Consider the following 140958-nt stretch of genomic DNA (forward strand, 5'->3'; position numbering starts at 1 on the left):
ACAATACTGTTCCAAGTCCGAATTAAAAGCAGATAAAGACATGAGCTAAAGCGTTATGAGTCAGTTAGACAAATTTCTTTCTGATTCAGACATCACTGCTCTTACCAGACATGGATTGGGTGGCCTGGTGAGGTCCCTGCCAGCTGCAGTCTTGGTTTCTGTGCAAGGAAAGGGTTGGATTCTCAGGAGGTAACCATACAGAGCTGGTCCTGCTGAGCTGTGCATGGGCGCAGGCCATGGAAAGACATAGGAATAGGCATAGGTATGGGCATGGGTAAGGGTGCAGATATGGCTTTGGGTATGGGGAGGGTTCTGACAATGGGAATGGGCATGAATATGGACATAGGGATGAAAATGGACATGGAAGGACACGGGTATGGATGTGGACAATGCAATGATTTGAACAACCACAATGGGCCCTTTGGGACTCACCACCAGAGCTGGCGTGGTGGGAGTTGCGCTGGGATTGGAGGCATCCCAGCAGCTTCCTTCCTGAGAGCTTTCCAAGCAACTGATTTCCAAAGAGTTCAGCCAACGCAGAGTAAAACCCTTCTTCTGCAGCCCTATGCTCACCGTCCCAAAAAACCTTGGGTTGAACCTCTCCCAAGGCAAGGGGCACCTGCCCTAGGGGACCCCTCTGCATTGAGGAGGCAGCACTGGACAGAACCTTCTTCTGCAACTCTTCATTTGTCCTTTACAAGGTTCTGTGATTTAAGAACGTGTGTTAAATCTTCTGCAACAATCAATTCAAATATACAAGTTTGGCTATTCAAATTACTTTTCCAAAAGTACTTTAAAATGCATTAAGTTATTAATTGCCTGCTGGCACTTTAATCAAACGGGAAAATTGACATAGCTAGAGGCATGTATTTTTGTGGAAAGGAAATTTATTTAAGAAGAAACAGCAGCTCTTACTGCTTAATTTAAACTGAGAAAACTGTGGAAAATCAACTGCTATGGAAAATTAATAAAACATTTCCAGCTGCAAACAGTGACTAATTGTACAAGATGAAGACTGCCTGGAATTAATAACTTGCAATCTTCTGTGTGAAGAACCCCCTACCAGTTCAATTTACTGGGAGATTAAATTACTTCTAAGTTTGCCATATTAAAACAGAACATGAATAAAATGTTAGTGAAAGCACATCTATTATTTACTGTCTGTGATATGGATATAATTATTTCCAAACAACCACAATGTGACGTGACTGGCAATATTTAAGTTATTTGCTGGTGAATGCAGTTATACCACCCTGGTTTCTGTAAAAGCAGCCCAAATGGGTTCCTACAGCTGGCATACTCCTGCCACAATGAGTTCTCTCCCATCCAACCCACCATGCCCAGCATCCCTATTGCACTGCTCTTTCAGCACCAACGCTGCTGTGCTTTCTGCACCACCCCACGTTCTATGAACTTTGCACCTTCTTTGCTTTGCCTGGTTTTTATATCCCCCCCCCCCTTTCCCCATTTTATAACAGGAGGCAGCTGGCTGCACTGAAAACCTCATGGAGCACAATTAGGTGAATGCTTTCCCTGCATGTAGGGGCTCTTCGCTGGACCCGCTGCAGAAGCTCACTTTCTTTTTCAACGTGTGCCAAGTTCCCGGGGTGCATAAGCCCCTTTCAAAGCAGTAAAAATAGGAAGGTGAAAAAGACAGAAAGCCAGGTGAGAGGGTATTTGCTGAAACCCAAACAAAACCCGATGAGATTTCAAAGCAAACCAAGGAGTAGTGGGAGACGAAGGAGTCACGGCTGCTGGGATGCTGTGCTGTGGTCGTGGTGTTGCATGCTGACATTAAGCAAAAAAAGAGCTTGTGTATGACATGGCTTGGCTTTGGTGGAGGAGATGGTACTGAAAGTTGCAATGCTGGGAATGAGGAGGGACTACCTGGGACACATCGGGGCTGATAAGCTTGACAGAGATCCTTTGCCATGAAGCCATAGAATTGTTTAGATTTGAAAAGTCCTTAAAGATCATCACGACCAGCCATCAACCCATCACCACCACGTCCACTAACTGTGTCCTTCAGTGCCACATCCACACGTCTCCTGAATGTGGCCTGAGGAAGCAATGAAATGAGGCGAGAGGGATGGAACTGGGTGAAACGCAGTGGGAATCACTCAGCAACTCATTCGAATAGGAATAAATGATTTACCATTAAAAGGGACTGTCTCCAAAGCTTTGCACAGACATTATAAACCATGAGTGCAATAAGCCAGAGCTACTGGGGCGGCTGTGTCAGAGGAAGGCAGAACTGGCTGCACTGTGCTGGTCTGCGTAATTATTAACACTGGACGTTGAAAGATAAGCAGCCCTTCTTCTCCATCCATGAGAAAATGAGTTGTAGTGCAGATCTGTAGGTTAATATACAGAATGTGCATGGATGGAGATGGAGCTTCCAGAAAATGTTTTCACATTTCAATAATTGAGTGTGTCACATTTAATTGCAATAGGCTTTCCACTGTGCAAACCCAGGGACCTCTCCTCTTGATATCAAGTTAGACCTGATTGCCTAATTGCAATTACCTGGGTAATTAGAAAGAAATAGAGTAGCCCTGTGCTGCCCGATAGTGACGATCCACTTCCTAAAAGAATTAGCCTAGCTTCAATGTGGAAAACTTGTACATCTACTGACAGACAGACAGACAACTTAACCTGCCTGTAATTACACAGATTATACCTGGAGTGCGTTCCTTCCAAGCAATAGTTATAGATGTCACTGGCACAGGTTGCCCAAGGAGGCTGTGGATGCCCCATCCCTGCAGGCATTCAAGGCCAGGCTGGATGTGGCTCTGGGCAGCCTGGGCTGCTGGTTGGTGACCTGCACACAGCAGGGGGTTGGAACTGGGTGAGCACTGTGCTCCTTTGCGACCCAAGCCATTCTGTGTTAAATCTAGTTCCACAGAGACTCACCTGTGGATCTGGAGGTACCAGAGAGCAAAGCAGCCAGCATGCTCCCACCACACAGGAAATTTTCGCCACTGTGCCCCAATGCCACCATGCCACCACTGGGCCTTTCTCAGCCAGGCAGGAAAATGAGCTTTGCTCTGGAACAGGTTCCAGAAGCAAGAAGAAAGCAGTAATTCCCCTGCAGGGTGCATTTCTCATAAACACAAGTGGTTGTGAATGCTTACCTGGAGATCGGCTCGCTTTAAAGTTCCCTTTTCTCCCCTGCAATCACATAAGTGGGGGATATGCCAGCCCTGAGCTGTATCTCCTTGGGATGGAGATGAGTAACGTCGGCCACGGTGTGACCAAGCCCTGGTGAGGAGTGGGAAGAAGACATCATCTCCATAGGGCTGCTATTTAGGACATCATCAGCTCCTTTGCCAGCCCTCACACCAAAATCCACCCCAGGCAAGGCAAGGTGGCCTGGCTTAGCTCTGAAGGGCCCATTGCAGCCCCATTCCCCCATCCACCTCTCACCAGGCCACCCTCACCCATCACATCGCTCGCTACTCCCACCCTCCCTTTTCTCCTCGCTTTGTTACACTGCATTTTTTTTTTTTCCCCTTTCTCCCCCCTCCCCTCTTTTCTTTTACCCTTAAAGAGCGAACAAAACAAAACAAGAGAAAGCGGTGCCAATCCGATCCTCTTAGCACAACGTGCCCACCCCGGGGAGGGATCTCGCCTTGAGCCCCACGCATTCGTGCTGTTCCTTCAGAGCAACTCGAGCAAATTGAAAGCCGCGGAGGGGTGCGCCCCGAGGCACTCCGCAAATCCACTTCCTTTGTCATAACAAGAACAAATCCCACCTTTGAAGTTTTTTCCCTTCTTGTTACAAGGGGGAATGTCTTTTGTTTAATCCATTTTAGCCTTTAATGCCTGACCTGGATCAATCCTGTTGGGTAGATTACACATTACTCACGCCGACTTTAAACCACCCTACAGGGATTTTTATTTCCCCCCCCCCCCCCTGCTCTCCCCAACGCATTGGTGTGAGAATCTCAGCAGTAATCAGCATTATGACTTTAGACCATCGCTCACTTTGAAGGAGGAGACCTTCCTTTAACAGGGGGGAAGGGGAGGAAACCCTCAAATATCAAACAGATTTAATCAGATTTCAGGCCCTCCTATCTCCTATTCAGAACGGATCTTTATTAGTTTATTAGATTTTGGTTGGGCTCTGTCTCCTCCTTGGCCATTTGGTGCTCTGTACCCCACCACTGATTGTTGGGACGTCCAGCTCCCAAACTACATCTGAACCTCCTGGTCTCCATTCCACTGCTCATGCAAATGCAAGAGGCTGAGAAATGCTGCCAGCAGAACCCAGGCACCCTCTTTGATGACCCAAATAGAGAATAAATGTATATACGACCCTTTAACCTCACCTCATTTAACCTTACATTAGAACTTGGGATCTCAGCTCTCAGGGTTACCTCAGCTTTGCAAAAAAACCCCCGCAGTCTCAACTCCTTTGCTCTCTAATAACCACTTACAGTGGCTACACTCCCACGTGAAAGCCTTCAGTCCACAGCACTCCTCTTCTACAGCACTCCAGCTCCCAATGGCTCCCAGCACCCTCTAGCAGGGTTGAAGAAGCTTTGGGGCAGGCCCTGCCTTGGGATACCAACAAGGTACAGCTGTGCCTCACAGCCCCAACCTCACAGTGAGAGGAGCTGATTGCTTCATTAGCGCAGCCAGACCTCATTAAGGCCAGCCCAGGGTCCTGACAGCCACCCCAAAACCCTTGGGACTTGCCTTACACAGAGATGTCCCAGATGGCCACAGATATCACCTCACTGTGCAGGATGTGGTGGCAAGGCTGGGATGAAGGATGCAGGATCCAGGATGTGGGATGAAGCTGCAGGAAGAAAGAGGACAGGGGATTTGGAGTGGTCCTGTGTGTTAGGAATTAGACTCAGCGATCCTCATGGGTCCCTTCCAACTTAGGATATTCTGTTATTCTGTGTGTGATTTCTCCCTCCCCGCTCATTGAAGAACACAATTTTGCTCACTTCTGACCTCAGCTCATCACGTTTAGAATTCCTGCACAAAAGCTCTGGTCTCTCCCCTACTCCGAGCTCCAAGGTGGACAGCAGTACCAGCTCAGTGTCTCACCTGACCACACACAGGAAGACAAATGGAAAAGATAAAACTGCCTGAACGTCCCAGACACGTCTTGTATTGCAGCTCTTGAGAAGACCAAAACATCTTCAGGCGGATGCAGCCCGCCTGTTGGGTTGGGGTCCCAGTTAAACATCCAGACCCTGTATCACTGAGCAGCTGGGGACGTGAAGCTATAGATGCCCCTGTTCATTCATGGCCTAGGTGACCTTCAAAGATACCTTCCAACTCAGATGATTCCGTGTGGGCATTTAGGAAGTGGGATGATGATGCGACAGGGTGCCACCAGCGCTGGGTGACTTGGGATCTGCCATTCTCACCCCAAGCACCAGTTCCACCAACAGATGGGAGCCATTTCTCACACCACTGACAAGGCTCTCCTTTGGGGATTTGCTAGCAGGAACCACAGGACACCCACCACGACCTTCCTGCATCACACTGGGGGGATTGCAAAGAGCAGGGATGTCCTATGGGAAGAGCTGGGTCATTCTCCATGAAACTGAGCCAACCGTCCCATAGGATGGTGCAGGTAAGGAAATATCCTCTTTGTTTAGCTTCTTATGAGTTTGATATGTTTTGAAATTAGCAGCCCTCCATTAGCTCTCCGAATGGCTCTGCATCATTAGGGTCAGTACGTCTGCACTCCTCAGAATGAGCTTTACCTGAATTAGCATCTCAAAGAGGCAGGGCTCCCTTCTCTGCTTTAATTCCAGCACCGCGGCACATCAGGATGAGTTCAGTGGCCAATCCAAGCCCCGCATCCCAAATACATTCAGGGGAACCTGCTGGCTTGTTTAAAATGTTCTTTTTCCTTCCCATTCTTTACTAAATGCCTATTATATTAATGTTTAAAATCCATTTAAGTTCATCATGGGTGGTTTTGTGAAAGGACACCGGCTCTGCCATTGTAATTAGATGATTTATTGCCCTCTCGTGGTGACACACGCTAACTAGAGAAGCTGTGATTTAAATTGGATGATCCTTCCAAGAGTGTTTGAGTGAGAAATAAAGGGAGAATTATTAATACCATTAGAAAGCAGCGGCGTATACATGCTAGGGATATACAGTGCCAGGAGAGGGATTAGCCCAAACTTGCTGGTTTGCAGCTGAGCACTGTGTCAGCCAGCATCCATCCCGACGTGGGACCAACATCAGTGATGGGCATCTCATAAAGATGGAGGTGGTGCATGAAATCTCTGGGTTTCAGCTGAGGAACTGTGGGGAATCCATTGACGTGGGGTCTGCTGCTCCCTGCGCCCTGGATCTGCCATCTCTTCTCACCTTCCATTTCCATTTCTGGCCACAGAAAGCAGTAGCTTAATTTTATTTACTTTTTTTTTAATTTTTTTTTTCTCCAAAAGTTTGTTTTTTATATTTTCCTTTCAGATTAAAATAGGTTGAATGTGATCTTGGGTTTACCAGCCTTCCTCCACTCTATGGAAAAGCACCCCAAGTTAACCCACGTACAGTAATTTCCTGTCAGCGTATGGGAATCCGTATTAACATTTTTCATTCAATTTAAAGCAAACAAACAAACAGACAAGCCTGAACCACAACAATTTTGTATCGAACCCAAGTATAGACCTAGCCTGGAGCTGTTATTCAAATGCCTGGGTTAATACAGTGTAAAACCATGAGCACATCCTCTTACGGTGGGGGTTTAAATCTTTAAGAGTGGCTTATATCAATCTAGTTTAAGTCAATTCCTCACCCAGTTAAGCTAAATTGAAATAAGCACTCAGACCCCAAATGCCGGCACGAAGCCGGTGTCAACTAATCTCCTTGCACATAGACTTCAGCCAGGCACTGCATCCCTGCAGGGGACAGGGTGGTAGGGACAGCTCAGTCCCACTTCAGGTGGCTGTGCCTTAGCAGAGGGCTTTCAGCCTCAGCATCCACTTTTCAGGGATTCGGGGGCAATTTCTGCTGTTGTGCTGAGCCCAAGGAGGGGCACAGCCGTCTTGCTCAAAGTTTATCCGTGTTGGAACAAAGCTTCCCGACCTCTGCATCAATGGGATCTGTGTGCGCAGCTCCCCCAGGCTGCACTCATAGAATCATAGGGTCATAGAATCATTCAGGTTGGCAAAGACCATGAAGAGCCTGAAACCCAACCCAACCTGATCCACCCCACCATCCCTGCTGCCCGCATCCCTCAATGCTGCGTCTCCATGGTTCTCAAACACCTCCAGGGATGGTGACCCCCCCGCTCCCTGGGCAGCTGTGCCACTGCATCATTCAAAGAGGAAATGTTTCCTACTACCCAACCTGACCTTCCCCTGGCACAACTTGAGGCCCATCACCTCCCACTAAAGTCACTGCTGTGAATTCACCAAAGTCCCTTGGGAGATGCTTGGGAGATTAAATGGACGCAGATCTGAAGATGTCACCAAAGAGTCCCACGCTCCCTCTTCCCTGACCTGCATTTTGCTTTTTGGGGCAGGACAAAAGCCATTTTTTAATCCATTCCAACTCATTGCATACAGCAGCACAACCAAAATGCAGAGATTATGGAACCCATAGGAAGTGACTCACAGGAAGAGGGTGCTTTGCCTGCAGATTTTGGGTGTGCTCAGCCAGTAGGACCAACCTATAACCAAACAGCATCCCGGGCTGCCCTGAAGCCTGACTTGAATGCTCTTGCTATTTGCATTGCCCAAAGGGCAATTTGGGAATGGCACTTGGGAAAGGGTTTTATCATTCATTCATTCATTTATCTATTTATCTAATCATTTATTTATATGTATATTATTATTATTTTCTCCTATGGTTTCCCAAAGGTCTCTCTCTGCTCTTCTCCAGCTCGTGGGCTCTGGGCGTTAGGTGGCAGCAGCGCTCAGGCAGTGAATGTATCCCCATCCTTCTCTTTTTTTAACGTGCTTTTAGCTCCCTATCATCCTTTACAGGACAGGAAAAGTTGGATGTTGGGATTTGAGGTCGGGGTGTTTTGGAAAGCAGTTTTGGGTAGCTGGTGTTATCACGTGGGTATCAACTCTGGTGCTTTGGTTGATGAACCTCTGGAGCATCCACGTTGTCCCATCCCAGGGGTGCTGTGTGCACACAGCCTGGGATCCCCTCACTGCTCCACCAAGAAAACTGCTGGAAAAATGGATAGTAGTAGGGAAAGCCACAGAATCATAGAGGTTGAAAGGTACGGCTGGGGATCATCAAGCCCAACTCCCTGCTAAAGGTTCAGGTTGGATATTAGGGAACATTTCTTCTCAGGAGAGGCTGTGATGCAGTGGCACAGCTGCCCAGGAGCAGTGGGGTCACCATCCCTGGAGGTGTTCCAGAGCCATGGAGATGTGGCACTGAGGGATGTGGGCAGTGGGCATTGCAGGATGGGTTGGGCTTGGGGCTCTTGGAAGTCTTCTCCAACCTCAGTGATTGTGTGTTTCTGTGATTCTAAAGCAGGTCCCTACATTAGGCTGCAAATCATAGCATTTAGTGGAAGGGATTTGGGCCAACGTACGGTTTGGGGTGTTGGGGTGCAAGGAGGGGACACCTCACCATCAGCACAACTTTCAGAAGGCCATTTGCAGGCTGAAAAGCCGTTCTCCAGGACCAAGATAAAATGAAATCAAATCAAATCAAATTTGACTCCTTTGCTATTGCTGCAGCTGCAGAGGAATTCATGGAAGCACAGGAAAGCTTGAACGGTACAGTATTTAGCGCTGGGGAAGTATGGTCAGGGTGCAGTTGGACTTGATGATCTTGATCTTCCCAACCTAAGCAATTCTATGATTCTATTTATTTGTTTTATAGGACACGTCCACTTGCTCACCTCACCTTGTCTTATCTACCAACTCCAATTAGTGCCCCAAAAAACAACAAACAAAACCAGAGATTAATAATCAAGAGAAATTGCATCAGGTCTGTGTGCCAAACGTGGGACAGAGAGCACTGTGCCCTTTGTCCTTCTGAGATAGGGCTGCCTGGAAACCACAGCACTGTTGGACCAAACAAGGCAGAGGAGGACGTGGGTTTGGGGTTTTTCCTGGTGTCATGTCTGCAAACACAGGGCACCCCTGCACCCACACCCAGCATGGCAATGGAAGGAGCCTTTGCTTCAGCAATTAAAAAAGAAAACAAAGGTGTTTTTGGCTGCACTCTTGGCTGGTTTTGCTCCATGGGGCTACTGTCTCTGATAAGAACAGCCTACATTCACCAAACATCCCAAATTCACCAAATACCCTAAATATCCCCTATACCCAAATACCTTGATCCTGGGCAGCCTGGTCTGGTATTAAATGTGGAGGTTGTGGCCCTGGGGGGGGGAGCTGGAGATTGATGATCCTTGAGGTCCTTTCCAATCCAAACCATTCTGTGATTCTGTGTGATTAAGTACCCCAAATCCCCCACTTACCCCAAAATAACCCCTACCAGAGCCACCCTGTGCCATGCAAAGGGAAAATCCAGCCAGCTGCCCGTAAGCAAAGCTGGGCTGACCGGTTCAATCCTATCCAAATTTACAATATTACTTATTTTCTAAATAAGATTGGCTGTCACCTTCGGCCACGACCTCGCTGATGACATCCAGCTCTCTGCTGCCAAGAACAAGCCGTGGGTTTGCCAGGAGCTATGGAGCAGCGTGCCATCGTGGCTCAGGGGGGTTTCGTGCCTTATCACACGTGCACTGCAGTGATTCACACCGTAACGGGAGGCAGCAGGAGGTCACATTCACAAATGTTGGCAAAAATCTTTAATTACTCTCCCAAAGGCTGCGTCGGAGCTACCGTAGGGCCAAAAAAGAGATTGGGAAGGATCGTTAAGGAAGTTGGCAAGCAGCTGCGCCCGCAGTGCCGCACCGCAGTAAAGTCCGTGACCTTAACGCAGTGAATGGGGAACCGACCGCAGTGTGAGGAATGCGGAGAGCTGTGAGCATCCTTTGCAACCTGCATCGTGAGGTTGCTGCCCTGAAACGTTGACTGCGCTCTGTGCAAGGAGCAGCGCTGCCAAGAGAGGGCAGCCCAAGCCGGCACATCCATCCGAGCTGCTCCCAAATCCGTGCGTGGAGCCGTTGGGGTGCTGTGTGCAAACAGGAACGAGAAGGGTAGGGAAAGGGAAAAGGATAAAAGGGCAGGGAAAGGAAGGGAAAAGGATAAAAGGGAAGGGAAGGGAAGGGAAGGGAAGGGAAGGGAAGGGAAGGGAAGGGAAGGGAAGGGAAGGGAAGGGAAGGGAAGGGAAGGGAAGGGAAGGGAAGGGAAGGGAAGGGAAGGGAAGGGAAGGGAAGGGAAGGGAAGGGAAGGGAAGGGAAGGGAAGGGAAGGGAAGGGAAGGGAAGGGAAGGGAAGGGAAGGGAAGGGAAGGGAAGGGAAGGGAAGGGAAGGGAAGGGAAGGGAAGGGAAGGGAAAGGGAAAGGGAAAGGGAAAGGGAAGGGAAAGGGAAAGGGAAAGGGAAAGGGAAAGGGAAAGGGAAAGGGAAAGGGAAAGGGAAAGGGAAAGGGAAAGGGAAAGGGAAGGGAAGAAAAAAAAGAAGAAATCTGAAAGGCATTCTGAGCCTAAATTCCCTGTCCAGAAAATGCTTTGGAAGAAAATACAAGGGGAAGCAAGGAGTCCCCAGCTTTGGAGTGAAGTAATAATTCTGCACACTGTGCAGAATGGCTGATTTTATGTGATTTTACAAGGTCAACCCAAATCCCTTCTGTAAGGGACCGTGGGGGATGACTTGCAATGAGATACCCCTGGGCTTTGTTTTCACAGTATTTTAGGAAGAGGAGAAAGTGTCCAACGTGGGCCATAGCTCAGCCCCATGGATGGGCCATAGCTCAGCCCCATGGAGTGCATCCTGGAGGACTCAGCCCCTCAGGAAGCATTGATTTCCCATGCAGATGTTTGGGTTTCTGTCTCCCCCGAGTCGACGAAAGGCTTTTTTCTCACAGAACGAGGCAGCTTTGCACGTTTACGGAGTCCTTAATAAACAGTGACAACAAAACCCATGGAGGCTGTGCAATGGGTTGTGTCAGTGCTCCAGTGTGCATGTGAGGCTTTGCCAAGCCCTAATGGCGGTGGGGGAGCAGGTGGGGTGGGTTGCACCAACCATGCGGTTCGGACACGTAAAATGGACATTATCCACAGCCCCAGCTTAAACATGGGTTTCCTTTGTCCCCTTTCAGCATGGATTTGTGCTGATCATAAAACCCCAGATGGTTGGGAAAACCCTCGTGGTCGGCAACAGCCCACAGCAGGAGGTTGGGACTGGATTATCTTTGAGGTCCCCCTCCATCCCAGGCTATTCTGTGGTTCCATGAATTAATGAAGATGATGGAATGAGGATAGGCCCCAAAGTGGCTGATTTTAAGTAAATTAATCAGGAGGAAAAAGAATTACCCAGCACGTTCCCTCAACGTGTTGCATCAGTTTAAAGCGATGTTAATGTTGATTTATTGATTTGGAAAGGTACTTACATTTATAAAAGCAGCAAGGGCTTGTCCGTAGTGCCAATAATGTCACATAGGCATGCTGGCTGGCACATGGGCTGCTCTGGTCCTGCCTGCCCATATCCAAGCAGCAAACCCATCATGGGATCAAAGGGAAAAAGCAGGAAGCTGTATTGCTTCTGCCATCACAGAATCGTAGAGTCGTTTGAGTTTGAAGGGATCTTTAAAGGTCGTTTAGTCCAATCCCCCTGCAATGAACAGGGGCATATAAATAAATGATATAAAATAGAATAAAACAAAACACAGCTGGAAGACAAAACAAGAAGCATTTTGCAGAGTGCTGGATGCTGGGGGACACTTGGAGACACCATGCTGTGCTTTGGGGAGCCCAGAAAGGACCCATGGAGGGGGCAGAAGTAGGGAGAAAATCCCTTTGCGTGGCAAAAACAAGTCAATAACCTCCTCCTGGCTCATTGTTAGGAGAGATATGGGATTACAGGCATTTTTCTGAATAGGAGGCAGAAATCAGTCATATCCCACAGATCTGGCACAGCCCAGGTCAAGCAGGCAATAGCAATGCCTGCTTGTAAGGAAATCCACAGCAGCACCCTGCAGACCGAGCTTACTTCTCAAAAGGGAAATCAAGCTCCTTGCACAAGCTCTGGGGTTTTCCTGTGTTGAACCAACATGGAAAGGGCAGAAAAGGCAATGGGCAGCCCCAGCCATTGGCTTCTGCACCAAAAAATGATGGAAAATAGCAACAATGAATTGTCCACAAATTGTGCAAGCTGCAGAGGTTGCTTTGGTTACCAAAGAATTAAAGCTTCTGGTTGATAAAGCGATGGGGATGGTTATGGTGTAAAAATGGGGAGTGTGGGGAGGGGGCTCCTCCTCTACCCCTTCAGGGGCTGCACCAGAGAAGTGAAACATCACGGATGGAAATGGAAGTGGATGAATCAGTGAGCTGATCGGGTCACAGATGAGAAATAGCACATCTGCTGCTGCTTTCAGTGCATTAACAAATAAGGCCACTGGATCAGACACCCTAATGCTTGGAATAATGAAGCTTCAAGAGCGATTAGAGCATAAATCACTTTTTTAAAATGCAGGCAGTCCTTCCTCGGCCATCAGGAGACATATTTGCTTTATTCTGCACGCTCCTGGCCACGCTGCTGCCCTGCTCTGTTCTACAAAGAAGCATAAACCCAGCCCTGTGAATATCTTCCACGTGCATCAGGTCAATATCTGGGTGGATATTAGGAAGCGTCTGTTCTCCAAAAGAGCAGTGCTGCAGTGGCACAGCTGCCCAGGAGTGGTGGGGTCACCATCCCCAGAGGTGCTCAAGAACCATGGAGATGTGGCACTGAGGGACGTGGGCAGTAGGGATGGGTTGGACTTTGGGATCTTGGAGGTCTTTGCCGACACAAATGGTTCTAAGATTCTATACATTGGGTTTGCAGCAGTTTGGGGTTTGGCTTGCAAACTTCCAACTATGAATGTGGGGTCAAACCAGAGGGGCTCAACACCCAGTGGTCCCACCAACATCTAGTCCCATAAGAAGGGATTTGGTAGGATTTTGGCACTTCCCAGCCCCTGCTCACAGGCTCTTGCAGTGTTCAGCCTTCTCCTCATTCCTATTTTCCCATCTCCCTACCGTTGAACACGGGAATGTCACAGCACCCCAAGTCTTAGAATCTCAGAATCATTTGAGTTGGAAGGGACCTTTAAAAGTCATCCTCTACTCCTTTATCCCCTCCACACCAAACACCAGCTCTGAGCTCACACCCTGCCGGTCATCATGGGTCACAAACCTGGAGATGTCAGCACCATTTGGGTCCCACAGATGCAGCCAGGGCTCTCCCACCCCTGCTGATCCCCAATTTCTCTCTGCCAACCCCACCTCCTTCATCCCCTTTGCATCCACTGCGCACAGACGAGCAGATCGATAAGCTCATCAAGCTGCTCCCCCAGGGCTTGTAAGAGAGATGGATCGTTATTGGTGTTTCTATTTTTAAATAGTGCTGGGATATTACAGCAATAGGGTCATCTGCGCTCCTGGCTCCACTGAATCGTGACTCAAACTGCAGATGTATGGGCCTTAAAGAATGGTGCAACCTGAATGTGGAAATCCGGCACCAAAATAGCAATAGGAAGAGCCAGTTTCTGGCATCCAGCTGCATATGCTTTGAGTCGAACAATGATGCTCCATCCCATATGGACAGAATTGTTCCACCCTGACTTCTTCCTCACGCAGAAGCACAGACGTGGCTGGGATAAGGATGCAGCCCTAATGCCTGTGGGCATTTTCCTGTCTGGAGTTCTGAGCCCCATTCCCATGCATGCATCCTTTGGGACAGGGGACATCCCCAGGGATTGCAGAGTGAACCACTGCAGAAAGAGCCCCTGATTTTTCCGTTATGTCCCCTAGTGGTGGTGGCCTCAACGAGAGGATGAGAGGAAATGGCCTCAAGTTGCATCAGGGGAATTTCAGGTTGGGTATGAGGAAAAAAATCTCCAGTAGAGCAGTGATGCAGTGGCACAGCTGCCCAGGGAGTGCTGGGGTCACCGTCCCTGGAGGTGCTCAGGTGCTCATCCACCATGGAGATGTGGCACTGAGGGCCATGGGCAGTGGGTATGGTGGGGGTGGGCTGGGGTTGGGCTCGGGGACCTTGAAGTTCTTTTCCAACCTGAGTGATTCTGTGATTCTGCCTGCAGCCCGTGAGCTGTGCACAAAGATGGGGTTGACTCGCAGGTCAGGAAGCTTTGTTCCAACACCAGATTTCATTTTGAGCAAAATATCTGTGCTCTTTTTACCACGGGAACGGAATCACAGAATTACAGAATAGCTTGGGTTGGAAAGGACCTTAAAATCATCTCATTCCAGCCCCCCAACAAGGATGAACTGAACGGCTAACGTGGGCTGACTGCTAAAACACAAGCACTCAGATCTTTGGAAATCACGTTTCATGAGAGCAAGGTGCTGCTTGGGATTCAGGGGCAGCCACATGGGATTACTGCACGACGGGATTATCGACCCATTAGGATTTCCTGCACTGCTGCTATCCAATTACTCAGCTCCAAATGCCTCCGCCGCCAGCCCATGCCTGTGCAAAATCGCTTCCCGTTGTCCTACCGGGGAGATGGCAAATGCGATCCTTCAGGCTTTATTGCTGGGCACTGAGAGCAGCCTGGAATTATCAATTTGCAGTGAAGGTGGGGAGGGCATCGCTGCGAGGGATGGGGCAGCAGCTTTAGATCGAGCAGCGAATAGCAGCGCGTTTCCCAGCCTAGATTAAGAGCTCTGCTCTCGCCGCGAGGTGCTCGATTTATTGCGGTGACAGCTGCGTATGTTTGGATTAATATTAAAAGGCAAAGGACCATCCAGCTCCACTCATTCATTAGGAGGAGTGTCGCAAAGAAGCCTGCTCGGGTTGAGATTACCTGTTTGCAAGTGATATCCATCGCTGAACCAAAAACTAATTACGTGGTTCGCTGGTTTTCCTCTCCCTTCGACTCTGCCACAAGACCCCCAAAAAGCCACGGGAGCGCTGGGTGTTTGCAGCACAGAGCTGGAGCTCGTCAGGATTCACACCATGAGCACCGGGAATCAGGGCTGGGTGCAGGGCTTTGGGATGGGGAAAGGCCCAGGTGGACCTTGGACCTCCTCCCCATCTCTGGGGATGCTCTGGCTGTGTCTCCAATTGGCATCACGAGGCTCAGCGTCCCCTTGGGACCTCACCCTCGGTGGGTGGCTGCGTGGCTTTGGAGGAGCAAAGTGAAATCCATGTTTGTAAAGGCTGGGAGAAGGTCACTGCAGGCATCCATCCCAGCACAGCGTGGCTGCGCATCTGCCTTTTTTTTTTAAAGGCATGCTTTCATGTTGGGAAGTGTTTAAAAATGCAGATTTTGACCTAAAAAGGGCTGGAATGGCTCCTTGGGTGTGCTTTCAGAAAATGTTTGTCTTTTGAGTTCAGAAGAGACTTCTCGCCCAGTGTGGCTGGGCAGGGGGCTGCATCAGAGATGGGGATTTGTAAAGGGAAGTCACAGCACAGCCTGCAAAAAGGGGGTGGGAAAAAGGGGGAGAGGGGAAGGGAAGGGAAAAGGAAAAGGGAAAGAAAGGAAAGGAGGAAGGGAAAAGGGAAGGACAAGAGAAGTGGAAGGATAGAGGGGAGAAGAAGGAAAAAAGGGAGAAAGAAAGAAAAAAAGAGGAAATGAAAAAGGGAAAAAAGGAGGAAACTAGGGGGAAAAGATCCCCACCACCCACATCCCACTGCTCAGCTTCTGCTCTGCAGAGCACGTGCAGAGCCAGCTCCACTGAAGAGCTGGCAATGTAGGTCAGAGCCGCGCTTTAAGCATCTTTCAATATTAAACAAAACTCAGGCACTGTGAGTAGCACATCTGCAGGGCTTCCTGCTCCCCTCCATTGGCTCAGCATGGAAGGCAGCAGCCCTGAGAGACACACAATCTCCCATGGTACTGGGTCTTACGTGTGGAGGAGCGTGAAGCAAAGGTAACCTGCTTGGCAAACGTTTTGAAGTACTCAGGAGGTCACGTTTGTGTGTTTGATGCTGGGAAACTCACATTCCCCTTCTACATGAACTATTTCATCTGACCAAGGGTAGCATATCCTCCCCAGCCCTGTTGCTATCCTATTAAATGTGGGTCAATCCTCCAGGCAGGATTAGTGCTCTGGGGACATAGGGCAGCTGGGGAGTGATGATGGCACCCAGATTTGAGCGGGATAAGACCCAGATGCAGATGGAACGAGACTCAGATGTGGATGGAACAAGACCTGGATGCATCTGGGACAAGAGCTCCCCATGGCTTTCCAAGGCTGCATGGCCAGGGGGCTGCATGGTATCTCCTCACTGCTCCCCACCCGACATCCCCAGCTGGAGCAGCTTGTCAGAAAGGGTTTCAGATCAGATAAATCCAGGCTCAATTTAGTGCCTGTTACACTCTGCAGGGAGAAGGATGCCCCTGCCCAGAAAAATGCACTCGCCGGTTTTCATCCTTTTGATTTATGGAGCTTCTGGTTTAAGAGATGTTCCTCTCCTCTCCAAACGAAGCCGGTGCTGACAGCTCCATCCATCACCCAGGCTGTCAGAGGCCCAGTGCTTTAAATAAGCTATTAAAGTGAGATCTAGCTGGTTAACAGTCATAACAGACCAGAAATCAGAGAGTTTGCTTACTTCAGTGCTCGGCCAAATGAATTTCCTTTTAATGACCGGGGACCTGAAGGCACAAGGGCTGCAGTCTGACAACGGGAGATATCCCTGGCCTCAGCCATATCCTGTAAACAACCATCCACAGTCAGGAATTCATCTTTGTTATTGATGGTAAAGTCTCATTAAAGGGCTAATTAATGGGCTCCAACACCCACGGTGCTTGACCTTGGGACCTTCCATGGTGGTGATGGTGGGAGCAGCAGGCGAGGACACAGCAGCCCTCACTGGGCAGGCATCCCTCTGTCTGGAATGCATTTTTTTACAAAATGAAATATTTTGGATGTTTTCCCTTTCCTTAGAGCTCTTAATGCTTTGGCTCCAGTGCCGGTTCCTGCTGTGCCACAGCTCAGCAAAGCTCATCGTGTCCAAAAAGTGACCCACATCAGCAGCAGTGTAGCACCTTCTCCATTTTGTTTTGGTTTGTTTTTCTCTTAGCTCACCCCAGAAAAATCCAGGCACTTTGCCTTTGTTAGCAAGCTCGACGCCCTTGTCATCTTTTCCCTTTCGATTCCCACCAGCCCGTGTCACCCATTCCCACCCCACCATCTATCTTGCCCACCTCCCCTCCTCCATCAATGTCCCAGCTCACATCACTTCACCTTCTTGCTGCACCCAATCCATTCCCAAGGTTGGAGCACCTGCAAATCACTGGGATTTCACTGTCAGCCTCAGCACTGAAGCAAGGAGACTCTGCTGGAGCAAGCGTCACCACCACAGAACATGAATGGGAACTGGGACCCCAACCACAGCCCTATGCTTTTGCCTCTGGTAATTGATGCCTCGAGGGAAACCTGCTCTAAAACCCCTGTTTTGATGGCTCTAAACCAGCCATCAAAACAAAGTGCTTTGCAGCTGCAAGCAGGTTTCTCTCATCATGTGTGCAGCAGGAAAGGCACTGGGGCCATTTGGGGCACCTGGGTGTCCTGATACACGAATTGGGGCTCACCTTCCAGCTAACAGCAGAAGGAAGAGTGGCAATAGTCTCATGTTGCACCACAAAAGGTTCAGGTTGGACGTTAGGAAACAGTTCTGCTCCAAACAAGCAGTCGGCACAGGCAGAGCTGCCCAGGAGTTGTGGGGTCAGCATCCCTGGAGGCGGTCAGGGAACGTGGAGATGTGGCACTGAGGGACGCGGGCAGTGAGCGCGGTGGGAGTGGGCTGCAGTTGAGCATCTTGGAGGTCTTTTCCAACCTGAACGATTCTGTGATTCTGTAATGATTCTAATTGCCATTCCCTCGGTGCTGATTACATCATTATCTGCCAAGTGCTTCGCCTGGCAGCCTTTGCAGGGAGTGAAGGAACTCGCGTCCTCACCTGGATTCAGTGAGACACAGGGCCTTCGCTCGCTTCTAAATTAGTTTGTAAACAGGGATTTTGTTGGCATTTGCTCTCAGACAGGCAATGCTTCTGGGCAAGGAGTCAAGCATAGATCTGCTGTCTTGCAGCATCGTCTCAGAGCCTTTAATCTGCGCTGACACACAAAAAAAGCAGTTTTCCTCATTCTGTTCCTGCTGTGCAAGACCAGTACCACACTGCATGCACACAGCCTGCAAGAAATGGGAAAAAAAGCCATTTTATGGGGTCTCAGACCAGTGCTATGGCATGGGTTTTGCATGGACTGGCAGTGGAGGGAGGCTTGGGGCTGATGTGGGGCAAAGGCACGGGATGAAGGCAGCGCTGTATGGTTCATCCCCACATTGAATTTTGCCCAAGACTCAGAAAAGAAATCCAGGATTTAGGATCATCGCGGCCTGCCAATGTTTCTTTCTGTAAGTATGAAACCTAATTCCTGGGCAGCAGGGAAATTACCCTTTTGCACCTCCCTGGGATCATCCAGCAGCAATTCCAGGGGATCCTCACCCTGCTGTTGGCTGAACCCAATGCACTGGCACAGGTTGCCCAAGGAGGCTGTGGATGCCCCATCCCTGCAGGCATTCAAGGCCAGGCTGGATGTGGCTCTGGGCAGCCTGGGCTGCTGGTTGGCGACCTGCACACAGCAGGGGGTTGGAGCTGGATGAGCACTGTGCTCCTTTGCAACCCAGGCCATTCTGGGATTCTATGAAATACCCAAAGTCGTGGTACAAACCAAAGGCCATTGGCTCCTTTTGGGAAGGATGGGGGAAAGGAGACAGACTGTGCCCAGAACCAGGGAAATCTCCCCAGATAACGGCAGATGGGCGGCCTGATGGGAAGATTTAGCTGTATATAATATCAGTATGCTAATAAGAATCCTGATTATCAATCTTTCTTTGGGAGAGCGCAGCGGATGGGTTCTGTAGGGGCTGCTCCTCACAGCCACCAACGCAATGAAATCTGAGCTCCCCCAGCTCCAGTGCAGCGTTATTGGGCTCTCAGAAATCCAATTTTACTGCGTCCAATATTGAGAGTTGATTAAACCTGATTTGAATCGACAAATGTCTTGGGAGGGTGAGTGGGAGCCAGCTGCGAAAGGAGGGGGAGAGTTTAATAAACAGGCTTTGGAGATAAAAATCTCCTTTTATTCCAATAAAACACCGGCATCAGAACGCTGATGGCTGTATGGAGGGTCAGAGAGAGGGAGAAGGAAGTCTCGAAGACGCAGAGAACTGGCTATCAAGAGCAGCAGAGATGAAAGATGAAAAGTAGGTGGGAAAGAAACTCTTTAAGTTGTTTACAGAGAGAGCAGTGAGGTGCTGGAACAGCTGCCCAGAGAGACTGTGATGCCCCGTCCATCCCTGGAGGTGTTCAAGGCCAGGTTGGATGGGGCCCTGGGCAGCCTGGGCTGCTGTGAAATGTGGAGTTTGGTGGCCCTGCATTGGTGGGGGATTGGAGCTTCGTGATCCTTGGGGTCCCTTCCAACACTGGCCATAGTGTGATTCTGCAGTTCCTTTGGTTCAAGAAAATGGACCATAGCAACTAAAGCACAGCCAATGCCACAGAACTGCCTGTGGGGACAAGGAGATGCCCTCACTCCTATCCCATCATAAAGAGTAGCATGCCTTCATTTGGGGCTGTGATACAGCTGTTGGGGTGCCAAAACTAAAACCCCAACAGAATATCAGGCATCTCTGTGATGCGATCCCCAAGGAGACAAAGTGACCCAACCACATTCTGCTGCACTTCCATGCCCACATGCCAGCCCCACAGCCTCCATCCTGCCCCATTCTGCCTTCTATTTGTGCTTCCCTTCTGATAAACCTGAACATCCCTCCCACCTGCAGCCTCGCTGTATGGTAGCAGTGCCATAAATCTCTGCATCCCTCTGCTGTAGGGCTGCTCAGTGCTGTCAGAGCCGCCTGTGAAACCTCCCCCCTATGATTTAGGGAGCGGGACGATGCGAAACGCCGCAGTGCCCAAACCCCGCGGCATCCAAGCACTTGGAGCCAGAAGGAAAACTGTGCCCTGTGGGCATGAAACCAAGACCCACAACACCTGGCATCGATAGGGGACCCCATGGGAGCTCCCAGCTCCAGCACACCCCAACAAAGCAGGCTTTTATCACCTTACAAAAACATATTGCCATCTCCTGTGCAGCCGCCGGGCTCCTTGTTATTCAGCCCACATCCGTGCCGATGGCAGCAAAAGATCACAGCAAGGGCTGCTCCAGACACTCGTTGGGACTTTTTTTTTCCCATAAGGAGTGTGTTGTCAAAACCTCCAGGCTTTTGTTCCTGCAAAAGGCTTAAGATGATTTTTACAGCAAGGGAGCGCCGTTAAACCGTTATCCTCAGCTGTCCTAAAGGGATAATGGTTGGGTATTGGGAAATATTTCTTCCCTGAAAGAGCAGTGATGCAGTGGGATGCAGCTGCCCGGGGAATGGTGGAGTCACCGTCCCTGGAGGTGCTTCAGAACCATGCAGATGTGGCACTGAGGGATGTGGGCAGTGGGCATGGTGGGGGTGGGCTGGGGTTGGGGATCATGGAGGTCTTTTCCAACCAGAGTGATTCTATAGTGATGCCATGGTTCTATGCAAAAGCTGCTTTCAAACAAACTTCCCGAACCACGCTCGCTTTTTCTGTCAGCTGTTTTATCCACAGGGCAGAAATCTCTAAACTGGACCCCCCCCAATTCTCCCACCAGATTGTGAAACTTAAAGCTTTGCTCAACCCCCGTGACAACATTCCATCTTAACATCACTTTGCAGCTTTCAGAGTTGAGTTTCAGAAAGCCCACACCAAAATCCCTGGAAGCAAAGGGGAAAATTAAAGGAATCTTGAAGGAATCCCAGCAAACATTGAGTGCAGAGCCCCAGGGCTCAGGTTTTGCACCTCACCAGAGCAGCACACCCCATCCCAGTGGGCCTTTATGGGAACGCTGCATATTTCCACGCACTGCAGAGCCAGCGCCCTCAGCCCGACCCCAAATCCCTGCACAACACAGAGAGTTTGCTGCCAGGGGGAAGAAAACAGGGATGCAGCCCATGTCTGCACCCCATAACTGCAGCACATGGTGCTCACGTGGCCCCACACACCGGGGACATCACTGCCTTCACTTCTGTTTACTCCATTATCCCATTTTCCACTCTCTAACTCCCTCAGCATTTTCAAGCCAAATCAATCCTCCCCCCCCCCCCCTTTTTTTTTATTATTATTTTTTTAATTACTCATAATTAAGTGATTCTTGGCAGGGAGGCCTATGGAAACAACATTATCCCACAGGCAGTCAGTCAGTTAGGAATTTCCTCTCGGCCCCCCTGGCCTGAAATGCATCTGGAAAAACAGATAATTGCTTTATTTACTACTGCAAAGTATTTCCTTGCTTGCATGGCCCCTCGCAGCACCCCAGGACCTCGCTCAGCTGCTCCGTGCTTTGGTTCTTCATCACAGAACCATGAAAAGGGTGGAGTTGGATGGGACCCTTAATGGCCATCTGCTCCCACTCCTCTGCAATGAGCAGGGATCAATGGACATGGGAAGGCTTTTTTGGTGTGGATGCAGCACCCTGCAAAGAGCCGTTCCCATCTGATCCGGGCAGAAAGTCACCTGAATTCAGCTGACAAAGAAAACAGAAATGCAAAAGCAACCGGTTTCCACGGGGTGGTTTTGGAGGAAATAAGCATTAAACAAACATGCTCTCCTTCTTAATGAGACAACAGGGTGAAAATCCATCCCCAAGCCTCTGCTGAGGGCAGTCTGAGCTGGCAGGAGGTGTCCCTGACCTCACAAGGGGCTGAAACCAGACTGGCTTTAAGGTCTCTTCCAACCCCAACCAGTCTGCTGTTCCATGAACAGGAAGTTTCACAGCTGCTAATGAGAGAAGATGATTGAAAAGCAGATCCAGACTTGACCAAAGAACAGGGCAGGTATCTTTAGGACCTGTCATCCCACTAGCCACCTTCACAGGTCCTCCACATTCAGCCACCATCTATCCATCATTCCCATTCCCACCACCAGCAGCATCCCCCACCACTCAGCCACAGCCTTGTGTTTCCATACAGCCTTCAACACAGCACAGAGGTTGGTTTTGGGGAAACCAGCATCTCACCATTAAGATGCAGAGCACGTGAGTCGGGTTTTTACCACAGGAAAGCAGGAGGCAGCTCAGCATGCACAGCCCTACAGCAATAGGCAGGCAAGAGGAAGAAGGCAGCAAAAACTGAGTGGGGACCAAAGGCAAACCCACGAGCCAACTTCTGGTTACAGTACCCACCAGCTTCTCTGCACATTGTTACGTGATTTTCTTACTTCCAATCCAAGATACTTGGTTGTGGTGGGTTTTCTTGGTTGTTATAAACCAGAAGGCCAAGCTTTGTTTCCAGAGATGTCCCTTAAAAGAAGCCAGACCCATGGAAGCACACCACAGCTCTTTGACCAGCATTAATGCAAAGGAACAGATTAATGCTTGCTGAGATCCAGGGCTGAGCCCTCATTTTGAGCAGGCTCTGTGTTAATTAAGTGCAGGTCTCACATATGAAATACACCAAGAGTCCTTCAGCTCTGCAGACAATGTCTGGTATCTCCTCCCAGCCCCCTGGCCCCAAGGAAGCTGCACCAGAAGTACAGGTTGGATAATAGGAAAAAAATCCTGCCCTGAAAGTGGGGTCAGGCAGTGGAATGGGTTGCCAGGGAGTGGTAGGGTCAGCATCGTTGGAAGTCATTCAAGAAGCATTCAGATGTTGCACTGAGGGACGCGGTTTAGTGAGGAAAGATTGGTGGTGGGTGGATGGTTGGACTGGATGATGCTGGAGGTCTTTTTCCAACCTTGGTGACGTGGTGACTCTATGAATCACTTGAAAAAAAAACCCAACAACTTGAGAATGGCCCAGGTTGGAAGGGACCTCAAGGATCACGAAGCTCCAAACCCCCAACACAGCCAGGGCCACCAACCTCCCCATTTCACAGCAGCCCAGGCTGCCCAGGGCCCCATCCAACCTGGCCTTGAACACCTCCAGTTTTCTATCAAAGCAGCAAATTCCGTCCAAACAAAAGCAAACAACAAAAGGAAACAAGAAAAAAATACGGATTCTCATGCAGTTGCAGTGGAGGTCAAGCATCTGTTTTCCCAGTGAGACAGGACAACGTGCATCAGAGAGCAGAGCAGCAGGTTCCCAGAGCTCACAGCCACGGAGCTCCTTTCTGCTGCTCAGTATTCCCTCATCCCAAGTCCGTATTCAGCCATGAGATCTCAGAGTTAAAATTTTAGAAGAATAAAGAAGAATCAGGCTCACACAACTCCGACACCTCTGTCAAACTTCTGTCTGCCTTGTTTTGACATGAAAGAGATTTCTTAAGTTCCTCCTAAAAATATGCATCCGTGCGGCGATACCTTGAAAGGGAAAGAAAGGGAAGACATCAGAGGTGCTCTGCAAACCTCTCACAAAGTGCACATCGATATCCCAAAGCTTTTCCTCTCCCGTTCACCTAAGAGCATCTTCCCAGGGAAGCACGTAAGGCTCCTATTTAGAAGGAAGCCTGCTAGCCAGCTGGCAGGTCACACGTAGAGAAAGCTGCTGAAATCCTGATTCTCCTTTATTATGCTCATGTCAATGTTCTTTCCTTCTTACTGAAAAAAAGAGAAGCAGACCATTCATTTCAGTTCATTTTAAAGAAACGAAGCTTGCAAATTCACAGCAACTGCGTACAGAAAGGGCACAAACACACAGACGTAAATGAAATGCAGAATTACCACCATGAAAATTAATCTCAGGAGTCACAAAGCATATTATTCCTGGAAATTGCTTTTATTTTGCAATTATGTTAACACCGCGAGAAGGCAGCTGGCATTGAAAACAAACAGCTCCATTTAAAAACCAGGGGTGTCAATCAACTGGAATTTCAGGGCACTCACACCTGAATCTGCTCTGTACCTCCAATGCTTAAGGATCCTCAGAGATGTGGGGTTTTGCTTGCTGAGGAACAGAGGGAAGGGGACAAGAGAGCAGGAGAAGTGGTGGCATTCTTAATGTTTTCTTTTTAAGTTCTTCATACCGTTTTGCAAACCCTTGTCAAGCCCTGACAACCAATCAGCAGGAGGGAAAAAAAACAACATTGGAGGAGTCGATGAGAATACTGAGATAACATTTTAATCTCTTCTTTTTTCTTGAAGGTTTCTGCCACCCCCTCCCTCCCTCCCCCCAAAAATGGCTTGTACTTCCACGGGTACAACAGCAAAGAAATCATTTCAGTTCATTTCACACAGTGTAGAAAAGAGCAGCTTTACAAACACACCCAGAAGTCTACGAGCTGCTAATGCTGCTGGAAGGTGAACGCTTCTCCATCACACTGCGTGGCTGAGGCTGTTCCTATGGCTGTATGGCAGCAACAGGGGCTCTTCACCACATGTTTGATCCCTTGACACCCATCCCTAAGCACTGAGATGGAAACAGAAGGGATTTCAACTCCAAGGTGCCCTGCTGCAGTCAGTGGGACCTGGTTTGCACGCTGCAACTTCTCAGCCCAGCAACTACCCCCACACCCCCCAAAAAGCTCATGATCTTCTAAGCTCATCCCTTTAATTCACCAATACTGAGTGTGCAGGTTGTGAAGAGTGCTCATGAAATACAAACATTGAGGAAAAAATCAAAGACATTTGTAATTTCGTTTTCCTTAAAAAGAAGCCTGAAGGCATCTATTTCTTTTCCCTGCCTTCCTTTCAAGCCACATTTACTGGTGTACCTGCAAACGAGGCAGGTAAGTAGAGAAAGAAAGGAACCAAGAACTCACAAGAGGCTGAAAACTGAGTAATGAGTAGGAAGGAAGGATCCTCAGTCAGAATACTCCAGAAGTTGGGCTGCCCACATCTACTCAGCCCCAACGCCCAACAGATTTCTGCCTCCCACCTCCTTGGGTCAACAGCTCCACATGTCCATAACGTGGGAGCCACTCATCCACATCCAACGCAGAAAGTCAGCAATAACTGTGGGTAAAACGAGACTGACCACTCTGCAATACGATCCTTGACAGAAATGGACAAGCACAGCTCCTTTCAAACTGGAGTCAGTTTTCCTAGCACATTAAAAATGCTTTCCAATGACCATCAGTGGTAACGATGGCCAGATCGCTACCAACGGATCTCTCAGCCCAGAGAAATGAACTAGATGCACAGAAACGTGAAGGCTTCCAGAAACAAAACAGCAGAAAAACGAGTGAGCAGCAAAGGGAGAGCTCCCACAGCCCCAACCAAGAGCTTATTTCACGAGGTACATGGAGTTCCAGTAAATCCTGGTCAGTGTGTTGCATTCTCAATGCGACTCCCAGCTGTTCAGGGCAGCCCCAGCCCAGCATCTCCACCTCCCTGCTCGGGCCCTGAAGCAGAATCCTTCAATTCCAGGCACTGCCATGTTCACAACCAGTATTTTCCTGGGATGACCACAGCCTTCCCAGTCTATTATGGGGCCTCCTAAAGAAAGAGAGTGCTTTTTGCAGCATGAACCGGGGCTGCAAGCAGAACGGTTATGGTCACAGCTCCTGGCACAGCAGTTCATGGAAGCAGTCCGACAGCAGCTTTCGTCTCCTTTCAGTCCCATTCCCATCCTCCCCAAGAAACACAATCCTCCTTTAATTGCTATGCCAGTACAGTACTGCTACTGTACCAGAGGCACAAAGTGACCACACTTGAAAAAAAAAAATCTTGATTAAAATGCAGTATCATGCTAACTCTTTTGTACAAGTTGGACCACGGTTCAAAAAAGAACAACACTCACTACTGAGCTGCCTATTGAGACTTCAGCACTCTACCAAGAAGCTGCCAGGAAAAAGAGAAGTGTTACAGCTCCAGCATGCATGGGTATGACAGACTTTTTCCTGCTTTAAAGATCAGACTAGAAAAAAATACTTTTAAGTTATGCAGTCAAAGCTGTTTCTGAAGCATTCAAATTGAGTTAACAGGTTAAAAAAAAAAAACTTTACAGAATATGCTGCCAGTGCTTGAAATGGTATGTAAGAAACTCAACGCTGAGATCATGAAATGAGCTTTCAAAACAAAGTATGAGTGTGGTTCTCAAGTTCAGTCTCTCCAAACAGGATCAGTCTTGCTTGTCTAGAATCTACTGCTTCCAGTTGAGTTAGCAGAATGAGAAGCCGTGTGGTTATTGAGATGAGAGAAAGAGAAATGGGATAAGCAACTGAGCAGCCCCTCGGTTAATCAGAGCAGTACACGTGGCAATGGTGTTTGAGGAAAACAATGCTACCAACTCCTCTGCCTTCCCAGAAAACCCAGCCTTGTAGGATGCACCCTAGATTTGAGTACTGTTCATGGCAAAGTACCTGGATTTATACGTGGGGGCTGCTGAAGCTTGCTTCCCAGACAGAAGTTTTCCCTCCTGCAGTATTTTCATCATACAGAACTGCTGACAGTGAAAGCAAAAGAATTCTGCTTAAAACACAGCCTTTTGAAAGGACGCTTCCCTCAGACACAAACCATTCACCTGTCTTTCACTGCACACCAAACACAGTGACCAGATGGAGTGCTGGCACTTCCAACACGCGCTCCTCTAGCTCTGTGCATGCACTTTGCACAGGGCACAGCTACATGTAAGCCCCGAAGCAACAATTCATCTGCAACAGAAAAGGAGGCAAGTGAAGCACAATAATGGAGGTGCCTTGGAACCTGTGCTTTACATCCATTTAGGCTCAAAAGGAGACACGCGTGTCCCGATGAGCTAAAGCTCAGGAAAAGGCAGCTGCCAGCCCAGGCTGGTGAAGATGTTGCACATGGAACCCAAGACTTCTGCCCCCCCCCCCAGCATAAACACACAGCTCACGGCCAGAATTCAACAGTCAGCATTTCCTGAAAGTGTGTTTTCATTGCATCTCTTGTGAGAAACAAAGTTAAGCACTCCCGAGTCCAATAGGAACGAGGTGGAGGTGAGACTGCCTCTCACAGATGAGGTATATGCTAAACAGAAATAATGCTGCACTATGCATGTGGAACCTGAGGAACTCGTACTGAATATAAACAGGGAAGAGGCACCTTCACATTTACAACAGAAACCAGGAGGAACTGAAGGCCAAAGGCGTTTCTTCCCCATCTGGTTGGATCGCCATTCTTGATGAAGATCAGCCACAAGGTTGTCTTGTGGGAGTAAGGACTCAGCACACGGAATCACAAGAGGATCTCATTGAGAAGGCACTAGGAAGAAGCATATTGTTTTCTGTTAACAAGATGCATCCTATTTCCAATCACTGAGCGGGACAAAACTGTACAGTTTGATTTTTCTTAGAGAAAATGCTACAGAACAAAACTGAAAAAACCAAAAACAAAAAAAAAAAACAGCAAAAAGCAGTAAAAAGTAAAGCTATTTTCAAATTATTAAAATGCTGAACATTTATACAGCAAAATTACACTAAAACCAGCAGCAGACAAAGCATGTCCCAGCACCACCAGCAAGGGACACGTTAAAAGTTTATAAGGTTAACTATAAAATAATTTTACAACCAAAATATGAACAGGCCAATTCAAGTATATATACAGAATATATTAAAATCATATAAATTATCTATTTATACAAAGGGCGCAAATATAGCAAAAAGCTACAGTTGATCAAACAGAACTGAGTTCGAGTCTGGAGATGCTGTAATTTTCTCCCATTTTGTTTTTCTTTATAGACTGGATAGATTGATACCTCAGATACCAAGAGCACAGAAAGCAAAAGGCAGAAACCAAATCAGAGTTCTCACTCTGCACGAAATGACACTAACAGTGGGCAGGCTACATCTCATATGAAATTCTGATTTAATTATCTCCACAGTAAATATTTATCAGCTCCCTTAAAGAGTCAGGAATTCCAAGTGATCCACTTCAGATGCACCACCCCGATACGTGGATCTGATTACATCTGAATGTTGTTTGATTTGCAAACATTTAAGAAAGGAAGATACAAACACATCTCAATCTGCATAAAGAGGTGACAGATGGCAGCTAGTTGAAAACTGAACAGAAATACTCAGCTGAACCAGAAAGGATGCTCTCCTCACAGCATTTTGGCTACTAAGTGAACTCAAATAAATTATTTTTAACCTTTGCTTTTTTTTATTACTTCAAAGCGTAACAGTGCATAGCCACGACCCATTGAAGCACTCAGATCCTTGAATCCCATCGGTGGGATTATACTTGTATGTTAATTAAGTGCTTCCCTGAATTCAGGTCTATGTACATAAGTTCTGTGTCAATTGCACCTGAATCTGCTGTTTTGCTGTAGCACTACATCCCTTTCTTGGATTTAGTTTTTCAAGGCTTGCTACATCTCAACCCAACGGTTCTGGGCATGCAAGGCGCAGGTAGGGCAAGCTAAGCTAAGCAGAAATACAGAGGTCAGAATACACGTATACAGAAGGCTGGCTTAAAACCAGATGTATGTAGAAAAGTAAAGAGGTTTCACCATATGCAAGTTAAACGGGGAAGGAATAACAGAACAAAACCCAGCCACACACTACACATAACGAGCAGTGGACATCTATTACACTGAAAAGAAATCAATGCAAACAGGATTTCCTCAGTTTCAAGTAATCCTTGATGCCTTGTTGGCCAGCTGTGTTATACCATAATAGATATTTTAATTACATTTATACTCTGCAATTTAGGCAGCTAATTTTTCTCTTACATATCCAATTATCTCTAGTGAACATTCACCTATGGCTGTCCACACATTCTGCTTTAGCTCCTTGAGAAACTATTCAAGTTAAATTATACTGCAAATTAAAGACAGTTACATTCTGTACGTTCCTTCTAGGTTTGAAAAATAGGTTTTAAAGGCTTGTCAAAGTTTAGAAGAAAAACCTTTCCATTAAAAAATCTTAGCTTAAAAAAATCATTAAGACATCTTTTTCTGATCCAGGGTACTAATAAAAAGATTACAAATATACTACAATTTGACCAAGAAGACTTTGTGAATATGCTGCTTTTGAGCATGCAACCCCACTGATATCTGTCGAGTTCCAGGTATCAATGTATCCCATTCCACCACAGCTCCTCACCGTTTCCTTTGTCAGTTCCCCATCCCCACCCCACCACCCTATTAATAACGTTATAAAAAAAGGTAAAATCTAGAGTTAGTGGCAAAATTTTCACAGTAAGTTGTTAAACAAAACGCTACCGCGGTCATCGCAAAAGTGACATCAGTCGATTGGACCCTGAAAAATAAGCTTGACGCAGTTGTGTTCCCCAGACAGTTGTGTCGCACAAAAAGGGCAGGCAGCATGAAATGCGTGAGTACCGTGAGGCAGCGGGATCTGAGACCAGTATTTTGCAGACTTCTCGGAGCACACGTGTCCACAAGGGGTGAAAGCATGAGTCGGAGGGCCGGCATCCACGTAAAAGCCTGCTTCGCAACCAAGCCAGAGAGGCACGTAGGGGCCAACGGTTCTGCACATCGGACATTCCCGCTCGTTAGCTTCTGTGTCACTGCGATGTCCCCAGTTGTGATAGCCGTGAACGTGACCGCAGCTGAGGTATGCCCAGGGCTGCTTCTCTTCCACCACATCTTTACGGTTGATACTGGGAAACGCCAAAGTGTTTAACCCCACGGGACACTGCGGCCTGGCGGCGTTGATCTCCTGCCGCAGAGCTTCGATGTGTTTCTGGGTCGGGGTGTGAAACAGTCCGTCTGCTGTTCTCCACAGAAGGGTGGCTCCACACAGGTCAATGAGGGAGCCATCCTGTAGGACGTTGGTCTCGTTTTCTACCTAGTGGTGGAATGCAGAGACCACAGAATCACCAAAGAATCATCACAGAACGGCTTGGGTTGGAAGGGTCCTCAAGGATGACGAAGCTCCAACCCCCCACCTCATGCAGGATCACCAACCTCCACATTTCATAGCAGCCCAGGCTGCCCAGGGCCCCATCCAACCTGGCCTTGAACACTTCTAAGGACGGACCGTGCATCCACAGCCTGATAACCAAGATAAGGGGTCAGGTCTGAGACACCACTTTCACACAACCAACTCTGTCTATAAATACACTCTCTCTCTCAAGAAACAATTACTTTCACCAGCACGCTAAATAATTATCTTGTTCTTTTGTTACGGTCCTCCATTTGTCTGAATTCATCTCTCACCTCTTCTGTATTTAAGATTACAGTAAGCATAGCTCTTTTTCATCCTGTTCTTGTAGATGAGATCTTAAATTTGCAACCATTACATGCTACGGGAATACCAGTTATTATGCAGTTTTCCTTCCTCTAATTCTTTGTGAAATTATCACATTACACTAACTTCTTCATAAGGTGTCCCTTCCCATGGTGGGGTTGGAACTGGATGGTCTTCAAGGTCCCCTCCAGTCCACACCATTCTGTGATTCTATAATTACTCTCACCTCTGAGCACGTTATGTTTTGTCTGGTACTGACTGCCTGGATGCCTTTTATGCCTTTGATAAGTCACTACAGATGGAAGGGGAAACCTGCCATTCCCTCAGGGCTGTCTCAGCCAGGCAGCAGCTAGCTCCCCTGTAACTCCTTGCCCATGAGGACTGGCAGAAGGTTGCTCACGCTAAGACCCTCTATGGACCAAAACCAGCTACTACCAGGACCGTCCTGATACCCAGATACCATTTTTTTGGCTTGTGGTAGGAGCAAAGCATTTTGCACAAGCATGAACCCCCACAGCATACCTTATTAATGGTGAAAGGCTCTTCTGCAGATACATGACGGATAAATGACAAATGCAGCACCAGTTGCACACACAGGTACATTCAAAGCTATCACCACAGAGTGAATTACAAGTCACATCTCTCAAGAGACAAGTTCTGCAACCAAAGTCACCCAGCCTCAGCTTCTGAGCAATGATCCCCCCATCCCCTAACTAATTAGCCCTCTCTTCAGTGAGGTGTTCCATGTAAATACAGCCCCAATAAGCACTGCCTAAGGGTTCCTCTTATCTGAATGAAAGCAGGTAATCGTGATACATTTTCAAGGGATTATGCTAAACACATTGTACTTCAGCGAAATATTCTAATTTATTTTAATTTCAAAAGTATATAGACCACTGCCCCCAGTTTAGTTGTGAAGAATATGTATTAAATGAAATCGAGAGAGACAGCATACCTACTGCCCAGGTTTGTACATTGAAAATGAGTAGTAAATGCCACTAAGACAAAATAAATCCCCTGGACATTAAGTAGGTCACATAAAGTCATCACTACAGCCTAAGAATTCCATGAATGACAAGCAATTTGGCATTCATACTTTAATCTAGTTTAAATTCATATTAACTGTGTATCCTCCTTGGATAAAGCACCTAAATGGTACAATACAGACTGCAGATAAAAAGCTACCATCATAAAGTACTAGCAGCATGAAAAAATAAATAAAATACAAAAAAACTCAGTGGCTCAAATAGAGAATCCTTGATCTCATGCACTTCAGATAATGCCTTCACAAACAGAAAAGAAAAAAGCCCTCGTATGCAATGTGTTCAATTCATTATACGCTGCATTTGGTTTTATGAACCAAATCAACGAATACTGATCACATCAATACCAGCGTGCCATGTAATTTTATTTCAATGAGAATTCAAATCATTTTACATGCAGGAAAGGGGATTTGTTTTAGTACTGCCTTTCCTTAGGAGCTCTATCAAGGTACCTTGCTAAAGACGTACAAAGGGCACAACTGCAACATCAAAACAATTTATGTACTCCAGGTTGTTTTCTGGAGTTTCAGAATTCTGTTCTGCATTCATTTCCCAAATCCACTGAAGGAGTCAGTTTTCAGCAAAGCAAAACTGGGTAATTCAGTTCAGCATGAGCACACGGATACCTCTAACACTATTAAACTAATGAGAACAAGGCAGCAGCACAAAAGCAGCTTTGGCATGAAGGAGAGAGCGATGAAAATCCTCTCCCCCTGTTCTCAATGTTTCAAGTCTAGCAGATGGATGATGAATTTAACACATAAACCCTGGTTACATATGGCACAGGTTGGCAGCTGAAGCCTTCCACTGCTGGTAAAGGTGAAGCTATCCTGCTCCATAGGAGAATACAGGAATATACTTAGCAGGGCTCCTTTTATCTTCCTTGTAGCAGGTAAATCAAACAGAAGCTGCACTGTTCAAACTCGTTTTGCATACAAGCAGACTCTTTTAAGGTTCCAAGTGCACGGGGAGCTGTCTTTTGCAATACAAACTTCCAGATCTTCCCATGTCTCAGAAGGACATTTAAGAGGTGAACATTCAAGAGCAAAGTTTGTTTAGCTTCTACACTCGGCACTGTTTCAGTTGGAAAGAAGTGACATTAGCAGAAAACTAAAGAGAATTCTGTGTCAGTAGAAACAGAGCAGCAAAGAGAACACACTGTAGCACACACATACTTCAATGATACTGGCACCCTCTACCCTTGCTCTGGTTTAATGACCAGCTGCTTTCCACTCACCAGCTTCCCTCTCTGCTGAGCAGATCTGGTTTCCCGGAGGGTGTACACATCCCCACAGACAGAGATCTCACGCCAAACTCCAGGTTTAGACTCCTCAGTGAACCCTCCTTTTGGATGCATCACCAACACCCCATTGGTTGTTAACCCATCCATGTGGCCATCAGGATTTTTCCATTTTGCTGCTTTTTCCTGCGGGTGACAACCAGCCCCAGAAAGAAAGTTTGTCTGTAAGTTTATAGATTGAAGTTTACAGATGAATTCCTTTATCTTCAGCACCCAAATCCACAACAGCAGTATTGCCAGTGAGCACCAAGAGCATAGCAGGCAAACCCAAAGAAAAATTCTATCAGCTACTGCAGTAGACCTTCATCAGTAAAGACAATTATCACCAAGAGTCCATGGTAATAAATTTGGCACATAAAACTACGGTTACTTCTTAATACCATGGCTGCTACACTGCAGTAATAAAAGTCTAATGACAGCATAAGTTGCCAACTTATAACAAGAGAATCTGAGGGCTTGAAAATAAAAGAGGCCAAAAACTGAGTTTGCTCACATTTAACATAATCAGTAGAAGTACTTACACCGAGAAATATGTTTTTAGAAGAGTCAAATCCAGCTGCAAAAATCCTTGCTGTGTATGGTGGGCTCCTGTCACAAACAATCCTGCACGCAAAGCGGGAGATGGTGCTCTGTGTAATCTGAGTTTCGTCGTTGTTTTGACTCCCAGAAATAGTATCTGTCACTACAAAGTCTATGGGGCTTTCTGTTGACCTCCCAACCTGCAAAAAGTAGTGAGATGATGGTATAGTTAGAAAGAATCATGGGAACATCACCCATCGAGGGCATAATTTTGTCAAGTTAACACTGATGACATCAATAACCTACTGTCTATTGAATTTCAGGATTGTAGAATGGCCTGGGTTGCAAAGGAGCTCAGTGCTCATCCAGCTCCAGCCCCCTGCTGTGTGCAGGTCACCAACCAGCAGCCCAGGCAGCCCAGAGCCACATCCAGCCTGGCCTTGAATGCCTGCAGGGATGGGGCATCCACAGCCTCCTTGGGCAACCTGTTGCAGTGTGATGGAGCACATCGGATGGCAAGATCCACTTAGGGGCTCACACATTTTCACATCGGTCCTAGGCACAAATGCACTGCTGACACAGCAAGACAGGTTATGTCTGTTTGTCCATCACAGCTCCCACAAGTTGTTTGATGGCATATCAACAGCACAAAGGGATTAGCACCTTGAGATTGCATGATGCAATTACAAGCTAGCTACCACTATATTCTGTCAATTAAGAAAAAAGCTTGAAAAAGAAAGCTAAGAAAAAGAAAGTTTTCTTCGTAATTTTTGTTCCAATTTAATTTGCCATGAAAATAAAGGACTTGTTTTTAGATCCAGAACCTGATTATTTTTGTATGTTTTAGCCAGGAACTACACACCTTCACATTTTCAGAATTTGCAGTTGGAGAACAGAAAAGCTTTCAGATAAAACCTAATCTATCATTAAGTTTATTCCAAATCATAAGCGTAAGGAAGTTACAAACATATTTTTGTCCACTGACCAGCAGTGTTCTTATTTTTCTGAAGAAAAGGGGGTTTTGTTTTTGCTTTATATCTTGCTGCCTACATATTTTAACTGTAAAACTGGGAACACCTCAGCAGTGCAAAACAGGACAGCAGGAACTGAACTTGTGATTGGATGATTTTTATGGTCTTTCCCAATCTGAGCAATTCTATGATTCCATGATTTCATGAAATGCAATCTCAGTGCCCAAGAAATTGCATTCTGTTCAACTTCTTGCTCTACAAAAGCAGCTACTGGAACACACATCTTGTTTCGTCATGAATATTAGCGTCTCTGCAAATCAAATCCATTGTATCAACCTAAAACAGTAAAGAAAAGTTATCTAAGAGTTGAAAGTGATATGTTTGATACACATAACCCCTATTAAGCCCTGTCACAACTGAATGATAGGAACAGTGCAGGATCTTTCCCATGCTCCTGTTCTACTTGCAGTTCTGCTCTGCAGTGTTACTCTTGAATGCAAGCTGAAAGTCATGTCTCAAGGAACACATCCAATTCTTTCCTCTGCATCACAGCTCAAAGTAAAAAATATGATGAGCTTGTCAGAGAAAAACCACCGAGGAAATACTAGCAGAGGCCCCATCAAAAGTATGCACTTCAATTTTTCAGTGAAAGTAACACGATTGCCAGAATACCCAATAGATAGAGTTTAGAAAACCACTTAATATAGGAAATTCTGATTTATGAAACTTGACAGGTTCAATCTAATAAACTATAAAGCTGTTTTCTACAATATTACCACCAACAGGCTCCTATTTGCCACCCAATGCAGCTCCTGCTAAGAGTCAGCACTGACCAGCAGCAGGAACTTTATTCCTAACTTCTGACTAATCCGTATGCAAAGTCTCTTAAAGGGCAATCAATAACAAAAATAAAGTTGTTCTTAACAAGCTCCTGCCTGTTGCAGTCTCCCCAGCAGCTCACTCAAAGCTTTTAAGAGGCAATTAGAAAATCCTGGCTTATTTTCCTGTAAAAGCTGCAAGCCTTCGTGCCTCGTCTTCCTCATACCTCCCTCATCTGTCAACATGAAATCCAAATACATCCAGACATAAGCATGAAATCACACATACCACCATCCTCCATTTTTAAAAAGCTGAGATTAAAAGTAAATTTTGAGCAACAATGAAAGGCTGCATTTCAGGACTCTTTCTGACCAGTGCCATCATTTCACCCAACCACTTCCAACACCACGCTATGAATCTTACAACTGATGTGCCAGACAGCTTCTGTTGTCTACACTACAAGCTGCTGTTAAAAGCTGTCAGAGCCAGGCCATCAGTCAACTCGCTGCTGCCTACTGTCAGTCAAACAGGTGTTATCAAAAAGCCCTCACTCCTGAGACAAGGCAAACCCAGACAGCCTGCCAGCACACAACGCAACCGCTGCAGACTCTTCGACTCAACAGAACTCTGCTCTGATCACTGGGAGAAGCAGGGAGAAGCATCTTATGTTGTTTTCAAGAGAAGTCATAGAATCCTAGAATGGCCTGGGTTGAAAAGGACCGCAATGATCACCTAGTTTCAACCCCCCCCTATGTGCAGGGTCTAATGTTCAAATCCAATGCTCATGTGCAATACACCCGCTTCCTATATAGACCTGGAGTTATTTAGGCTGCTGGCTGCACACTGTGATCCTTCTAGAGATACTAATTTGATCCACTCTTGTCCAAACAGACCGTGAAAGAACAGGTTCTGCTCCAACCTGATGCATCACCTACAGATTGCATCAACTTGTAAAAATCTTCTTTTTTTTGTTTTTTTTGCAACACACAGGTGATGAAAGGAACAACTCGTCTTTGGGGAAACAGACAATGAAACGTTTGCACATCCGTGCTTTTAACCAAATGAATACACTCCGTCTAGGTGTCACTAATACAAAGCTCCACGGTAGTGTTTGTGCTCAAAATTCAACAGACAATTACATCAAGGAAAAAAACACCCAACAGAATAATAAATACAAATGTAGTCTGCGTGGCTAACACAGTGTGCATGTGCACGGGGAGCAGGGGCTGGAATATGGGCACATATGGGGCATGGTGTTATAAGCTAGATAACCAATAGGTTATACACAGGAACAGATGGAAATTTTAATGTCACTATTGAAAGTATCAAGAAATTGCATGGTTTGCCTATGATAGCACATGTCATCAGGAGTCTGAGGAGAGGCCCCAAGTCTTAAGATAATCCTCCATCTTGCATTAACCTTCCCTTTCCAGATTCTGCATCCTTACCACTGTTCTACAGAAGTCAAGAAAACAAACTTCAGAAGAAAGCAGCAAACTCAAAGAACTGTCTACTCGAGCAATGATTGATCAGCAGTAAAGTTTTATCCTGCAGATCAATACAGACAACTAGGAATTTGCCACTGTGTGGGATGGAGCAACATAAAACAGCCTTCCAGTAGCTACTCTGACAGCCCACAGCCTAAATCTTGAGAGTAATTAAAGCCCAGTGGCTTGCCCAAGTTAACTGAAGCCTCTTCAGCTGCTGTCTGAGCATGCCCCAAGCAGCAAAATACTGTCACAATCTACCAGACTATTTCCTTCCCTGTTACATGCTTATCAGACCCTTCAGGCCCGTATCTGCAGCACACTGAAGGAAGCTACAGGCAGAGGAAACACGAACCAGCATGCAGCACTCAAGGTAAAGCTGAGATCAAGTCACAGCATGACAGCCTTCACATCATGGCTGAGCTGAAAAGACAAATCTGAACAACACAGAAGTTGTAACCCTGACACATGAGCTGTTTGAGGGGGCACCAGGAGGACTGGGATGCTCTACAAACACGACACTCGTCTCAAAACGTTCTGTTAATAAGATGGGATGGGTTGGCTTGTAACAGGTCAAACCAGTCGTGTAACTACAAAGGTAGGACAGACAGTGGCACGAACCACAGGCATCGTCTCAGAGGTGAATGAGTAGAGAAGCAAAAATGAGAGCTTTTGTGACATTTCACTCGGCCTCTGAGAGCTGATCCAGGCTTGCAGAACGGCACTGAGATGTGCACTGCAGTGCCAGCTGGTGCAGTAGGTCTCTGGGTCAGTTCAAGCTGTCTCACTGTGTTACTCCATGCAAGTTCCTGCTCTGCTGAGCATCAACGGATCCCAACGGGTGCCAGGGGAAGCTGCTACGTTAGCTAGGCTGCTCCACACCAAAGTGAGTGTAGAGAGTTCCTCTCAAGGTGAAATCCTGGCTTAGGTTTGAAGTACCTTTAATTAGCTTCCTTACCCTACTGCCTTAGACAGGCATCACCTCTACAGTAGTCTGTAGAGCATGGCTTTACTTCAGGCTGCTAGATTTCATTAGTGACAGCTGATCCCTCCAGCTAATTCTTTACTGACATCCTTCCCTAAAGTAAAAGCTGCAACTACCACTATATTATCATACAAGGAAAGAGTTATCTACACAATACAACCAAAAAAGCAGCTGTTCTGCTACTCTTCACTAGCACAAAGAATTCTTTTATCTGTGTTACTGTACACAAGAAGTAGAAAAACCTCCAGCTTTCATAAATGGCTTTTCACGATTACTGAAATGTACAAACACTTTACTGCAGCTACTCAAAGCACCACGAATATCAACCAGGAACTCAGAAGCAGGGGTTACGTTTTCCTTTTACCAAAGTTGTTCAGTTCACAACAAGTGATCATTTTATAATGATGGAGCATGTGGACAACACTGTTTCTTCCCACTCTCTCTTTGGACTGAACCATTTCTAAGAAATACTGGGAAAACATTACACAGAGTAAAGAACAGAAGCCCCACAAGGTAAGAAGCCCTTTTCATCTTGACAGAGATGTTTCCTCTTCTGTCAACAGCATGCAGTTGCTGACCCTTCTGAATTTGAATGAGCAGGGATAACAATCCATGATAAGATGCTCTAATTACAGAGGTCGCTGACAAGACAGACCCAATTAGTTCTAGATTGGAAAAGGCTGTGCATCTTTGTTTTTCCTCCAAGCTTGAAGTTTCCACTGAAATAAGCATCACACAATAGCTAGCTTAGGTTACCACACTATCAGATGAAGGAGAAAAACAAACACGCATATGTGGGTAAGTGAAAACACACTGGATATTAAGGTACATAGAGAAAACTCAGCACGGGTCCCTTTCCTTCTTTCTCATCCTATGTTCTGCTCTCATTCACTTCATTTTACTGCAGTTATTCAACGAACCGGAAGCTGGCACAGGCAGGAGGGTACATAATTTCTGCTTATTCGTGAATTCAAATGGACTACTCATTCCTTTCTGGTAATATTTGTACCATCACCACACTGCCCTTGCAGAAAAAAACAAGTGCAGGGACAGCAGAGAGGCAGTACAGATATTAGCAGATGCTGGCAGTGCTCTGAGAAGAACATATTAGGGCAACTGCACAAGAATTCCACACCACAGACAAGATGCCCTGAAGAATATAAAGCAGAACTATGGCTTCAGGTATTGCTTCAAAGAAATTAAAAAGAAAGGAGTTGCATAGAGCCTTACCTGAAACATGTCTGTATCTTTATCATGTGTGTACTCCACTACAACCGTCTGATTTCTGGATAAAGTGTAAGAGATACTGTGCTGACCTTTGCAGCTGATAGCCTGTTGAATTAAAAAAGAAAATAAATTATATACAGTTTTACAGAAATATCATAATCAAATTCATTTTGCTATATAAAAACCTTTGACCATGATCATAATTTTAGTATGAGGCTTGGTAAATAAATGCAGGACTTCTCGTTATAATAGAAAATCACAAGCTGCTCTCATTTGCTTCTGGTTTTAAAGTACCCATACCTACCATTTTCATTGTCCAGACTCCAAGCATATGGTTTTAACTCAAATTATACGAAGTTCCCATGCCTCAGAGGAACCCAGCTCCAAAGATTGGGCTTTTAGGGTTCCCTAGTTCTGTCTTCTTTTTTAAGCAAGCATGCAATTAGATCAATTCCCAATTAAAAATGCCAGGATTTTGAAGGTAGGAGTGTCATTAGAATCGAGCAGACTTAGCACTTACATAAATCATGAGGAAGAGCGTGCACTTTCAACATGTTTTTCCTCACTCTAGTGTTTCTCACTCCCTGCCAAAGGAAACTGATCTCTACAGATACGAATGCAGCAAAGACCAAGCAGTACTTCAGCATTTAAAGCAAGACGACAAGAGGCCACTCCTGTTGCACATAGCAGGAAGGTTGAAACTAGATGATCATTGTGGCCTTTTTCAACTCAGGCCATTCCATAATATGATATGATTTGGCTGAGTCCGAATTCTTGTTAAGCCTTCCCAGGTTTACATGTCTACAGAAAAGCTGTACCAGTGCAACGACTTCCAGAACAGAACGGAGACATCACTCCAACACAGGAGTGCTCATAGCTCTAAAACAGACACCCACAAACAACAAAACAAACAGCAAGAAACCCATTTCCCCATCTAAAAGAAGAGCACAGCTGCCCCAGTGGAGAGCTGTAAGAAGGGGTGGCACACAGCAATTTTTTTGGCACCTCTGAGACTCATACAGCATTTCTGTGGCACTAATGATCGGTTCTCAAGCTTGGGATTAATAGTTATTATGCAATGTCAAAGCATAATTGCACTCTGTGTACAATGTAAATGCATCAATAAAAGCTTCAGGACAGAGGAGAACCCACTGAGAAACTGTGCCTATTGGCTAACAGGAGACCGTGTGTAAATATCAAGTCCATACAATGGCACGTCATTAGGAAAAAGGCAATGACTTACTACTCAGAAACACTTGCAGATACTTAAGTACTGAATTAATAAATCAAAGCTTTCTCCAGACTCCTGCTGAAGGGGTTTGTTTTCTAGTCTCAACAGCTTCATTCCCTAGTGGGGCTCTTCACCTACAAAATCACAGCTGGGGTAGGTAAGCCAAGCAGCTACATATAGGTATTCAGCTACATATAGGTATTCAGCTACATATAGGTATTCTGCTCTTCTGTCTGTCATCTCTCACCGAAGCCCAGAAGCTCCTAATGCTACAAGTGCTAAACAAATCATTAGAAGCGTTGCTGAATGTTAGAGCTACCTAAAAACACTGCCATGCACACTGAAAGCCTACTAAGGGCGAGCAAAACTACTGATGCATACATGAAAAAACACTGGCAAAACTATTTTTTTCTTTTTTGCAACCGAGTGTCTGCAGCAACAGATTAGAGACTGCTTTACAACATGCCTCTGCTGAAAGCTCCCAGCAGCTTCAACACCTGCTAAAGCTTTAGGCTTAGGTGATAATACCTGGAGGCAAAGGATTGGGCAAGATGACCTCACTAGTCCCTCCCAAGCGTTTGTCTGCAAGCAAGCTTTTCACACTTGAGAGGTTCTGTGACTTCAAGCCATGGTGCCTAATTCCCCTGTTTTTCTTCCAGCAGGGATAATGACTGCTGAAAAGTGAGGTAAACACATTTGGTGACTGGTGGTGCGCTAACAGATTCGAAATGCCTCGTGTTCAATGGGCAGGCTGTTTGGTAATAACCATTATGCTGACGCACAGTGTGTTGCAAGAACTAACAGCATCTGTAGATGCAATGCAAATGAAGTCACCACCACTTTGTGACCCGCCAGGAGCAAAGCGTGCAGCAAGAGCTTCTCCTCTTTGCTGTCCATCATGTGAGGAGTGGGATCTCATGCCCCAAGCAGGTCTCAGATGCTAGAGAGCGAACATGAAACATTAAGAGCAACAAGTGACCTTTATGCTTTGCATTTTAAGTATAATACTGCAATGATCAACTTCTACTCACGTTATCAGGCGTTTCAAGTGTCAGAAAGTAATTGCTTTCAGACAAAATGCATTTGTTTGTAAAAAACTGGGTGGCAGCTGAAACCATCATGGGAGACAGCCCCATCCTCGACTGTTACCTGATGATCCTGCCTTAAGCTCCAGCCAGCCCATGAATACTGACCACCAGCAGCAGGGTGAAATTACCAGGCAAGGATGAGTGCCCTAAGCTTACACTCTTCTCAGTCTGCAATTTCTAAGGTCCAATTAAAACAAAACAAGATAAGTGGGAAAGTAAGAAGCTCCAGGAATACTTAAGGTCATGTCCTCATCAATAGAATGTAGGGCACAGATGTGCTAATAATTCCCATTAGGTCATCCATGGTCGGCATCTCATCTGAAATATTAGTGTAGGACATAATCTGTAATCTTCCCCCCCTCTCCCCTTTCTTCCTCATCTTATTTCCCCTCTTTGCCTTCCTCTGTTCAAACCCAGTCATTTCCAGTGCAAAAAGCCACATTTTGTTTCCTGGACTTGTGTAATCATTTCTCAAAAAGCTGAGACTATTACAAGCAATGTTCCAACCCACGTCCTTTCAGGCTACTCAGCACCAACAGTTCCTTCAATTCAAAAGACATTTTACAAGTATTTTAATTGCTTGTCTCAAAGCAATTGACCATTTCTAGCTAAGAAGAAAAGTAGCAGTATTTCAGGATTACACAAAACCCAAGAACTGGCACAATGAATTACAAGTGCAGGGCAAATATCTCAATAAAGCAGCACTGCGAGTGGAGTGCATCCACAGGCAAAAAAACATGAAGGACCTCGATAGCTTGATAAGGCATAGAAACACAGTATTACCAGTCCCAAAAGCCTGGTGATGGATTGCTCCAATCCCCTTATACTTCTCCTAGGCTGCCACTAATTGCACAGTTCCAGTAAGCTGAGCTGGAATAAAACCCCACCTCACTAACACAAATAGCCTGAGCTTGCCAAACAGCTCAGAGACACACAGTTCCAGGCTGGCCATTGCAAATACCACCTCTTGTCCAGCCAGAATGCTGCTGGGGAGATGCAGGCTAGATTCATCCTGCTGCCTATACAATTGGGTCCATATGGCCTGCTGTCTCAAGCTGCTGCATTCAAGTAAAGCCTTCAGGAGATAGAGTGGGGACAAAAACTCTATGGAAGAAGAAAGTAAGAAGTAATCAGAGCAAGACATCTTCCATGACAATCCCACTGCCAGCAGCTCCATGCCCACACTGGGACTGAGGGATTTTAGGTCCAAATGAAAGGAAGAGGAAGATTGGGGTGCCATATTCCAGTTGGCATGAAGGCTTCCCCAGCACCTCTCCAAGCTGGAGCCCTTGTTTGCAATAAGTCGCTCACCTCCATGAGACTTTCAGCTGCAGGACAGCACACATTTGCTCCATGCTCCTGCATGCTCAAGCAGTTTATCTTAAGAGATAACCTCCTCTCCATTGCTAAAAGCAAAGCTTGCAGTTAGCTCACTTGTGCAGTGCTCCCACAGCCTCAAAATTTGCATTCCAGTAATTTAAGGACATAAAAACAGCAATTTAAGGACATATATTAACAGAGGCTGGAGAGGTGCATATTAACCTCACTATCCCACCCTCACTCTTAACATGGCCAAAGCAGTTCAACCTAAATCAGAACTTTGCAAACTATTTCATAGCAGCTCCTCAATCTTTCTGTTATTTCGCTTCCATGGGTCAAAATTATGCTCGGCCTTGGTTTTTCCCCACTTCCTTATCCACAATTTCCATCCTTGCTTCTTTCTCTCTTTTTCTCTCCAGATGGAGAGCAAGACTTCAACACAGCACTCTGCATAAAGGCCTCGGCTTACAGACTTGCCTGATCTCAGAGGAACCAACATCAAACAGTGCTTCCCCAGCAGCAGTGCAGTAGCTCAGCCCACCCAAAACATCTCAGCCCACCTGAATGCATTGCTATCCCTCCAGATCCCCACATCACCATTTTGAGAACTGGGAAAGCCAAATGCGCTCAGCCTATACAGAAAAACACCTAGCAGGTAAGGGGAGTAAGAACATACAAAGATTTTGTTAAAAAAGCAGTATCAGAACTCTACTTTTGCTAGCAAAATAGAGAAAAAGGAGGGATAACACCAATAAAACACCTTCAGCAAACAAAACTTATGCCCAGTTAGCAGTAGCCATGCACAGAACCTTCTCATCTGCAGGCATACAGCATTACTCAGGAGCAAGACAACACTGCAAGTGTCAACTCCTACCCTAACCACAGATGGGGCACACAGCCTCCATCCCAGCAATTAGCAGAGGGCAGTACCTCTGAAAACAAGCTTTAACCAGTTCCTGTTGTGCAATGACAGACTGATGTCAACACCACTCCAGAATTGCCTTTATGGACCAACAGGACACTGCAGGTGTAGTAAATACCCTGGACTAAGGACGAGGCCCAAAGAAAGGTGTGCAAAGTACAGGTGTGTTTTTCCCCCAAGGTTAAATGCAGATCTCCTAGCAATATTCCCCTAGAGGGGAAAAATTACACGGGTTTCTCACCCACCATCACGCAGATGTTCCTCATCTAGGAGCACCTGCTGATGTGCCACAGCCCTTCCCAGCACCGACATGATGAAGGTGCTCATTTGCTATAGGCACCTTCAGCCCAGCAGTTCAAGAACAGGTCAGAAACACTCAGCATTAACACTGCCTTGCAACGGGGTCAAACCTTCTGCGTCAGGAATGTGTCCATGAATCAACTGAAGCAGCAGATCCTGACATTCTCACAGCCTTTAGGCCGTTACGTACAAGCAGCAGGTCCAATCCACTGCCAGAAATGGATGTTTTCCTGCTTTTTTTTTTTTTTTTTGCTCTGCTGATAGTATTTTCAGGAAGAAGAATAACATGTGAGCTCTGCTTTGGAAACTGAAGCTTCACTCACGCCTAGCCATGATGCTTGACCCGTGCCCCAAAGATCAGACAAAAGGCACAGCGTTATGGTTACCAACTCTCCTGCACCACAGCAGAAGGAAAGCGCAAATCCATTAAGAAAAGAGGCAGCTGTCTTGCAGGAAGGGCTGTTCCATTAGAACAGGAGTCCTAGTTGAGTTAATTAGGTTGGATTAGGACAATAAAATGATTTATGGGAACGCTTTAGTTTCCTTTGTTGGTAGTCAAGCTGACCGACACCACACTGACGCGTGTGAAATTAATGACAGCAGTGCCTTCATGAGTTAAACGCTTTCTTCCTTGGCTGCCAGCCTTCAACTTCTTTCAGAAAAGAACACAAACACTCAGGCACACCAGACAAAAGTTCTTAAGAGGAAAAAAGATGCTTTAGCCAGCAAGGAAGACTCTGTTTTAAAGGGAAGAACCCAGCACGCTTCCACTGGATTTCTAGACTGTCAGAGCCAACAACCATTGGGTTATCATGTAGAAACCACACCAAGGGTCCCTAATCATGACACTGAGATTTTGCCCACTTCAGAAGTTCCCCAGCAAATTAGACCAGTTTTCAATTCATGTAATGTCAACTAAAGCCTGTCTGCAGTGTTATCCAGCCTCAATGTAAAGCCACCAGTAATTGCCCAGAATTACTGCTTCTGTAGTGCTGTATTTCAATAACTCTGGAAATTTACACTGACCTCTAGCTACTGATACAGCTATTATATGCAATTGTCCCCCAGCCTCTTTCAGAGAAAATAAGAGATATTATCATGGAAATCTCCCCGTGCCTGCATCTGCTCCCTGCACAGCTCCACACAAACCCAGCTTTCAGCGCTCCCCTTTCCTTGGCAATAAGAGCCTGAATTATAACTGCAATATCTACAGCCTCTTCTGCCTCCCCTCTCTAATCAACATCAGTCTCAAACGCTGAGTGTCATGAAGTGGTTAAAGACAGTCAGCAAATGCAGGTGAAGAAAAAGCTGCTTTCTGAAAAGCACCAATTGTAACTGTAAAAACATCAAATTCCATACCAGTTTCAGACAGTCGTGTTTATTTGCTGATCTGAGCATTAACAGCCATAAACAACCCAAAGTGGGATTTTTGCCAGTTAAAGAAACAGTTTAAACCTCTGTACGCCTGGCACTGTTTGCAATCCCACTTGGAGCAAATCAATCTATGTACAACTTGAGGCCACTTCTGTTCAATTCACCTAAGTGCAAGTCAGTCCCTCTGAAAGTCTGGGCTCAGCACCTAGAAACAAACTAATTCTAGTTGGTTATTTACACTTAAAAGCTTTTGTGGCTTCCAAGCGCTCATGTTTGTTTCCTATGAACCCTTTCATGCTGAGCTTGTATATTTGAGGGGGGGGGGAAGAAGGAACAACGCATTTGTATACATGGCAGCCATCTGCTCCACGTGCACACGTGGGGTTGTGCTGCTGCTGAATTGCCATTTATCAGCTCAACAGGCAGACCTTACATCTCCTCCATTTGCTGAACTGAGGCTTGCACAAAGCTTTAGACAACACTGCAGACTGCCCTTTCTCCCAAAGGGGCACCAAAATATCCCATTGCAGTAGTTCTCTAGTTTGAGTAATGCAACAAGCAAGGAGGCAGTGATCTAAGAGCATCTCCAGGAAGTTTATTGTAAAGCAAGGTGGGTGTTGACAGATCACACAGAGCCCAACACCTCTGTGCATGCTGTTACTCTGGGGAATACTGCAGGGTGGGTTATTCCTACGAAAGCAAGCATTAATCAGTGCCTTAGCAAGGCATTCTGAATTGCATGGACTGACTCCAGATGGCCAAAATCATCATTACTGCAGACCCAAGTCCTGCCTTAACACCTAGGACTCCTGAGCACATCTGGTAAAGCAGTGCAAGGCCTTCTGCTTTGTATTCCAGTGCATTAGGAGCAGCTTGAAGAAGGTGCAGTTTTATACTAACAGATGCAGCTATACTATGTAGTGCCTCAGGACCTCTTTGAGCATCACAAATTTCTTCTGAGTGTTATGAATCAACACTTTACCTGCCTAACCTGGGAAGCATTTTCCTTCCATCTGGCCTTCTAGCTTTTTTTTTTTACCCCTCACAGACCTTTATCTTCCCCTTCCATTTTCCTTTAAGCATACATTAAGTAACACTACATTGCAGTGATCTTTCACACGTCTTCGAAATCAAGTCTGTAAACACTCCTCCCTTAGTCAGCCTGCTCCATTTCCCCTCCCCCCAGCAGAGGAGAGCTGCAGGCAGCTCAGATGCACACACAATAAGGTGCAGCAGTGCCAGATACATCACCCACTCAGCATCATCACTCACACCAAACTCCAGAATGCTCCTTTCAGCAAATTCCTGCCTGCACATTGCTCCTACACCGTCTACTGCAACTTCTTCAGAGCTGCTTATATATTCTGCTCCGAGGACATCACACCTGCTTTGAAAGCCCAGGAAAAGGCACACATTATCACTGCCCTGTACTGACTTTTATCAGTCTGATATACCTCACCTGGGTTCCAAAAACTGGTCTCTGACTTCCAGGACAGGACATGTATGCATGCTCCTTTAAACTTCACAGTTCTTACACTGGTAATCAACAGTAATTATTCACACTTAGAAATAGTCATCTCACAATTCCTCATTTATTCTATCATGCTGCCTTTTCATTACCTTAACTGTTCACTACAGGGTGTATGAGACATGCTTTGGTGACGGGACTCGGTAGGTGAAGCTGACGGCTGAACTTTGTAACGGGACTCTGCAGGTGAAGCTGACGGCTGAACTTTGTAATCTTGGAAGTCTGCTCCAACCTAGATGATCGTATGACTCTTTCTGGAGATCCACCTTCCATACCACAGGTCGGATTCGCATATACCTCCATCTTTCTTCCAGTTTTGAGGAATGGTTAAGATACTTTTTTGGATCACACCACCTGTTCCCATCTCAGCTTCAGCCTACCATGCAGTCACATCACTGCCTTAAAGGAGAACGCATACAAGCATGGAGGAAGGCCCAAATATGATTTTGCTACAGCAGCTGGAGCACATCCCCCAACACTCTTGATACACCCACAGAAGTGTCTGTAATTAGAGAAGGATGCAACAGTGTTTGTAGCTGAACATTCTGGTGCCAGCAGTTTACAATTCATTTATATACATCAGGAACAAAAGCAGCAGATGCTTGGCTACACTTATGTATTTGGATACGCCAAGCACACAAAACAGTCAGAAATTAGAATCTTTAACTAAAAACCACAAAAAATAGTGATACAGTCCCCTCAAGGGCCTCTATCAATACACAGACTGAAAGATTTGTACACTTAGCACATCAGCAGTGAATGCTTCTGTGAATCAAAGCACCCACGAGCACCGATCTAAGCCTGCCTGCCAAAGGAGAGCACATAATAACAAGATGAGAAGCTGCATATCATTCTGTAGCTTCCAGAAACCATAAATTCAACCTGACACAAATCAATTTTACATTAAGACAGCCAAAGGCTCTCCAGACAGTTACCTTAACAGACCTGTTAAGCAGCTGCACGGAAATCTCTCAGGAGAGAGAAAAAGTTAACTCTTGCCAAAAAGCCATTTAACGCTTATGGAAAGCAGTTAGGTTTTATGGAGCCCAACAAAGGACAGAAGTTGCTTTCTGAACTTCACACTACAGCTTGAGCACTGTGAGAGAAAGCACAGAAGGAGCGTGCCCATAGGATCTGCCTCCAGCTGGGATGAAGGAGGAGGCTCTGATCAGCAGGCTCTTGGTGCATGTTCAGATCCTAAGGCAAAGAAATAGCACACCAGTTAACAACGTGCATTTCGTATGCAGGAAACGTCCACTTTTTTCTTTTTTTTTTTAATTCCTATGATCTTACAGTGAGAAAAAGTAATCCTAACCTTTACAGTTATACATATTATGGAGCATCTTCCTGTGTAAAGTTCAGAACTTGAATTCCTTATGTGCAACTTCGTACATTTAAGAAAACCCACACACTTACACTCCTTGCCTAAGCTACCGATGTGATTGAAGCCATAAAGTTAACACACTATGATGCTGCCCTGATGCTGCTGCATGGGAGATGCAAAACCAACCCCCTAACAAATGGGAAGCAAGGAGCTTTCCTCACTGTTTACGCAGCTGCCAAGTTCATATCAAACTGCAGCTGGCTATAAGAGCCTTCAGTAGTAGATATGTACAAAAAGGACAAGTCTGGCTGGCCCTGGGCCTCAGACTTGGCACTGATAAAAGTTATCCCAGGAAAGAAATCAAGCCCCTCGCTGCACACAGTGAGATGGCACAATAATGGTAGTATGGAGCAGCACTGAGAATGGTCAGAAAGTGATGGGTGCTCAGTGCATCCTCAAGTGCAAACCCTCAGCCATCCACCCGAGCTGTGAGGAGGTGTGAACAACCAAATTTGGGGTTCATTTATCAATGTTTAGTCACTGGCTGTCACTCCAAGAGTTCTACAGGCTAACGGATTCACAAAGCAGATTCAGTGCTTGTACAGGGAGGTTCAGCTGAAAGGCAGTTAAAAAGCTTGCATACCTTGGCCTTTTTGGTTTGAATACCTATTTACAGCTTCAGCATGAAATACAAAGTGGGGAACAATTCAAGTACCAACAGTGAGCTAGAGAATAAAGAAGTACAAAAGAAGCACTGGAGCCAAAACACAGGGAACGTTTGCCATGGAACAGCTTTGATATCAGAGCAGAACCAAAGGACTTGTTCAGGTCAGTCCAACACAGCCAACCAACCACTCAAACGACACACACCCAACCTACCAAAGCACAACACTGCACTGACCTGAGCTTTCAGCTCCATTTCATAACCTGGGATGTCAACGGGTAATCAGAGGGCAATCAGCACCCAGGAAAAAAATCAAGCCTGAAGACAGACGTTTAGCAGAGTAGCTGCATCTGTTCCACTGCTGTCAGATAAAGACCACCACAATCCATTACTATTCCAAGCTGGCAGCAAAATCCCTCCCTCTGTAGCTTTGGAAAGGAATAAATTGAGATTACTTGAGATTGTACTGAAGAACGTTCTGCAGCACAACTCCCAGTATTCACAGAAAGTCATTAGAGGATTAGTAGCCTCTATTGGTCTCAGTTCCTGTTATTTTCATTGTGTTCTCAAATCCACACTTTCTATCATTTTCCAGCAAAAATGGATTCAGATGAGAAGGAAGGAAAATTTATTCCCCTATAAAATTTAAATACAGCATCCTAGCTTAAACACTGAAGCTGGAAAGATTCGTTTTAAAAGAAGTAACAGTGGCATCTGGCTTCAGTAGGCTGTGCTGGGTGCACTCACAAGCAGGAGTTACCACTTATCTCTTCTGCAATTTATTAAAATTTCAAGCAAGCTTTACAGGCAACTTGCTTTCTATTCCTACGTTACATTAGATAAGAGAACGTCTCATCAAATGTCTCATGCAGTTCACACAGCATGGTTTTACCACTGATAAGACTCACGTCCCTCCCTCCCCAAACACACATGCAGCCGTCCTTAGAAATAAGAGAGGCAGAATTGTGTCCTGTATAAATACATTTCTCCATGTGTATGCTCAGTGATAAAGCTCAAGTCATCCTGACCCTATGCTCAGATAACATCTCAAACCTCCAGGGTTGGAAGTAATAAAACATTAAATACATAAAGAGGTACAGCACAGAATTGAAGCTGCAGCAGCCAAGTTACAGAATACCTCACAATTTCTGTGGGAAACAGCAGCCTAGGTATACTGGATTTTAAGATTTCACACTGAATGGAACAAATGCTGAGCAAAAGATATTGAACTGCAATGCATTCCAGAGGCTTAGGGTGTAAAAAAGGCACGGCATATGATTTGGGCTATAGAACAGCAAGTGCCTCTGTACTTGCTGTCTGACTGCCCAGAGTGAAGACGACCAATGACAAAAATTCTTTCATATTTAAGAATTCATACATCTGAATATTCCATAGAACCACAGAATGGCTTGGGTTGGAAGGGACCTCAAGGATCATGAAGCTCCAAGCCCCCCTGCCACAGGCAGGGCCACCAACCTCCCCATTTCACAGCAGCCCAGGCTGCCCAGGGCCCCATCCAACCTGGCCTTGAACACCTCCAGGGATGGACGGGGCATCACAGCCTCTCTGGGCAGCTGTTCCAGCACCTCACCACTCTCACAGCACACAACTTCCCCCTGACATCCAACCTCAATCTGCCCTCCCTCAACTCCAAACCATTTCCCCTTGTCCTGCTGTTATCTCCCCTCCCCAAGAGCTGACTCCCTCCTGTTTGTAGGCTCCCTGTAGGTACTGCAGGCTGCAATGAGGTCACCCCGCAGCTACTGTCAAACAGTTTTAGTAGCAGCATTTGACTCGTTTCACAGTTAAATCATGCCTTCATCCTTGAGACTCCAAGTTCACTGATAAGCAGATAATGGGGAAAAAGCAACATAACCCCACCCAACCAAATCTCCCAGCCCTTCCTACACCTTGGCACAACATGTGCACCGTGGGGTGCCAGCAAGACTCGACTGTGCCCCCACCTCACTATACTTAAGCTGCAGCTCTGATCTTGCAAAAAAAAAATAAATACTGCTCCAAGTTCAACGGCTTTGGTACTCACCACCTCACACACCACTGAAGAACTGAACGCTTTGGAGGACAACCGATTTCATCCACACAATCCTATACAAAGCTCAGTCTGTCACCCGCTCACATTACAAAGGCTTTCAAGCTGATTTGGCACATTACACGAATACATATTCAACTACAGACCAAGATTTCCAAAGTTTGAGCTTTGATGACTCCAGCATAAGAATTAAAGTGTTCTGAATCACACAATCAATGACTAAGTGTGTCTGCTGCAGATAAGAACAGAAGATTCCCTTCTCTGTGCCCTCTGCCAAAAAGCCACATCACTGCCTTCCAAAAGCTGCTGCCTAAAAGCATTCCAAGTGGTGCACAAGTTGCCTGCACTGCTCCGTTCCCCTGCTCCCACTTGCAGACCTACCAGCCTGTTTTTGCACTACTGACCAACCACCTAATGGCATTGGTTACAGAACGTGGAAAATATATGTAGTAACATGTAATTTATGCCTTTTGTGTTCATTAAATGTAAAGTTAAATATTGAAATTGCATGCTCTTGGGTTGAATTTCACCACACATTTGGAACATCTGGATGCTATCCAGAGGAATCCTCAAGGACACTGAATGAAGTCAGCTGGGTGGACTAGGAAGCAGCTACAGGAGCAAACATTATCTGCAATAATTGATCACATTATCTAATGCAGACAGTAGAAAAATAATGAATAGGCTTTAAGCCAGCAGCAGCAGTGAAGATCGAACTGGTGAAGTGAGCAGCCACCTCTTATCTGAGCTCAAGAAGCAATTTAAAAACAGTTAACATGGGAAATGTGCACTGAAACCGGCTGATTCTTTCACAAAGTATGAATTCAAAGCTACGAAAAACAGCAAGACAACAGATAAAATAGCAATCCAGATCAAATGCCAGATTATAACTCAACACTTGATACATTTCCAGGGCAAAGATAACAGAGAGAAACCCGAAGAAAAACATAATCTCTTCAAAGTCAGTATTACTGAAGGACGCGTTCACGTTTGCATGTAATAAAATGAGAAGGCAGGTTATCAGTTTTCATACCTAACAAGCTAGAGCAGATTCACCATTCCCTGGAAAACACAGAGCTTAATAACACTGTATTGTTGGGAAAACACAGACCACACAGACTGCAACGGCAAGAAGTTCTTTTAATGTACAGATCGTACACAAGCAGGCAGCTTTCTCTGAACTACTAGCTCAGAAACCAGAGCAATAACCCTTATCCAGCTCACCTCTACACACACAAGGAAGGATATCAGCCTGTCTCTGTAACTGAATGCACTCCCAATGGATGTTACACACTGCCTCAATGTCTTGTCCAGCAGATGCAAATAACAACTTATGTATTGAGTCTCCTATATTTAAACTGTGATTTATTTCACCTCCATCTATCTTAGTTTCACGTAGGAACCTCAATCATTAGTCATCATATATTAAGTAATTAAGAACATTTTATCACAGAATCTCATTCTGGCCTCCTAGTTACTGTGCATGGCAACTGATTTAACTACTCAAGAGATTGATTCTCTTAAGCTAGGTGAGCCAGTGGGGAAAACAGGGATTTAAGGCAATGGCAGATGGTGGAGCCAAAGATTTATGGCAGATAAGCCATCTCTTTACACTACATACAGCATCATTTCAACTTTTACTCTCCCACAGATTAAAAACAAACTGCAGTTTGAAGATGTTTCTGGCATTGGGAATAGTTAACGAGCCTCTACAATAATAGCCAATAATCACTTAAATCTGCTTTGTTGAGGACGCACTGCATCTGCTTTGCCTAACGAAGCACCAGAAACAAGGATCTGACAGCTGACTGCTCCATATCCATGAAGGCACGGGCTTTTACCTCCTCCCCTGCAATACGATGCCTCTGCAGGCAGAGCTGAGCTGACAAATCACACATGGGCAATAAAGCTGGTGTCTTCTGAAGACTAACGCTTCCCAGGTTTCCCACCCACACTCCATGCACAGATATTAGCTTCTCTTCTCTCTCTCCCCATAAGCACTATCATTTTCTACACCTGAAAAGAACAGGCCTTCAGTTTTGACAGTCGTTCACAATCACCCTTAATTTGTTTTACAACATCCCTTACCCTCCACATCCAGTTTCACACACTACAAACAGTGACTACTTTAACACACAGGAGCATTTTCCATCATCCAAGACAACACTACAGTTACTACACTGCAACTTCTCCCTCCTCCAACAGACTTGGAAGAAAATAGCGCCTTCCTGCTTCAAAGTAACCAAAAACCTTTGAGCAGGTAAAGGGCTTTTTTGGAGAGTCCAAGTTTAATTAACTCGGAGTTTAAAAAGACTATTTATTTTTAATCAGGTCCCGTTTTCCCCGTACCGGGTATCTTCCATTTCCACCCCATCATCCTCGCAGTGTTCCTAACCACACTGTTTCAGATCTTTCACAAAGCCGCTCCAGGCCGATTTGTTCACATCAAGATATTTTCAGTCATCTTAGCGAAGAATGGCTTGGGTTGGAAGGGACCCCAAGGATCACGAAGCTCCAACCCCTGCCACAGGCAGGGCCACCAAGCTCCCCGTTTCATAGCAGCCCAGGGCCCCATCCAACCTGGCCTTGAACACCTCCAGGGATGGACGGGGCATCACAGCCTCTCTGGGCAGCTGTTCCAGCACCTCACCACTCTCACAGCACACAACTTCCCCCTGACATCCAACCTCAAACATTTCCCCTTGTCCTGCTGTTATCTACCCTTTCAAAGAGTTGAAATCTTCCTTGGTTCCAATAGCTAACTCTTCCCTTAAAAAGCATCCTTTCTGACTTCAGCATGTAGCTCTGGTTACTGACTCCCATGCTAGAGCCGAACGCCTTTTGGCCTCTCCTGTGCCCATGGCTGCAGGATGAGCACTAAACACAGAAAGCACACCGTGTTGCAAGGAGCAGGAGCAGCAAGCTGGAATTGATAGGTAGTCCTGCAGTTCAGAAGCAAAGCTGTGAGCCACTTTCTGCGTTTCATGCATCCAGTCCCCATAGCAATAGACACAGACCTCACTGAAAGCTTCCACCTGTTCAGCTTTACTAGCATTTTGGTTACAGATTTCGTCAGATTAGGAATGGGGTTTATGCTTTCTTTCCTCGATTTCATATGGTACATCCCACGCGGCAAATTGCTTATCTCTCTGGAATCCCATTAGTAACCAGCTCAGGAAATTAAGTTTCCTTGATAATTCCTTGGGATTTAAATGAATTAATAGCCAGCTGAAAATGGTTAAGATATTAAAACCACACAGTGCTCCTTCCTATTTCTCTCCTCTTCATTTCCCATACCAGAATACAATTAACTAAAATTAAAGAGAAAGGCAAATATAATACATAGTTAACAATCAATCTACTGGCGTTGTGGCAATCCTTACTTCAGTGTCACATAAAACTGTGAGGCAGAGGCAGTTATTCTTACTCTCTGTTAAGAATAAGGAAGTTCCTTCACACTTATGACAGTAACAACATTACTGCTACCACAAGGTAGATGAGCCACAATAACTGCCTTAATACCACATGCAATGGGGCACTGATGCAGTTAAGCAGACAAGCATGCTTGCTGAGGTCCTGCAAAATCAGTACATTACTGACAATAAAACATAACTGTGCTCACAACACAACACCTGTCCTGGACAAAGAGCTGTAACTACTTCAATTCTGGTCTCTAATCATTCAGTTTACCTTTTTATATGCTTAGCAAACCACCAGAACTCTGAAGGAATCCCTCACTGCAATCCGCCCAGCACTTGCTCTCTTTGGCCACTTGGGATTCCAAGCAACATAACTTATTATAGGTGTTTGCCTAGTATTCACTCAATAGACTAGGATTCATTTTATAACCATTCAGTGTTCTGCTTTTTTCTCCTAAATAAAAACAACACACCTGTGAACAGGGATGAAAAGATGCTGCAGAGTTGTTGTGCGAGCTTTATCATTCTTACTTTCACTTAGGGAAAGGAAACCAATGAGCTCTCACCATTTCTAATAAAGAACATCCAATTACTTTAACTATAGCAAAGATACTTCAAAGGCGAACAGCTAAACAGATGAGGAACCAGACTGTGGCATTCATGCTATGCTCCTGACCCCTTCTCCAATGAAAAGCAAAGGCAGACTAGTTTAGATATCACACTCCTCCTTTGTATTTTCCACTGCCCTTTCTGAAGAGTCCTTTTTTATATCAACATTTCACTTACACAAATCCTCAGCAAGTTACAGAAATGCCACAGCAAGTTTCTTCTCAAGAGATGATCTGCAGAGATTCCCTGCATTATTCTGTAGGCAAGCAAGGAATTTCTTTGGACTAGAATCTGCTGCACAGGTTTCTCACATACGCTACTTAACACACCATGAACTGCCATCCTGGGTGTTTTCAGATGTCTTCAACCTAGATGCTAATCCCATGTGCCAATAAAATTAAGGTCATCCTTCACACAGTCACAGAACCATTCAGGTTGAAAAGACCTCCAAGCCCAATCCTAAGCCATGCCCATGTTCTTCAGTGCCACATCCCCGTGGCACTGAGCTCCTCCAGGGATGGTGGCTCCACCTCTTCCCACTGAAACTGAACAAGAAGAGCATACAACACAAAAACATGTAGTTCTTGCTTGTCACAGTACATCTTTCTTCCTTCTTTCCTCCTTGCCAGGAGAGACTGAGAAGGCAGGCATTCGCATGGTACCAGATCCATATATTGATGTATTCAACACAAAACAAGCTCTTTGAAGAAAAAAAAATTTGGATAGAGCTCCCTTAATCACCCCTACTTCTAAAAATAAGTATTAAACAATAGCTACGCTTATTTTCCAGACAAAGAATTGTAAATTGCAGATTGCTACTTCAGTAAATGCTTTTAAGACCAGACATTTCTTCCAACTTGCTACAGACGTATATATGAATCAAGAAGCTGTTTGCTTGACTTGTTCTCAACCCTTAATTGCTGGCAAAGATACCACCATACATACACACTGCGGAAAAAGCCTCACGAAAATATGCAGAAGAAGTACATTCTGGAGTCATTAAAATCATACAATGAAATTCTAGCATGAATTATATGCAGTTTAATCATGTAAAGGAATTTGAAATATCAGGCGTCCAGCTGACATGTTCTTAGGTAGTGGAAAGTACAAGCATCAGACAGTTTTGGTGCCCATAATCCAATATATCCTTAAAATCTTGTGCTGAGACTCGAACTTGGAGTCAATAGCTAAAATGTCTCACCAAAAAAGGTTTACAAAGTGCCATGAAAAAAAAAAACAACAACAGTGCACTACCTGAAAATATCACAGCCATGACACAGAAATATTTGCCTAGAAGCTCTGAAGTATTCAATACTTGCCCTAGGGAGAACAGGTTATCAAATCAAACTTCAAGAAAACCTGTTTAAAGACACTACCCCATCACAAAGTTGTTTTTAAAGCATAAGTTTTCAAGGGTTAAAGCACAAAGTACCTGTGAAAGCATATTAATCAATGGTGGAAATACACCAGTCTAAAGCCATTTCAGATATGCAATTGTCCCCATCTCTTCCTGATAGCGGTGAATTGATGCACCAATACAGTTGATAGTTTTGCTACACTGCTATCAAACAAGTTGATTTAAAGACTAGAAAGTCTGCCAGAGCTCGCACAGATCCTCTGCTGTTGTAAGAACAGCAAGAAGGATGGCTTGATGTCCAACCTGCAGGCATGAAACACTGCATTACTGCTGAATAAGTTCCACAGACATAAGACCAAAACGACAGCAATTTGTCCTGAAGGAAGAAAGCTAGGCTGTTTTTATGAAGCTTTTCCAGCACACTTGCTACAGGAGAAACAAGATGAAATTCTGTCCAGATTTGGAAGTACTCATTTTATTTGTGACACGAGGAGACCACAGCTCAGCGGGCTGCTGTTACATACACGGCTGACTGACACTTTATGCTCAGACAGCCTTCCAAGCAAAATGATAGCTTTGAGAAAATGATAGCTATGAAAGAGCTGCATGTATCCTACATTTTTCCCCTTTGGTAGCAAAAGGTCCCAGTACCAAAGAAAATATAAAGACAGCAGAAGAGCTTGCAACTGAAACATGTAATTTTTAATGCTTGCCTCCGTGCAGCTCACATAGCAAAGTGCGTACAGTAGTGATTTTCACTACAAATAGTAAACTAAGATATAATCCAGTGCAACTAATACTCTAATTAGAGACATAATTACAGAAATACATTTACAGCTCCAGGACCTTTCACCCTCCACAGAAGCATGAAGCAGCAACAACACAACCAAATCACCTTCCAACCTGCAGCTTCTTGCTTTACAAAGTTCAGACCTACTTCTCTGCAAAGATTCAAGCCCAGAAATTCACAGAATTGTATCACAGAATCATAGAACCCATAGGCCTGGGTTGCAAAGGAGCTCAGTGCTCATCCAGCTCCAACCCCCTGCTGTGTGCAGGTCACCAACCAGCAGCCCAGGCTGCCCAGAGCCACATCCAGCCTGGCTTTGAATGCCTGCAGGGATGGGGCATCCACAGCCTCCTTGGGCAGCCTGTGCCAGTGCCTCAACACCATCTTAATATCTAACCTAAACCTCCGCTGTCTTAGTTTAAAACCATTCCCCCTTGTCCTATCCTGAGCACACCAGATTGTTTTTCACTCCATGTAAGAAGCCAATTTTTCACTCAGGGTGGTGACTACTATCCTACTCCTACTACCCAATCTATCCTGCTCCTGGAGGATGAAGGTTCTCAAGCAGTAGTGAGTGCTAAGCACAGCAGAAACATGTTTTATGTATTAAATGCAAAATGAGAGGGAAAATTCTCTTTACGAACCTCCGAGTGCAGTTTTATCATTTTTTTTTTCTCAGAAGAAAACGTTCAGCAGCACTTTTTCTAGAAGAGCTCAGCAAGAGCACCTCACAACAACCACATCCTCAGGACTCCTGGTGCCCCTTGCTGTGACAGCAGAGCACTGAGCAGAGCAGCATCACAGGTAATGGGCAGAGAGAGGAGTGGGGAGGGACAGTGACTGCAGAACGCTTTCATCCATCCTTTCAAACCTACTCATTAAACCAGAGGGCACTTGACCTACATATTTTCATAATATGCACAGCAGATTATCCGAAAGGGGAAACAACACACTGCAAGCTTATTTTTCACTTTATTCCCATATCATATGTAATCTAGCCATAAAAAGTTACTGGAGTGCATTATGAAACTGTCACTGTCAGAATCTGCACACCAATTATTCAAGAGTTTAATACAACAGCCACCTCAAATGTTAAATGCTTTATCATAGAGTGATAGAACGGCTTGGGTTGGAAGGGACCTCAAGGATCAGAAACCAAACCCCCGCCACACGCAGGGCCACCAACCTCCCCATCTCACAGCAGCCCAGGCTGCCCAGGGCCCCATCCAACCTGGCCTTGAACACCTCCAGGGATGGACGGGGCATCACAGCCTCTCTGGGCAGCTGTTCCAGCACCTTACCGCTCTCATAGCAAAGAACTATTAAAGAAATTTATACCCCTGGCAACTCAGAATCTTGGAACTCTCTTCCAGCCCAGCAGTTTCACAGCAATTCACACAGAGGCCACATCACACACACTGCCTTTGCCCTGGTTACACCTAACTGCACACCCCACAAGCAGACACCCAGCTCCACGAATTGATTGCAGTTGCTGTGAAAAGCACTTCATTACAACCACGTTCCCTATTTTAAATGTAAGGGTTCCTCACCCCCACAGGGCACGCAGCATACACTCAGCATAACAAACTATTGATAGAATGACTGCTGCAAAGGTTGAGCATCAATCAGAGCCAGATCTTGCTGACCACACCAAGCACTGAGCTCTCTTTGGGCCTTTCTGCTCAGCGTGCAGCTGTGTGCACAGAGCTATGTTAGCCTCGTATCAAGGAACCATCTCACTCCAAGTCTTCAGCTGGGCTTCATAAAACAGCATTCCAAGACCACACCAGCTCATTACTGGCAGTAAATTAGGTTTAAATGCAGTGATGCTTCATGAGAACAGGTTATAACTGCTTGCTTCCTCCCTTCGGCTGTGAGTTCCCCATTGTAGGAGCAAGGTGAGTGTGGTATCTAAGACTAATGCAGCAACAAACCACCAAAAAAAAGAGTGCATAAGCAGCAAACCATCACACTGCATAAATGTGAACCCTGGTCTGTCACTGAAATGGGATTAAACATCCTTACTATTCAAAGTTTTCATTTTAAAGAAGAAATAATTTCTGTATATTTCACAGAATATCTTGGGTTGGAAAGGACCTCAAGAACCTACCTTTCAATCTTAATTGTCCTTCAAATATGTTTTGATGCATTATCTGAGAAGCTACACAGATAATACACGAAGTTATGTACCTGCATCAAGCATTACTCAGCACTCTTCTCCTTCCTGATAAGGAAAGTCAAGAAAGTCGAAGCTGAGGCAAACCCTGAAGCACTGAACAGATTTAGAGGCAGCTCCAGTTTGTGAACTTTCACTACTGCTGAAGGCTCAATTAACAAAGCCAGCCCTAAATACAGACAGGGCTATGCACAGTCCACAAACAGTTCTGGCTAGGACATTTCCTTGCGGAAGACTTCCTAGACTTCAAAGCAACAAGTATGTGAATCATTGCAGCAGTACAGAAAAACGACTCTGCAGATGTTCCCTGAGTGCTTGGCAGAAAAATTACTGCAGGACAACAGCTGACATGAGGCTCCACAAAATGTCAAGCAGCCACTGCTCCAGTTCCTTCTGGAGTTGCTTTCAGCTGGAGCAAGATCTACTATCAAAGCAGCTGCGTTGCCACAACCCACCCTACACGCTTGATCTCCACTGTCCCTACCTCTGAGCACTGTTGTACACTGTTTTAACCAAGGTACAGTGGCTTGCTCAGAGCAGTGTCAGGCAGGATTGTTAGACTTACAGCTACGAGCAAGACTTTCTGGATATCAGATCTTACACACTAACAGTCTGCCATCGATGCTGTAGCTAAACACAAGCTAAAAAAGAAAGGATTACTGCATCATGAAAGCTGTAATGTTTGCTTGTTGAGGCAAAACCATCATTTCTCAGCATTTGCATAGCCTGCAATCCTACCTGAGGCAAATGTACTTCTTGCTACATTCCAAAACCTTTTCTTCCTCCCGGAGATTTGTTTGAAGCCATGCAATCCTTTGGCCTAGGATGCTGCCTCTGTATTCCTGTTTTAAAGTATGCATTTTAGTGCTTCTAAGGTTAAACACAGTCAGCTCCACTGTCACAAAATAAAACAGTTACCACCTTACCACCTACGTCCAGAAAAGCCTCAGCACATTAACTCATCCCTCTTGTCATTCGTACCTGGTGCTCATACACACCTCCCTACAAGCACGCTCACCGTTATGCTTCAAGTTGAATCAGACAATTTGCTACCCATATCAGTGCTTCACATCAGAATTTTATAACTGGGGGGCACAGCCATAAAATGAGGCAAACTGGAATGGAAGCAGCAACAGAATGTACACAGATACTGGTACAGAGCGGGTAATCCCAGAGCAGTAAGGATTAGAAATAAAGCCTGAACGCCACGGTTTGTACGGGAGGGGCAGGCTGAACTATGAGGGTTTTGTGATGTTCCTCACACCCACTCCTTAAGAAAAAGCCTTGTGAACTTGAACATCTGGAATTAAACCCCCACAGCAAACAGGAAGAAAGGCATTGTGCCAAAGGATTTAACTGTCGGATCGTAAAGGAGTTTTGTTCAACAGCCAGTATCAGAACTGAATACGCTGTAGGTCAAATAAAGAGCGCCTACTCCCGTTTAAAGAGCCATCTATCCAAATTTTAACACAGCCATTTTCATATCCATTGATTTTAAGCTGCAAATCTTTTTCGTCAAGATCCAATATTCTTCAGAAAACGACTGAAACGCTTTCATTTTTTTTTTTCCTCCAAAAATCCATTAAAATATTTTACACAGCAAAAGCCATAAAAACAGCTTACAAAATATACGAAACATCCATCACATCATCTAATAGCAGTGCATTACACAGTTATTTAACAGAAAAACGCTTCTGGAGCAAGGTTTTCAATGACTGAATGGGGCTACTGCGACTCAGGCAGATTTTTCACCAACTACTTGAGGCCGTAAGCAAATGCACACATCCAAAGGAATTCAGATGCACAACTTCCCTCAAAAATCCTTCTGTCTTATTTCTAAGAAGAAAAGAAAAAAAAAAAGCTTCTTGGGAACTTTTGTGTTTTTGTATGCAATACAATCATAGAGTAAGTGGGGTTGGAAGGGACCTCAAGGATCATCAAGCTCCATCCCCCCACCACCAACATCACAGCAATACTCTAAACTCCAGCAATTACGTGTTAGTAAAGTATGAAGAGACTAAAACTTAACTTTAAAGGACAAATATTTATCAAGGAAAACATGCTTAGACCTTCTCAGTTGCAGTTAAGGCTGTAACTGTGACATTATAAGGAAATAGGGCCGTCTCCAGCAATAAATTGCAAACACTGTTTTGACTTGTATTTTATTTATTATGCTACAACAGCAACCGAGCCATTTTTGTAATTAAATACCAAAGAAGAGCATTTGAGAAAGCTCTGAGGGGGAGGGAGAAGTTAGGAAGAACATTAAGAGCTATTATAAGTTTTGCAATGCAGCTTTCCAAAGCTGGTTTTTCATTTGGAACAAAACAAGAGCAGCTGCCCATGCTGAAGCAAGGTCAGCTTTGTTCCTGCTTGCCTCCCACCTGGACCACCAAGGCACTGCCTCATTGCTGACCCTCAGCAGCGGAAGATTCTTTGGTGGGCTGAAATAGAGAGAAAACGGTGCTCGAGACTGAATGTCAGCATATGGAAACAAGGAGCAAAGCGTTTCTGGGCTCCTCGGTTGACTGCGTGAAGTTTTTAATACGGTATTCACTATGAACCACAAAGTCCCACCCAAAGTTGATGGGGGCATCCTGCAGTCCCTGTCTTCTTTAGTATTTGCTCCAAACCTACTCTGGTAGGAAATTAAACAACTATAAGGTCTGGATATATGAAATACATAGCTATCAAAAGTGCGAGATAAATCCTATCTAGAGAAATTAACCCATGATGACCGAAGACTTTTGGACCATTCACATGCTTTACTGGCAGATAGAAAAACTTTTATTTTAGTAACACTCAGCGAGCATTCCTAAACATCAAGCTCAAAAACCACACCTCTCCCTCACCTTCTCTCAACCACATCATCTCCTTAATTACTTCTTTGCCTTAATAACCTCTCCTGGAATTCTGGATTCTGAAGGAGACTGCATGTCAAGCAGACGCATAGCCAAAATACTGTGAAGGAAATACCTTCAAAGAGAGGTTGGTTGTTTACCTGTATGATCAGCTTACGTCCATCCAACCCTCCACCCAGTGAGAGACTCCAAGCAAAACTACCAGAGAACCAGTTGTGGGGCAAAAAGCTCCCAGGCTCAACACTAAAGCAAAAGATTGAAGGATTGCTTTCCCCAAGTACAGCAGCAAGACTGAAATGTGAAGAGAACATCTAGAACTGAACACTGACTGCCAGCAGCGTGGCCCTGTTGCCAAGGAGGCCAACGGCAGGGATGGCGAAGGGACTGTCCTCTTGGATGTGACACTGGTGAGACTGAGTTTTAGGTCCCTCACTACAAACAGGGCATGGAGATGCTTGAATGCGTGAAGAAAAAAGCACTGGGGCTGATGAAGAGTGTTCGAGTTATGAAGAGGGGCTGAGGGAGCTGGAGCTGCTCCACCTGGAGAATAGGAGGCTGAGAGGAGACCTCTTCACTCTGCACAGTTGTATAGAGATCGCCGAAAAGAGGGGTCGGTCTTTTCTCATATGAGATGTGAGGAAACAACATCAAGTTGTGCCAGGGAAGGTATATATTGGACACTAGGAACAATTTTTTTCAGAGAGGGTGGTCAAGCTAGAATGGGTTGCTCAGGGAAATGGTGGAATCTTCATCTTTGGAGGTATTTAAGAAGTGTGTGAACACTACTTAAGAGGCTGATGGCTTAAGAGGCTGATGGGCAGAGTTTTGTGCTTGGACTTGGTTAGATTAATGGTTGGATCTTGTTCCCAAAGGCAGCATCCAAGGCCAAGAAAGGAGCTCTTCAGTGAAAGCCCAGTCCAAGGAAAATCACCATTCAAACACTGGCTCCCATTCACCTGAGCAAACAGTCAAACATGAGGCTAGCAGAGTGAGATTCCTAAAGGGAAAACGAAAATCCAACTCCAATAAACCAAATCAAGGTTTTCATGGTGACAGCAAGCAATACTCCTGCTTGCCTGGCGATATCAAAAAGCAGGGGAGAGATCATTTTTCATTCCCTGACTATGGTAAACTCAGCATAGGAGAGATCGCTCAGAGCTCACACTGATGTATGTAGTTGGAGAAGAACTCAGTACTGTACAACTAAGCAAGCTGGCAGTGTTAGGCCTATAATTAGCTTCCTCAAGTCAAAGTGATAGGCATCTGCTCTTACTGAATTAGAAGGCCAAAGTATATATTACCACACGCATTATCTCACACGAGGCATCTGCAGAGTCCTGAACTTCCTGAAGTACTGGCAGAATCACAATGGACAGGAGACATGTGCAAAACTTAAAAGACAAGTCTGTACACAACACATGGTCTTGCAGGGAGGTCACGTAAGTACAAGGTATGACAGAGTCAATGGTTAGAAAAGCTTGTTTTCATAGAAGGGCAGCTCATTGGACGATCCCAAAAGATAACCATCTTGTGGAAGCAAACCCTTAGTGTTAAAATGTTCTGAATTGTTCCTATGAAATCCAAACATGATAATGCCTTCTTTGCAAAAAAGCCCTGAAGTGCTGGGAGCATCCAGTGAACACAAAGCATCACTATAAGCATTTTGCTATAGGTACATCCTTTCAGAAGAGGTTATCCAAATGAAGGAGGTTATCCATTTTCTCCCTAAAATCTTCATGAGATGTTTGGTATGGAGTGTAAGCAGAATCCCAAAGTGAAGTAGCCCTGCATCTTCAATAAATCATGAACACTTGCCAGAGACCTACAAACAGCAGAACAGGAATCCTGTAGCCTCACAAGTCACTCTCTCCCTATTACTTAGTGAGCAGATGAAATTAATTACTCTTTATGCATGTATCATAAAGCACCCTTCTAAAACAAGTGCTTAAATTTTGTTCTCACCATCAACAAAAAATCTCAAAGAACTCTGAAAAATAAGTATTTTCCTATTTTTAAGAACAGGAGTAGCAGTGCTTTGCTTCTTTGAAAAGCTCCTGGTGGCCTATGAGGCTTGAATTGCTTCCTGCGTTTTTAGAACAACTGCTCCACTCAACAACCCCTTAAAACATAAGAGTCTCACCTACTGTTTGAGGCAGTTCCAGCTCCATAGCCCCAGGACAGTTGTGCCACACAGCTCTAAGTAAATACCACCTTATTTTTCCAAAATACAATGCTCCATCTATTTCAGATTGTTCCCCCTTATAGGACAATACAGTTTGGGATACTAAAGAAAATTTAGCCATTTGTTTGGCTGCATATTGCCCTTTCACCTAGAACACAACAGCAGATTTTTATTGCTTTTAAGGTTCTCACTTAGTAATGCCAACTTGCAATGATGCATTAAACCCAGAGCAAGTTCAAAGAGAAGTAACCCGTGTTCAGTTTTGGGCCCCTCACTTACAAGAAGGGCACTGAGGCCCTGGAGTGCAATCAAAGAAGGGGAACAAAGCTGTAAAGGTTCCGGAGCACAAGTCATATGGGGAAGGGCTGACAGAACTGGGATCGTTCAATCTGAAGGAGTTTCAAGAGATCTTACTGCTCTCTACAGCTTCCTTATAGGAGGCTGCAGCATGATGGGGTTAGCCTCTTCTCCCAGGTAACTTGATATAGAACATGAGTTGAGATAGGACGAGGTACTTGGCCTGAACCAAGGGAGGTTCAGGTTGGAATTTAGGGAGAAATTTCTTCTTAGAAAGTGTTATCAGTCACTGGAACAGGCTGCCCAGGGAGGTGGTGGGGTCACCATCCTTGGAACTGTTCAAGAATAGTGTTGATATGGCACTGAGGGACACATGCGATGGGTTGATGGTTGGACTTCATGATCTTAGAGGTCTTTGTCAACCTTAATGATTATATGATTACCCAGTCCATGCAATTTCACTTGATCCAAAATAAGCACTAAGTTACCCCTTAACCTTCAGGAAGACAAGACCAGCCTAGTTCTCAAGACAAGCACTCGTAAAACCAAATCCAGTTTATTCAGGATTCTTAATTGCCTTGAACAAGCATGTAACAAGAGAGATTCACCACTACACTAGATGGCCCCAACTTTCTGTTCTACATCCGAGACGAGCAGACAGAACATACAGAAACTAGTTAAACAGGAAGAAGCTGGTGTCAAACAAGTTGTCTTTTATTGAGTGGCTCTGCTTCTTGCAGTGCAAAGCTGCAAAACCCTATAGGTAGCTTCTTAACGTGATCCTTGCACACAGCACACCTTCCTCTGCCTCCAAAAGATAGTTGAAGTCAAGTAGAATCTGTTCCAAATATCAGTTTACAGCAGATGTTGTTTAAACAGTTTACAAGGAAAGCATTTTCTGATCTTCTGTCTACCTTCTGAAGGAAAAGCATGAAAGCAAAAACAAAATGTTATAAAAAAAATAATTGTGGTCTTCAGCAGTTTAATTCCCCTTCCTTTTCTGAACATCTGTTTTTTGTTAGAAAACATTGCAAAGTGATTTTCAGAAATCTTTGACACGCATTCTGCTCAGTATGACCCAAAAGCTTAGGAAGAACATCAAACCAAGTGACAGTTGTTATTTATTAAGCAATACAAATGAAATTGCTATAGCCATTTTCTTCCATCCTACCATTCCCTACTATCTGGGAGAGCAAAGGGGTAGGGACATAGCATGTTATGAAGATTTCATTTAATAGAAAAGGACATTTAACAGCAAGGAAACCATTCATCAAGCAGATGAGCCAGGGACTCTGCACAACTCGGGACTCTCAAGGCATGTATGCAATTAAGTTACTTGAGAACAAATTAGTGTTCCAAAAGCTGGTTACACAATAAATGAGCCCAACAAGAAATAAGAAAGCCACTGACAGGACACTGACAGCACCCTCCTCCCAGCAGCCAAGCTCTACAGCACTCATCTAGAAGGAGCACCAAAAGCTCCACAAGGATTTTCAGCCTTTCTACTCAAAATTCATCACGTACATCAAAGCAGACACAAGAACTTGCATTAGATAAGCAATCACAAGGATCCTCTACTTTCATTTTCTCTAGCCACTCAAAGCACAAATCGCAGCTCTCTCTCCTGACCTAATAACTACTTGCATAGCTGCCTTTTATTCTTTTGCAGTAGCAGCATGAAACTTGATGGGAGCTGCAGGAACCCAGCCAGGGACTATACAAGCTGCCTTTGTGATAGCACAAGGCAGAAGCCAGCTCGGCAGGTAACTGGATTTCAAGTCAGAAAGATCTTCCCCAGTCAGCTTGAAACAATGATTTCAGAGGGAGGGAAAAGTACGTTGTCTTCATCTACCACAGGTTGCCAAATGAAATCTTTTAGCCTAAGACAGACAGACAAAAAAAATAACGAAATCAAGATGCCCTTTCACAAAAAGCTATTACGGTCAGATTTTTTGTTGCGCTCTACAGCAATTCCAAAGCCATTTGCAATCTTCTACCGATTCAGCATTAATATCCGACAAGAAAGAAACACTTAGGTATCAAAACACAACATCCACTTGTTAGAAAGGAGCATTTCTAGTATTTGCTTGTTATATTGTACTGCCCATACAATGAAGCGCTTTCGCAGATCTCAACTGCAAGTAAGCTAACTCAGCAGCATCCTACACACTGCTACAATAGAGTTTATTCATGCTTTCAGAGTACTTCCATGGAATCCTGGAGGGCTAATGCCACCCCCTTAACTCTTGTATACAATTCAGGTTTCCAAATTGCATACTTCATGCAACTTTAAATGCACATTGAGCCATTTATTCTTTTTTTTTTTCCTAACCTACACAACCATGAAAGCGGTTCCAAAGCATTAGGAACTCAAAGAAACCCTAAAAGCATAAATACCTACAGTTGTGGGCAATTACATCATTTGACCATTCAGCATTGACCATTCACATTGTTAGTGCCCACTGCCAGCAACAGGACAGGGGAAGATCTCTCCCATGGCTCCCCCCCCCTACAAGAACTCCAACTGGCAGATTCCAACAGGGCCTTACTGTTGGCTGCAATGAGGAGGAAAGAGCAGCAAAGATCCACCTGTGCTTGAACAGAAGGAAAGCTAACAGCCCACTGAACCAACAGATGGGATGTATATGGGAAGATGAACATCTCTGCGTGGCAAAAATTGGGATCATACAGCCTGATTTACACAGGGCACATTCACCCACTTAAGATCTGTAAAAACACTCTGCCTCAAACATTGTTCTACAGAGATATTAAGCTGTTTATGTTTTTCAGTGAGAGAAATCTATCCCTCCCCCTTCCAGATATATGCAATTTTTTCTGAGTAAATAAGCATCCCTCTCCCTACCAAAAAAGGGAACACAACCCCACACCAAGAAACCTCCTGAACCCATCATTCTTAGGCCTTAAGATCCACATTCATCAGAAAACTTCTGCATAAGCAAAGCCTGTGCCTGGGTCTGCTGGTATCCAATACTAGATTCACTACCACACATGAAAGCAACAGTTAAACTAAACCAACCAAACTTCTAACACAATTAAAGGTTAGCTGTAAATAGCTCTAACATCTTGAAAATAAAAACGTGGCAATCCTAGCTATATCATGATGAACTATGAGATTGTACCCAAGGTTCAAGTAGTGCAATCAGAGGAAAGCTGTTATCAATTGATCAACAACTGGTGAGAGACTTCTTCGTTAGGAGTTCCAGGTCAATCCAAGTAATGACCTTTCTAAGTAAAACCCGAATGTAGAACTGGAGAGGTAAGGATACACTTTCTTTAAATATCAATTTTGAAGCTGCTGGGAGAAGTCTGTCTCAAATGAATGGCCTCGGTTCTGTGAAACGTGGACAGGACAATTCCCTGCGTGGTGTCTAAGCATGGAGTTAATAAAGCAGGTCTTGAAGTCAGGTGCATAACGTTGAAGATATGTATGCATATTTTAAGTGTAATCTGAAAAACCTGTGACTCTTAACCTCATGAAATGCTTTCTTTTGGAATATATCCATTAATAGGCCAAACAATTGTGGAGGGGCCAAAGAAGGTAATTTAGAAGGCAGAGAGGCAAAGAAAAGCAGCACTTTGGGGGGAGGGAGCAAAAGGCACTGATTCACATGCAATTATCTCAGCTAGATTTGCTACTGAAACCATTGCTGCTCCAGCTGTCCTTGACACCTGCACATAGCTGGGACAATAGAACATGACAAGCATCCTCTCACGACCTACTGCAGTTTTCAGGCTCACACACTAACTTCAAATCAGTGACAGTTGTGGTTCTTGAGCTGCTGCATTAATGGAGTTGCACAAAACCACTGCGGCACCTTATTCAAGCATCCATGCCACAGCAGCAACAAAACAGATGAAGACAGTCAGTGCCTCACTCACCACCAAAAAAGCATCAGCACCTGAGAGTAAAGAAACTTCCTTCTACTTAGAGACTCATTTCACATGGTGATGAGCAAACAAAATAAAACAACTTGTATCTGAAAAGCTGCAAGGGAGGAAACTTGTAATATCCTGTGCACTACAAGTTCCCACTGTTTTTCCTTCCCTAAGATTTAAACTGAAAGATTCAGAACAGAAGGAAAATGTTGAGGTCAAGTTGCATATTATTTTCCAAGAACAAAGCTCTCTGTATTCTCTACCTCCCAATATTTCTGGGATCATTTACAGAAGCTGCATGCAGAAGCCTTTCCTGGCAAAAAAGATTTAGGATATTGATGGTGTCAGAAAAGCCTAGAAAGTGTTTTAGAATGTAAATGGCCTTCCAGTGCATCCAAAAGTGCCCTGAAATTCACTGCATCACTGTTCTGGCAGGCACCCACCAGTCTCACCCCAGACAAAAGTATAAATACACAAAAGTTCTTTTATAAGGGTTCAGAGAAAGCGCAGAAGAATACATTCAACCTGACACATCCACCTGAATCCAGATCCTCAAAGAGAAGACCTTAACATCTCAGACCCTGTGTTATCTTTATAAGGGCATTAATTTGTACAGCATATATCCACACTACCATAACAGTGCTGATAAACATGAACCAGACACCTTGCCATGTGTCAGGCCTATAAATATTATGAAAGTCAAAAGCCAAAATACTATCTAAAGCCCAAATGCTTAAAACTACCTATTACAAAGTGTATGTTTGCATTAATTATGTAAAACACTTCTTTTTTGCATTTATTAAATTTTTAAAAACAGACCAATGTTCCCAGTGTACATGCAGACACTACAGATCAATGTATATTCTGATATTTTAGAAGGAAGTTTTTCAGCCAGAGGGTGGTGAGGCACTGGCACAGGCTGCCCAAGGAGGCTGTGGATGCCCCATCCCTGCAGGCATTCAAGGCCAGGCTGGATGTGGCTCTGGGCAGCCTGGGCTGCTGGTTGGTGACCTGCACACAGCAGGGGGTTGGAACAGGATGAGCACTGTGCTCCTTTGCAACCCAGGCCATTCTATGATTCTGTTCTATATATTTAAGTGTATGCTACTCTACATAGCACAAAACAAAACTCCTATGTATTAAACAATTCTCTAAGTTAGAAAGCACACTTCGGACAACAGTAGCTGGTGCCCCCATCAGCTGATATTAACAGTAAGAAGTAGGTATGCTTCACAAAAGTATGCATTTTTGAGTGTAACCACTCAGTATTCACCTCATTTGGCCAGAACTTGACACTCTTTCCTTCTGATACCAAGTATTTAGAGAGGAGGTAAGATGTCTTTTCACTGCTTCAGATATATTCTACCAGCAGAACCTTAACACAGACAGTTTTATATACATGGCTATGATAATATACTCATTGAAATGCTGTTCTTCCTCTGTCTATACCAGGCCTCAGATGAAAACATGCACTGCATATGAAAGACTCACAGGGATCTCCAAGGTTTTTTTTGTTTGCTTTGTTTTACACCATCCCAGTTATCCTCATGAAGAGGAAACACATACTTGTTCATACATGATCTTACATTCCAGTAAAAAATACATGTACTTCTCAGATATGCATTCCATGACTGCCGTGTGTCTCAGATAAGGCAGTCAGCTTTCTGAATAAGGACAGAAGGGTCAGATTAACTCATACCTGAGGTTAAAGACTACTTTAAATAAGTAACTGGATTAGAGATCCATATCTCTAGAAAGAAAATCCACTACAGACCTTCCAAAGCAAGTATCTGACTATCAGAGAACAAACCAGCAGCAAGATGAATCAGGTAGCTGGGATACAACCCAAGAACACCAGAAAACAGGATCTGCCTCTGTTATGTACCTTGGATGCTTGAGGAGTAGAAATCACGTGAACAGTGCTGGGCTTAACTCCATTTGCTTTAGGTCGCTTATAAAGGGCGAATCTGCTTTTCCTGCGTCCTCTGTCACCATTAGGGAGGGAGCCATTATACCTGGAATTGAACAAAAAAAGAGTCTGTCAAAGCATCAGCAGTTTGAAACACAGAAAAGGAAAGCAGCAATTTGGTCACAGTATCCTGACTGTTTCAAACACGGGGCTAAAAAACAAGGCACAGTCATACTAAGCTTTGCCACCTAAATTACTACAGGCATTCAAACGCTCCTTTCTTGCCAATGGTTGATGACCTTATTAAAGATGAATAAAGCTTCAACTACACATGAAACAATGAGCTGTTCAGCAACAGAAATAGTTATTGGCCTTTAGAATTAAAGGAATTCTGAAGAACAAGTCCTAGAACCTTTTGTTTAAATTCATGACATGGCGAGTTGGGAAAACGTCTTTGCACTGCTATTTGCTTCCCACAGATGATGCAAGAAGGGAAAAGACAAGAGAGAGAAAAGGAGAAATTTGGGAAAAGCTGGGGAAAAAAAACATACAGTTTTAACTCCAGTCACATAGAATGATTTTTTAATTTATTAAATGAAGCCTCTAGGAGTAGATTTATTATTAAGAGGAAATTGTGTTTTTGATTCATGTGAATCTATCTGAAGACTAGTTAATGACTGCCTTTATCAGGTGTAGCCCAGTAACCTTCAGTCATTCTTTCATCTCTCACAAGACAGAAACCCAATAGGTAAGTTATTAAGAGAAGCACTGAGCCTCACGAGGATAATTCCTTCCCCAGGGAAGGAAGGAACTGCAAGTTTCTTTGCAATCCATGGGCAATGAAATCACATTTCCCCCTCCCCAAAGATTTAGGAAGGGTAAATGCTTCTCATCACAGCGCCTCCACCTGTCACATTCCTGATAGCTTTCAGCTGGTCTGTGCTCCCAGGACTTGGCTTTACTGCAGATGCCTCTTTCACACCTGATCTTCAGGCCCTTCCCTGAAGACCTACAGCTGCAATTCCACTTACAGATTTATGCAGTTTTACTGGTGAAGTCTATTCTACCTACTGGATCACCTGTTTCTCTCCAGCAGTCTTTGTGATTAAAAGCTAACAGGAAAACCACCTGAAAAGAAGGTTTAAAGGGGACCGACCCCCTAGAAATCAAATGAGGCCCAAGAATTAGAAGTCCTTATCTATTTAGGGATGCACTTGAAAGCAGTCCAGCTCTATATCCACCACACCATCTGCAGATCTGAAATAGTTTGTAGCCCTACAGAAGCCAAATTAATGGTCACTCACTGCTCAGGCTGTAAGAGCAATCCTACAGCTGCCAACTAGGAAAAGCAAGAGAGTAACCTAGAATCATTTTTCATAAGATTACCATTTGGCATACATAACCAAGCAAGTTTGCCTTACAAGAAAACGTGCTTGGGGAGTTTTTTTTGTTTTGTTTGTTGTATATATATATATATTTTTCCCCCCAAAAGATGGGAAAAGTGAGGCAGACAAGGACACACAGCCTGCTTGCTAAAGCCCTGGAGCCCAGCCTTGCAGAAGCCCTACTTACAGCATCCAACAGATACCTGACAGCTCTATGGAAAATAGCTTCAGCTACACGTGGGCAGTACCTGGGGACGTGAGACCTGAACTACAGCACTGCTGAACATTCCTAAGCAGATAACAGATTTGAGATTATGCTCTCAAATTTAAGCGCTCTCAAACATAAAGCCAGACGTGAGGACTGCTTTTGATAAAGAGTCCCAGAGAGCCATGAGTAGTTCAGAGCTTTGGGCTGGGTTACAGCTCAACTTGTTCTGCCACTCCTGTTTTCACAGGGAAGATCACTTTGTCTCTCTGAAATATTAACAAAGATTCCCCAACACAGCAAAAAACAAACAAAAAAAACACTAACAGAAACAAACCACCTAGTTCACACCAAGCCTATTTGTTTTTGGAAGCTTGTTAACTCTGTGCAAGGAGAGTAGAGCTCAGTTAACACAGCTGATCCTAATCCCTAAAGACTGATTCTATATATCCATGACCCACAGGTAATGAATACAAGCCCTCAAAGTGTGAGTGATTTGATTCTGCAGATCCAGTCTTTTTGGATACTGAGACGGGGAGGTTTGGGTTGGATATAAGGAGGAAGTTTTTCAGCCAGAGGGTGGTGAGGCACTGGCACAGGTTGCCCAAGGAGGCTGTGGATGCCCCATCCCTGCAGGCATTCAAGGCCAGGCTGGATGTGGCTCTGGGCAGCCTGGGCTGCTGGTTGGCGACCTGCACACAGCAGGGGGTTGGAACTGGATGAGCACTGTGCTCCTGTGCAACCCAGGCCATTCTAGGATTGTAAGTACTGTCTTTCAGTGACACTATTATCACGATTATGTCTATACCTTCCCTAATGACAACATTCCTCCTGCATGGATTTGTGCTTGAAACCCAAAAAAAAAAACCAACAACTCCTGAAGAAATCATGTGAGTAGCATCGTTACTGGCTTTACACTCTGCAATTACATTTGCTGTGCTGGTACCATTGTTAAGCAGTCCTGATTTTATGCAGTTCTGCTGAAAGTCAAAACCAGACTTGGCATGGTTATCTTGTTTGGCTTTTCTCATGGTCGCAGAACAATCAGCTGCAAAGGCCACTTGACTTCACTACAGGGTTTTTTTTTCCCCCACCCTTGTTCAGAATTTAAACAGTTTTTAAACAAGAAAAGAAAGAAGCCACTCCAGGTTAAAGGCCTCTTGGAACCTAAATAGAAAGGAAATGCAAGCAAAATGAAAGCTTAATTCATCCATCCTGATTAGCACTGACAAGTTTTCACCAAGGTTTTCTTTGTGCCAATTTCTTCATTTCCTTTATATGAAAGGGCAGGACGATTTGAGTATGCACAACAAACAGCAAAAACTAATTACAGACTCTTAAGTTTTACTCTGATCAGATACTAGTGAGAAGCAATAGGACAATCACAAGGCATTCCTATGCATTTCACAGGGAGGAAAATAGCATCAGATTGGAGCCTTTTCTCCCCACAGCCAACAGATGCAGCCCAGTACGTTTTCCAAGTGCCTCTCAGAGGCAGCAGCACCAGGACAATCAGCATTATGAACCTCTCAGGATAATTACCTCCGTTGATAGCGCTGTTCCTTGCAAATAAGGGAGTGGTGCTGGCATTTCTCTAACTAACAAAGCCAGTTTCCAACAGATTTACATCAAACAGTTGAGGATTTTGGTATACCAAATGACATGCAAACTGCAGTAAGTTTTTCCCAGGGTTGGGGTATGTCATGGAAGCTTCTGCTTTGCTGCTTGGAAAGCAAGATCAACCAGTAATGCTTCCACTGGCCAAAAAGGATCAGCCTGACTTCATTTTCCTCACTGTTGCTGACAGTTCCACTGCAGACACTGTATGTTCAAAGGCCATCCCATGCACAGGCTACCATTCCATCTCACAGACTCAGCTTTGAGCAGGCAACAGATGTTAGAATGGCTCTAATTTATGAGAAGAAAGCACGACTTCCCTGCGCTGAACAACAAAGCCACAAAAGCATTAGTGACAGCTTTCATTATGAGGTCAGACTTGAGTGAATTTTTTCCTTTTAAGTCCATTCTGATGCCATATTTGGTATCACACAGTAGTATATGCTCAGCACATACCAGAAGTCAGTCTGGGCTTACAGCACGCTTTTTACCATCACTGAACCAGTGTGGGCCAACACCGCTGCCAAAAGCAGCAGTCCCACCCTTCATTTGCTATTTTGTCCCTGCCCCAGTGCAGCTTCTCTCCCTGGTTCACATGCACTGGAAATAAAACCAGATTTATGCTTTAAATTTAGTTTAAACCACATCAATTCCTTGCTCTCTGGTTCACTGCAAGGCCACAGAAGCATTTTTATCAGCAACAAGGGAAAAAAATGGCACAGAGGACAGGAGAAAAATTCCTTTGGCAGCATTGCAAGCCTGCATTATGGTATCTACAACATTATAAGTCTAAAGATATATTATTTGCCTTGGCAATAACCAACCGCAGGTTTTCACAACTATAGGCTAAAGCCCTGACCAGCTGGAAAGCCCTATTGTGCTGAAGCATCCAATTTTTCCTTTCTTGAACACAGATTAAATGGGGGAAAAAATCCACATGCTTGTTTACATAAACACAAACAGCTTCAGTATTGACTGCCAGATATATGAGCTTACAACTCCTTTTAGGTAATTCCCCTGAGAGTATTTTACATTCTGAACAGTACCCTCTTCTATCACACCAAACATTCATTTTGAACATAGAAATGCCGTATTACTTCATAGGATCATTTGAGTTGGAAAAGATCTCCAAAGGTCACCTAACTCAACTCCCTGCAATGGGCAGGGACGTTCACAGCAGTGTGCACCTTTGGCAAAGCATACAGTTACTTGCTGGTCACCGAATGACAGAATACAGCTTGACAGAGCTTCAGAAAAGTCACCTTGTCTATCTTCAACTTGAAGACCCATTCCAAAGCGTCCTCGATATTCCTGCTCACTACCTTACAGACAGCATGCTGCATACCTTCAGCAGTTGCATCCTAGGATTTCAGCATCTTTTGTGTTAAAACTCTCACCCATGCATTCAACAAGGGAGACTCCAGTCAAAGCAAGGTTCCTGCACTTCCTGTCAATAACCTCTGCTTATGCTAGAAGGTTTCATTCCCATCTGATCTTTGCTTCTTTCTGAAGAAAAGGATTTTAAGTTAAGGCTACTTCAGTTACTGCTGCAAGAGTTTTTGTTACTATGCCTTTAGCAACAAGTAACTCATGGGTAAGCAAAGAACTTCCATCCTTAGTTTAACAAGAGCCACTGCTCCACAACCACGGCTCTTGGGTCATCCCGAATGAGAGGCCCAGTCTCACCCCAGACTCTGTTGGTGAAGATCTCCAGGCAGAAGTGCTTCCTGATCACCACACCAGCAGTACAGGTTAACAAAACAGTCTTCCTGTTGAGCAAGAAAATCCAAACCAGCAAGTTTGGAAGTCCCAAATAATCTCATCTCTTTCCCCAATTAAGGCAATGTTTTTGCATCTGTGAGCTTGATTATCCCTGAGAAAGGCATGTCGGCATAGTTAGTTGTGGCTAAATCAGCATCTTTTCTCCCCCTAAGATAAATATTTGTTCCTACAACTTGCATTTGGGAAGCCATTTTACACCTGTAAACACCTTACAATGCATTCCCTTCTGTGGGGCTTTCAAAATATCCAGTGTGCTCACCACAAGCATCTCTTCCCCAGCATCATGCCTTAGCAGAGCTGCCTCATTGACTGCCACCTGTACAGTCCCAGAGCCTTCAAACAGAAAATGCAGTCTAATCTGGCAGCTCCTTCAATTCTTGGGTAGACAATCAGTAAAGGCCGAGTTGGCATGACTTGATAGTGACTAGAGGCAAGAGTTTTACTTGTCAAACAGATTATTTGAAAAGCCTGGTACAGATATGGGCCCCTACAAATGCTCTTCTACAACACTCCAGAAGTTCACTCCTAATTGCTCGTCTCCTAAGATCTTAGTAGACACCTTGACCAAAAGCTATATGCCAGCCTGATTGTGTTTGTATGGTCAAATACAGCCAGCCCCTCTTACAGATCAGGATGAGTGTGGCTATTCACACCATGGAGAAAGTTTCTCACAGCCTCCTGCAACACATCAGATAAGCTAGAACCTCCTTCCCACAGTACACAGATAAACTTGAACCTTATCTCCTGAAAACACTGCACAAAGTCACATGCGAAACAGCGGGGTTCTCTGGGGTGAACTCACTTCTCCTTCACCATTCTGAAAAAGAACCAGTTGTTCTCCTGGTTCCCAGCCCTGGCTGAGGCAAGGAGCCTGCTTCTGGCTGCTGCGACCTCCTCCTGATTTGCCATGCAAGGAGCTGCCATGCTGTGGTTCACATTAATTCACAGGCTGGCTGCTCAGCCAATACTCCTCCACACATCCCCATCCACCATCAGCAGGAGGACTCTGCAATTGTAGCAGCTAGAACATAATTAAAAAACCTGTTTAGTTCTATTTAGGACAATATTTAGACATCCTCCTGCAAGTTGAGCTTACATAATACAGGCAATCCAGGAAGATGCACACCTGATCTGTACGCATTTCTACCTCTAGGAAAAGATGCTACTGGCTTGCAAATACCATGTTAATCACATAGTGCAAATAAAGGAAATTAAAAGCAGTTCTTACACTTCCAGTTTCTTTCCAAATTCCCATGCCTCTCTGTTACCCTCCCACACACTGCTATGGGAAATAATTTAACAGAGCAAGTAAATGCAGAAGCAAAGAGGTAAAAGCAATGCATCTCCAAGTGAGGAATGCAGGTGTGGTGCTTCATCACTACAACTTCTTGTAACATATGAAGACTGAATCCCACCAGAAACCTAGTTTTGAGACTCGTGCAAGCCATCTGGCATTTCTTCTGCAGAAGGGGGATCTTAATACTGAAACTTCTTATCGCTCCAACCAAGCCTTGCTTGCATGTGGTTTGCTATTTGTCCTAGATTGGAAAACACTGTTACTTTTACTCTTGCGAAAGCAAAGACAGAAGTCCTTTGTCACAGCTTCTGCAAGACAAAAGTCTCTGTAGAAAACTCAATTCATACTACAACCTTGGTTTAACTATTAAAGGAGAATCTTCAACTGCACTTATTACTGACAACAAGGAATTTTGCATTTCAAGAAGCAGCAACCAAAGATATTTGCTGCACAGGCTTCTGTAAGACACCTCCACACACAGCACAGGAGTTTGATTAAATGCTCACACACCTCACAAGCATGCTGATGTGGACTACCAGAGCCTCATGATGAGCTTCAATTAAAGCAGCCTGACAGTTTCTAACAACTTATTAGCTGAAAACCTACACAGACATCCCAGTTAAATACTACAGCCAGAGACAGTACGAGTGAAGTCACACCCACAACATGCATTTCTCAGAAGTCATCCATAATCACTTGATTAATGGGGAAAAAGAGCAACTATCTTTAAAGGGAAAAAAAAACACCACAAAAAACCCACAAATTTAAGACAGTATTACCCAATTATAACATAATACACTACAAGAGCATTCAAATGCAAAAGGTTTTCTTTTTGGATAGCAAAGGGTAAGAGAATCAGTTTTTCACACAATGACTTCCTTGACAATCCTTATTTCCAGCATTTTCCTGCTACCACCCAGCACTCATCTAACAAGGAGGCAATTTTGTTCAGTGCTTTAAGCCCATCTTCAAAGCTGTCAACTGAAACCATTCACCAGAGCATCAAACCAGCAATGCTAGAGCACAGCAAAACACAGGGTACACACTAATTAAGTTCATTTCAAAGCATGCTTCTTCACTAGTTACGAGAGCTTGAAAGGTGGGGAAAGCATAACGTTTAGAGAATCCTCTTTCCAACCCCAAATCTCTCATATTAGAAAGCACCCAGATGAATAGCAGTTCCTAACTACAACCTAGCCAAACACCACTGAAATTATTCAACGCAGCATTTTGTTAAAATGAATACAAATAGCTTTTGCTGTGTTGAAAACAAGTCAGATGAACACAAAGTCTCACTCAAAGCAAAGTACGACGCATAGTTGGGTTTGGAGAGAAGCAACAGATGCAAAAGCAAAAGACTGCACATCCAAAACACAGTAGACTTTTAGCATCCACACGTTTCAATATGGAAACAATTTATGGGCCTCTCAAGCAGCAGATCAAAACCAGCTGGGAGTTTTTCAAAATTAAGACAAATTAGACCTTATACAGTGCAAGGGGACTGGAGATCCTGTGACACAGGCACCTGCCCTGCTACACCAAGCACGTTCCCAGCCTATCTGGGCTTTACACCGACTTGAAGGTGAAAAAGCAAACTGTCCAAATTGACAGCTGAGGAATGAATAGGAACACCACCATCTGATGTCTGAAGCTTCACTACATTTATCATTATAGAAAAAATGCATTGGATTCAAAGGATCATCTGGTCTATTAAAACAAACGCACGACTCAAACAAATCATTTTCTCAGCTGCCAAGTGCTTTCTTTAACACGCTATCAAGGACTATTTGACTGCTCACATTTTTATAAACTGAAGTGGTAGCTGCCTTATTATTTCAGTTCTCCTCCAAATACGAGCAGCTGGAATATCTTTGTGATTGCACAGACAAGTAGTTCCAGGGTCTGTTGCTTACAGTATTTTCTAACACTCAAGCATGACAAGAATCTTTTTAGGTTCCTTCCAATAACATTAAGCATGGAGAAAGAAAACTTACATCCATTTTGTGAACATAGGTGATCTCAGAGGCAAAGTACTCAATAGAAAGTGAAGCACTTAAGTCCAGAGAACATCAGGAAGCAGTGCAGCGTTACACCCAGAACAGCCAGAAAGGAAGCGAGCAAAGCCCATTCTTTGCTAAAAGTGTGTATATGTACCCTATTAAGAAAAACAAACAACAGAAACACCCTACAGGAGAAGTCAGTTCTTTAAATCTGGTTATGAGGAATTCTCTCAAACCTACTGGATCAGTGGAGGTTTGCAAGCATTGCTGCACAGCTGACTGTTCCCTCCACAAGTCTTGATATACCAGAAATTATCAGTGCAGTAATCCAGAGAACTAGTCTGGGATCTGTACCATTTCTGATGGCAAAGTATATCAGCTTTACACTTCACTGCAAAATTCCTGATCTCTTGTTCTTCCCTCAAGAGAACTTCCCAAGGTGTTACAAGAAATAAACTCAACTTCTCAACAACTCAACTTCTATACCAGCGTGATCTCAGAAGACAATCCCATAAATATTTAGGAGTTACAGTGAATTTGCATATACTTAATGAGAATGACTCATATCATAGAATGGCCTGGGTTGGAAAGGAGCACAGTGCTCATCCACTTCCAACCCCCTGCTGTGTGCAGGTCACCAGCCAGCAGCCCAGGCTGCCCAGAGCCACATCCAGCCTGGCCTTGAATGCCTGCAGGGATGGGGCATCCACAGCCTCCTTGGCAAAACATGACCTGAAGTCACATAAATGATGTATGCCTGAAGCTCTTCCTTTCTAGGAGCTCAGAGATTCCAGCCTCCAGAAGATTCCCACTCTACAGCTTTCTGTAACCCCATCAAGTGCCTGCCCAAACAAGAGCTCTGCAGTACCAGCACCCAGATGGGAAGGTGCTCCACTCTCACTGATGCACAGTCAGCCACAAGCAAGACTGCTCACACACAGAAACAAGCACAGAAACCCTAAAGCCACACAGCAGGCTCGCCAGCAGTCAAATTCATTGGAGGATCAAAGTCCTCCCATAGCTCACACAACGTGAATCCCAACGGTCTATAGAACTGAAACCAAGTTTAAAGCCATACATAGTTGTCTCAATCTCCTTCCTCCCACCCCCTCCCCCCTTTTTTTTTTTTTTAAATCCAGTACCCACAGTCAGTCAGCACACCAGTACAATTCTTGTTCACTAGCTTCTGCAAAACAAGCCACACCATGTGTTTGTCTCTAAATATCTACATTCCTTTGATTTCGAAGGCAAGGGAGCACCATGCATCAAACTGAACCAAGAAAACAGGATCTGTTTCAAGCACTGTCTCCCAAAGTACAGGCTATAACTCCAAACAGTATTACAGGAGTTACAAGCAGCATTTGCAAGCCAAACGGAAAAGCAGCTGCACATGTAGAGCTAATGATAAAACTGCAGTTGGAAGTAGCTTCCCCAGCAAAGCACATCTGACAAGAGCTAGTTCAGACACACAGAAATCAAGTAACACATCAAGCTGACTGGCTCAGGAGATTCCCTGTCACCCTCATCAGCTTTTATATTTGACATTCCAACGGGGCACCAGGGCCATAAGATGCTGTTTTCAACTGAACAGAGGAGCACGTGATGCTAACAAATGCCTCATTACACTGCTCTGCTAGCAGATGAGGATGTACAAATACATATAATATATGTAATATATTTAATACCTATATATAATCATACATTTGTAAAAGTTCAGGTATCTGCAGAACATATGTATATGTACACCTTTTCTCCCTTGCCTATCTAAACAGACTGCATGCATATTAGAGCAAGCAAAGAGCATATTCCTTCGTTACCCTGTCAGTACTCTGGCATTATACTTGTAAAACCCTATCTGTTTTAATTCCTGTTAGCTATTCTACTTTTCTCTACAGCTCTATCAAAAGCAGAGGGAAGATCCTTGGCATTTGTTTCTGTTACACAGAAGTCTCCTGTAAAAGATGCCATCACTCTACCACCTCAGGAGGTAGGAGAAGATGGTTAAAAAAAAGAAGTACAGAAATACATTGCATCAGCCTGTTTTAATATCTTATGTCCCTAAAACTGTCAAATGCATCTTTTGGAACTGCCCACTATAACATAACAAGCCTGAAGTCTACTAGAGAAATATTCACATCTGGGCAAATCCCAAACAAGCTTCTCCTTCTGGATTTTTGGACTGCTTTACAGCCACTGGGAAAGTGTGACTTCTGCCCTCTGAGAAAACTAAAGGCTTATATTAAGTAACAAAATGCCAATCTGGGTTTTGAACTGAGCTCGTACACAAGAAGAATCACGAGGCTGCAGAACTACAGGGGATGTTATCTGGAATTCCCAAGACAAAGTTTCAGACTGCCTCTGAAAAGCTGGTTTTCTAGGAAAAACAGACACTGATTCTTCCAGGATGTCTTTTCCACTGAAAAAGCAGAGAAAAGCTGACATAGCAGAAGTATGCATCACAGTAACTCAGTTCTATACACAGAAAAATCACAGAACGGCCTGGGTTGCAAAGGAGCACAGTGCTCATCCAGCTCCAACCCCTGCTGCGTGCAGGTCGCCAACCAGCAGCCCAGGCTGCCCAGAGCCACATCCAGCCTGGCCTTGAATGCCTGCAGGGATGGGGCATCCACAGCCTCCTTGGGCAACCTGTGCCAGTGCCTCACCACACAACACTTAAGGTTTTTCTAGTAACTGTCAGCTACTTCCACCCAAAGGCATTTCTCTCCCTTCCATTTACAATGAACACATTTACTATACTCAGATTTTCTTCACAGCCACCTGGGTCAGGCCCTAAGACACAGCCCTGGCTGCCTGCAGGGATCACAGCACTTCTGCACCCAGACTGCCTCAGTCTGGTTAGCAGCAGTGACAGCACATCTGTGTTTGTTCCCATTCACTCAAGGCTGACATCGCACAATTATTACAAGCAGTAGAGGTGAAGCCACGGTAGTGACAAAGAGAAGAATCAAAAGCAAGGAATTTCATAAGCTAAAGAGCCAGCAAAGCATGATTTCCTCTGGGCAACATGACTTGCAGTTGGATCCCTTCTTTGTCTACTAAGGTGACAGCTCCAATTGAACAACTTCTGCAGCTGCGAGGCAATCACAGTCACGTGGATTCCCTGATGTCTAACGAAGCAGGGGGAGTGGTGGGCTGATTTATGTCACAGAGTCTCCTCAATAGAGCACAAACAGCATCGAGAGGCTGTGGAATAAAAATCAGTTCAATGACATCCTTCATTTCCAGTTACAGACTACAGCCTCACCTGCCACTACCTCTTTCAGTAAATCACTGAGTATTCATCAGAGGCAGATGGAAAACGACTGCAACACAGAGCCAACAGTGCCAGCAAGTTGAGGATGTGGTGTCCTCCAGCAATGAGACTGCCTCGGCAGCAGGGGAGCAGCAGCCATCTTGCACACTGCCTCCATCTGTCTGGGTCAGCATCCTGATCCTGCCTCTACCCCACGGCTGCCCATCACAGTCTGAAGGAGGCATCAGACCCTTGAACAGTCTGTCCCATTGCGCCTAAACACTACCAGGCACTTCTCAGCCAGAGGGTGGTGAGGCACTGGCACAGGTTGCCCAAGGAGGCTGTGGATGCCCCATCCCTGCAGGCATTCAAGGCCAGGCTGGATGTGGCTCTGGGCAGCCTGGGCTGCTGGTTGGTGACCTGCACAAAGCAGGGGGTTGGAGCTGGATGAGCACTTTCTGAATATTAAAAAGCATCATACATGTGTGCAAGCCACCGATTTCCTCATTTAATTGTTTTGCTGCCTTAACTTACACACAACAAACTGATTTTTAATGCGTTTCTCCAACCCAACACAGCACAGAGCATCTCACTTTTTACCATGCAACATATTCATAGCAAACTTCATCAATTCACAAAACCAAGACGGCTGTTTCTTCTCAACTGCAATCTCTGCCCAAAACTTACAAGTCAGCCAATATTCTTTTCTGGCTGGGATCTGAATAGAGCCTGCAGTTGGAATCCAGCCAATCCAAAATCCAGTTCCTTCCTTCCTGCCTGCCTGCACTGGCTACAGAATGCCCAGAGGAGAAAGAACAAATCACTTTTGCCACAGAAAGATCTGCTTACCCTTTAACAAAGTATTATTTTTACACACTGCTGAGAGATTTCCAGTAGGTAAAGCTTTAATATAAACTTCTTGGAGAAGACTGGTCTAAGGTGCAAAGTAGCAATACGTGATCAGAGGCCAATTCCTGAAGTCACATTGCGTATAATAAACCTTGAGCTTGACTAAGACCCTGCTAATCACTTAAACTCCCGCTATGCTTACAAAAGGTACTGTACTTTATATTTTGTAGTCTTCCTGAATCCTTAAATGGAAAGGTATTTGCTATATTACACCAGCCCCTGCACACTGGAAACTCACAACTTGAGTGCTATATATCTAGTTTTACTGCAAGCATTACAGCTGGAAATGTGATTGTGCAACCAAAGAGATAAAGCAGGGCTGAGCCAGCAATGTAACAGCATTTTGTGCTCCAATGCTGAAAGTAAGGCACAAAACAGAAGTCAAACATTAAAGCTCTTCTGCTCTGACAGCAAAGAGATTGTGAAAACACTGGGGGGGGGGAAGGCTTATTTACCTCCAGGAGAGAAAACAAGGAACACATTTTACAAATGCTTCAGGGAAGGCTGTGTTAGTATTTAAATGGGTGCAGGGGTTCACTTCCAGACATGGTTATTTAAGAAAACCTTCTGGAAACATTGAAAAAACAAGCATACATCCCTAAAAACAAGTGAGCAGCTTGTGTTCTGCACCCCAGCAGCCTGATCAAGACATCTGAAGAGAAATCTCACCACAGTCCATAAGACTGAAGCTTGCAGAGATGCTGACCACAGAACCATGTTCCTGGAACTGCTGGGAATGCCAGCATATCCCACGGGCAGCTGGGCCATCTGAAGGAGCCTCTCATCTTTCAGACTTTGCCTGGGTCCCATGAAGATAAGCTGAAGACAAGAAAAGGAGTAAAAAAAGCCATGCAAAACCGATCTGTTCAGCTATTGCCAAACTTCCTTTTCAGATTCAGCTCTGATGGAAGGAGTTACTCAGCTGCTCACTGTCAAACTAAGTCTGCACCCTCTTGATCTGCCCTAAGATCAATTTGCTTAATTCGCTGCTACGCTTTGGCCAAAAACTTCTGAGGTATTGACAGTCCACTTAATGAAGCCTTCCATCAGAATCAGATTAGGGAACACTTACGAATGAGTGGAAAGTGCTGCACTTGAGTCAGCACTTAAGTCCCAAATGCACACAGATGAAGAAAACTCCTTGAGAGCAGCCCCACAGAGAAGGACTTGGAGTCCTGGGGGACGAGAAGCTGGACATGAGCCAGCAGTGTGCACTTGCCAGCCCAGATGGCCAACTGTGTTCTGGGCTGCATCAGCAGAATGGGGGTCAGCAGGGCAGGAAGGGTTTGACTCCCTCTGCTCTGCCCTCACGAGCCCCCATCCAGAGCACTGCATTCAGGCCAGGGGCCCTCAGCACAAGAAAGATTCAGAGCTGTCAAAGGGAGTGTAGAAGAGGCAGTAAAGATGCTTAGCTTAGAGAGCTGGAGCAACTCTCCTACAAAGACAGGCTGAAAGAGCCAAACTTGTTCAGCACGAGGAAGAAAAGGTTCTGGGGTGAACTCAGTGTAGCCTTCCACTGCTTAAAGGGAGATTACAAACAGGAAGGAGATTGACTTTTTTACATGGGCTGACAGTGATGCAATGAAGGAGAATGGCCTTAAACTAAGAGAGGGGAGATTTAGGTTGGGTATTAGGAGGAAATCTTTACCCACAGGGCAGTGAGGTCCTGGCACAGACTGTCCAAAAAGCCATCCCTGGGGCGTCCAAGGCCATAGATGGGGTCCTGGGCAGCCTGATCCCAGCGAGGGGGTGGCCAAGGCCACAGCAGGGATTAACTGGCTTTAGGGTCCCTTTTAACTCCAGCCATTCTGTGATTCTATGGTCAAAGCCTCTGCCCACATAACTGCTCTAGCAGCAGGGACACAGACACACACAAGGCCACAGGCTGCAACAAGAGGTCATGCACTAAACCCATGAATTCCGAACTCTGTGATGCAGTGGGAAACTGTTCTATCAAATATTAAGACAGAAAAAGTAATTCAAACAACTTACATGCTTGTTAGCACAGAGATAAGGACAATTAATATGAGGTAATGAAAAACAACCAGACTAAAAGATTCCTCTTCAGTGCCAAACTCCTTTTTGAACCCAAAGGCCGAGATTCACAGCTGCCTGCCCTCGGGGGTCCAACGCAGACTAGAAGGAAGTCAAGCTGGAAGTACAGCAACATTTTGATTTATTAGTCAGTGTTCCATAAAAAAACATGGTGATCCATAGAGATGGACAGCATCCTGCCACAGGATGTACGGGAAAGCACAAGCTACAGCTTTAACATCTTTCAACAGTTCAGCCTCTCCCATGAAGAGGCACACATGCACATTACTCCTGTTTCAAAGACTACCGCTACACCATTACTAAATCAGACAGCAACAAAGTAAAATCATGCTGCTTCATGTGAAGAAATACAGCTGTGCTTATATCAAAAGTTTCAGCCCATTAACTTCTGTGTCTAGACTAAACACTTCTTTCACTCTTCCTAAAGGCACGTGCTAGGGAGTTTGCACATTTGGTCTCCAGTTTATTTGCAATATGCAAGAGGAGATTTGAGCTTTTAGATGCTTCAGTTTGTTTTGTTTACTTTCATGCAGTGACTAATTGTCTTCACAGTCAGTACCGCTCTGTCCCTGACATTTATATGCCCTAAGAGGATGCACCCCATATGCCTGAAGGTTACCTATTTGTTTAGGTATTATTCTCCAAACCGGATGGCTTTAGTTAAGTTCCTTCATGACCATTTATCAATTTACTGGATCCTAAAATGAAAACAGCATACACATTTCAAGGTGAAGAGTAACCTGAAAGCCTGCTAACCACATCATCAGTACAGCTCAGTGTAAAGACTGCTTTCTAAAAAGCACCGTTTAATCAATAAGAAAAAGATTATGCCAGACTTTCTCCTCTGCCCTCATTTTCTTCAATGTAAGGGAGCGTTTTGCAACAGGGGTTAGTTTAACATTACAGCACTCAGAGACAGAAGTGTAGTAAGTACTTCTTGACCTTCTCCTTCCTTAAGCACACCATCAGCTGCCTTTGTTTCGCCTGTCCCCATTCATTTGTGGAGGCAGCACAATAAACCGACATTTGAAGCAAGTTTTTGGTCTCACTGTGTGACCGGCTGCTTCAGTCTCTGCTTAACACAATTAACTGCTACAGTCAGTAACACAGCTATATTATAGTTAATGTAAGCAATAAAATGTGACAGATGAGTATTAGGTCAGGATATACAGTGTACTTAAGTCCTACAGTAAAGATGATATTGTTAAATGGGAGGGAAAAAAAGATCTCTCAGCTGAAGTAAATCACTTGCAGAAGCAAAAGACGTGGCTCACTTGGTTTCCCTGCCCATCAGAGGCACAACAAACTCCTGCTGACAGAAGTGTGCCTAACAAGTCCTCGGCAATCAGCACTTTGATATCAGGCCTAATTAAGCTCAGCTCAAAACTTTGTTTTTAATGAATGAAACTGCTCAGCACTGCAGATGTTGCCTGCGCCCGCTCTCACAGCCATCTATTCCACCTATCCAGCCTGTCTGTTGTGAAACAGAGGAAAGCTGTTAGCTCAACTGTTCTCTCTTCACCCTGACCCAATAACTGCCATTATTAAGCAGCAGCAGGCTGATCTCACAGGACTTCACAGCCCAGCCCTGGAGGAACAGAACAAAACTTAAGTGCAGAACCGCTGATACTTGCACACACTGCTCAGAAGGCCCCTCTGTGAGCAGAAGTTATATTAATCACAGCAATGCAAGCCCCCAGTCACTTTGTCCACACAGCACTCAGAACACGGTCATTAAAACCCCACATTCTGCTGCCACACAGCCCTTCAGTAAGAAGCCTCCAAGGACTTGGAACGTTTCTACTACTACTGTAGCGTGCATTGCACAGCCATCCACAGGACACAAAGACCCTGTGAGACAGCACTTGCTGTCACATTACAAGGCTGAATGCTAAAGTGATGCTATAGAAAGGGCACAATTGACTGGGGAGTGACAGGCTGCTCCTGCATCCATATCCCAACAAGCTCATCTGCAGCCCTTCTGCTCTCAGCTGTGCTGCTTGCTTAGTGCAAGGACCAGGACCTGTTCTAGGCCACTAAGAAATAGAAGAATCTAATCCCAAGTGTTACTTGCAAATTGGTCCCTCCAAAGCATCCATAGAGCATGCAGACTCAGAAATAACCTGCAGAAAGCTACGCCAGCAGCTGTCCAAAGCCCATATTTTATATCATGTGCTAATCAAAGGAGAATTGTCACTACTCAGCAAGAGCTGACAAGTAGCTACCAACTGAAGAAGAAAGTTTCACACCTCACTGAGGCAAAGATCTGTTACATAGCAAATATAACCCTGGTACAAGTGACAGACATTTGTGTAGGCATGGAAATAACCTCTCATCTAAATCAGGGTGGCCAGAGTCTTTCTTGCTAAGAGAACACAAGGAGTTTCAGCAGAAATAGGCTGGAAGTAGTAGAGGAGACAGAGAGATGGAGCTGGTGGAACATCCCATCTACTTACAAGGTAAGAGAGACAAAAATCTGAACAGCATGCTGAGGGGAAAAAAGCACATTTAGAAGAGGTTCCTCTTCAACACAGCAATAGCATAATTAGGCAACAGACAGAAGTAAAAAGGATGCTGCATATGCTAGCATTCCCATTCCTGTCCCTCAAGGTTTAGGTTTGGGACAAGCATGATGTAAAGCTTTTCACTGCTGACCTTGGGGCAGAGTGGAAAACAAACACCAAGTATACTTGCTGATAAAATACAAAGCACCCTGAACACAAATGAGATTTCGCTACCCAGGCAACACTCGGTACACCTGGAAGCCTGAAAGCAAGTTTCTGCATGAATCTAGGAGGTTGAACCAAATCATCCTCAATTCTACTTGCCTGGCTGACCAAGGGACAAATGAGGCAATTAGCACACGGCACAGTAACCAAACAACCCTAAGTGACATCAGAAACACTGCTACTAGACACAAAGCAAGATGTAGAACACTCCTTGTAAGGCTACATACCCATTCTAATCACAGACACTATGAAACTGAGAACCAAACCAAGTGTAGGCAATATCAAGAAGAAAAACTGTCAAACCAAGGGCTAGCACAGCCCACCTAAACAGCTGTTGCCTGTATGTCTGTAAAAGCTGCTTTAAAACTTTTCTGCTGGCACTCTCAACTAATAAACCCCACCTTCAGCAAGGCAGGTTGGCTCACGTTCACCCAGCTTCTCCTTAGCCTGGAGTACACAAAAAGAAGGCTGCATCTTCCCAAAGCATGAAGTTGACGTGTGCTGTAACTGCTGAGAAATAATGATTAAGCAAGTTAAAGGGTAACATTAACTCCATAATAAGCGAGTATAAAACAGCCAGAAGTTCCTCACCTCTCTGGAAAAGTCTGTTCTCTAGCAACCTTGCAATCACAGTTGAGAAACAGCCTGCTGTTACAATGGAGCATGAAGGAGCTTGAACAAGATACTGCTTTCAGTAGCACAAAGGTAATCTTAGTAGCCTAGGAAGTCATTTCTAGTTTTATAGGCTTTTTTTTTAATTAGAGGTAAGCAGACTTTCACATTATCTGCTTGTTTACAAATTCTAACTGAAAACGGGAAGCTAAGAATCCCTGATTCTGCCAAGGTAGGAAAGTAGCAGTTAGAGAGCAGTGAGGCACTGGCACAGGTTGCCCAAGGAGGCTGTGGATGCCCCATCCCTGCAGGCATTCAAGGCCAGGCTGGATGTGGCTCTGGGCAGCCTGGGCTGCTGGTTGGTGACCTGCACACAGCAGGGGTTGGAACTGGATGAGCGCTGTGCTCCTTTGCAACCCAGGCCATTCTAGGACTCCACTGCCTCCTGCTTCTACATGTGTGACCTACAGCCTTGCACATGCCAGAGGAGTAGCACCACTTCCCAGAAGCACCTGATTTTATTTCTCCATAACAAGCATCCAACACGCAGATATCTGATGCTTCGAATGGCTTTGTTTCACATAGCTTTTTGCTTCCTGTGTTTGAGATTTCTGCTCTCCAGTTTGATATCAATATTGTGATGCTGTGAACAAAGCCTATAGCTGAATACAAATCTGCATGCTGAGGAAGTCAGAAGTACTCCAAGGAATATGATAGTCACACAGAATGTTTTCTTTCTTACCATAAACGAAGCAGAATCTCTGCTCTACTCAACCACAAACAAACTTTCATTAAGAAAACAAAAAACTCAAGTCCATCAATGAAGTCTAATGCACATTTTAAAATAAGGTCCCAAAGCAGAACCAGAATTACCTAAGCTGCTCCAATAATGCATCTACGCCATACAGCATGGAAAGTTACAGAATCACTACAAGCCTCAGGTTTGTATCAAACAGCAAATCCACATAAGCACAAGGTAATTCTCCAGCAGGATGCCATAGCCAGGATGACCCTCCCTGCCTTCAGCCCATAAGCAGAAGCAAACAGATGCCAAGGACAAGCACAGATGCTACACTGCTTCTGCCTTCAGCAGCATGACTGGCACACTGCACCAGCCCCCCTTGCTGTGCAGTTGAAGGAGATGAACAAAAGAGTTCCAAAAAAGCCAAACAGATAATTTAACAACTGGAAACGTGCTTAGACATAGGAAATACTTAGAGAACTTTATTTAGCTTATCAAGAAGGTAGTGATTAAGAGGAACTTGGAGCAGTCAGAAATAGCCTGTATGAGAAACAAGGGTCTAAAAATGAAAGTCTCCCAGATTAACACAAAGAAACGTGCTTCAAATCTGAATTGCTAATAGCATAGAGTGATCCATCAATGAGGACAGCTTCCCAAAAGTTAAAGCAGAATCTATCACTGTAAACATGGATCAGAATTTTATATATATTTTTTTAAATTTCTTCAAGCAGAACTACAGCATGTCTGTTCAGAAGGGGGTCCAGTGGTCCTCATTAACCTGGCAGCAAGGTGCTGTTGCTGGGTAGTTGGACTGGATGACCTTCAGGAGACCCTTCCAACTCAAAGGATTCTATGCTGAATTGCTTCTCTAACATCAGGGCCAAAATCCTTCTGTTGCTAGAGGTCTCTGCCTCTAAGACATGCTTCCCTGGTATTCCTGTGTCCGCTTACACCATCTTTTCAAGGCCATGCTGGATGGGGCTGTGAGCAACCAAGTCCAGAGAGAGGTGACCCTGCCTATAGCAGGGGGCTGGAACTGGATGATTTTAAAGGTTCCTTCCAACCCAAACCACTCTATGATTCTATGATCTTACCATCTGAAAACAGCACACTGACACCACTAAATAGTGGGTAAGTCTGCAGAGATGCAATCCCCTCAAGGGGATGGTTTGGTTTTCTGTAGCACAGCTCTGACCACATGCAGCTCTATACGAGCAGCTACCAGACCAGCCAACCAGTTCATTAAATACCCCAATGCTCTACTGAGGTGCTTGCTACTGCATTCAGCTTCTCCTTCACAACTCCCTCCAGTCCCATGTTCCACAAAGCATTTAATGGAACACTGCTCTGAAGGGACTTCAAATAAAGGCTTTAAAAATAAAAATAAAAATAAAAATGACTGCGGATGCTTCCACTTCATCAAAAAGTCCACAGCCCTCTGTGAACAGATGATGTTAGGAGCAGATGTACACAACCAGATGATCTCTTCTTTACCAGCCATCTTGACCTGTCTGGCTTGATTTATATAAACTGCTTTTGCTCACTACAACACAGATTATGTAAATCTCAAGAAACCCTTCACCAAACAAGAACTGCCACACCACTTGCAGACGAGCAGCCACACTGTCTGCAGAACACAGCAGCACATCCTGGTGGGAGAACCACCTCCTGCCAAGGGAACACATTCCCCTTGATGTTAACACCAGGAACAGAAGAACCCCATGCAATACTGCTAAGGCAGAGCAAGAACAAAAGAATCACAGAATCACCACAGAATGGCCAATGTTGGAAGAGACCTCAAAGATCATGAGGCCCATCAACCTCCACATTTCACAGCAGCCCAGGCTGCCCAGGGCCCCATCCAACCTGGCCTTGAACACCTCCAGGGATGGACGGGGCATCACAGCCTCTCTGGGCAGCTGTTCCAGCACCTCACCACTCTTATAGTACACAACTTCCCCCTGACATCCAACCTCAATCTGCCCTCCTTCAACTTCAAACCATTTCCCCTTGTTCTGCTGTTACCTACCCTTTCAAAGAGTTGATTCCCCTCCTGTCTGTAGGCTCCCTTTAGGTACTGAAAGGCAATGAGCTCACCCCGCAGCCTTCTTTTCTCCATGCTGAACAAGCCCAGCTCCCTCAGCTTGTCTTTGTAGTGGAGGTGCTGCAGTCCCCTGATCATCCCTGCGGCTCTCCTCCAGATGCTCTCCAACAGCTCCCTGTCTTTCTTGCATTGGGTGCCCCAGACCTGGGCACAGCATTCCAGATAGGGCATCATGAAAGCAGAGTAAAGGGGGACAATCGTCTCCCTGCCCAAAAGATGAAAGTTTTACCATATCAAAAAGAGAGGTCTCGGCAGCTCACCAGGTAGGCCAACTCCTTTGTTCATCATCATTCTCCCCATCTAATTTACAAGTCTCACAGCTCCAGATGGGTTATGACGCTGATGAATGACTTCTATGTCATTTTTTTCCCCCTTCTTTTTTAAAGCTACATGGTATCCCAAAACAACTTTTTAAAATTAGCTGTGAGGTCATTCTAACCATTTAAATCAAGCGGGGATGACAAGAGCTGCAGTGCCAGGCTTCTGCATTTTACAGATCTCCGTTTCACTTCGAAGAGAGCAGATTTACGCCTTCTTAATTACACCGAACTCCAGACTGCGTGCTTTTAATACCAGGCAGGTATTAATACATGTATTTTTAACGCTGCCCAACAGATGCTTGCTATGTTCTGAGAATTTCTAGTTGCAAATACTGAGTCACCAAAGAAGAAAACAGAGTAAGTTTGTGTTACCCAGGCTGGATGTGGCTCTGGGCAGCCTGGTTGATGACCCTGCACATAGCAGGGGGTTGAAACTCAACGATCACTGTAATCCTTTTCAACCCAGGCCATTCTATCATTACTTACAGGTTAAAACACCTCACGGGAAAGGTAGCAATCGGCTTTAACGGCGTTAAACGGCTCTTCACACACCGAAAACGTAATTAGCGAAGTCACCGCATTGCCCCCCGCCTGTCACGCCTCCATCACAACGCGTTTGGCGGAAGGGAACGGCGGCACTCCGCATCCGCGCTGCCCACAAAGGCACCGAGCGCACAGCTCAGCCCGCAGCCAGCCGCTTCGCACTACAAGGACGAGATGCGCGTCTTCGGCAGCAGCTGGCTCTCAAATCCAAAACCCACACCGCACGAAGTTTATTTCATCTTCTCGGCGTTCCAACGCGCGGCGGGGAGGAGCGGGACCTCGGGCAGAAGCGATAAGCGGAGATGGGTGCGTTTCCACACGTTAAGATCACAGCCAAAAACATCCCGTACTTCTGTTACTTTCAGCCGCAGCTGAAAACAGCGAAGCAACGGAGAGGAAAACGCTTTCAGCTGCGCACAAAAAGCCTCCGCGGCACAACAGCAGCCCCGATGCAATTAAAGACCCGAGGTGACACGGCGTTGCACCGCACCATTGTTAGCGGCGGGGCCGCGCAGCCCGGCTTACCTTCCATTTTCACAAGGGAAGCAGCTCGCAGGCTCTTCCCGAGACTGAGTCGGACGCTTCGCCCTAATGGAGTTACTTCCACCGGAGCCTCTGAGCCCCTTCCCCCTCCCCGCTCTCCTCCTCCTCCCCTCCCCATCAGGACGGCCCGACCGCAGCGCTCACCCCAGCACCACCAGCTCCCCGTACTTGACGGGCTCCTTGTTCGGGGCGCAGTGTTCCTCCTGGCTGGGGGAAAACATCGGGGCGACCGCCGCCGAGATCACCCAGCGCCGGGTGCAGCTCCCGAGCGGGTTCCGCGCTGCGCCCCGCACTGAGCCGGCGGTCGCCCGACCGCGGACACTACACTCCGAGGGTCGTACCAAGTGCTGGCGGCGGGGGGGTGGGTAGGAGGAGCCAAGCGGCGCCCTCGCTCCCCGCTCTCGTTCACCGCCTGCGGAGGGGGCGCCCCCGGCCAGCACCGCCCCTTCGCCTCGCCGCGCCGCGCCGCGCCGCGTCCCCCCCCTCCTCCGGCTGCGAGTGGTACGGCCCGGCTCTGTTATGTAAACATAGAGTAAAGGGGACGGGGCCGCTCTTAAAGGGGCCGCGCTGAGAGTTAGCGGGGGCGGGGCTGCGTGGGGAGGTGGGACCGCGTCTCTAAGTGGGGGGTGTCCGGAGTCAGCGTGGCGTGGAAGGAGCTGGTTTGGAGCTCAGGTGGCAGTAAACCCAGACTTTCTGTGGGGTCACACCCAGCGCTGCTCACACCTCAGCTGCACCCATCGCAGCCTTCCTTCCATTCCCTCCAAACCCAGCAGGAATCAGCCCCAAAATGGTATTCGCTCAGCCACGCTTGAGGTCTCTGCTCCAGGAGCAAGGAAAAGTCATTGTGGTCTTCACCCAGAATCTTCCCTGAGCACAGAGCAGGAGTGGGCCCGGCTTCTCCTGCCCAGAGCTTTCCCATGGCTGAAATCACATTTAGCTATTAATTTTCACAGCGATGCTATTTTTCTGCCATCCCTGGTGAAGAGGTGAAATGGAAAAAGCCAGCCAATCTCACAGGGCTGCGGAATGGAGATCTTCCCAGGGGCTGTGCAAAGAAGACAAGGTTTTATTAAAGACAGAGAGCTGAATTATTACGGATTTATCTTCTTTATTGCCCTAACAAAATAGAAAAGAAAGCTGAGCTGTAAGTCACTGTCGAAGAAAACAAATACAGCCTGGAAAACAGTGAGGAAAACAAACCTCCTGGCTGCATCCTCTTTAAGTTCTCCCCCTTCTCCCCCCGAACACAAGTCCTTCGCTTTGCTTTTGCACGGCATAAACAAACTTAAATCGTCTTCCAAGAGGCGCTCCGACAGTTCTTAGCTCAGGTTTCCTGTAAGCCCCAAAGCCCTGGATCAGGTTGGGTTTATGGCATTTTCTGCTTCCCAACAACTGCCTCGTGAGAATGGAGGAAGGACCTTGAAGGTCTGGTTTAGTCTGTGTTCTCTTCTTTCTTGTTTTCTAAGCACCTTTTGGAGACGTTATTATCGAAGTACTGGTTTTCTCCCTGCATCTCCCAAGGACCTACTGCTCCCAGCACCAAAAACCTGCTTTTAATTTGCTGGTGAGACCAATGAAGCAGAGATGGAGCAAGGAGCTGCCCCACGGCTCCACATCCCCCACAGTCACAGCCACAGCACTGACGCTTCCTACAGCCCCAAACATTCCTCCTCGCAACGGGAGCAGAAAAAAAGGAGCTGCATTTCTCCCCAGATCTATTGAAATAATGGAGAAATGTATCTACAGCCACGTTTGCACAGGGAGGTGGTGGAGTCATCATCCCTAGAGGTGTTCAAGTGCCATAGAAGTGTGGCACTGGGGAACATGGTCTGTGGGCATGGTGGGGGTCAGCTGGGGTTGGGGATCTTGGAGGTCTTGTTCAACCTTAGTGATTCTATTATGTTTAAGTTGAATATATCTTGTTCTCTCGCCTTCAGAATGTCTCCACGTGGCAGCTTTTTTGGGGAGCATCCTCCAGTTTTATTACAGCAGCTTTCTGGCCAAGGTGCATCTTTCAGCAGGAATATCCAGCAAAGCCAGGAAGGCATTAAAATCAGTGTCCGAAGAAGAATCCCAAACACGAAGAAATAGTGCATACCCATTTGTTTTTAAAATGTAATAAAAAAAAATATTTTAAATACAGGAAGATTAATAAGGCTGTAATTCAGCAAAGTGCTTGCAGATGTGCTGGGCTCAGAGTAAGTGCTTCAGCGCTTTCATGATTTGGGGCTTAGGGACTGAGCTTGAAATGTAGAAAAAGTACTGAAAGACATAATTTGCTGTCGTACCTGTGGCTTGTGTTGCATATGAAGCTGACAGGACACACATCAGGTCTGGTGATATACTGGTGCACAGGTTTCCATTGCATTCCTGTGCAAAACCATGCTGTGTAATGGTCCTTGATTCACAGAAACACCAAGAATTTAGAAAGGGAAATGACATGAGGAAAAAAGTGGAAGAGTGAAAAGCATGACACGATTTCAAGTCTCGCAGCAGCAGCTTAAGAATGAGTTACAGGCTTGGGATTAACACAGAGCAGTCCTCGCTAAAGGCCCTACCAGGTTTTAACAAAGCAAGGTAGCGAAGCAGCAGAGTTGAAAAAGCAGCTATCAAATAACTGTATCTAAGCAGGGAAAAGAGAATAAAGCATAAGCAGCATCGAATACAAAACCACAACAAGAAAAGCTGAAAGGATGTTACAGAAATGCTTGCCAAAGGCAAAGGATTTTAAAGAGATTCAGATATGACAACATTGAACAAGTCAATATGGATTCATAGGGATGCATCTGATGAGCCTGATACACTGGGGAGAAAGCAACAGCATCTTTTGCAGACAGAAGTCAAAGTTTATAGCATGTTCACACCCTCTGAAGCAGCCAATGAACATGATCACATATCAGGATCTCATCTGAATTTTGCCACATAAAACCTCTGAAAGAAATAAAAGTAGTGTGAAAAAGGAACAGAGTATGTCATGGCTTAGCAGCTGGCTGCAAGAGAATTGGGAGGCTTGAAGCTCTTCTTTTGTGGTGAGGAGAGGTCACTGCTGGGACACTGTGGTGCTCTGGGGGACCTTGGCCAGGCAGCTCGCTGGTAATGGAAAACTTTGCTGAGAAGCCAAAAATTTTAAGCTGACTGCAAAGAGTCAGCAGAAGACCTAGCAAGAAAATGTCCAACTAAAGTACATAGAGAAGATGACCTTAGCCATATCTACCTAATGACTGGCTCTAATTGAGCTATTATCATTTAGGAAAGACATACTGAGACTTTACAATCACTATAGGTCCTTCTCTTGTAGTGTTAGCCCAGAGATCAACAGAAGTCTAAAAGGTGAATGAAATGTGCGAAGGAGCCCTTGTACTTAAAACGTGTCTCTTCTTCCAATGTCACTGGTACTCCTAGGAAAACCTGTTCTGTCTCTGGACGAATGGTCATCATCCTTCTCTGTGGGGTAAAGCCAAGGGCATTGCTCTGCTCTGTGCTCACCAGCTCTCCCATCTCCCCTTCAGTGAACAGGGACACCTCCAGCTCCATCAGGTGCTCAGAGCCCCATCCAGTCTGACCTTAGGTGTCTGCAGGGATGGAGCACCACCACCTCTCCCAGCAATGATGCTCCACACTCAGGGAGGCCGGAGGAGCAGCCATGTCCACATCTATGGAGCTACGTTCAACCAGCCTATAAATCAAATGGACCTCACGCAATGGATGTGAGGAGAATCCCAAATCAGTGCAGGATGTAAAGCTGGGATGCAATGGGAACTCTGTTGTCTCATAGCAGCAAACCTCAGACCCAAACCTTACTCAGTTTGCAGCCACTTAGGGATTTCACCCACCAGCAATGCAAGAACACCCACAGAGCCACTTAAAACTGAAGACCATTTTCACATATTTCTGCTACAGAGAATGAAATGCGATTTAGAAATTACTGCATATTAAAAAGGAGCGGTCCCCCAGCTGCTGTTCCCACTTCAGATATCCAGCTGCAGATATCCAGCATCTTGCAAAGCTCCAGCACAATCCCACGAGTGTCACTCTGCAGCAGGGTGCAGCTCCCACACCCTTCTTTCCCTGCATAGTTTTGTCATGCTGCTACGTGCACATGGTCTTAGAGGAAAAGGGAAACAGCATTTGGCTGAGAACAGTAGGATCTATGGCTAATAACTACTCAGGAGTTCAGATTTCCCTGGCAGTAAGAACTCACAGTTAATGTTTTCTCCCCTCGTTAAGGGAAAGAGAGCTGGGTCGGAGCTGGGTATGTTGAAAGCAGCATTTGGTCTGCAAAGTATATACATCAGTAAGGTCTTATAACTACCTCCTAGCATCTGATATTCTTTTCATTACTGTAATTCAGTAAGCGAGCACATTGCCAGGCCTCCAGGCTGCCTTCAGCCTAGTTAGGGCTGACCTTGGCAAAAGGCTGGAAACCCCAAAACCTTGACATCCCAGCATGAGAAAAAAAAAAAAGAAAAAGAAAAGAAGCAAAAAAAAACAAACAAAACTCCACCGAAACCAAACAACAGGCGGGCACAGATGTCAGGAAGATGCAGCAAAAGGAACAATGTCCTGCAACATCCTGTTGGGTCGATGTGCGAGTGCAACCCCCAGCACTGCCTTCCTCCCAGCCGTGAGAAGCCTGTGTGCTTGTGGATGCTCTCCTCTCCCACGCCTGCACGCTGTGGGCAATTATGAAGTCGTTAGCTCTGTAAGCTGAAAGGATCGCTGTTGTCAGGATCGGCTGAGACGCCGGTTGACTTGTCGTTATTATGGGCACTTTAGCAGATGGATGGCCAAAACTGTATTTGCAGCAGTGAGGTAATGACTGAGAAATGCAATTCTGGTAGCCCCCTGATTGCTGCTGGCTTTCACTGGCATCATTAGGAGATGAAGATGCTTCGTACCTCAGCACACAATGCCTCCCTTTAACAAAGCAGCTGAGTTATTTCAGGAAAGGGTGAGAATTCCTCACCTTTGGGTCTGCAGAGTAGCAGAGTTGCCAGTCAGATTAAGCTGGGGAAGATGTTGTACAAGAACTACGAAAGAAGCTCTGAAAAGACCACAAAACTTTCTTCTTTTTTTTTTTTTTCTTTCTGTCATTAAGGGACACAGAATAGGTGAAAAGAGGCTTTGAGTGGAAAGAAAATCAACATGGATTCAATTAGTCATATACAGCATACATTCAACCAAAGAAACCAAAAATCTGTTATAGAAGGAAGAACAGGCAACCACTTGGCTAGCTTAGTGGGCATGATGGTGACAGGTTGATGGTTGGACGAGGTGATCTTAGAGGCCTTTTCCAACCTTAAGGATTCTGTGACTCTACAATAAAAATCATCATCTACCTTTTGGAATGAAGAACACCCCCATTTCAGATGGGTTAGTCAAAATAAAGAGTCCAGTCATAGAATCATAGAATCAAAGAATGGCTTGGGTTGGAAGGGACCTCAAGGATCATCAATCTGGCTAATACTAGACCAGGCTGTCCATCCAGCCTAGCCTTGAACACCTCCAGGGATGGGACATCCAGTCATTTTTACATGAAAGGAAAAGCACTTGTATCAATCTGGATAGTGAGGGCCATGGACACCTCCCATGGGGAGGATGAGGTCTGACTGCTCCAGGCAGCTGACTGAATAATAAAAACATAGCAACATACAACCATTATGGTTGGAAAGGATCTCCAAGATCCCATGTCCAACCCTGCCCACCCCCACCATGCCCACTGCCTATGTCTCAGTGCCACATTCTCACAGCTCTTCAACACCCCAAGGGACGGTGACCCCACCACTCCCTGGCAGCTGTGCCACTGCATCACCACTTTTTCAGAGAATAAATGTTTTCTAATATCCAACCTTGTGCAACTTAAAACCATTACCTCTTGTCCAATTGTACAGCAAAACACTCAAAAATGCCTCCAGGAAAACACACACAGACCATTTTCTTCCCCTGCAAGCTGTGAAACCCTCTGCTCCCCGGCACATGACGGAGCTGTCGATAGGAACACACTGACATCTTCCCAAGGAAGAACAGGATGTGACAGCCCTGCAGGAGTTACGCAGCGTGGTTGGTGTGGTGTTGGGAACAGATGGGAGCAAAGCCACAGGGAGCCTCTTTGCTCCGGAGTTGGCCCAATGTGTGAACCAGCAGTGCGCTGGACCCAAGGCTGCCCCATCTGCAACAGCCAAAACCTCGCTGAGCTGCTGCCTGCTGCCCCTGTACACCTTCACTCTTGCCCGTCAATAACTTCAGGATGCAAATGGGGCATATGGAGGCTGGAGACAGCAAAACAAAGGCAGGGGCCACGGGCAATTCACAGGATCAGAAACAGCAAGAGGTTCTCATTATGCAGAGCTCCCTGGCTGAGTGCGGTGCTACATTTAAATATTTCAGTGCGTGCTTGCCTGCATCCTCCCTGCAATGCCTGTGTGTGTATGTGCGTGCAGGCAGGAGCTCCTCCGGCTTGCAGCAGTGTTTTGGGCGAGATAAGGAACAAACAGAACAAGTGCAGATGCCCCCACATAGCACCGCATGAAAACTTTAAAGCAGACCCGAGAATCTTGGGAGCTCACGGCTTCTTTCCTCCCTGTGCTTGCTTACTGATGCTTTGAGCCCTGCGTAGCGAAGATAAATGCTTCTGCATCCCCAAAGCCACGTGGGATCCATGCTGGCACCAATAGATGCTGGCCACAGGTATTGTCCCACAAGGGTCCATCTTGGGACCGGCGCTTTATAAGTTACATGGACAGTGGGATTGAGTGCACCCTCAGCAAGCTTGCAGACAGCACCAAGCTGAGCAGTGCAGTTGGTACAGCAGAAGGAAGGGATGTCCCTGGACAGGCTCTAAAAATGGGCCCACAGGAACTTGATCAAGGCCAAGCATGAGGCGTTACACTTGGGTCAGGGCCATCCCAGCCATGAGTACAGATTGGAACAAGGCACCCTACCCCTGGAGATGCCCAAGACCAGGCTGGGTGGGCCATGGGCAACCTAATCTGGTGGGGGCAACCAGCCCATGACAGGGGGTGGCTCTGAGGTCCTTTGTAACCCAAACCATTCTGTGATTCTATGGTTCTGATACACCCACAGCATGCTCTGGCTGTCACCTCCACCATCATCTCCCCTGCACCCCCAGGACACGGCTGGCACAGGAAGGGCAGAGGGGACAACATTGGGCATTTTTTCCCTCCTACTCCTCCTCTTTGCGAGCATGCAGCAGTGAGAGGGGACATTGTCAGCCTGCTCGTAGGCAGCACAAAGCGGTGGCTGTGCCGGCCTCCTTATAAAAATTCAAGGCTGTCCTCCTTTTTCCTGGAGGTTACAGTGTTTTTGCACACACGTGCCTTTGTTGTGCCCACACCCTGTCCCAAAGCCCCCACAGCCAGATCAGTTCTTGCTACCAACCCAGAAAACTGCCAATTTGGATGTAATCGATCAAAACCAGGACAATTTGGGAGAAAGTTTGGAAATGCATTTCTGAACAAATGAACAAAAACATAAAAATATCAGTTCTTTCTCCAGCAATTCTGCCAGTTGAAAACTTCAGCTGGAAGCACTGGCAGCCCAGTTTTTCCCCAGATCAGCACCTCGAAGCCTACCTTTGCTGTGAGCATGGCAAAAGGGCATGATTCTGGGTTTCCCAGGAAACTACTTCACAGGTGAGATTAGAAGATTTTTGTTTTTATATATTCTCCGTGGCCAGTGAGGTCCCTAGGCTGGAACTTGTGGTTTTTCCCAAGTGCAGGATGGGTGCCCATTGGTACAGTTGGTAACTATGGAGCTGGGCTTTATCCCTTATCCACAAGCAGGATTAAGGCCCAAGAGCTCCTTCCTGCCAAAAACTGGGAGAATAATCCTGTCATAACCTATTAATATGGAGCTGTGCTGGCACTTGGCAGCAAACCACCAAACCCACAAAGTTGTGTTTAATTTGCTGTTATAGGACAGGCTGAGTCTTCTTCACTCAATTATCCTGAGCTGATCTTTCAGCAACCGCCCTGGAGAAAAGCCACCGTGCAGCTTCTCCACCCCACATCTCCATCCTGGGTTCACCCAGATGCCTCAGAACCCCGGTCCCCAGTTTGCAGTGGCCCCACGTGCATAGCAGACTGGCAAGGGCAAGCAGGAATAATCCCAAGAAGACAAGCTGGGGAGATTATTTTGCTTTTTGCAGGTTTTCTTTCATAGAATCATAGAATTGTTTGAGTTGGAAAAGACCCTTAAAGACCATTTGGTCCAACTCCCCTGCAACGAACAGGGAGATCTACAGCTCCATCAGGTGCTCAAAGTCCCATCCAGCCTGATCTTAGGTGTCTGCAGGGATGGGGCACCAGCACCTCTCTGGGCAACCTGTGCCAGTGCCTCTTATTGTAAAAGACTTTTTCCTTATCTCCAGTCTAAATCTCCCCTCTTTTCATTTGAAACCATTTCCCTTTGGCCTATCTCAGCAGACTCATGCTAAAGAGTCTTTCCCCTTCTTTCTTTCAGCTTCCCTTTAGGTACTAAAAGGCTGGTGCTGGGCTTTGCTTGGTGCTTTCCCATTTCCCCCTCATCCAGGATGTCATTTTTCTCTTTTCTATTTTTACCCAAATCCTTGACATCTTCAAGGCAGCAGCTTGGAGGAAATGGATTATCCTGGCAGTGGCATTGCACTGCTCTGGCCCCAAGAAAACTTCTCCTTCCCAGGGCTCACCGCATTCCTGACCTGGCTGCAGCCCTGCAAAATAGGAAACACAGTGCCCATTAGCTTTGTTCAGTAAAACTTTGTGATTAGTCACCATATCCTTCCCGTACATGGGAAACAGCAAGAAAGGAACATCTCCTGCTGGATTTGCACGTTTCAGCACACACAGCCTAGGAGACCCCATATCCTTCCATCTCATCCTGGGGGGGGGGGGATCTCTGTTTGCTCAAGGCCAGGAAGCTGCTTCCCTACACCCAACATGCAGGTGATATTGCAAACAGGACACAAAGATGCACTGAGGTATTTTGCAAACTGCAATGGGACCGCTGTTGGTGTTCATTTTGTCCCACACTTGCTATGCAGAATACAATTTTGGTGTTTCCATCATTTTATCCTGCAGCTATAGGGCCCAGTGCTGGTTTTTTTCTTGTGATTTTTGTTTTGCCAATTTTGATGAAAAATCAGCTGTTGGGTCCCTCTGTTCTTTTGTCTAAAACACACAGAAGTGCAGAACAGCCATTGCCTGAGGAGCATTGAAAGGCAGCACTGGGAGAAGCTCTAGAGCGGCTCCGCAGAGAGCTCCCACGTTCCTGAGATTCCTCTTCCAACGCTCCACAGACAGGCTTGCAGTTTTATTTGCAAAAAACTGGGAAAGATTCCAAATCCGAGCCTATAAAGCCTTCCACTAAGAAAAAGGAAGAAAAAAGCCAGGAAAATCACATTTTCCCCCATAGCAGAGCAAGAGAGGCTCACAAGCAGCAAATCCTCTGCAGATGTGCCCTGGTGCAAGCACTCACCACCAGTGTGCTGCTTCCCAGCAAGGGTGCGTGGTCCAGGAATCCAATCTGCAAGCCCAGCACTGGTTTATGTCTCTTCATCAGCAGGAAAATCCAAGGTGGGAATACAGTGCTGGAAGTCCTGATGGAACAGGGCCCCTGGCTGAGCTCTCCCACCTGTTGTTCTCACTTCTGGCTGTATCCATTCCTGCACAGCTGTTGAATTCCTTGGGTCAATGTGCACCTAGGTGTCAGACCCTTGCAGTCACCTTCATTTCCCCCCAAAACAGAGAAAAAAGAAAATGGGAGCCCAATTGCATCCTGGCTTATATCAGAAATAGTGCAGCCAGCAGGATCAGGAGGTGACCATCCCTGTGTTCAGTTTTAGGCCACTGGGTACAAGAAAGACACCACTACAAGAAAAACATCAAGACTTTGGAGTGGGTCCAGAGAAGGGCTATGAAGGCTCTGGAGGACAAGGGATTCTCCCATGTAACAGTGATAGGACAAGAGGTAATGGCCTCAAGATGTGCCAGGGTGGGGTTCAGATTGGATATTAGGAAAAGTTTATTCTCTGAAAGAGCAGTGATGCAGTGGCACAGGGACATGGTGGGAGTCACCATCCCTGGAGGTGTTCCAGGACTGTGGAGATGTGGCACTGAGGGACATGGGCAGTGGACATGATGGTTATGGGTTGGTGGCTGGACTCTGAGACCTTGGAGATCTTCTCCATGCTGAATAATTCTATGATTCTAATGCGGACTCAGGACTTTGTAACACACTTGGGTTTTGTTCCTTCATGTTTTATAGAATCAGAGCTGCTTAGGTTGGAAAAGACCATTAGGATCATCAAGTGCAGCCACCAACTTACCACAAGTTCACCTCTAAAGCATTCCCCTAAGTGCCACATCCACAGGGCTCCTAAATGCCTCCAGGGATAGAGATCACCATAGAATCATTAATACTGGCAACGATCACTAAGATCATCTACGCAGGCAGCCTGCCCCAGTGTTTAACCACCCTTTCCATGAATAATTCTTTCCTAATATCCAATTTATTATCCCATCAGAGCTCAGGACAGCCATTGACACATTGACTCCTCCCAAAGTGCCTCACTTGGCCAATGTGTGACACCAACAGGAGAGAAATAAAAACCTGACCCTATGGACATGACATGGTTTTTGCCTAATTTGAAACACCCCAAACACTCCTTTGGTTTGCTGGTGCAATTCTTGCAGCAATCACCTTTCAGGTACGATCTGCTCCAGCTTGTTGCAGCCTCTCCTGAAGGATGGAAAGTGCTCAAGCAAAGCAAGGTGAACCCAACAACTCTGCTGGGTTGCTTGGCCTCACCACATAAAAGCACAGACATTGGTGTGGAGTGGTCTGGCAGATCCTATTTTGCAGGCATCAATCTGTTAACAATCCACACAAAAGTACTTTGCTTAAAAAGGAATTATACCATTAAGTTCACAGGTTTTCCCAAGCCAATCTTCCATTTTCTGTAATGCAGAAGCAGCCCAGCACTGAGATCCATTCTCAGATCTGTAGTGAAACGCATTCGTTCAATTGTCAATAAGCCTGCAGCTGCCCTTCAGATAGCCCCAGTTAGCAGTGGGTCCCCCATTCGGCCATGGGAAAGGACAGATGTGGTCCTGGCACAGCTCAGCCCCAGAGCTGGGAGTTGCTGTAGGGTCAGTTTGGAGGCAAGATGGAAAGCTTGCATTTTGCTGAATGGCTCAGATCAGACAGCACACTGCGTGCCCCCATGGCCAGAGCAAAACCCATGCCACTGTGCAGACAAATCCTACTACAGATGTTATCAGGAAAGGGAATTATTTGCTACTGGAGAATGTACTTGTGCCTCGCAGCTATTCGGCTGCACAACTATGTGGAGTATTGCCGATAACTCACCGAGGGAAGGCTGGAAAATGGATTCCACTACAAGATAATTCTGCTCTTATTTTACGCATTTCAGTTTCCTTCCATCCTCTCTACCACTCCCCCTCCCACCTTTTCCCATTTACATCTAAATGGGATCTTTGTTTTCTCCGAGTCAATATTTAGTCACTTGTTCCCCATTCAAGCCTCCAAAGCTCAGCTTCCAAGAGCAGAGCCCCTCCCTGGGGACGGCAAGGACTGAGCAAAATGCCAGAGCTGTGCTCTGCAGTTCCTTTGGGTGCTCACAGTCCACTCTGGTCATGAGTTTTGCACATGGATTTGTAACCAGCTGAGCCAAACCTCCTTATTCCAAGCACTCAGAAATAAAAGCCACCTCCCGTATGCTGCTACCAATGGTATTTGATACTATGGAGATCCAAGACTGCATCCACCTTCAATGTTGATTACACCAGCAGATGGAAGTTCCCGTGACTTTAGATGCAAAGACACATCCTTAAGGCCCTCCACAAACAAGGATGTGTTTCTAGCTAATCACTGCAGATCCTCTCTCTGCAGATCTATGCATTAGCTCCAGAAACAAGGAAACTCGTCCATTAATGAATTGATTTCCACTGAGATATCAGCCACTCATTGCCCACTGTTTTCACAACAGCTGATGGAGCTCTGCTGACACTCAAGATTCCAGCACTTCTGGTCATTGCTTTTTCTTGCTTTTTGCAGTAAACCCACAATATATAAGCAGTGTTTGCTTCTGGGCTTGTCTATACGCAAAGGAATTATTGGCTTATTGGCAGGCTGAGCTACACTCGCTGGAACACAAAGCACCACTTGTCGTTATTTTGATGAAAGCCTCTCTTAAGGCACATACTCTAACTAGATTTTATTTATGTTTGTAAATAAGCAGATACAGCAAGCAGGAAAAATATATATATATATATTTTTAGTCTTACACCAGCAGCACAGAGTTGTGCTGAAGCAAACACAGGTTGGATTACAATCTGTGAACACGGGAGGTTTTCCAGCTGTAGACCCAATCGTAATTTTTCAGTTCTACCAAGTGGGGAAGCCCATAGGGTGCAACATTAAATGAACTTCACCTAACCTCATGCTCATAACCACACGGACTCTGGGAGGCTGCAGGCAACATCTCAGTGCCTGCCTGCTTTGCTCAGCAGAAATGTCTTAATCTCGTGGGTAAAAAGGAAAATAGAAATACCGAAAAGTCAGGCAGAAAAAAAAGAGTTTGGTTTTGGCATGAGGACCCCCAAGAGATGTCCAGGGCATGGATGATCCCATGTTATCAGCCCACCCTACCAGCAGGATGGGGGTAAGTTTCCCTATGACTAGAAAAGAGCAAGAGGAGCTGGGACAGCTGCAGTTGGGGTGGTGGCCAAGGAGATGGGGAGGATCTGTGAGATGCCTACGCATGGACATCTGGTGGATGACTGTTGGAGTCTTTGCTGTGAGCAGAGAGGATCCTGGTGAAAAAAGGAAAGAGCATCAGCATCTTTCAGAGTGAAAAATGGGGAAAAAAATAGATCTTACACCTTCTTCTCGTGGAGAGGTTTGTAGCAGACCAGAGGGAGATACACCCACCTCCTTCAGCTGAGCTCTCCCGAGAACATATGTGCCTACTCACACATCCTTACAGGCACACATATCTAATTTTGACCAACAGTAACTCAAGTCATACAACCTACAAACAGTAGGCTGGCACTTGGACCCAAGCCCTTTCTGCCTCCTAAGCCACTGACTGCAGCAGGAGAGTTTTGCATTTGGTTTTACTGCAATTCTTTTGCCTGCTGCTTTGAAAACGCATGGAGATTGAATTATATAACAGTGCTGTTTAAACACTAGCAAAATGCACAATTTCATTAAACTCAGCAATGCACCAACTCGGAGATGTAAAAAGACATCCATGTGCATTTTAACAAAGTTAAAGCCCAAAGCTTTTCATTTCATCCTAATGGATAGCAAAGGTCATTCTCCATTTGATAAATGACAACAGCATTGCTGCATTTGTCTTCTGGCTGGCAGTGCTGGATTCCTCTGAAGCTCGTGTTAATGAGATTCCTCCTACCACAGAAACGATACGCTTCAGTGAGGCACTGGCACTGGATTTATAGCCAAAAAAACCACCTATTCTGCATGCACACAACAGGATAAATGCAACTTCCCATCTAGCTGGAGAGGTGCCCACAGCAAATGTGCCCTGATGGAATGACGTTGTCCGTGACATAAGTCCCAAGTGTGGGAACTAACTCTGTGATGAGACATATTTCTTTTCCCCGTGACTCAGCTGAGCAATATTTTTCACAACAAAAACATACCAGCAAAGAATTAAAGAGTACATCCAATATTTGCCCCATGGGGATAGTGCTTTAAAATAGAGCTATCAGCCAAAATCCAAGAGAGGTGATATTTGTCTTGCTAAATCACCTGGCAACACCCAGCATCTATGAGGCTCCCAAAGACAATAAATGAGTAGAGCTGCATCCATGTGCTTCATGCTTACTCCTGCAACCAGTGCAGTGAGAGACAAATGAATGACAGCTGTAGGAGATATGAGACATCTCTTCCAAGGGTGAGATGAGAGCCACAGGGGAAGAAAGAGACCAGAGAGCAGTACAGGGAGAGATCCTGCCAAACAGGAGAAAGATAAGAAAAAAGACAAAGAAAGAATTTCTTCATGGAGAGGGTGGCCAAGCACCAGAACAGGCTGTCCATGGAGGTGGTGGAGTCCCCATTCCTGGAGATATTTAAGAGATGCATGGACATGGCACTAAGGGATATTTTTTAGTGAAGGGGCAGGTTGATGGCTGGATTTGGTCATCTTGAAAGTCTTTTCCAATTCAAATGATTCCATGATCCTTTGATTCACAGGGCTATTCTGCAAGTAGGGGAGGAACAGAGGCAAGGGAGAGCCCATTGCACAGGCACCCAAAAGACTGCTTATATTTTGTTGTGTCAGTAGCACCAGCCCTACTCTGCCCAATCAGGACAATCTGTGGGCAGTAGAATATGTTTAGGAGCCTGTAGCCACCAAAACATGGCACCTATGGGTACAATCCCTTGTGGAGCAGAACCTACAGCGTGAAAGGCACAGCCAGTCAAGAGCAGGAATGGTTTAAAACAGTACATCTATCACTTCACCATGCTCCCTCTGCATCTGTGTTTCCAGCCTCTCCTTCACCACTACCATCTTTCCAAGCTCTTTGCACAGACAGGACAACAGCAGAGACCTCACGCTGTCACCATGCAAAACCCCATGACTTCAAAGCCCAAAGCAGCCCCAATCTACAAGACAGCCAACACAAAGCTGAGCGTTGCCCCAGGGAATCAAAACACTCCTCAGCCCCATATCAAAGGGCACGGAGCTGACACATGATGGATTCCCAACCCATCCCATGCCAAGCGCACACAATGGCACCTTTCATCCCAACCTCCAAAAGTCACCTCCTTGTGCAGACGTAGGGCCCTTCTGCCAATGTGACCTTGCAGCCAGACAGACAGGAGCACTAACACCCAAAACATGTTTACTCCCTCAAAGCTGAGTCACGGGGATCTTGCTTGGACGTGGGCTCCTTACCCATCACATCCAGATGGATGTACTTGTTGAGGATCTTCGTCCTCCCAATTTCACCTCCATGCTACCTACAAGGATGCTTCATCTCCATCCTGGGCTCTGCTAATAAAGCACACAGCTGTGATTGGATATAGAGCTGTAACAGTGCCTGCAACTCGTTAAAGGTTATCACAGCTGAATTACTCATCCCTGGGGGACAGGCAAGGGGAAGCAGCTGACTCACATTGTGAGACCAGAGCCCTGATTTTCCCCCTGGCACGGGGTTGCTATGTGAGTACAAGCTGTGCTTTTCCAAAAATTCATTTGCTTTTTTTTTAAGGCCTAGTCTCACCCAATGAAGATCTGCTCCTGGGTAAAGGGTTGGGGAAGTACCAGGATAAAAGCAAATTCAAACAAAGCAAAGAGTCCAGATTTTGCCTTCTGACACAATCTGCATGGCTTTGATCTGCAAACAGAGCTGCTAAAGACAGTGTGATATCTGCACAGTGAGTAAGGAACCTTGGTCCTAGCCCTGAATTTTAAAGGTTTGGTTTGAGTTTTTGCAATAAGCCACTTGCAGGTATTTGCAAGATGCACACCCCTTGCTTTCACAGCAGAGATGCTCTTGCAGAGCCAGTAAGGAGGGGAGAAGAGGGGACTTGCTCAAATGCCAACCCCCCCTGAAGCCTAAACTGCTGGGAAGTGATTTCTCTGGTTCCTCCCCATGACAGTACATAGCACTTCTGGCAGCCCCTGGTGCTTTGTGTACCCTGAGGGTGCCTCATTCAAACCTCTTCCCAAAATTCCCCCACATCACACGTTTCATCCTGACCTCTGCTGACATCTTGCTCTGTGCTAAGGGAAAAACCAGCTGACACTCGTGTACTTAAGTTTAAAAAGCCATTAAGGCTCTTATCACAGCCATAAACCCACCACACCACTCCCCATGCTGGGGTGGCCTCAGCACCCAAATCTCTGGACCCAAATGGTGTTTGGGTGGCACATGAGAGCAGGCTCATAGAAACTGCTTTTACTCAAGCCTGACCTTGTGACCTCAGCAACTTCACAGCAACCCTTTACAAACATCCCCCATGGTCATGTGAGCACCATGGGGAGCATGTCTTGGGAATGGCATGGCAGTGAGCATTAAGATGCTGCATCGGGATGCAGCAAAACCCCTCTCCATCAAAGCACTCCTGTTTTCATCTCACTGCCTGCCTTACTTTTGTGTCAAGTTTCTCATTAAAAATACCCCTCACCAGCAAGAAGGGAGTTATTTGGGGCACCCTTGTTTATCTTGGTGTGGAGGGAGTGCTCCCAAAAATCAACTTCTGCAAAACCCATCAGTGCTGTGCCAGGTCTCTGTTCCTGGGGCGATGCTCATGGCTGGATGTTGCCAGTGCAAGCAGACAAGAACATAAGTGCCCACCTGATCTATAGTTTGGAGGAGATCCCATAGTCCAGCACATCACAGTTTGGGGATTTGAATGGGTTTTTCTGCAAGTGCATCCCTGGATACAGGAAAAAGCAGAAGGAGAAAGCCCACTGGGGCACAGGGAGGGAGAAGCACAGCCTGTGTTGCAAGCATAGAACTGTAGAGCCGTGAAGGCTGGAAAAGAGCACTGAGGTCACCATCCCAGCCCACCCCCACCATGCCCACTGCCTACATCCCTCATTGCCACATCTCCACTGTTCTGGAACACCTCCAGATACAGTGACTCCACCAGCTCCCTGAGCACACTGTGCCACTGCATCACCACTCTTTCAAAGAAGAAATTGTTCCTAATGTCCTTGCCATTGGCACCCAAAGAGGGGGACTGTGCCCTGAAAGCACCAAATCCCCCTGGTTCCTGCAACCAAAAAAAAAGCATGGAGCACATCGGGAAGGGTGATGCTGAAAACACTCCCTCTGGGGCCCCACCAGGTGACCCCCAATGCACATTGATTCCTCCTTGCTTTTATTTACTACAGGACATTTTAAGACCCGAAAACATTCCTGGGGAAACTGTAACACCTTGTTTGCAGCCACGGCCTGCCCTCATCAATGAATCAGGCCTTTCTTCTCACCCTCTGCAGCGTTGCTTCTTTCTTTTTGCTTTTTTTTTTTTTTTTTTTTAAACAGGTCAAAGTAATCACATAGTAAAAGTCTGGAATCCGACCGCAGGGAGCACAGAAATATTTGAGCAAGCTGTTTCAAATCAGGGCTCTGACTCGCTTGAGCAACGGCCTCCTTGGTGGAGGCTGTGGCTGCTGCTTGGAGGTTGGGTCCCCAGTCCTCCATGAAGAGGACGAGATTCTTGAATCCTCCTTTTTTTTGTGATTTGTTTCCTTATCTTGCACCAACCTGAGGCATTCCACGCGACCATCACTACTGCGTGTCCATGGAAAGAGTCACACAGCCCTGAGGTGGCACCAAGTCCTTCCTAACAGCCTCCATTATCTCCCTTTGTGCCCCTGCTTCCAAGCAGCCGAAGGGGCCGAGCCAAGCCCTGAGCCCAGTGAGGACCAGTGCTCTCTGCTTTCCAAAGTAAATAATGACTTTAATTAGGATCTATGCATAATTAACCACGCCGAGCTGATGACTCAGCTGGCTGTTGAAAGACCCCACAGCACTTTTTTTTTTTTTTCCCTATTTATGTATTTATTTTTCTCAACCCAACTCTCTGCTCCATGGACGTTGGTACAGCAGGGTGACACTGAGTCCTTGGGTCCCCGAGCCAGGATGGAGAGACGAGGGCAAAGCACCTAGCAGAGAGGACGGCCAGCTCCTGGAAATGAGATTATTGCTGTCCTCATTTGAATTTTAAAAAGCAAACAGACTCTGTTGGTTCAGACATAACATGTAGAGTGGGGGTTGTAAATAATGCAAGCGTTGCTCTTTTTATCAGCTTGCTCGGCAAATCAATTGGAGGACTGGAGAAAGGATTGTCATCATAAACGAACGAATTCATTAACGCCCCTTGTTTGCCTTCGTGCTTTAATCGAATGCAAAGCAAATACAACAGGCAGGACACGCGTCCCTTATGGGTTTAAATCCTTGGGGAGGAAAAGGGAGCAGGACCTTGGTGCTTGGGGATTTGCAGCTCCTCTCCCATGTGTATTCCAAGGGAAAAGAATTTATCTCCTCATGTATTCAAGGCAAGGCTGGATGTGTCTCTGGGCAGCCTGGTCTGGTAGTTGGCAACCCTGCACATAGAGGGGATTGAAACTAAATGAGCATTGTGGTCCTTTTCAACTCAGGTCATTCTAGTTCCTGCAGGGAAGGTCGGTGTCTGCCTGCTCCCCTTCTCTATCTGGAGGGACAGATGTAATTGAAAGCACACAAAGCAGTAAATGCAAGAACTACAGTTCTTTAAGCATTTGCATGCCCTCCAACAGTCTTACCTTTCTATGAAACACTTCAGCCCCACCACGACAGCTGTGCTGGTGCTGACATGAACTCAGTATGATGCTATTTGGCAGCCAAGTGGAAGGTTCCTTCATAGCACTTTGGATGTGCAAAAGGGGAAAGATACAGAGCACCATCTCCCTTTCTGTCATAGAATCATAGAATTGCCAAGGTTGGAAAAGACCTCCAAGATCATCCAGTCCAACCGTCCACCTACCACCAATATTTTTCCACTAAACCACATCCTTCGATACATCTGCACTTTTCTCTAACACCTCCAGACACAATGATTCAGCCACCTCCCTAAGCATCCCATTCCAGTCCCCAACCACTATTTCAGAAAAGAAATTTTTCCAAACATCCATGGTTGTCAGTGGTTTCATGAGCAATAATCCACTGGCCATCCAGCTGGGACACACCAAGAGCTCTGCATCCTCCTCTCACATAGACCCCAGTGCCTACAGGTCCAATATGATTAATGCGTATTGCAAGGGTGCTTCTCACTGAGAGTTCTTACATAAGCCCCAAACCAGCAGTCATAGAATCATGGAATCATAGAATGGTTTGGGTTGGAAGGGACTTTAGAGTCCATCCAGTTCCAACTCCCTGCCAAGGGCTGGTTTTCCCCATCAGATCAGGATGCTCAGGGCCCCATCCATGGCCTTGGCACCTCCAGGGAGTGGGCACCCATCACTGCATTTCTTCCATGGATCTCCTTAGTGTTCACCTCACCATGTCTCTGGTACAGCATCAAAATTACACAGTTTCACAGCATTTGCAAGTTATCCAGGTGTCTGCGACCATGGCTGGCGGGGGGGCATTGCTCCTAATGGACTTAAAATGTTAAAAGTGGTGTTTTCACCCCACTTTCTCAGCACTAGAAATGACCCTTGGGCTCCTTCACTAACTTCCCCTGGTACAGCTGTTCCATGGGACTCATTCAGCCCTGAGCAACACCTGCCTCAAACCGAGCTAAAACCAAGCTCATTTGCACATATTTATCACAAAAAAAAGATGTATATATATATATATATAGCCGTTCACTGATCCAGAACATTCATCTCTAAATATTTACAAAGCATTATTTATCCGAACGAAAGAGACATTTTTCCACTCAACAAACCAGGCATATGGTGGCAGCGGGCAATAGGAGATGAATTGTGCAGCGTAATTCTAAACAGTTTTAATGCCAGCAATAATTATTTTTAATCAGACAGCAAGTTCCCTGGGTGATAACCGAGCATCTTGCATTTTCAAGCAATTGCATGGGCCACGCATTGTTTGATGCTATTTGTTCCAATATGCTCGTTTTGCCTTTTGATATTACAATGCAACTTTGCCCCCCTCCATCTCCCTTGAAAAAAAAAAATAAATAAATTGAAAAGGAGAAAATAAACCAAGCTCTCTGTCATTTATTTCAAGCATGCCTTTTAATTACAGTGCTGTGTTGAGATAGTGTACAAAATATTCCGGGCTGGATGCCTGTTTTGCAGACTCCCAGGCTGCTGCTTGGAGCTGCTGGGCAGAACAGAGTGAATCATTCCCAAATCTCCCACTTCAGCCCATAATGGGGAAAAAGGAGGACAACATGTACAGAAGGCAAGTGTTTAACAGAGAATGGTTGGGATGGGGGATTTTGCCAGGCTGGGGGTTTTGGAGGTGTTTGGCGGATGGAACCTGCTGCCCTTTCCTGGGATTTGCAGTGCAGGTTCTGCTGCAATTCAAGAGCTTAATGGAACATTGATTGGGGTGTAACCAGCACAAGGACCTCATTGCCTAAACCTGCACCAACACACTGCATGGGATGGTCCTGGAACCTCAGCTAAAGATTGAAACTGCAAGGAGATCAGGAGCAGCATGGGGAGCTCACAGGGCAGTTCTGGTATCCAAAAGGGGAAAGGTTTGGAGTCCAAAAGGAAAACTGTTTTGGGGTTCAAAAGGGAAAAGGATTGGGGCCCAAAAGGAAAATGTTTGGGATATAAATCTCCTCCCAGGGCTCTGCTCCTGTCTGCTGGTGTATTTCCCATAAATCAAACAGGGTAAGTGCTGGAGCCAGGAACCCAGCAGGCTTTTCATCTTCAGTTTGGGGACTGCTAGCAAAAAAAATATCTTCTTCACAGAAATCTATCCCCTGCATGCAAGAAATGCTCCAACCTGCCTCTAAATGTGATGGACATTCTGGTTGGTTTAATATCCTTTCCAACCACCGGCATTCAGGAAAGATAAATGAGATTTTGCTTTCATCCACGGAGCCTTTGCACTTTGGCTGGGCTTGAGCTGCTGGCATGCACGGGCTGAGCTGGAACACAGTCTGTTCTGACCAGAAGAGAGCTCAAGAAGGATCATCTTCTGCCTCTGGAGTGATATCATCAGGCCCAGGGACTGGTGTTTTATAGGAGACGTTATTCAGGGCAGGAAAGAAGCAGCGCTGGGATCCAAAAGGGGAAAAAGTTTGGGGTCCAAAAGGAAAACTCTGTGGGGGTTCAAAAGGAAAAACGATTAGGGCCCAAAAGGAAAGTGTTTGGGATATAAATATATGGACATGGCCAACACAAAGTGATGGCGCACTGTACACCATGGCTCATGTCAGCTCTGGGTGTTAGGGATGGTATTGGAGGTGCTGGGAGGATTTCTCATCCAAACCTGGGTTTGACCATAAATAAGCCCACAAGTTGCACACAGTGCATGAATCCACCAACTGCACATTGGGCCCTTCGTTACAAGAAGCCATTGAGGCCCTGGAGCATGTCCAGAGGAAGGCAGCAGAGCTGTGAGGGGTCTGAAGCACACATCTATGGGGAGCAGCTGAGGGAGCTGGGGTTGTTCGGTCTGGAGAAGAGGAGGCTCAGGGAAGACCTCATTGCACTCTACAGCTCCCTGAAGGGAGGATGTGATGAGGTGGAGGTCAGCCTCTGCTCCCAGGTAGCAGTGACAGCACAAGAGGTGACGGCCTCGTGTTGTGCCAGAGGAGGGTCAGGTTGGATATTAGGAAACATTTCTTCTCTAAAAGAGTGGTGATGCTGTGGCACAGCTACCCAGGCAGGTGGTGGGGTCACAGTCCCTGGAGGTGTTGAAGAAGTGAGGATGTGGCACTGAGGTCAGGGAGACCTCTTCCAACCTGAGTGATTCTATGATTCTATGACCTCAAACAGCGCTCGGCCCCCAGAACCACATGGTGGATTTTACAGCACTAAACGTTGCAACTATGCCCAAATATACTGGCACTGGGCACAGAAGTTGAACAATGGTTCCTCATGGCTACTATGAAAGCAGTGGTACACCAAGCACAGCACTGCCAACAGTTCATTATCCCTCCTCTGCCCTAACAGGACATGCGGCTGAACAGAAAGTCTCATTCTGGGGAGGGCTCTCAGGATCTGTGTATCAGATTTGCCCTTTTCTAATGAGAACCACCTCATTTATATGCTCATCTAGCACTGTACGTACCTGTGCATCTTACAGCATCTTGCAGGTACATTATTCCTATATTTGAAATCCAACCCATTTACAAAAATGTTTCCCTTAAACCGTAATTAGGTCACAGTGACCCCACATAATCTTTATCAAACCCCTTTGTGACTGAACAGCACAACCTCAGAAATGCTTTATCCCAGCACCCCCATCACGAGGTTGGGTGTGTTCCAATGCATTAACAGATCTGCAAGCTTCGTCCGATTAGCAAAACTGAAAAGCCTGGGGGGAAAAGAATGGAAAATCATTCCTAGTTCTGTTCCTGCTGCGGAACAAGCTTTCTTTTCACCTGGGAAAGCCTTCCCTTGCATGACCTTTTCCAAAATCCTACATGTAGGTCCGTGGGATAGAATCAGAGAATCGCAGAAGCATTCAGGTGGGAGAAGACCTCAGAGATCTCCAACCACAGCCCACCCCACCATGCCCACTGCCCTCATCCCTCAGTGCCACATCTCCATGGCTCTGAAACACTTTCAGGGACAGTGATCCCCCCGCTTCCTGGGCAGCTGTGCCACTGCATCACCACTCTTTCAAAGAATAAGTTTTCCCTAATAACCCAACCAGATCCCCCCCCGAGTAGGTCCTGGGGATAGGTCTTACACTAGGACTTATCTCAAAACACAGCAAGAGGGCTCTGTGATCCATTAGTCTGGAGACCCACAGCCTGCAGGAGATATCCAGTCTGACTAGGAGGGATAAAGCCATTTTTTTCCCATTTCTGAGCTACCCCATAACCCAGCCCCAGGACCAGGAGCTCGGCTCCTCCCGGCTCTGTCCCTGCTTGGGAGCTGTAGGTTTTTCTGCTGACATCGCCCTTCGCCTTCGCTCTATTTGCTCCCCACCCTGATGTTTACATTCCTGCTGTATTTATAGACAGTCACAGCGTCCTCTCCCAACCTCCTTGGTCAAACACAGACTGTTTTTTGCCTCCTCTCCTAAAATAGCCCCTTTTCCCCCGGCCGCCCCAGCAGCGCGGTGCAGCACCTGCTGAGATGTCAGCCCCTCTCTGAGGAACACAGAGCAGACCTTGGCGACATATTCCCAAAAGATTTCCTAAGCAGAGAGCACTTCCAGCACCACCATTTCCCTATGGGATGTTCAGATCAGGGCTCTAATTCCCCTCTAGCTCATTAACTCACCCAGCAACTCACACTTTACATCTCCAATTACTCCCTCCTTCCCTTTTCATCCCAGCTTTGTGAGCTCAAGAGAAAAAAAAACAACAAAACATTCTGATGATTAGCTCTTTCCCCCCGCCCCCTTTTCAAGCCTTTGCCATTCTCCAGGCAAACGATGCCCCCTCCACCTCTTCTGTCCACAAAGGGCTGCCCTGAGTGTTGGCTGCAAACGCTGCGGGGAGGAACGCTCCCTTCGTTCCGGGTTATTATCTCAGCAGAATGCCATACATTATCCAGCAATCTCCAGCTGAGCTGAGGGGAGGCTGTGGTATCCCCGTATCAGCCTGTATGGAGCACACAGATTGCTCGTCTTGTGTTTCTGCCCTCAAAACCAACAGAAAAGCACCCGTTTGTGCTGCTGAGAGAATCCTAGTGGAAAAAAATCCAAGCAAAGCGAGAGTTGATGGTGCTGAGAGTTGAAGATTTGTCACAAATACGAGCAGAGGCTCAGAAAGGCTGGGAAAGCACTGGGAGGGGGGTTGTAACCAGGGAGAAAATCCTCACAGCCCTTAGAGGATGCCATGTGCTGCTCTGCTCTGCATGACCGCAACGCTTTGTGAGCGGCACTTCATGGGACGTTGCTTGCACACGTGGCAGCAGAAGGCAGAGTTCAATGGGGCATGGTGCCTCTTGGTGTCTGGGGAGGGAGAAAGCTCCAGCCTTCCTCCTAAAGCTCCAAAATGTTGCATGCCTTTAAAATACATCCCATTAGAGTCCCAACACCATGGGCTTTTTGCCCCTACCAAAATTATTGCCTTGCTGTCAGCAACTTTGGGACCCCCTGGCAGCACGGGGCCATCCCAGCTAACCCAAGGTGAGCTGCTTATGGGGTTAATGACAGAAGCAATTTGACACGCCTGTGGTAATCAATTCCTCTGCTCAATTAGCCTTGCAGATTTAAGGAAAAGATGGAACTTGCTTCTGGAGCAAAAATCATCAGCATCACTGGTGCGGATGCTCGTGGAGGGCAATCCTGAAGGTCCCAGCTCTGTCTTCTGGTTCTTCTTTAGCAGACTGAGGGGTCTGTAGGACTAGGGGCCAAGCCTCCACCACGGTGTCCCCAGCAGCAGCAGCACAGCCCAGGGCTCGGAGCAACCTTGGACATCAGCCACTGATGCAATGCTTCTTGCTGGTTGCAAAAATGATGCATCGCCACCACAAAAATGATGGCTCATGATGGTCTGCAGGAATGCAGCAACTGTCCTTGCTCCATCCTCTGCAGCCACAAAGCTCCTGCCCCTATTGCACAGCCCCATATTGAACTCTTAATGCCCTGCAGCACCGCAGAGCAGGCTGCACGCTCTGGACTAAGCGTGTTTCATTTGATTGCTCTTCTCCTTCCACTTGGAGAAGTGGTGGGAACCCCAGATCTCTCCCTAGGAAATTTGCTTTTCCCGTGTTCAACAGTGTAACCACAGCCTCAGATTAAATCAGAGTTAGATCTCATGCCCACAGAGGGAGGAGGTGGCTGAGCACGCCGAGCATTTGAGGTGGAGAATGAGAACTGTGGGGCTGAGTCCTGAAGAACCCCATGTGTTCTGCTCCACAGCCAAAGCCGATTTGCAAATCTCTCTCTTTTTTCCCTCTTAGGAGAATCTTAGGAAAAAAAAATACAATAGTCCATGCACATGCATATACCAACTGTTACCATCTGGGAACAGCACCTTACGACAGGAGATTTATCACACAGAGAAGTAAGTGCAGTTGTCAACTTCTGTAATACAGATGAGCGCTGCGGTGCACATCTAAGAGCAGAACGCTGCCCCAGATCCCCTAGTAAGCTGAGTACTGTCAGATTTCTCATGTGCATATCCTTCTGTTCTCTTTTCCAAGCCGTAATGAAAAAGAAACTGCAAGGCTGAAGAAAAAGGAGCAGTGCTGCTCCATCTGAAAACAAAACAGATTTTTCTTAGCAAGGAGAATCATGAAGAGAGTTCAGAGACGGCCACAATCAGGGAGCTGCTCATACCAGAGCTCAGCCCACATGGGGCTGTACAAAATCTTCTCCACCTGGAATTATGCAGAACTGGGGGTAGAGAAGAGCATTTCCAGGCTATTTCTCAGTAGATCTGAGAGTGAACTGAGTCTTGGGCTCTGGATTCACACCTGTACTTCAATGTAATAATTCATTCTCTTCAGATTAGGGAGGACATATGATCGTAAAATACCCCAAGTGGAAGAGACCCAGTAAGGATCATCAAGTCCAACTCCTGGCTTTTCTGGACTCCCTGATAATTTTGCTGCACAGTGAGCCATGTGCTGTCCTGGTGTTTTCAAACACTTCATGGCTCAATGGGAGATGACACATCTCTGCACAGAGCTCCTGCACATGACCAGAGGCCCAACTATTTAATGTATTTATGTTAAAGCCCTTTTCACTGGTCCATTAGTCACAAGCACGTACACCAGACACGTTTCTTGTGGCTGTCGGGCAGCATGGACAGCCAACTATCTGCCCTTGGCTAGCAGCAGCCGCTCTTTCTGCCCAAATTTATGCCAACTTGGCAAATAATCCCATGATTATTTCATTTGTAGAGCGGCTATGGCTGAAAACACAAAGAATTTTGCAAAATAGAGACTTTGGAGCATGACACAGATCTGCTAGGTGGGCCAAGAGGATTGGCTGCTGTTGGGTTGCGTCTTGGATTCCCTCCACATCAACCTTGGAGACCTCTCCAGAGGCCCCAGGAGAAATCCCAGCATAAGGAACACAGTCACCAACCCCTCTCTGTCCTCAGCAGGGCTGGGATATCATCCCATACCCCTCAAAAATGCTTCCTGAATGTTAAATCCAGGGATTCCCATAACAGAACCATAGAATGACTTGGGTTGAAAGGGATCTTAAAGATCATCTACTTCCAACACCCTGCTGCAGACAGGATTGCCAGCCACTACATTAGGTACCAGATCAGTCTGCCCAAGGCCCATCCAACCTGGTCTTGAACACCTCCAAAGTTGAACCATGGAGCCTGCTAAGAGAATACATTGAGAGACTTTCCAAGGATGAGGAATTCCTTTTGGCATGAGTCCTCCAAAGATCTTGGGCACCCATAGGAAGGCCACTTTCCAAGAGGGCTCAGCAGCAGTGGAACTGAACCCAGCCCTCAATTATCTGAGGTGGCTGCAAACCTTAAGCTGGGAGAGACCACCCCAGGCAGAAATCAGTCTGCTGGGTGCATCTAGAGAGCAGCAGAGTGCTGCTGGTGCATGCAGCTGACTTGCCAGCCAAGCTCATCTGTAGCAGCAATGTGATGGAGATTTGCAGTAATTGAATGGGATAAAATACTGTGCGCTGATTTTAAATATTTTTCATTCGGGGATAAATTAGGCTTTAATTAAATGGTGTAATTTAATGCACTGCCCAATAGATATGATAATTGCTTTCTTTTTTAAGAGGCAGCATGGTTATAACTGCTCATTCGTAAAGTGCTAGAGACACTAATCCAACCCAGTAGACATACAGATACAGCCATGCTATACATCACACCCTTTGGCAAGGCCAAACTGCTCACAGCACCCACAGCTCACGCATCCTCTCATCCTTTCCTGCTCTCACCCTGGACTGAGTCCACATCTCACAGGCAGAGTTGTGGCTCTTGGCTCCTTCTTCGTACCAAAACCAGAATGTGCTGGGGATACCCTCCTCATGAGATTTGCCCCAGAGGATGCAGAGTGGAAAAGGGATGCCTCACCCTTAGCTGTGTGAAAGCACCAGTTACATCAAGTTACACCAAGGGCAAGTAGCTCTCTGAGTTTGTACTTTAAGCATGGCACAGGGTACACCGAGCTTACCCCACATTGCTCACGGCCATCCCCCTCTTTGAAAAACCCTTGGTTAAAAGAGCATTTCTCAGAATTTTAAAGATGGCCCCAAATACCCCTTCCCTCCCAGTTCTGGATGCCGCATCTCCCTCCTTCTGCATCCTGGCTCTGCTCCCCGCTGGGTTAATTCCCCTCGCTCCGAGCTGCCCTCCCTTTCATCCCTGATTTAATGAGCTAAGTCGTGGTTAATGATGCTCCTCTTTTAAAGCAACAAAAGAAACCGGGTTAATATTCAGGGCTGCTCTCTCAGGCTCCCTGCAAACTCTGTCTGGAGCAGATCTGCCACGCGATGCAGCAGGTGGAGTGATGTACGGCGCGGCTGTGACATCCGCACCGCAACCATTCTGATGGTGCAGCCAGCACCCCAGCACACCAAAACTCCCACGTCTGCCACTGCTAGTATTTCTGCAATGATTTTTGTTTTTAATTTCAAGCTGAAATAGAACTTACATATATATATATGTATATATTTGCAAACAGAGTAGCTAGACACTTGTGAATACATGGATGCTGCACACATGCTACAGCAGGTAGTGGGGTGTTTTTGAAGCTTGCAAACCTCCAACATGAGGCTCAGGGCAGCAGGACCAAAGCTTGCAAGAGGTGCACCCACAGCAAGCTCCTGTTAGGCAAGGAGCTGTGGAGTGCACTGTGCTGGCAGTGGGGGAAGGATGGAGCAGCCCTCATCGTTAGCTTCAACAAAGCACACATTTTTCTGGCTCTATAATGCACTTGCATATTTTAACTCCTATCTTCTGTTCAGCAGCTAAAAAGAGACTTTCATTCCCATTCTGGCTGCTGCGTCGCCGTCCCCATTCATGGGCTGTCACACAGGCGCTGATCCTGCAGCCCCATAATGGAGGAATTTGGGGTGCAGAGATGCCCTGAGCCCCTCTGCAGGCAGGTGGGGTTCTACAGGCTCCGGGTTTTGCAATCCTGTCACAGCAATGCTGGCAGCAAGGAGGGAATGTGAATCAGCACCGCTGCTAAATTAGCTTTCTGCCCACAGCTCGTCCCAGGAATTCTCACAAACAGAGATATATTTGTATTCGGCAAAAGAAGGACGGTAGGAAACTATAAATGCAACCCATCACCCACAATTAGAAATAAGAGAGAGCAGGATCATGAGAAACTTTCTATTTTCATGTCTTTTCGCATAACATGCTTATGCGTGTATGTATATTCATATATTCAAGGACTGTTTTAAAGCTATGGAGTATATATCTACATATACAGTGCGTATACATACATATTTATCTATCTTCATCTACACAGAAATAGAGAGAGAGATAAGTGCAGATATAGAGACAGATGTAGACACAGACAAGATAGAGGTAGAGATGAGACAGAGATAGAAAGATAGACATAGATGTAGATTATGAGATACAGAATGATAGATGAAATCATAGAATCATTAAGGTTGGAAAAGACCAGTAGGATCATCTATTCCAACCACCAACCTATCACAGAAAGGATAGATACACAGAAGCAACCCAAAGAAACAGAGAACCTACTGGCTTTGCCCAAGCCCAGGAGCATTGACACCCAAAGATAATTTAATCCTAGTAGTTCACCTCTTTTTGCATTTGTTTTTAAACTTTTTTTCCTTAAAAGCCCAGCTCTGGGAGACAGGTGAGCCTCTCACAATCATAGAATCCTAGAATGGCCTGGGTTGCAGAGGAGCACAGCGCTCACCCAGCTCCAACCCCCTGCTGTGTGCAGGTCACCAACCAGCAGCCCAGGCTGCCCAGAGCCACATCCAGCCTGGCCTTGAATGCCTGCAGGGATGGGGCATCCACAGCCTCCTTGGGCAACCTGTGCCAGTGAATCACAGCTTTCTTCAACAAGACCATCAGAAAGGGCTGTCTGAACAAAAATCACACATCCTGCCTGCTCTGCACCAAGGCACAGGATCTTCAGGGCGCCAGATTTTGCTCAGGGCACCAACCAGAGCAAAAGCAAAAAGCACTCTTAATCAGTGGTAGATGCCAGGAAGAGGTCCCTGCAGAACCCAAAGGGCCAACGCATGGCCCCAGTGCCCTTCTTGCTGCCTCTCCCACCCTTCCTGCAGAAGGCACTTTCACCAGCACTAAACTTACCAAAAACACCTTTTTAAAAAAAAAAAACAACACAAAACTATTTGTTTGGAAAGTGTGGGAGCTGAAAGGTTTCTTTAAGCAGATTTAAAGCGAAAACCATTAGTGGAGCAACGTTCATTCAGTTCCTTTACTCATGACAATAGAACAAAATGATCTAATCTAAGCAAAACTTCTGGTTTCATAGCAACCACGAATATATATATATATATATATATTTTGGTGGGGAAATATAATGCAAATCAGTGCTTATGTACATAAATTCTAGCTGCCTTATTTCCTGTACTCACGTCTGTTGAAACACTCTTAAAATATAATTTAACTAAATGGCTTCTGAAAAATAACAATAATAATAATAATAATAATAAAACCACTCCAGTTTTAAAGTCCAAAAATATATTTAAAAAAAGCTTCTATGATTAAGTTGTTAAAAATAATAACAGTGTTTAGCTCTTATGTAACACTTTGCATGAGAGCTCAGATAACTTTCTGAAGACAATTGGATGCATTAGCCCTCCTCCAGCTCTGAGAAATAAGAGCTATTTCCCTTTGGAAACCAAAAATGAGGTTCCAAGGCATCTTCTAAGCTGAAGAGTAGACACCTGCATTAAGGTCTCCATCCTCAGGCTATGATGCCAAAGATGAATGGATGAACTGGATGAGCATTGTGCTCCTTTGCAACCCTGACCATTGGGGTCCTTTTCAACCCAGGCCATTCTATGATTCTATGATAAATTTATCACACAGAGGTTTTTAGCCTCAATCTTCAGACACATGCCATCAGCCATCTCTGAACATGTGGTCTTCAGTCCAGCTAGGGAGGTAACGTCAAAATATAGGTGAAGGGGATCTAGACAAGTTGGATCATGATTTTTGGGCAGCTACATAACCAACCCAACATCCCAATCAATGAAGAATTTGGCCAGTTTAGGTTTTGCCTTTAATCTTCTTCATTTTCTGCAAAATAAAGACAACCTTTCCTGTGAGGCAATTAACTCTTTGAGTTTCCAGGGCTGTTTTATCAGCAATTCCTCCTGCAGGCTTCCACTTCCAGAGTTTCCCTTCACCTAGTGGAAAATTGGAGAAAAAAAAAAAAGAAAAGAGGAGTTTCACTGCCTTTCCCATACGGAAAATGCTCCTGGAATTTAATTTAAACTCCCTCACTACACTTTAAACTCTTTCTTTGTTTTCCTGTCTCTGATGAACAATGACGGAGAAATGTTATCACACAATATAAAATATTAAACACCTGTTGTAAATATTGAACTATATACAAATAGAGCCTGGCAAGGATAATACTCAATACATTGTTTACCTTGCTACTGATTAATATTGGAGATTAAAATTAATACTCACATAATATAAACATCAACATGCTTTTAGTGTGCAATTAAGCTGAACGATTTCATCAGCACAAAATGTTCTCATCCTTGCTAAACAGGGCAAACTAAAACCCAAGTTGGCCAGAAAATATTACCAAAATCAAATTCCCTGCTGCAAGAGATCTGGATTGTGAAAGATGCTTTTTCCACTTTGGAAAATCATTTTCCCAACCTGGAAGGGGAGCAACCTCTGGTCTTCTCCACCGCAATATCCATCTTCACCAATACAACAGAGCCATGAAAGCCAGCAATGTTTTCTTTCCCATTAAATGGGATGAGTTACCACAGTGGTTGGGTGTGAAGCACACTGAGTCGCCCTTTGGCACGGCTCACTGCTGTTGAGATCACAGCTGGAGTATCATGGGAGGATCCAAAGTGGGCAGAGCCCCACAGGTTGAAGGAAAGATGATGAAAACAGAACCCAGTGAGGAAAAACTGAAGGAAACTGGGAAAAAAAAGAGAGAGGGGAGTCTTCTCAATGGTTCTCAGAGGCAGAATGTCCCCTCAGAGAAAGGAGTGCATGGTTTTCCTTGTCTGTGATGGGTAGGATGTGACATGGTGAATCAAAGTGCAGCACACCTTGGGTGACACTTGAGGAAACCTTCCTAACGACAGGGTTAATTAAGGACAGGTAATGAATTAGCTTGGGAAGTAAAGGAGTGCAGCACTGGAAACAGTTAAGAACATGTTAGGTAAAAGTGTAGGAACAACATAGAAAAACGTCCATCATTTTTAACCAGCAGGAAACACGGTATGTTTAATGCCATCAATTTTCCCCAGTTGTCCTTATCCCTCTTCTGATGGATTTTAGCACCTGGGAGCTAAGAGGTGCATTGGCTCCCCAGCAAGCTCTGAGAGGCCAACTTGCATGAGTGCAGACCAAAGCAAAGAGATCCCATAACCCAAAGACAGTATTGCTCCACCTTGAGGACCCACACTCAGTGCCTCTGCAGGGAACAAGTGAAATATAAAGCCAAGAAGAAGAAATGTGGGCATGTAATCAGGTGGCAGCACGCATCCTGGTAGATGACTGTGGTGATAAAGCACAGCATATGTCCCAGCTCCGATGTAAATCATCTTCAAATGACATCGTTACGGAGCATCTGAACATACGCCGGTCCCTTATGCTTTCTCCCTCCTTCCTACACACTGCCAAGCTCTAAATAGCTAAACATGGCTAACCTCTGACATTGCATGGAAAGGATCTGCTGCATCCCTGAAGCTCAGAGACTGCTCATCCCACATCTCTTGCTCACCCTCAAGAGCCAGACGAAGGCCATGCAGTGGGTACACAGTGCATAGGAGACACCTCATGCTCACTGTATGGCTTTGGATGCTCTCTGCCAAACTGCAAGGGGTCTGGTGCCCAGGCATACAAAATTTGCATTAGCAACCCAGATGATCGACTGAAGAGTGCATTACAGTAACTCTGGGCTGGGAGGGCTGCAAGGCGTCTGGAAGGCAGACGACTAGCGACGATCTGAATAAATTCACAGTGATAATTTGGAAGGAGCTAGACCAAACTTGGAGAAGTAAAGAGCTGCATTTGGGATGGATAACTACACCAGACAAACTGGAGAACAGCTTTTGGGGAGGTGTGAAATCCCAAATAGAGCCTGAGACTGTGGTGGCCCAGGGTGGATGCTGATGAGCAACCAGATGCAGTCAGCCCACGTTGGGAGGATTAAAGACTCTTTCACCATCCACTATTAAGGGAAAAATAAAAAAGCAAATGTTTTTTACCCATTACATTACCCAGAGATAATAATCACTGGGTAAGTCCTGCTGCAGGTTTTACAATAAGCAGTTTCACATCTGTGATCAGACACCAAAAAGGGGCTCCTGCGGCTGATCACAGCTCTGTGGCTGCTTGCCCTCAGGTACCTCTGACCTCCTGCATCTTTCTAGAGATGAGATTCTCTTATTTTTATCCATTCCATAGAATTTCTGCAGTAAACACATATTTTGCTGCACCTTTCCTGGAACAGTTGCACGACGTCATTCTTCATTCAGTCACTGTTTTCCATGAATTTTTGCAATGTTCTTTTCCAAACCACTCCTCTGGAGCTGGTTTTTCCCTCGGGTGGGTCCCTCCATCCCAGCTGAGGGCTGGGCATGGCACAGGGGAGCAGGAGTTGTTCCCTGAGCAGGCACCATACCTATTGTTCTCTGCATCCGCTGCTGCCACCAGGGGAGGAAATCAGCTTTATCTGAAGCAAAGAAAGACATCAATTAGGAAAGTTATCAGGGAAAATTTCCTGGCAATAGAGTAGCAACGCACGGGAACAGGCAATGCAGGCAGCTGCGGAAACAGCCATATTTTTAAGAAAACATATGTATGGGAATGTTCTCCATGTGCCATCTCTTCCAATTTTGGCACTTTGTCCAACTGATCCCCTCCCACTCTTCTTACAGGGCTCCCTCCTTCTGACCCCAGCACATCACTGGTACCTCCTGGCTTTACCCTGACTCTTAAAGGTTCAGGAGGACATTTGGGTGAGGGTGGGCAGCTTGCCATCCTTTGGGAGTTGATCTCAGCTGGGGAAGGTGCATGGTGGCAACCACAACAAGCCCACCCCATGAGGCTGCTTCTTTGCCTCCACAATCTGGAGCCCACCCAAGCACCATCCGCGTAGGGAGCCCTCGCTAATGGGAAAACCACCTGTTCCTCCTTTGCAAGGAGAGAAGAAAAAAAAAGAAAAAGAAAAAAGCCTTTTTCTTCTGCTAGCTCCAGCAAAGCAAACAAACCAGCCACCCCAAAAGTCCCTTGTAACCAAATTACCCCTTTGGAATAGAATGGGACAGGAAAGGAGAGGAGAGGAGAGGAGAGGAGAGGAGAGGAGAGGAGAGGAGAGGAGAGGAGAGGAGAGGAGAGGAGAGGAGAGGATGCCATGTGCTGCAGATTGGTACAGAGCAGAGCAAGCCTCTCAGCTGCCCCACTGCTTAGGGAAGTGGGAGGGGTTCCTATTTATTTATGTACTGGAGAAGAGGGGGAGTACTGAATGATGAGATCTGGTGCTCACTTGGCACCAAGAGGTGCCTCACACTTCTCTCAGTTGCCAACAAGCTGCTCCTGGCATACTCTGCTCCCAGCATCCCTGCCCTTCCTGTCCCACATCCCCATTTCAGGCTGCATGTTGGGAAAAATGTATTCCCTGAAAGAGCAGGGATGCAGTGGCACAGCTGCCCAGGGTGAGGTGGGGTCATCATCTCTGAGGGTGTTACAGAGCCATGGAGATGCAGCACTGAGGGATGTAGGCATGGTGGGGTGGGCTGGGGTTGGGGATCTGGGAGGGCTTTCCCAGCCTGAACAGTTCTATGATCCATCTGCTAGCAAGCCCATAACAGTAACAAAAGTGCTCCCAGATTACACCGTATGGAGGAGCATCTCTCCCCTGAGTCAGTCAGTCCCTGGTATCCACATCCATCTCTCTCCATTTCGATCTCATGAATGTATGCTGCTTGTTTCCATCTGGCAAAATAAATATGCCCAGTGCCAGGCTGAGGCTCCCTGGGGCCTTGCAGGGCTGCTTGGGAGGCTCACATCGGGGAAAAGCACTGGCAAAGAGGCACATTTTGGTTACTGTGCTTGTGTTTGAAGTTTCTATAGCTACCAAAATGCTCCCATGCACCACTTTTGAGTGAAGAAGGGGGAAACAGCGCACATCAGAAAGGGGTTTTGATTTCCCATACTTAAGCAGTTCTTACCTTCTCCATGCCCCTTTCCAGGTGGGACATCTGGCTGTGTTAGTGACGCTTCACAGAGCTCAGGAATCAAATTGCAGGGGCAGATGTCACACAGATTCCCTGCAGATCTGTGGGCAATGGTGGCCAAGGAGCCCAAAATCAGCTGGGGAGCAAACAGGCTTGTGGTCCTGGGCACCAACACCATGTGCTGCTGGGCATCCTTGCTTGGAACCTTTGGAAACGCGAACTCTTTCTTTTTTTCCTCCCTTTTCCTTTTTACATCAATCCTTCTGCGTGTACACACACAGCATGCAATGGATAACCTTTAAGTCAGTTGTATTTCTGCTTTCTGATATTAGGTAATCCAGCCTGGAGAGCGGGAGAAAAAGGACCAGAGGATGGATAAAAAGAGGAAAAACCTTCCAAAAGCACCCCTTCGGGCCCTGAGACCACCTTTGCATTCTGCTCCCTGCATCTGCAGCTCACTGCAAAATGGTCAAATCTGCTTTCCTTCTCAAAACAACGAGCCAGTCTTTTCCTTGCATTAAGGAATAATGCACGCTCTGTTATACACAGTGCTGAAATTGCTCCGGGGGGACAGAGGGGTACTCAGGCCAGGGATGATGGATTAGGTGTGAGGACAATTTCCTCAATGGGGTTCAGGTATTTGAGTCCTAGCAGTAATAGGACCCATTTTGTTTCAGGATTGAGGTGTTTGTGGAGTTGTGCTATCTAGATCCAAGGCATTTCTTCTTCTGCCAACCGCTGGGACACAGCAATCCACAATGATGTGCTCATGTCAGACTTTTTTCACATTCTTGAAACAAAGCAGTTGCTTTTCCACCATGCAGACACACGCGTGCACTGAGGGTGTTGTCCCTCAGTACTTACAGAATAAGAAAACGAGAGGCTCGTTTTCACACGAGAAGTCAGAGGTTGGGTTCGCACAAACATCCAGAAGTTCAAATATTTTCCCAAAGCTGCTCTGAACTTTGCATGACCTTCCTTGGACCAGAAATGTGAAGCAACCAGTGTTCCCCAGGAGATTACCAACACGTCATGAATCTTGCAATGCCTGCAGCATCACCAGCAGAAAAATACTTTCCCTGCAGCATCCAAGTGATCTTGGTTTCAGCTGCTCACCAAGACCAGGAGGGCTGGGCTCTGGGTCGTGGTCAAATGGCAGAATTGCTTTGGATGGCTTCCAGGTGGATGTAACCAGCGAGCTGTGGCCAGCAGGGCAAGGGAGGGGATCTGCCCCACTGCTCTGTGCTGTCAGACCTCACCTGGAGCACTGTGTCCAGATGGGGAGTCCTCAGTGCCAGAGAGACATGGACCTGCTGCAGAGCAAGGGCCACTAAAATGGTCCCAGGGATGGAACATCTCCCTACACGGACAGGCTGAAAGCTGGGGCTGTGCAGCCTGCAGAGGAGAAGGCTCCAGGGGAAGCATCCTGATTTTGTTGTAGGTATCCCTGTTCACTTAGAGGAGTTCTACCAGAAGGTCTTTACAAGTCCCTTCCAACTCAAATGATTCCATGTTCATTATTCCATTATGTGGCCTTCAGGCCTTTCTCCACCCATCTTCAAGAGCCAGGGCACTGGAAGTAAGGAGAAATTTTCTTCACGGAGCAGAGCCACCTGCCCTGAGCACCCATTTGCCAGCATGGGCGGCCATCACCAGGACACTGGAGGAAACTTGAAGGTGGCAAATGCACACCATACAGTAACACTGCTATTCTTCAGTTCCTGTCCTGATTTATGCCCAGCCTGCTAAATGCTGTGCACACATCCAGCAGTGGCACATCTTTATCTTTATTACAGAATCAGTCTCTTCCTGCAGGAGGTAGATGAGTCAGTGCTGAGCCCAAGCACTGTGTCCTGCAGATACACACAGAGCAACAAACCACCCAGAAGCAGTAAGGAACACAGGCGTCCTGGTGGACATTTTCTCTCTGCTCATTGAGATCACATGATATTTCATGACATTAAGATCACTCCACTTCTTTACTCTATCTCACCAACCAAACAAAGCTCACTACCTCAGGCCAGTGTTTTAGTCATAAGTTGCTTAACAGCATGCAAATATTTCTGCTGTTGCCCCTAACAAGCAATTTGCTACTTTTGCTGTTGCCCGAAATGCCAGAAGATTAACAATCTCTCCCCTAGGTCCACAAAATGTCCTTTTACCACTGAAACTAATTATGCTGTTAACCACTAATGCTGCCGGAGGAGAGCTAATGAGTTGCGAGACGGTGGGTGTTTTTATCACCCATGCACAAAAAGCTACAGCAGTGCAATGTGCAGCACCAACAGAAAACTTCTGCAGTGGCCACGAGCTGCCTTGCCAAAGAGAAAACCACAGAGGAGGAAAAGCCACTGCTCTGAAGCACCTTCCCCTGCCCCCATCACCTGCGGTGCCATGGAAATGGGATTGATGGGGTGCCCCATTGTTTTAACACCCCCAGGGTGCTGTCATCTTTGATGAGTTAATGTTGTTAAATCCTTCTGAGATCAACTGGGAAATGCTGTAGGAGAGGCATTTTCAAAGACAGCCCTCGCCAAACAACATCTCCAAGATTCCCAAGCTCAAGCCCAGCCCACCCCCACCATGTCCACATCACTCAGTGCCACATCTCTAGGTTCCTTGAATATCTCCAGGGATGGTGATCCCACCCTGTATCACTGCAGAACCATTCTCTGTGAGAAGCAATTTCTCCTAATATCCAACCTGACCCACCTTGGTGCAACCTGAGGCCATTCCTTCCCATCCTAAAATTTGCCATAGGTATTGGTAGTACTGTCAACTTTGCATTGGACCTTCCTCTTCAAGCAGTCAATTTGGATTCTTTCTTGTCCCCACACAAGCACTGGTGAAGTAGTGCTCCTGGGAGCAGACCTGGAACTGAAGAGCATCACCAAGGCACTCAGCACAAGCATTTCCAGTGGTGGACACCTAAAACTCTGCAATCCTCTTTGTGCTCACTGTAGCTATAGGATGTTAATAGATATTCTCAGTCACGTTCATTAAATCTTGTGGAAACATCTCCATCCATGGAGACACCCAAGGCCAGGCTGGACAGGACTCTGAGCACCTGATGGAGCTGTGGGTGCCCCTGTTCACTGCAGGGCGTTGGACCAGATGGCCTTTATAGACCCCTTCCACCTCAAACAAGCTTGGCCCAAGAAGGAAGCAAGGCAGACCCTAGAATGAACCCTAGTAGAGAGGGTTGCACAGACACACCTGCACACTTTTCAGCTCCCTGTCCATCCTCTACCATGATCAGTTTGCATTCCCACCCACAATTCACCGAGCATCTCATTTGTCCCTCAACAGGTGATTTCCCTGCACATCACCAATTTTCAGCCTATGAATTCATAGTGTTAATTATGCTCACACCAAAAGCAGCAGCTTCACAAAGCAGCCTGCACAGCTGCCAGCCTTCCTGCCTGGTTCATATAACTCCTCAAATCCTCTGCAACCAACTTTCTACACCTTTTCCAGCTCTACTAGTTTGAGGGTAAGAACATTTTTGTGTTGTATTCTTTGATGGATCATTCAAAGGCTTTCAATAACTACATTTCAGATTTGTAACCTTTCCTGAGCACTGCCTACCACTCTTGTTTTCATCTGGGATTTTCTGTTGCTCAAAAATTCCTTCATAAAAGTATTAGTTCACGGCACCTGAGTTGAATTCATGGCTGGAAATCGTATCCTTCTATGTGTTTGTAAGCTTTTTTCTGCATCTGGCACAGGCAGACAGCAGTTCTTTGCATCCTGGGGAGAAATCGCCTCTTCAAGAACATCCTTTCCATTGTTATGATGAATTCTGAAGGAAGAGAACAAAGCATACAGTGCAGGCAGGTAGGAAAAAAGGGGGTCAACACACATCAGAGACTTACCCAGCTCTGGCAAACTTCTGGATGTGGAACAAGGAGAATTTGCAAGGAAGATGCTGCTGAGGGAAAGCTATTCTCTCGTAGGCTGCTTCTCCTTTTGAAAGCACACTGGTCCCATCCCAGGTCAGCTGGGGAGCAGAAGGTGAGAGCCCAAAGAGGAACCCAGCTGCACCTTCAGGACATGCTTCCAAGATGGGCTCAGGAATCAGCACCTGCTCCACCACCACAGATACATACTTGGTGTTTCATGCTGACATTGATTTGTCATCTACCAGTGCAAGTGTCTCCTGGGGCTCCTCAGCTACCGAGTTTCTGTATGTAATCCAGGGCAAAGAGCATAGATCTCATGTTGGAGGCTGAAGACTTCTACATTTTCTGGATGAGGTTTTTGCCTGGGCCTGAGCCTCTCCCCCTGAGGTGATGGGAAGAAGGAGGAGAAGGGGAACAGCATGCTTTAAACATTCAGATACTTCATCCCCAACATCAAATCCCTTCCAGGGATCACCATTCCAGGATGAGGAGCCAAAAACTCATCTCAAACCAGAAGCTGTAAAGGTTGCAAGGGACGTGACATGCTCAAGGTGGGACCTGCATCTTGCCAAGGCCTTCTTAGACATAGTGGGCTCTCATGCCTCCACACAAACATTCTGTTCAAGGAATGCTAGCAGGATAAAAAAAAATTGTTTCTGGAAAAGGGACAGCAGTTATGCATTACACTGCATACACCCTGTGTCTGTGTGCTGTTTATTTTGTTCTCCACTGGCAGCAAATGTAGAGGGACGGAGATGCTTGACCACATAGTGAGAGCTTTTAGAGCACATGATGGTGAGCAAACCCTGCAGGCAGCTGGAGCTGAGCAAGCCCTGGCTGAAAAGGAAGAAGGAGAAAAAAAAAAAAAAAAAAATCAAAGCAAAACTGATTACTTTTGGCTGGAGAAGTTTGTTTTTGTGTCTTCTCTGGAAAAGAAGGAAAGAAGGAAAGAAGGAAAGAACCAGCATATTTCAAGGGCGAGGAGGGGAGAAATTCTGACAAGCTCTCTTTCCCTCTCTCTGGCTTGACCCAAGACAGCTCAGACCAGGAGCAACTCTAGTGCACATCCTCAGACCTGCAGGAGAGACATCCCACCCCAGCCAGCTCAAGCTTTTAAGCCAAAACTCCCACAAGGCAGTGTCACTTGCTAATGGGAAGCAGATCAGAGACCCATGGGACCACACTGATGCCCGCACATCTCAGCCCCTATGCCCACCTCCAGACCATTTCTCCATCACAGTGAAACCCTTCCTCTCCTCACGCCTCTTTTCTTTCTATCCCAAGTCCCATGGCCCAGTTCTGGCCCTTGGTCCAGAAGGTTCTTCCTTGTTTCATTTGCTTTCCCATTGTGTCTCTCCTTCAGTATGTGTCCTTCCAGCCCCAGACGCTTGTTTGCAAGGTGCCACGTTTCTGACTGCTGTCATAAATCCTTAAATCCTTTGGGCTGTCTGATTTGGTGTCCTTGCCCATGGCAGGGTTTGGGACTGGGTGAGTTTTAATAATAGAATTATAGAATCATTCTGGTTGGAAAAGCCCACTAAGAACATCAATAACCATCAACCCACCCCACTATGGCCACTGTCCACATCCCTCAGTGCCACATCTGCACAATTCTGTTCTGGAACACCTCCAGGGGCACCATGTCCCTGGATCACCACTCTCTGTGAGAAGCAATGTTTCCTACTATCCAACCTGAAGGTTTCTTCCAACCCAAACCTTCCTGTGATATCCTGAAATTTATGTTGGATGACTGTGCTCCTCTGACCCTAGCCAGAGGTCGGCAGGCTGCTGAACCTGGACCAAAAATGCTCTTTTTTATGTTTATTTTATGTTTATAAAACCTGGAGTTTTATTTCACCAAGCAAAACCCACCCTTGTTTTGGTGGGGGCATTTGTTGGACATAGTGCATGGGTGGGCTCTGCAGGCAACAGATCATTTGACCAACCATGGGCATGAGGTGTGCATCTCATATGGGAGCCTGCCTCTTAGAGCCTGAGAATAAGACATTGCAAATGTCCCACCTGCAAGGAGAGGCTGGTGACAGCTCCATGCTGTCTGACAACAGAACTGCACAGCTGTTCCATGGACATTCGTAGAGCAATTGGTTTGTCTATGCACTAGAGAACTGAGATGGGAGAAAGGCAATTACAGAGGAGCTTGGTATCATATTATGGATTGCTGCTGCTGCTACTGCTGGTGTTATTGCCCTCTTCCCTTTGAGCCTTATTATATGAGAGCCAAACTCTCCTGAAATGTCAGCAGGCACCATGCACTTGAACGTCCAGCCCTGCAGCGCCCTGGAAATCTTGTTGATTGCTGTAGACACTATACAAACACAGGAAACCACAGCAAGCCTGCCCTCAGGCAACTCCCAGCCCTAAACAGCAGCAAACTGACAGGCAGCAAGGGCATCCTTCCACATAACACAACCTAGTCAATATCATAGAATCATCAAGGTTGGAAAAGACAGTAAGATAATTGAGTCCAACCACCAAATGTCACAGAATCATCATAGAATGGCTTGAGTTGGAAGGGACCTCAAGGATCATGAAGATCAATCCCCCCTCACCACAAGCAGAGCCACCAACCTCCACATTTCATAGCAGCCCAGGCTGCCCAGGGCCCCATCCAACCTGGCCTTGAACACCTCCAGGGATGGATGGGGGATCACAGCCTCTCTGGGCAGCTGTTCCAGCACCTCACCGCTCTCACAGCAAGGAACTTCCCCCTGACATCCAACCTCAATCTTCCCTCCTTCAACTTCAAACCATTTTCCCTTATCCTGCTGTACTTGTTAACCAAGTGGTCCTTCCCTTATCCTCGTTCCAGGGTCTCCACGTGTACTCCTGTTTTCCTGTATCCTCAAAGCAAGCTCCCATGTTCTTCATTTGGAATAGAGGAAGGTGCCCCCTTGCACTACCATCCATACCCAGAGCTTGCCATCTACCTTATTAGAGATAAGCAACATACCTCTAATAACTCTCTCTAGAGGTATTATCTCTATTATCTCTCTCCAAAGAGAACTAGAGAGGCTCAAGCAATGGGCCCAGGAGAACATTTTGAGATTCAACAAAGCCAAGTGCAAGGTCTTGCACCTGAGTCATAGTAACACACCCCCATTAGACTACAAGAGATTTAGACTGCACAGAATAGAAAAGTTCTTTACTATAAGGTTGGTGAGGCAGTGGCACAGGCTGCTCAGAGAGGCAGTGGTGCTCCATCCCTGCGGACACCCAAGGTCAGGCTGGATGGGCTCTGCATACCTGATGGTTGTCCCTGTTCATTGCATGGAGTAAGATCAGATGGCTTTTAAATGTCCCTTCATACTCAATTCTGTGATTCCACAGAAAAGCCAGATTTCTCTTGTTTTTCCTTCAAAACCAACTAGAGGATACTTCAGGGCTTTCCTGGAGGTAGCTCATGCAGAAATGGCAAGTCTGGTCTCCACACTTAAGCATGTAGAGGTACACAAAGAGCTCTACTTTCAAGTAACCTAACTTCAGAAAAGATCAGAAGCGCTGGGCTTCCTCCAAGCCACCCCATGGCCTAGATGGGACAAGTGGGACCACATCTGCTGTTTGCCAGCCCATAGGCCTGCTCATGGTTAACACTTCTTCTGAATTTTTCCTCTTTGTGGGCTGCGTAGCACAGATAATTGTTGACTTCACCCCTCTGCAAGGCGTGGGAGGTTTGAGTTTTACGGTCTCAGAAGACAGAGCCCCACTCGCAGCAGCTCTTGCTGCCTCCTGAGGAGTTATATTTGCTCTTCCTTTCCTCACTGTTTTCCTTAAGCTAAAATAAAACATCCCAGACTGGGGAAGAAAAAAAAAAAAAAAAAAAAAAAATAGGGGAGCATGTTTTGCTCCCAGTGTCTGGACAAACATATCACATCCCAAGCCTTAAATAGAGCTAATGGGATGAGTCAGTACAAGCTTGCTAGGATGCTGCAGCTGCAGAAGCTAACAAGAAAACGAGGCAACAGAGCCTCCATGGGGACAGCTGCTGCCTTCAGACTTCTATTTTTTCCCCACCAAAACACAGCAATCGCGTGCGAAGAAGTCTCCCGCTGCGCGCTCCTCCTGGGAAGGTGTGCTCTGCCTCAGATCAGCAGCAATGGTTTGGCCTTTTGGCCATAAGGAGTTTGTGGTTTTTTTATGCTTGGGTGGGTTTTTCGCTACCTCAGACCACCTCTCCCCAGATTTAACGAAATGCTGAAATGCTATCAAGTGTTGGAGTTACATCCTCCGCTGGCTGTATTTAGGGCTGGCTGGTTAACCTGTTGTGTTTTGCATCAGTTTAAGAACTGAAGATGCTGAGAGCGTGGGTCCTTCCTCAGGGTGGGCACCTCAGCATTCTCAATAGAGAAAGGAGGATGATCTCCTTGGGCTGCATCCATGGCAGAAGTCAGGGGAGCTTGTTTCTACAGCAGGTTCTTAATCCAGCTTTCTTCTGCTCCTCCCCGTATCAGTTTGGATGAACTAAGAGCTAGCCAAAAATACAACCCCATTCAACCAAAAGGTGTATTTTCTACTACAAAATAAGAAGGTGATGTTGATTGTGCTCCAACAGCAGCCCAAACCACAACTTTCAATACAGCTTTACTTCTGCAATCAAAGTTACCTGTGCAGAAACCACAGCCTCAGGAGACACGGGAACAAGCAGGAAACACTTCTCCATAGATCATTCCATCATCCACCCTCTAAACCATTCCTGAAACATCTTACTCTATGACTGTGGCTGCCCTTTTATATTTCTGGGGGGCTTTAATTCTCTTCCAAGCTGACCTTGCAAAAATTACCACCCCCCTGGAAGGAAAGTGGCTGCCTCTAATTTACCATTCACTTACCACTGGGATTTAAATCACCTGCTTATGGCTGAGTGTGAAGGATGCCCTGATGGCACTGACTCAGCTCCATCCAGGGGGAAAAGCCTGGAAAGAACAAGCATAGCTTCCATCTGTCCCAGGGTGAAGCTATTTAAGGGCAAGGACTTACCCAAGGAGAGTCCCACGGTGATCCCCAAAGTGTCCTGGCAGCCTGCTGGCTGGGTAATGCACATCCAATGTGATAGTAAGGAATAGGAGCCTTCAGCCCATGGTCCACTCCTGCTCGTTGTATTTGGTGCAGCCTCACAATGTGGTCTTGAAATAAAGTGATCTTTTATCAGGCATTTCTTTCATGCAGCTGTCATTGCACACCTCAAAGGCCAGGCTGTAAACACGGAGCAATACATCCCTGATCACTAATGCGTTTCCAAACAGTGTTCTCACTTCTCTGCTTTGCTTTTCACAGCTCAGATAACAAAATGCTGATGTGAGCAAATCTAAAATTAATCATCTGAGTGTCTCACAGACTGCCAGGTAAGGAGGGCAGCTGAGAATCCTTGTCTCTGCAGGATGCACAGACCTTCAAGGACTGCTCATCTCCTCGCTCCTCCTGCCCTTCATGTGGGTTTGGATTGGAGCAAACCTCACATCCTCATTCAACTCTTTGAAAGGGTAGATAATAGTAAGACTAGGGGAAATGGTTTCAAGCTGAAAGAGAGAAGACTGAGGTTGGATGTCAGGGGGAAGTTCTTTGCTGTGAGAGTGGTGAGGTGCTGGAACAGCTGCCTAGAGAGGCTGTGATCCCCCGTCCATCCCTGGAGGTGTTGAAGGCCAGGTTGGATGGGGCCCTGGGCAGCCTGGGCTGCTGTGAAATGTGGAGGTTGGTGGCCCTGAGTGTGGTGAGGGGATTGTATCTCCATGATCCTTGAGGTCCCTTCCAAATCAAGCCATTCTCTGATACGATTCTATCATCCTTACACGTGAGCATGAAGGGCAGAAAGTGGGCAGCTTCTCTGCCCCATGTAGACGGACAGAAGCTGGCAATATTAACAGAATTCTTCCTCTGAAACCTTCCTCTGAAGGTTTTGCCCCACCATGCCCCATGCCTATTCCTCCTATTCAAGCAGCCATGATGTTCCAGAGGAATAAAGGTTTTGCAAAGGGGTTTTCCAGGCCCCAGCATGAGCACTGGCACAGGTACAGTGCAAATCTGCTGGAGTTCAAAGGCACTTTGCATTGACTCAAACCAGAAACCAGGCCAGTTACGCTCTAGGAATCCTTACTGGATTGCAAAGTCCTTTGGGCTATGGGGAATGTTTGAGCTGATAGGCAAGGTTTTGCAAGCAGGGATTAATCTACAAGAACTGAGAGCTGGAGCTGTAAGCCAGGGCCCTGGCCCAGCATGGCAGGCCTCTTTCATTGCTACAGTTCAATAATTATTTGAACTACGGCTGTGTTTTCCCAGAGACTGCCCTGAAAACCCGTAAGGAGTTTGATCTACAGCTTGGCAGAGGGTGTGCTGCTGCCTACCTGCAGAATAACTGCATCTGCCTGCCAACAACATGGTATGAATTCACTGCAGTTTGGGCTGAAATTCTCAATATCCTGGCTGCTGATCACACATTCAGTTTAGTGGGCATTTTACCAAAAGAAAGAAGAGATGCTTTTCCATAGCTGTTGTCTTTTGTTGCTCTGAGAGCACCTTTGCTGGAGGTTCTTTTCCCATCTCATCCAGCCCCTTTGCTCTGGCAATGCCTTCAATCCAGTCACATCAGTGCCCCATCCCTGCAGACACCGAAGATCAGGCTGGATGGGGCTCTGAGCAGTGATGGAGCTGTGGGTATCCCTGTTCATTGCAGGGGAGTGGGACCAGATGGCCTTTAAGGGTCCCTTCCAACCCAAACAATTATACAATTATATGACAGTATGATAATATAGTTCCATGATTCAAATTGGATCCCCAAAAATGGAGCTGCTGCTGGGAGTTATAAGCAAATGGAGAGTGTTTCTCCAAGGTCAGTGATATGCATTAGGCTGTGCACATCCAGAAGGGAAGAGGTTCTGGTCCTGGTGACCACCAGCTCCTGGCCAGGCTCCAGGCTGACCATCACCCACATTCCCACAGGTTTCCACCTTGAGAGATGAAGGAGGTGACTAGTAAAAGCCAGTAAATGTTTGCCAAAGCTCGCCTGTCCCCAGCATCCCAGTCCTGTGTAGCCACTTGTAACCCTGAGTATGCACAATGAGAGTCTGAACCAGGGGCCTCTGCAAAGTGGACAGCTGCAAGCTTGTGATCACACTGTGGGATGTTTCTTCTGCTTTTGCCTTTTGCAGGTGCTGTGCCAGGACAACTCTCCAGCCATGCTATTCATCCACCTGCAGAGAGCACTTCCTCCATCTATGAGCCACATCTGCATCCAGCATCCTGCTTTTCTATCACACCTATTCCCAACATCTCCTGTTTTCCTATCACCATCCCCTTTTGTAGGATCTTAAAAACATGAAGGTTGGAAAAGACCTCCAAGATCCCCAAGCTCAACCCCAACCCACCTCCATCATGTCCCTTAGTGCCACATCTCCACGGTTCTTCAACACCTCTAGTAATGGTGACCCCACCACTCCGTGGGCAGCTGTGCCACTGCGTCACCACTCATTCTGAGAAGAAATTGTTCCTAATATCCAACCTGAAATGGATATTAGAAGTGGCTGTTGCATCCTTTCTAAGCAAAAGATACCACAGATGGCATCCACCCATGGCATCCACTGCACAGGCAGTGTCCCCTTGCCTTTGGCATCCCCTTTTTCTGGAGCTGAGCAGAGGTTAACTTTCAATCGGTGCCTCAAGTGTCTTCATTAGAGGCTTCTCTTTGGTCAGAAAAAGTAGTGCAGATTGGATTTGTTTTGTCTGAAACGATAAATCTAAGAGCAGGGAGATCAGCTTGAAGCCTTCCAGTTTGGAGGCCCCTATCTCATAAATTCCTAAAACCCTCTTTTCTCCAGCCCAGCTCGATCCAACACATTTGTTACCAGGCTAAGATCCAGCAAAGAGTTTTATTTTGAGTGCCAACAGCAGATTTTTATAACCACAGAGTAAACCTTGAAATATGATATGTTTAGATAAGCGATGGGAATGCTAAGAGACTCTCAGCAAATTGAATCAAGAGGTGTGAACAGTTCTGCTTAAAGGACATTCAAAAATAATAGCACCAGGGCTGTGCTGCAAGTTCCAGGAGGAAATATGATAGAGGCAACAGTCAGCAGACCATAATAATGCTGGTTGAATTATAGCTCTGCAAAGATGAGCTATAAAGGAGCGAGAGGAGATGCATAATGATCAGTCCTAAGGCAAGGGCAAGCTCCTGGGAAGTTTAGACCCCAGAGAAATGCCCCAAGGCTGCCTAACTAGGGCTGCTTTCACAGTATGCAAGAAGTCTCCTTCCCCTGCACATCCATGTCAAAGCAGCCCTATGTATCCCAGTGCACTGTCTTCCTGCGTTGCATTGGAGCAAGTCCTGTGCTTCCAGATGAAACGCTCAGCCCACGCCAGCACTGAGCTGCTCACCAGCTACAGTCCTACAGCTCTGTGCTGAGCATGCAACCTCCCTGCCCAGGCAGACGATGACCTTCTTGGCAGCTCAGAGCTGAACCACAGCTGCAGCTCAGATCCAAGCCCAAGTCCTTGGCAATCTGAGTGCCCCAGGGAGCTTTTGCAGCCCATCTCCTCAATCCCAGCCTCTCCTCTCCTCTCTTCTCTGGGGATTCAGGGTCACCGCCTTTATCTTTGAAGCACCCCACGGTCAGGCTCTGGGCCAGATGAGCAAACCAGTAACACACTCCATTGGTGGCCATTGCTTTGTGCATGGGGCAGAGCTCAGCTGTGCATTAGCGGCGCATTCTCAGGGGGGTCGTTGGCGATGGGGATGAACTCCTCCAGGAGCCATCGCAGACCTCCCCATCGCGTGCAGAGGGCACTTTGCTCAGCTCAGGAAGGCAAAACAACACATTCTCAAATTAACAGGGACAAAGCAACACGAGCGGCTGCTCAGGCTGCCCCAGAGGAGAGGATAATGTGACAAACACTGAGCAGATGCCGGCCACCTGGCTCCAAGCACGACCCGCAGCAAGCAGCTCCGTGCTGTAAAATGAAGGCTGGGCTTCGAGAGCCCAATGCTTTCCCATTACACTGATGTGACCAAAAAGAATGTGATTCGGTGCCACTTAACCTCAAATTCAGGTGTACCTCTCATCACGGCTAATACTTCAATGGAAGCCCAACGTTCCAGTGTCAGTGTGATGATGGAGAGGGCTCCACTCCTTCTTTTATAACCAATTCCAGCCCCCAAAGCCTCAACTGAGGCTGAAACAGAATTTCTTAGTGTTTTTAATAAATCCATACCCTGCATTCAGACACAAGGGTGAAGTGAAAGCCACCCAAAATTGCCCCATGCTTGGCTCCAAGATGTAGTGGGATCCTCTCCTGGTACCGAGCCTCGTGTTGATTTCCATGGTGAATTTTTCAAAGGAATGAACCCGAGCCTGGGTCTCCTCTCTATTTTAATCCTGTTCCATCATTCCCAGCAAGAACCAGACAAACAGCCCCAAGAAATGCCTCAGAAAGTCTAGAGGACTAAAATAAATGCCCAGACTGTGGTTAGAGGGGCTGAGCTTGGCCGAGCCAACTTGGACTGGAAAACAAGCAGGCTGTTTTCTTTTAAAATAACTCCAGTGCCCAGAGATGCATAAATGCCATCCCATGGCTCAGAGCTGAGGGGAAGGAGGGAGCAGTGTTGGACAACCCCAACCTCAACTCACCTGAAAGTGAAGCTCCTGTAATCTACACTGAACTTCTTTTTCTCCCTTTCCACATCTTCCCTGCCCTCCTCCTCCTCTCTTTAGGTCTGTATCTGGATGTGCCAAAAATAAGCTCAGAAATCCTGCTTTTGCTGAACTCCAGCTGCCCACAGTGAGGGCTGGAGAGCAGATGTGGGACACGATGGCTTTGTAGTAATGCAGCCCAGAAGAGTTGACTTTTCCTCCTGCTTTACCACAGACTTTCTTGCTGACCTTATCTTTGCAGCTGCTGAAATTTTAAAGGTAGAAATAAATCAAAATATGAAAAAAAAAGAGACAACAAAGCTAACTTTGTGGTTTTTGCAGACCAGTGGAGGCAGACTGCCACCCCACTGATGCCCTCCATGCCAACACCGAATTAAAAGACTCATGGCAGAGCTAGGCTTAAGGTAAGAGACACACAGACCTATGCTGGGCACAAAGACAGCCTGATCCTTCCAGGGTGAGAAACCTGGGTCTGTGGATGGGGTATAGAATCACGGAATCACAGAACTGTTCAGGTTGGAAAATACCTCCAAGATGCCCAAGCCCAACCCACCCCCACCATGACCACATCCCTCAGTGCCACATCTCCATGGATCTTGGACACCCCCAGGAATGAGGACCCCATCACCTCCCTGGGCAGCTGTGCCACTGCATCACCAGGAAGATATTTTCTAGAAACTGAGATGAAGGAACAGAGGAGGGAGGAGGAATCTGCATGTCTTTCAAGAGGAAAATGGGATCATTAACCTGATAGATCCTTTGCTGAACCAAGGACCAGTGAGCATAGAAATCACCTTGAGCAACAGCAGGTATAGCTGTACCATGCATGTCCCTGCCTACCTCTAAACATGCTCTTGTTTTGTACCCTTGATCATAGAATCATAGAATCACGGAATCATAGAATCACAGAATGGCCTGGGTTGCAAAGGAGCACAGTGCTCATCCAGTTCCAACCCCTGCTGTGTGCAGGTCACCAACCAGCAGCCCAGGCTGCCCAGAGCCACATCCAGCCTGGCCTTGAATGCCTGCAGGGATGGGGCATCCACAGCCTCCTTGGGCAACCTGTGCCAGTGCCTCACCACGCTCTGGCTGAAAAACTTCCTCCTCATATCCAACCTAAACCTCTCCTGTCTCAGTTTAAAGCCATTCCCCCTTGTCCTATCACCATCCACCCTCACAAACAGCCGTTCCCCCTGCTGTTTATATGTTCCCTTCAAGTACTGGAAGGCTACAGTGGATCTCTGGGATCTCTCCGTAAGAGATTCAGGATGCTGGCTGTGGGTCCAGGCTGCACGTCTTGCTGGCCTTGCTGGCAAAATAAACTCCTCCTGCTCTTTGTCTGCTATAAATGAAGCCACAGCTGTCTAAACTCTTCCGTATTCTTGGCGGCTCTTAAGAAATTCACACAATCCTTAGTAGTCAAAATAATGAGATTGTCTCCTAATGTGAGATTTCCTTTGCAGGATAAAGTACACCTAAGGGCTGCTGATGTAATTCTCTCATAC

At 46.0% G+C, this 140958-nt stretch overlaps 1 protein-coding gene and 1 long non-coding RNA gene across 2 annotated transcripts; both read right to left on the minus strand.

Annotated features, from left to right (window-relative positions):
• Positions 1-27380: 27380 nt before the first annotated feature.
• Positions 27381-92230, minus strand: PELI2 (pellino E3 ubiquitin protein ligase family member 2). Its single transcript, XM_052696643.1, has 6 exons — positions 92063-92230; positions 69799-69928; positions 38528-38629; positions 33038-33235; positions 32454-32642; positions 27381-29771 (listed from the first exon to the last, which is right to left on the minus strand). Exons 1-6 carry the CDS (start codon positions 92137-92139, stop codon positions 29205-29207), a joined length of 1263 nt encoding a protein of 420 aa, XP_052552603.1. The 5' UTR covers positions 92140-92230; the 3' UTR covers positions 27381-29204.
• A 31919-nt stretch (positions 92231-124149) lies between these two features.
• On the minus strand, positions 124150-127787 carry LOC128087302 (uncharacterized). Its single transcript, XR_008209779.1, has 2 exons — positions 125884-127787; positions 124150-124385 (listed from the first exon to the last, which is right to left on the minus strand). It is a non-coding gene; the product is annotated as an uncharacterized LOC128087302 (long non-coding RNA).
• Positions 127788-140958: the final 13171 nt, after the last annotated feature.

The sequence above is a fragment of the Tympanuchus pallidicinctus genome, unplaced genomic scaffold, assembly GCF_026119805.1.
Source record: "Tympanuchus pallidicinctus isolate F22 unplaced genomic scaffold, pur_lepc_1.0 scaffold3, whole genome shotgun sequence".
Classification (NCBI taxonomy): Eukaryota; Metazoa; Chordata; class Aves; order Galliformes; family Phasianidae; genus Tympanuchus; species Tympanuchus pallidicinctus.

What these genes read in the sequence shown, in the direction of transcription:
- PELI2 (XM_052696643.1), bottom strand. Translation starts at nt 92,139, where the DNA reads ATGTTTTCCCCCAGCCAGGAGGAACACTGCGCCCCGAACAAGGAGCCC. An exon ending in GGGGAGCTGGTGGTGCTGGG is followed by an intron (nt 69,929 to 92,062) that starts GTGAGCGCTGCG and finishes GTTCAATTCCAG; the next exon opens with GTATAATGGCTCCCTCCCTA. An exon ending in CTCAGCAGAGAGGGAAGCTG is followed by an intron (nt 29,772 to 32,453) that starts GTGAGTGGAAAG and finishes TTCCACCACTAG; the next exon opens with GTAGAAAACGAGACCAACGT.